Below are 140,246 nucleotides of genomic sequence, written 5' to 3' on the forward strand. Positions count from 1 at the left end.
ACATTATGATTTGGCTGGACTAAAACTATATATACATTCATTGAAACTGAAGTTAAAGAAACTTCAGTCAATCATGGTTTTGGTTCCCTAACATGAACATTGTGAAGGAGTTTTTATTTTATTATAACAAATTTTTATACACTGATTCAAAGAAACTTTGTAGTGATTGTAATTATCTTTGGACAATATTGTCAAACTGATAACAATAAAGATAGGTCGACAAACATTTCTCACTAACTTTCTCTCACAAAGACGACGTGACAGCTCACAATTGGTCAGACGGGATCCACTATTGGACAGACGAGACCTATTGTGAGTTGACCAATTGCAAGCTGTCACGTTGCGTGTGTGAGAGAGAGTTAATGAAAAGGGTTTGTGAGCATAGTACAGTAAAACCTCTCTATAGTCATAATGGTGGGACTAACTAATTTTATTATTATGAAGAGGTTATAACTTAATAGAGGTGTAGTTAAAAAAAAATTCTTATTTCATAATTCATGTTTTAATAGTACAATATTAGAATTTCAATTCATGTTTTTAATAATATTAGGGTTTCAATTCAGCGCTTCAATTGCTTACTTTTGAAACGGATAGAAGATCGTATTTTGAAACCAACAAAAATAATTGTCCTTGATAGAATTGTAAATGCAGTTGCTACATGACAACTGATGTAAAGTCACAGAGAATTGTCAATTGTTTTAAGCATTACAAAATTAGGACCCCTGATGTTGACGAATTGCAAGTTATAAATGAAGTGAATGAAGAGAATCGAAGAGTCGTTATAGAATAGAATGATCAGATTCGACAACTTCACTACACTAATCGAATGAATAATAATGTCTTCCTTAATCATCTAAATAAGTAACAAGTCATTATTGCTTTAACAAAAAAAAAGAAATCATTTCTACGATTAAACAAGAAGAGAAAAGAAATAATTATGAAGATGATAGTATGAAAATACAAAAAGTTTCATGTCAAGAAGCTCTAAACATGTTTGAGAAGCTAGAAATGTTTTGACTTTAACAAGAAAATGTACATGCTAGCAAGTAATGTACCCACAAGTTAAAAGATTTGATAATAACTCTAAAACATAAATTATTGTCTCAAACAACTTCAAATAAATATTTTTTTTCATCTTAAACCTTTAATGTAATATATCATATATTTTTTTGCAATATAAAGATAATTATTACTATATAGAGGCAACTTTCCTTAAGACGGGAATTAGAAAAATTATAACTTATTACAATATGGAGTTTATTCTTATTTATAACTATCCTAAATTGGGAATATAATTTTTTATGACTATGTAGAGTTTATTCCTATATAAAGTATCACTATAAAAAGGTTTTACTGTATTAACCCACTGATAAAATAGCATTTAAATATATATATATATATGAGTTGACGCAAACGAGGTGGTTATAGCATATAAATCAAATGAAGATTTGCTTGTATATTTTACGTATCAAATTAGGTGGCTTATATATATTAAGATAAGATTCAATTATTGAAGGCATGAGAGTTCCTGTCAGTCTGTCTTCAGAATAAGTAATGTTTTTGGCACTCTCTTTACAGCACCTGGACAAGGACCAGTTGGCTACTTGTGGGAATCCAATGTCAAATGTTAACGGAATTTCACAACATTAGAATCCAAGTTTTCAAAAGCACTTCTGCATTCTGTGTTACTGCTTATTGCTTGTTACTTTAACCCCATCTGCACCCCTGCATGAGAAAGAGCCAGTTTAACCAACTCTCATCAGTACAAATGCTCTAAATTAGTAATGGTAAGTAATAGAGAGATTTGGAAAAGGTGGAATGAGATGAGAGTGGGATATCAATTAAAAGATGTGTTTAGCTCGAGCATTGTTTTCATGTCAATCAAAGGGGCCGATAGGTATGGCCGAGTGATGTTAGATTGTTAGGTTGTCTCCTCCACAGCAACCACACACCTGTTAATTTCTTCCACAACTTGCACTTAACTCTATTATGTAACATGAAATGCTAATGATCTGATGGGGGCACCAACATGGGAAGAAACGCATCAAAAAAGTTGAAACTCACATGGGCTACAGCCATTTGAGAAGTAAACATAACCTAGGAAATCAATAAATTTCAGAGATGAAGAAAAGCCTCTAAGCATACAATCATATGCTAAGTCTTTGAACAACAAGAATCATGCAAGTGACAATAATGTATTGTAATCAAATTAAAAACAACCTTATTACAAGTACAACTTCATAAGTTCATCTTACATTTGTGATGGATTCTTCACTAACTTTCACTTGTCTGCAACAGAGTTCAACAAAGGTTTGATCTGGTTAGATTCGATGAGAGTTACATGGGGACCCTCATGCAAGAATTTACAACACCCTTTATTCCTACGACTGTAAATTGAAAACAGTTCGGAAGAAACAGAAGGATTAGACCAAAATTCAACCAAGGATAACAAATAGGTCACCATTAAAATGGCAGAAAACTTATTCTATTTTAATAGAGCAGCTCCTCAAAAACAGGATCCACAGACTGTCCCCACTTCCCATGGTACATCTCCAAAAGTTTCTCAGCCGGTGTTACACCTGTCATAAAGTTAATCTTCCATCATTTACAAATCAAAATGTATCAAAACTATAAACATAAAGCTTTTGAGTTTTGCTGCATGATAAATTGTGTAAATGCCTCACAAACTCAAGAGGAAAACAAACACAAAAGACATAATTCATATGTATGCAACAAGTCATGTTTTGTGCATGATTAGCACATTACATATCTTACACAAAAAGTAATCCAAAACCCTGATTAATTTGCATAAAATTCAACCTCCGACCTAAACTGTACATGCACACCAAGGAGAAAAAAATAACTCAGTATATAAAATATAAGCTTTAGATCATTCACCTGTTCTAACAACCTCAGCCACCTCATTCAAGAACCCTGATTCTTTATACCCTCTTCTTTCCAAACCATCCTGCAGAAGAAAAAATGTTTGCATTGAACATCATCAACAAAATAAACTTTTAAGTAGCAGCACAACAATGTCAAGTTACCTTCGCCAACTTCAAGACATCTTCAGCAACATGCCTCAGCAAACCATCTCGAAATGGAGTCTTAAGACCAGTTTTTGGGACCTATTACATAGATTACAAAAATTAGATTTGTTATCTTGACCATAGCAGAAAGATACACCTAGGCAGCACCTCAATGTTACATGCTATATAATGTAGGACATGAATTATCTTGCAATTCAAACTATAGATGATCATTTTGTCATATTATACTAACTCCAGAAGAAAGAAAAATAACCAAATGTATAACCCTGCCAAAGTTACACTGATGCTATCCAATGTTTAATTTTAAACATTGACACATCATATTATCATATTAAGTTCACAAGCAGAAAGCAAATAACCGAAGACTTTAGATCAGAAAATATTTCAAATTTAAGTTACTAAAATTAACAATCTAGGGACCAATCTGAAAAGAATTAAGTCATCAACAATTTTGCAAGAATAAAAGCACCATAAAATCTACTGATTTTCTTTATCAAGAAAATGTACACAGTTTTTCTGCACATGTATAAGTGTTAACATTACCTTATTCCTCAGCATTAATCTTTCTTCCGCGGTCCAATCAGCTGTCATATCTAGAACATTTTGAAGTGAGACTTCATCGTATAACAACCCTACCTGGCATTAGAAAGAAAATGAAAATGAGCAAATTTTGCTCCAAAGTTGCTTATGTAATCTGCACAAGCCAGAGAAAAAGCATCTAATACTTTAGATAGAAGGTCACAAACTATTGGATAGAGGCCATTGCAAATGAGTCACAGAATTGATAAAAAAACAAGGTCATGTTAAGTGAGTTTTATCATAAAGACTTTGTATATGAATCAAGAATATGTAGCTAAGATTCAAGGCCACATATACAAGCATCTGTTAGAAACAGAAAGATAACAGAAAGATCATATAACATTATGCAAAATGACAAGAATAAGCATATAACAAACAACTAAGAGAATACATCTTATAATTGATTTGAAGTATCAACATGTTTCCAACTAATGTTGAATTAACCCCAAGTATCTTTTCAAGTCTCCCATCCTTCCTACTTTAGAGCATTTTCAAAGTCTATAGTGTTACTAGAACACCAATGTTGATCCCATTCAGATGATTTCTACTGAATCATGCACTGTAGAATAGTTATGCATAATAAATTAGAAGGGCCAATTACCCAAAATGCTGGCAAAGCACATAACCTCCTCCAAGGCCCTCCATCAGCACCTCTCATCTCCAAGTATCTCTTGAGCCTAACCTGAAAGTAAAGAGTACCATATGGTTTAAATTAGGAAGAAGAACTGAGAGAAGAATTTTAATAAATTGATCACAAACGCATGCAATAAACCTCTGGAAATATTGTTGTCAGATGATTCTCCCAATCATTAAGAGTTGGCAATTCACCAGGAAGACATGGAAGTTTTCCAGCCAAAAAGTCCTGCAAAATGACTAGTGTTATTGTTCAAAGAACCAATAGCCTGAGATAGAATGTCAAGACAGGATTAACTCAAAGGATGACATAAAAGGTCAGGATAAAGAAGTTGATGGAGCAAAAAGAATGGCTATAGAAGAAGCCTTAGATTACAAAAGTATTAAAGATAGATGGAAACCCGGAATGACATCCCCGCACAATCAATATACTTCTTTTTGCGAAAAACAAAATACATTGGAACATCAAGAGCATAGTCAACATACTGCTCAAACCTGTGCCAGAGGAAATAGAATACTATTGTTAAAATATGATGCTGGACTTAATAATGAAAAACTACCTTCCAGACATATCACAAAAAAAATTTCCAAGTTTTCTCTACACATAACAAAAGCTGAACGCACCCAAAGGAGCCATCAAAAACAAAGGGAAGCATGCCAGCCCGATTGTTATCAGTATCTGTCCAAATATGGCTGTTCAAAAAAAGAATAGTTAGTATGAAGCATGTTGTAAAAGATATAAGAACATGAAGAAAAGACTAAGGTCACATCTAAACACCTTCTCTTGCTGAGATAACCATTTGGCTTTCCTTCAGTAAATGGTGAATTCGCAAATAGAGCTGTTGCTATCTGTTTCAATTTCTACACCCATTAGATGCCTCATAAATAGAGAAAACTCCAATAAAAACAAAAGGTAGTGAGTTTCTCACAGGCTGCAAAGCAAGACCAGCACGAAATTTGCGGATCATGTCAGCCTCTGAACTGAAGTCCAGATTAACCTATAACAAATAAAATTACTTATGCATCAGCACAGTTCTGAATTTCAAAGAATCATCTTCTCACCAAGTCAAGGTGATACTAATTAAACAGGTCCGTACCATTAAGAACTGCAAGTTTCAACTCACCTGAACAGTACATGTCCTAAACATCATATCAAGCCCAAGTGAGCCCACTTTAGGCATGTAATTCCTCATTATCTCATATCTTCCCTGAGCCAAAATACCATGTCATTGCGAAGTAGTGAAGGCCCCCAAAAGAATGAAATAATAATAGATACGTAGAACTGATAAAATGCCAAGTTTTGCAGAGGCAAGCAACACAATAGTTACAGTTAATAAGTATCTTGGGCAAATTCGGGAAGGAAATTATTATAACAGAGTTCAACTACTATAATTATGATTAGAAATTGAACATGTGGACTCTGAAACTTCCACCATTAATACAAAACCATTGAATATTAATCTATACAACAGCAACTAAGTAAACATTAAAAGAAAGTGATGAATACTCTGTTTAGTTCAAGAAACAATACAGCAACATAATCAACTAACCCTTGTAAATAATAAAATCAATTAATAAAAAAGCTAAGAGGTTTTATGGGCTTACTACACGGACACGCAAGCACTAGTGTATTACCACTTTGCAACCAATCTAAATAGTGAAAAGAGAGATGATCAGTACCTTTGGCATAACAGGTATATCTTTAAGTCCCCATTTGGGCTGAAAACCAATTCCTACAAACCCAATTCCCATTTCCTCCGCAACAGCTTTCACCTGTTACAAAGCACACAAAGTTTAACATCCAGCATATATTATCCATGGATCTAAAAAGAAAGAAAGAAAAAAAAAAAGGAAAATGCTCTGAATTCGCATATTGTGCTTCATTCTAGCAGAGATCATAGTTGATTAACAGAATTCAACGAAAAGAACCAAGACAATGCAAAAACACCACCACCAAATAACACTATATAATATACATTTAAATCTTTATTTGTTGTGATGACATTAACATCATTCTAATACATATACCTTAACACCATTCCAAAAGAAAGGGCTTTGGTTTACCAATAGGTTCAAGTAAAAAGAAAAATATGCTAGAAGCAACAAGCTTGCCCATTCCTGCAGACAAAAACATTAATGAAGTCATCTGACCTGATAAAGGTGTGAATTAACCTCAGCACAAGTTTGATGTAAAGTTTCCAGAGGTGCCCCACTAAGCTCAAACTGACCACCAGGTTCCAGTGATATGCTTTGCTTCCCCTGGGCAAGTAAAACGTCAAGGTTTACCATATAGAAATGAAAAAAAAAATCCAATAGTTACTGTAATACAGGCATATCAATAAAAGGAAGGTTAGGGAGATCTCTAAGGATATAGTAATCAGCTTACTTGTTTGAGACCTATGATGTAGTCACCTTCCATTACTTTACCCCAATCAAATCTCTCAGCAATGCCATTAAGCAACTCGGCTATCTGTTCATACTTCATAGGACGTAAAGTTCCAAACTCAAAACCAAACTTCTCATGTTCTGTACCAATTCTGCAACAACCACATTATCAAGTTAGCAAATCACATACGTATAAAATTACGAAAGTGACTCGCAATATGGAAAATTTTATTTGTGCTATCATAAAAATTTATAATCCGAGTTTATAGCACCCACTGTAAATGAATATGAACACAGATCACCGAAACAAGAAAATTTAGCTAAACCAGAAACAAAAAGTAAAACAATCCTCCTTAACAGATCCTATTCCAGTTATATATTGATTATAACCAACTAACTCACCAGTGGAATTTGCATGATATATGCAGAAAAGGAAGTGAGAATAAAACCTATAAAAAGAAAATTTTATGCATCTTCATGCTTTGATTACTGAATTTCAAAAATAACTCTAACAAGAACTTCAAAAACAGGTGAAAGGAATAAAGACAAGCTTAAAAATATACTCTTAAAAGAAATTTGTGAAGAAAAATTGATAAGTATCAACCAAACCAAATAATGACATTAAACAAAAGGAAACAATATAAACGTCACTAATACAAATTTTTAAGTTTATGTTATTAAGTTTTAACAAATGGATTCAATCACTTTATTTTTCATACTTTACAGTTCATACAAGATTGTACACCATGGCCTGTGTAAGGCATAGAAGAAGTTGATAACACAGTCCTACCAAATAAAAGTGGCACATGAACACATGAATCATAAGGCAATCAATAAACTGCAGCATAATCCATGAAAAAAATGACAGCATGAAACAGACAAAGAAAGCGAAATATTTTGTTCATTTAGAGAAAGCAATTAAACAAAAAAAAAAAATGGCATGTAAAACTGTCTTCTCTAAAAAATAAAAATGACAACACCTAAAATCTGCATCTTAAAGTAAAATAAAAGGTCCAAAGAAAATACTCTTGATCCAGATGAAAAGTACCTCCATTTTTCCTTAGACTTGCATCCTGAGGCAAGGTAAGCTACAAGATCCTCTTTGGTCAGTGGTTCTGTGGCAATCACAGCGTCCTCGATAGGAGAGCTAGCAGCAACAATTGCTCGATGCCCTCTTCGAATTCCAGCCCCTGCATTGTCTAGATGTAAAACTTGACCTGCCTTGGCAGAATAGCTTGATGAGGAAGAGAATCTAACACAAGTTTCTTTCATCCTAGATGCATCTACATTGCTTGCCATGCTAAAACCACCAGTGTTTCCACTTGTACATCTTGTCATATCAGTTCGAACACGATATGATGGGCCTGCCTGCGAAATGAGCGCCATGTTGCTTCCCTGCAAAAAACGCATAGTTCAGCCTCTAAAATGCATACCAATCATCCAAATAAAATTTTCAGATAAACACATTAACCCTCACCCAACGTGAAGTACTAGAAAAATGAACTACCAAAACGATTCAGCTATACTCCAATTTTTTTAAACCTCCCGTTGACCATTGTATAAAGAACTAGTATTATTTTCTTGCTCTTTTTTTAATTCCAATTTGATCAAACATAAAATTAAAAATAAAATATAATAGAGACACTCTAAACACACTCTCGCAATCAATCATAGTGAAACTCATCAAATTAAACACCAAGTTTCTATTTTTTCATTCTCTACAACGAATTACACACTCAAGAACACATGCGTTAACGTAATGTTAAGAACACAAATGAGTTACTTTACCCTGGTTAACTCTGACCGAAATGAAACAAGGGGAATTATAGCAACTAGGGTTGGAAATTTGGGGATTGGTTTGGCGTTGTTCACAAAATGAGAAGCTGATGATAAAATAAATACTTGAAGAAGAATTCAACCGGAAGCCTGTGAGACACAGCTCTGCTTTCTCTTTTTTAAAAGCTTTTTTTTTTTTTTTTTTTATATAAAATAGAAAAGCGGGACGGGGATTCGATAATGCGGCACTATATTACTTTTCATGATCCACTTTCTTGGTTGCCGCACATCAACACTACCAAGATTCTCTAAGCTAATATGGCTTCGGTTGGTTGGATTTTGGGAATACTACTTTTAGTATTTCCAAAAAAGTAAACAGTAAATACCAAAAAACTCACAATATTATTCAAATTCATTTAACATTTTTAAACCCTTAAATTATTAATTCAATTAAATACCCCTAATATTTTTAATATTTTGTTACGGCGACTTCGTCCACCTCCGGTGGTGGTGGTCGGCTGTCCGTATTTGAGGATGGATTGAGGGTATTTTTGTTAACTTTAATGTTTTATTATAAGAGGTGTTTGTAAAAAAATAAACATAGAGGGTATTTATTAATTTATAAATCCTACATCGTAATATCCGTCCAATTCAATTTTTTTTTCAACGTTTTTCAAAAAAAATTTTCCAAAAACAAAAAATTGTGAACCAACGGAGCCCATGAAATCCACTTTTTGATTTCTTTTTCACACAAATTATCTGTAATAGACACCCGCTAATTATTCTGGTTCTTGGGATCAATTTAATAATAAATTTAAAATGATTGAGGATGGGCATAATTATGTATGCCATGACGGACCGCTTTATAACATTAGTGAAGGACGGCGTGTATTCTCCACCGTTCATCAAAAGTTATAACTATTACACTAGTTTGGTAAAATATTAGTTAATTAATCCCATATATTCAACCAAAAGTGATAATGTACAATTGGGAGTACGTACACGTTTCATTTGTTAATTTGGTTGTGTACGTCTCAGCAATCAAATTTACTGAAGGGTGATTAATTTGTGGATGGTGGCTTGCGGCGGCTGATTCGATTATTTGGTTATATTCAACGTATTGAGTGTAAAATTTATCGTTATTGCTTGGTCAAATATTTCATTTCTTTAGTTATTACCCAGTATTTCAACTTGCAAAAATATTTCCCCAAATGGGCTACTGAGGCCCACTGGAGGAACCACAGAAACAAACGGGCTTTACCAAGGCCTAGAGGTGGCAAAGCCCAGGCACACGGTCCCAGGCCTGGGCCTCAAGGCCTGGTTTCAATTGGGGACAAGGCGGACCAATTTTTTAAGAACCGGTCTGGGCCTATGAGATTTCTTAGAGCCGACCGCTTTTTTTATTTTTTTAAAATCATATTTAACCCATATATTTATTGTCAATTTCATATTAAATAGGGGGTTTGGATATTTTTAAGGGGTTAAAAATAATTGGGGAAGGGGTTTGGACCGGACCGCTCCAAGACGTCTAAGACCGGATTTTGGGCGGGTCTAATTCCACCTCTACCAAGGCCACCTATAAGCCCATCAAAGGTTACGGAACTTGGACATTGTCAGCAATCAAGAGCAAAAGATAATCAGTTTAGCTGTTGCAATGTCTTTGATGCATATAGTCGAGGAACAGTCAGTCCATGGCAGTGATGAAGGATCTTAGTGTTGATCATACTGATGCTACAGCAAGAGGAATTTTTGCAACAAATTATACTTTTATCTCCGTACATCATATGTTTATGGTTTTAGGGACACAAACTATGGGGAACATCTTATCCTGGTTTGGATAAGGTGTTTCAAATCACCTAAACAAAGATTTCAAAGAGTTCATTCAGAGCACAACCAAGTCACCCTTAAATACAGTACAATTAAGAATACTAACTCTCTGCAGCCAACCACAAATTTAGCAAACCAGAGATGTTTCATAGCAGTTCTGTTTTTGAAATAGATACGTATAACGACCATGCAATTCTTCTAGTCAAGAACGAAGGGCAAAGCTGTGACATTATGAAAGCTCAACAAGAACGTTATGTTACTCTTACACATTCAAGTACCCTATCCGGTTCAACACAGACGGAATTACATTCAAACAGTTGAATAGAAACAGAAGCACCAAATAGTGATTGAAAGTGCCAACATATACAGTACAAATATTACATACATGATACCCTCAAGGCAATCCAATGTGGACCACCATTTTCTTTTGCTTTTTTTTTTTTTTTTTTCCTTTTTTCCTGCTTTTTAATATACAACAAGAAGGGGACTGTAGGACTATTACTTCAAGAATTGGATGAGAGCAAACATAATCTGTACAATTTATAAGGGGTTACCAGAAATATCATCTACAGCAGTTGAAGAGGAACGGTATTCTTCTTCCTCCTCCAACTCCAACTCTGGCTCTAATGATCCAAATTCAGCCGATTCAAAATCAGCAAGGTTCTTCAGATCAACCACTGAAAGCTCATCTCAGCGCTCACCACCAAGTCAGCAGCTCCAAGCTCGTAAACTGGATGCTTGCTAGCCACAGCCACACACTTCATACGTGCATCATGAGCAGCCTCCACTGTCTGATTAGAGTTCCCAAACACAATGCAACGCTCAGGTAAAAACTTTAGAAGTTGAGCCGCATACATAAACATCTTGGATCAGGCTTTCCCTGTGAACATCCTCTGCTGCTATAATCGCTGTGAAGTACTCTTCATACCTATGGTTACAATTGCCGTCTCCAGGATTTTTCTTGGACGAGTTGAAACCAAAGCCATCGGTATCTTGTAATGCATCAATACATTCACAAACTCTTAGATCCATTTCGTAATCTATATATCCCACCTTGCAGAGCCTGGTAAATTTTTCCCACCGCGAAGCCATTCTCCTCAACTCTGTTGGGTCTCTTGACCAGCACAGAACTTCTGATATGGCCTGTTCATTCTTCATCCCTTCTACTCTTCTGAGAACGAAGGCTGGGGAGGAGATTTTCCTTCTCTTCGGCAAGGGTGAGCCAAGCCTGCTTCTCATATCAGGATTGTCCCAATTATAACTCCTTCCCACTCGAATATAGCCCTAACAACCACAACCCATTCTTTCTTGTCGAAGCAAGGGATTCTGCATGAAGGGTTATCTGCTTTATTTTCTGGTGGCCACAAAACCTGGTTTCGGTCAACGCCGGTGTCTATCTGTAGTCCCAATCACGAGGTATTCTATCTTCTCTCTAAAGAATAAGTCTCTTTTGTCAGCTCCATTGCTAGAGCACTAATCGACGAACTTATGGACCTATCAACTTTCAATCTAGGAAAACTAACAACCTTCTACCAATAAATTCAGTAACCGGGGAAAAGGCAGTTATCTGAAAGTTTCCTTTTGCCAGAGACATTTGAGAGGTATTTGCTGACACATGGCCATGCCCTAGAAAAGATGTTGCCGCAATTGAATCCACCACCATATTTACCAAGCGACAATAACTCCACCCAAACAATTGGATTTCCACTCTAAGAAATACCCTAATGCCACAAAACCTTTCGAGTTCCTGCCCACTGAACACAATATCAACCCAAATTTGGCCTAAACACGTGTAAAACTACCAACTGATGATTCACAACACAGTTCAAATTTTTAAGATACACCAGAATTAATACATCGAAATCAAATATGAACAAGAAATTACTGAAAAGACTTTAGTGAGAAAGCTGAACGAGTCCTAAAGTATTTCTATAACACAAAAGGGTAAAGAACAAACCAACCTTCTCAAGATAAAGATCCCAACTTTACGTCAAGAACCACCAAAGCATCCCCTTCAACCAAACTAAGCAAAACCATTGACCCCAACAATCTAATACCCAAATTAACAATTCTTAACAACTACGAAAACCTGTAAAGTCAACCCCAGAAAGTCAAATTTCAATAACGCGAATGATATCAAACAGAGAAATATAAATATCACAGCTCTAAACAAGACTCCAAATTTGTAAATTATGGTTCACAAACTAATCAACCACTAGACATAATATAAAAATACATAAATAGAAAAAGAAAATCTAAATATAACAAGAAGGAAGGATGAAACTAGAAGGAAATGTAATGAAGAACCTGAGGAGAAGCAAACGCCGTTGATGAAAGAACGGAAGGCTATGATTGAAGATAGAAAAGAGAAGAGAGGGTGAGATGGGGCTAGATTCTTGGGGAAGGTTATGTGAAGTGAATCTCTCTTTTATTTGAGGTTGGAGAAGAAGGCGTATGCGTGTGTTTTTTCTCTCTTTTTTTTTTTTTTTTTTTTTTTTGGGCTATATGTATACAGAGACTTCAAGAGCTGAAAGGTTGCCGGCGGGCTGGAAGTACACGTGTCGGTGACATTATTTGGGCTTTATGCTTTTTCGAAGAACCCTCGTTAATTTATCTTCCCTCGGCATTCATGGGCTTCCTTCGAAAATGGAATTTTTTAATAAAAAATAAATGTAATAGATATTTTAGTGTGCGTGGGTTTAATATCTACCCATATTCTTAATCATATTCTCAAAATTTTTTTGTTTAATATTTAGAAATATTAGTATATTTTTTTAATTTTAAATCTCTTAAGTTTATTAATTTTATTAAATACTCTCATAAAAAAAGTTTAAAAATTAACAAAAACACCCCCACCCACTTATAGTTGCCAGATTCCAGCAACCACGTCGGTGATAGCGGAATCTGTCACAACGGCCTACAAACGACCGAAACTGGCATTTAATTCACCGATCTAGCCTTTTTTGGGTAGATCCACGATGGATCTGGCCGGAAAAGGTCAGATCCGGCCGTCGTTGACCGATAACGACCGCCAATCTTTGGCCGTCGTGACGGCCAGATTTGACCTTTTGCGGCCTTTGACGGCCAGATCTGGCCATCGATCTAGCCTTTTCTAGCCAGATCTGTGGTGGATTTGGCTGGAAAAGGCAAGATAGACGCACATACGGCCAGATCCAACAAGTCTGCATCGTAACGCCAGATTCCAGCGGTGGTGGTTAGAATCGGCAGGTGGGTGGGTGGGTGGGGGTGTTTTATCATTTTAGAAAATGTATATATATTGGGGTGTTTAGTTAAATTAGCAAACTTAGGGGTTTTTTTTGTTAATTTTAAAATTTACCTCGTAATACTCACCTATTCAACACCATACTCACCCTATTTAAATCTTGTTGCAATTAAAAAAAAATGTTAGAATTAAAAAATAATAACTTTATTTACGCTATTAAAATCTTGTAACAAGTTAGTTTGTCGTTGGATGATAAAATTGTGAATCACTCATAGGAAAAATGAAATCTTGATATAATTAATTTTTTAAAAAAAAAAAGGATGTCTACAAACGGACAACAACACGTTGACGATTAAAACAAAAACAAAAAAAAAATCTTGATATTATTAACAAGAAAAAGAAGAAAATAGTTGTAAGGAAGTTTATTTTGAAAATGACAAGAGCATTATTAATGGGGGGAGTTTATTAAAAGACCATTTGAACTTAAAATTTAATTAAAAGGCTATAGAGTTTGTAAATTTTAACTAAATGGCCTTGTTTTTTATTAAGCTTAATTAAACATGATTAGGGGATTAATTGAGATTAATTAATAATTGTGTAATCTTTTAAAAATTATAATAAGTCTCCAAAGAGTCGAAAATCTTGCAAACAAACTCAAACAGTACCTTCTTCTTCCTCCCGCGACATTAACGCATTCCTCCGCCATTAACATCTTCTCCAAGACAGATCGTCGTCGTCCTTCTCCTCCTCCTCCTGACATTTTGTCCAGGTATGTGTATTTCCCCTTTCGATTTACAAAGATTTAATGATAGATTGGGTTTGGGTTATGATTTTGATTTAGTTGTTTAGGTTATTGGATTGTGTTTGATGTAATGGAAGTTGAAAGGAGTGAAATTTGTTGAAAAATTTCTTGCATTGTGGGTAGCTGGGGGTGGTAGTACCGATTGTAGGTAGAGAGACTGAAAATGTATTCTAGGTATGATGGATCGCTTAAGCGATTTGGTACGCTGGTAATACAGCAGATAGATCGCTTAAGCGATCATGTATGTGGCATAAGATCGCTTAAACGATCATGCTTATTTATACTGGATCGCTTAAGCGATCCATTATATCGCTTAAGCGATCTAGTAAACGATATACCAAATCGCTTAAGCGACTGTGCAGATGCTTTTTAAAATATTTCAACCCTTAGTACATCTGTTAAGAATATTTTTTTTCTTGCATTATAGATACTTGAGACAAGTTGTTTTGGGTGTTGAATATTTTGGTGAGTGGGTAGAGGAAGAAAGTAGCTAGAAGTGGATTGGGAAGAGCAAATAAGTTATACCAATTGTTGTGAGCCCAGATGTTAGTTTTGATGAGTTGATTGATGAAATAATTAAAAGAGGTAAATTGAGTTGCTTACGTAGTGATATAGTTGTGAAGTATGTTTTAAGTAGAGTTCCTCAACATTATAAGGTACCTCCTGCTATATTAAAGTCGGATGAAAGTGTGAAGTTATATATGATTGATGTGGCCGATAATGGTTCGAGGCCGATTTTGAGGGTTTCTTTGGTAGAAAAACCGTTGGAAGTTGCTTCAAAGGAATGGGATAATGAGGAAGTTGGCGGAGATTTGCCTGGTTTTAATTTGAACNATTAGTGAAGGACGGCCGTGTATTCTCCACCGTTCATCAAAAGTTATAACTATTACACTAGTTTGGTAAAATATTAGTTAATTAATCCCATATTATTCTAACCAAAAGTAGTGATAATGTACAATTGGGATTACGTACACGTTTCATTTGTTAATTTTGGTTGTGTACGTCTCAGCAATCAAATTTACTGGAAGGGTGATTAATTTGTGATGGTGGAGCTTGCGGCGGCTGATTCGATTATTTTTGGTTATATTCAACGTATTGAGTGTACAATTTTTATCGTTATTGCTTGGTCAAATATTCATACTTCTTTAGTTATTACCCAGTATTTCAACTTGCAAAAGATATTTCCCCAAATTGGGCTACCTGAGGCCCACTGGAGGACCCCATGGAAACAAACTGGGCTTTACCAAGGCCTAGAGGTGGTCAAAGCCCAGGCCCAGGCCTAGACGGTCCCAGGCCTGGGCCCTCAAGGCCTGGTTTCAAATTGGGACAAGGACCGGACCCAATTTTTTAAGAACCGGTCATGGGCCTATGAGATTTCTTAGAGCCTGGACCGCTTTTATTTTTATTTTTTTTGTAAAATCCCATTTTAACCCATATATTTATTGTCAATTTCATATTAAATAGGGGGTTTGGATATTTTTAAGGGGTTAAAAATAATTGGGGAAGGGGTTTGGACCCGGACCGGTCCTCCCAATGACATGTCTTAAGACCGGATTTTTGGGCCCGGGTCTAATTCCCACCTCTACCAAGGCCCACCTATAAGCCCATCAAAAGGTTACGGAACTAGGACATTGTCATGCAATTTCAAGAGCAAAAGATAATGCAGTTTAGCTGTTGCAATTGTCTTTGATGGCATTAATAGTCGAGGAACAGTCAGTCCATGGCAGTGATAAGGATCTTAGTGTTGATCATACTGATGCTACAGCAAGAGGAATTTTTGCATACAAATTATACTTTTATCTCCGTACATCATATGTTTATGGTTTTAGGGACACAAACTATTGGGAAACATCTTAATCCTGGTTTGGATAAGGTGTTTCAAATCACCTAAACAAAAGATTTCAAAGAGTTCATTCAGAGCACAACCAAGTCACCCCTTAAATACAGTACAATTAAGAATACTAACTCTACAGCCAACCACAAATTTAGCAAACCAGAGATGTTTCATAGCAGTTCTGTTTTTGAATATAGATACGTATACATGACTATGCAATTCTTCTCAATCAAGAACGAAGGGCAAAGTCTATGACATCATGAAAGCTCAACAAGAACGTTATGTTACTTCTACACATTCAAGTACCCTATCCGGTTCTAACACAGACGGAATATACCATTTCAAACAGTTGAATAGAAACAGAAGCACCAAATAGTGATTGAAAGTGCCAACATATACATTGTACAAATATTACATACATGATACCATCAAGGCAATCCAATGTGGACCACCATTTTCTTTTGCTATTTTTTTTTTTTTTTTTTCCCTTTTTTCCCTGCTTTTTTAATTATACACAAGAAGGGCACTGTAGGACTATTATCTTCAAGAATTGGATGAAGCACAACATAATCTGTACAATTTATAAGGGGTTACCAGAAAATATCATCTACAGCAGTTGAAGAGGAACGGTAATCTTCTTCCTCCTCCAACTCCAACTCTGGCTCTAATGATCCAAATTCAGCCGATTCAAAATCAGCAAGGTTCTTCAGATCAACCACTGAAAGCTCATCTAATCGCCTCACCACCAAGTCAGCAGCTCCAAGCTCGTAAACTGGATGCTTGCTAGCCACAGCCACACACTTCATACGTGCATCATGAGCAGCCTCCACTGTCTGATTAGAGTTCCCAAACACAATGCAACGCTCAGGTATAAACTTCAGAAGTTGAGCCGCATACATAAACATCTCTGGATCAGGCTTTCCCCTGTGAACATCCTCTGCTGCTATAATCGCTGTGAAGTACTCTTCAATCCCTATGGTTACAATTGCAGTCTCCAGGATTTTTCTTGGACGAGTTGAAACCAAAGCCATCGGTATCTTGTAATGCATCAATACATTCACAAACTCTTTAGATCCATTTCGTAATCTATATATCCCACCTTGCAGAGCCTGGTAAATTTCTTCCCACCGCGAAGCCATTCTCCTCAACTCTGTTGGGTCTCTTGACCAGCACAGAACTTCTGATATGGCCTGTTCATTCTTCATCCCTTCTACTCTTCTGAGAACGAAGGCTGGGGGAGGAGATTTTCCTTCTTCTTCGGCAAGGGTGAGCCAAGCCTGCTTCTCAATATCAGGATTGTCCTCAATTATAACTCCTTCCCACTCGAATATAGCACCTAACCAACCACAACCCATTCTTTCTTGTCGAAGCAAGGGATTCTGCAATGAAGGGTTATCTGCTTTATTCTCTGGTGGCCACAAACCTGGTTTTCGGTCAACGCCGGTGTCTATCCTGTAGTCCCAATCACGAGGTATTCTATCTTCCTCTCTAAATGAATAAGTCTCTTTTGTCAGCTCCATTGCTAGAGCACTAATCGACGAACTTATGGACCTATCAACTTTCAATCTAGGAAAACTAACAACCCTTCTACCAATAAATTCAGTAACGGGGAAACGGCAGTTATCTGAAAGTTTCCTTTTGCCAGAGACATCCTTGAGAGGTATTTGCTGACACATCGGCCAATGCCCTAGAAAAGATGTTGCCGCAATTGAATCCACCACCATATTTACCAAGCGACAATAACTCCACCCAAACAATTGGATTTCCACTCTAAGAAATACCCCTAATGCCACAAAACCTTTCGAGTTCCTGCCCAACTGAACACAATATCAACCCAAATTTGGCCTAAACACGTGTAAAACTACCCAACTGATGATTCACAACCACAGTTCAAATTTTCTCAAGATACACCACAATGAATACATCGAAATCAAAATATGAACAAGAAATTACTGAAAAGACTTTAGTGAGAAAGCTGAATCGAGTCCTAAAGTATTCTCCTATAACCACAAAAGGGTAAAGAACAAACCAACCTTCTCAAGATAAAGATCCCAACTTTATCGTCAAGAAACCACCACAAGCATCCCCTTCAAGCCAAACTAAGCACAAACCATTGACCCCAACAATCTAATACCCAAAATTAACAATTCTTAACAACTACGAAAACCTGTAAAAGTCAACCCCAGAAAGTCAAATTTCAATAACGCGAAATGATATCAAGACAGAGAAATATAAATATCTACAGCTCTAAACAAGACTCCAAATTTGTAAATTATGGTTCACAAACTAATCAACCCAACTAGACATAATATAAAAATACATAAATAGAAACAGAAAATCTAAATATATACAAAGAAGGAAGGATAGAAACTAGAAGGAAATGGTAATGAAGAACCTGAGGAGAAAGCAAACGCCGTTGATGAAAGAACGGAAGGCTATGATTGAAGATAGAAAAAGAAAGAGAGGGTGAGATGGGGCTAGATTCTTTGGGGAAGGTTATGTGAAGTGAATCTCTCTCTTTTATTTGAGGCTTGGAGAAGAAGGCGTATGCGTGTGTTTTTTCTCTCTCTTTTTTTTTTTTTTTTTTTTTTTTGTGGCATAATGTTACAGAGACTCAAGAGCTGAAAGGTTATGCCGGCGGGCTGGAAGACACGTGTCGGTGACATTATTTGGGCTTTATGCTTTTTCGAAGAACTCTCTCGTTAATTTTATCTCCCTCGGCTCATTCATTGGGCTTCCTTCGAATGGAATTTTAATAAAAAATAAATGTAATAGATATTTTAGTGTGCGTTGGTTAAATTCCTACCCAATTCTTAATCATATTCTCAAAATATTTTTTTGTTTAATTATTTAGAAAATATTAGTATATTTTAATTATTTTTAAATCTCTTAAGTTAAATTTTATTAAATACTCTCATAAAAAAAGTTTAAAAATTAACAAAAACACCCCACAATATAGTTGCCAGATTCCAGCACCCCGTCGGTGTAGCTGGAATCTGTCACAAGGCCTACAAACGACCGAAACTGGCATTTAATTCACCGATCTAGCCTTTTTTGGGTAGATCCACGATGGATTGGCCGGAAAAGGTCAGATCCGGCCGTCGTTGACCGATAACGACGCCCATATCTTTGGCCGTCGGACGGCCAGATTTGACCTTTTGCGGCCTTTGACGGCCAGATCTGGCCATCGATCTAGCCTTTTCTAGCCAGATCTGTGGTGGTTTGGTGGAAAAGGCAAGATAGACGCACATCGGCCAGATCCAACAAGTCTGCATGTAACGCCAGATTCCAGCGGTGGTGGTTAGAACTGGCAGTGTGGGTGGGTGGGTGGGGGTGTTTTTATATTTAGAAAATGTATATATATGGGGTGTTTAGTTAAATTAGCAAACTTAGGGGTTTTTTGTTAATTTTTAAATTTACCTCGTAACTAACCCTATTCAACTACCTAATCTCACCCTATAAACTTGTTGCAATTAAATAAATGTTAGAATAAAAAATATAACTTTATTTACGCTATTAAAATTTGTAACCACTTAGTTTGTGGTTGGATGATAAAACTGTGACACTCATAGGAAAAATGAAATCTTGATATAATTAATTTTTAAAAAAAAAAGGATGTCTACAAAGGACAACAAACCGTTGACGATTAAACAAAAAACAAAAAAAAAATCTGATATTATTAACAAGAAAAAGAAGAAAATAGTTGTAAGGAAGTTTATTTGAAAATGACAAGAGCATTATTAATGGGGGAGTTTATTAAAAGACCATTTGAACTTAAAATTTAATTAAAAGGCTATAGAGTTTGTAAATTTTAACTAAATGGCCTTGTTTTTTATTAAGCTTAATTAAACATGATTAGGGGATTAATTGAGATTAATTAATAATTGTGTAATCTTTAAAAAATATATAAGTCTCCAAAGAGTCGAAAATCTTGCAACAAACTCAAACAGTACCTTCTTCTTCCTCCCGCGACATTAACGCATTCCTCCGCCATTAACATCTTCTCCAAGACAGATCGTCGTCGTCCTTCTCCTCCCCTCCTGACATTTTGTCCAGGTAGTGTATTTCCCCTTTCGATTTACAAGATTTAAGATAGATTGGGTTTGGGTTATGATTTTGATTTAGTTGTTTAGGTTATTGGATTGTGTTTGATGTAATGGAAGTTGAAAGGAGTGAAATTGTTTGAAAAATTTCTTGCATTGTGGGTAGCTGGGGTGGTAGTACCGATTGTAGGTAGAGAGACTGAAAATGTATTCTAGGTGATGGATCGCTTAAGCGATTTGGTACGCTGGTAATACAGCAGATAGATCGCTTAAGCGATCATGTATGTGGCATAAGATCGCTTAAACGATCATGCTATTTTACTGGATCGCTTAAGCGATCCATTACGCTTAAGCGATCTAGTAAACGATATACCAAATCGCTTAAGACTGTGCAGATGCTTTTTAAAATATTTCAACCCTTAGTACATGTTAAGAATATTTTTTTTCTTGCATTATAGATACTTGAGACAGTTGTTTTGGGTGTTGAATATTTTGGTGAGTGGGTAGAGGAAGAAAGTAGTAGAGTGGATTGGGAAGAGAAAAAAGTTATACCAATTGTGTGAGCCAGATGTTAGTTTTGATGTTGATTGATGAAATAATTAAAAAGGGTAAATTGAGTTGCTTACGTAGTGATATAGTTGTGAAGTATGTTTTAAGTAGAGTTCCTCAACATTATAAGGTACCTCCTGCTATATTAAAGTCGGATGAAAGTGTGAAGTTATATATGATTGATGTGGCCGTATGGTTCGAGGCCGATTTTGAGGGTTTCTTTGGTAGAAAAACCGTTGGAAGTTGCTTCAAAGGAATGGGATAATGAGGAGTTGGCGGAGATTTGCCTGGTTTTAATTTGAACTACGAGGGCAATGATTTGTTAGTTGAAAAATCAACAGTAGACGGTGATTGGGTGTGAGGAGAACACTATAGAAGAGGTTGGTCATGGGGGGCAAAATGAAAATGTTGAGGAGAGGAACCCGTACATGTTCCCACAGATGTAGAGATTCCTTTAAATACAGATTATACGAAGTGTAGTTTGTGAGGAAGAGAACACTATGGCCGTTTATGCAGGTTCAGAGGGAGCAATTGCAGGTAGTAGTGAATCAGCTCATGTTTTACGGAGGATCGGAGTTACGCATAAGGTATTATTTGACAACAAGAGGAAGTGGTGAGAAGCTAAAACTTAGCCGTGAGAGGTAATTTTGAGTTATCACCAAAAGTCAAATTCATTGGTTGTGACGATTGCATGTTGTGACCGAAAGTGCAAGTGGCGGGTTTATTGTAGAAGCTTGGCGGAGTCGAAAAATTTATTCTAAGCACATATACCCATAAGCACACATGTGGTTTGGGACATATTTCATGTGAGCATCGACAAGCATCCGCTGATGTTATTGGACAATTTGTCAAAAGTCAGTTCGTTGAAGGAAAAAGTCCATCTCCTAAAGAATTCAGAGACTTGTGCACACAAAGTTGGGATGTGTGTGTTAGTTATTGGAAATGTTGGAAAGGGAGACAACATGCACAAGATTTTGTGAGAGGCACGCCAGAGCACGGGTACGTAGTATTAGAAGCGTACCGTTATAGGTGAGTTGACAAACCAAGGTAGCAAGATAGCTTTGAAGTGGGACAAGAATATGACGTTTAATATTTTTTTTGTTTTTGTTCTGCTATAAGGGGTTTTGTAAACATGAGAAAGGTGTTGGCTGTTGATGGTTGCTTTCTGACAGGAAAGTATGGAGGTACATTGTTGGTGCCCTGCACAAGACAGCGAGAATCACACATATCATGTTGCATGGTATGTGGTTGACTCTGAGAATGACAAGTCGTGGACTTAGTTTTTTCAGTAATTACATACGATAGTGCCTGACAGTGACGAGTTGTGCATAATATCCGATAGATACAATTCTATAAAAGAGGGGATTGCCACTATTTACCGTCAAGCACATCACGGATTTTGTATGAGGCACCTTGGGGAGAACCTAAAACAAAGTTTAAGTGTCTGGCCTCCTTCAGACATACTACATGGCAGCAAAAGCTTATCGGGTTGATGAGTTCGAGGAGCACTTCCAGCAAATCCGAATCAAGATGATAGAGTTGCTAAGTATCTTCAGCATGATGTGGTTTCGACCAATGGAGTAGAGCTTACTTTCCGGAAGAAGGTTTGATGTCATGACCACGAACATAGCCGACTCCATAAATTCGAAGTTGTTAATAGAAAGAGAGTTTCCAATAGTTGCACTTTTTGATGCAATCCAGAGGACATTGTCACGGTGGTTTCATGAGCGTCGTACGGAGTTAGATAATTTTACTACAACCCTTGCTCCGTCAGCTGAAAATTATTACGAGAATGTATGGAACTGTCAAATGCACTATTTGCCTATCCTCTTAATGCTCAAGAGTTCACTGTGCGCGGCTATGGTTCGGCCCTAGTAACCTTGTTAGTAAAACTTGCAGCTGTAAAGTGCTTGACATTCAACGTTTACCTTGTCCTCATGCACTAGCAGCACTGAAAAACCACGGAAGCCAGATTTTGGTTCAAGAATTTACAGGAACTGTGCTCCCCTCTTATATGGCAAATCACTACATGTTAGCTTATTCAGAAACGATATATCCAGTGCCTCCAGAAGAGCAGTGGCGAGTGCCGCCAGAGTTGGCTGACATTATCATCCATCCGTATTCAAGAAGATAGAAAATGGGAGAAAAAGAGTTAAGTGTATTCCATCAGCCTGTGAGGTTCCCCGGAAGATGAATAAGTACTCAATTTGCAAGCAACCTGGCCACAGAGAAGCTGTTGCCAGAAGTAATCACATGCAGATCCATAATTTAGGTTTGAAGAAAGACGAAATACAGGGAGTTGCCAAGGCCAACCGTTGATGAGTTATTGTTTTCAATTATTGATGTTTTAAATTTATTGTTACCTTTAATAAATCATCTTTATATTTAGTATTCTTGTTACATGGCCTAAATATTTGTTGGTGATTTTAGTTTGGAATTAGGTTGTCAAATTGGAGGAAAGTATGGAATTAATACGTGTTGGTAATTTTAGTTTGTCAAAATTCAGGAGAAAAGCTGGAAAAGTATATATTGCCCATGATCGCTTAAGCGACTAAATGTATTTCTTAAGCGACAAAGGGTTTTTAGGCGGTATTAATGAAATTAATTCACTTAATGGGTCTAAAATAATTAAAAATATACTAATATTTCCAAAATAATTAAACAAAGAAATATAAAAATATATTGAACGAATTGTAAACCCCATGTTTAACATAGATGTAAACATTCTACACCTTAATTGTTTATATTGTAAAGAACTATATGTTTAATATAAATATAATAACCGTCGTGTCCACTGAACGAATCGTAAACCTCATACGTTTCGCATACGTTTCGCATAGAGTAAACATTCTACACCTTATATTTTATACTAACGTAAAAGAACTATATGTTATATAAATAAAACGGTCATGGTCCACTGAACGAATCGTAAACCCCATACGTTTAGTATAGATGTAAACATTCTACACCTTATATGTTTCATACTGACGTAAAAGAACTATATTGTTAATATAATATAATAACAGTCATGGTCCACTGACGAATCGTAAACCCTATATGTTTAGCATAGCGTTAATCGCTTAACCGATGCTCTGAAATACAATAAATAATATCCAAATACATAGAATCGCTTAAGCGATTCTTTGCTTTTACTTGGTCGCTTAATCGATCTGTCTGTATACTTAAGCGATTCTTTCCTTTTACTCCTGGTTGCTTAAGCGATAGTCCGCGACAGATGCCCAGATTGATAATCGCTTAAGCAATCCATTTGTATCGCTTAAGCAATTTTCCTAAAAGACTCTTGGTCACTTAAGCGATTTGAGATCGCTATAAGCGATCTTGTACATCACTCATTTCCTCCCAAATCTGAAAAGAACTTGTATCACAAAATTAAGTAATTATATCAATCTATTTCATCACAAATCAAAATTAAGAGACATCAATGTAACATGTTTATCGAAAACAAAATAACAAATAGGCATAGGTGCGGCAATATCGAAATATTGGACAAGCTAACCGTTACCCCAACTGTGGTGAATCAAATAATCACAACGGTACATCACACGTTGTAGTGATACACAAAATGAACAAAAACACTAAAAAACCATTATCCAACTTGTTCTTCTCTTCTCGGAACATAAAGATGTTAAGAGTTCGAGCATAAAATGGCTTTAGGGTTGAGATATGGATAAAGAAGAAGACGGTGCAATTTTTAGGGCATTTAATAAATTATATTCTTTTGAAATTCTTCTCAGTCTGATTGTAAGAGAAAGGAGTAAACCAAGTTTAACATTTGATGATTGCTTGTGCATAGGTTTTGTAGAGTTACATCTGTCTTCGATATATATTTTTTATTTTGCTATTTGGTACAGTCATCACCGTTATTATATTTTTATTAAACATTTAGTTCTTGTACGTCTATATCAAACATATATGATGTAGAATGTTTACGTCTATATTAATATATAAGGTGTATGATTCATTAAACGGAACATGACCGTTATTATATTTTAATTAAACATATAGTTCTTTTACGTCTATATCAAACATATATGGTGTAGAATATTTACGTCTATATCAAACATAAGCCATGATTGAATATCAAACTTAGTGAACATATCTTCTTCTTCTTTCTTCATAACATAAACGATGTGTTTGGTTGAATATTCCTATCTATATTCCCAAAATGTTTGTTTGTTAATTATTTAGTAAATATTAGTAAATTTTTTAATTACTTTTAGACCCCTTAGTTTATTAATATCAAATACCCCATGAATAATTTTAAATCTCACCGTCGGAAAAGGCCATATCGACACTGGAATTCTGCCAGAAAAGTGCATTACGATGCAGACCGGTCAGATCTGGCGGGTAGGGCGTCCATATGGCCTTTTTCGACCAAATTGACCACTGACGTTGCCGAAAAACACCAGATATACGGCCAGATCTGGTCGTGGGTCTGGTTTTTAAGGCCGATCTGGCCATCATTGTCTGTTTTTTGGCGAGATCAGTGTGACACATCCGGCGATTCTTGGTTACTTAAGCGATCTCTTCCGAGGTAAAATAAAATCTGCCCAGATAGATGATCGCTTAAGCGACACTAGCGATTCTCGTTTTACTCTTGGTCACTTAAGCGATCTCTTCCGAGGTAGAATAAATCTGCACAGATCTATGATCGCTTAAGGACTCCTCGTATCGCTTAGCGATTCTTTGTTTTACTCTTGGTCGCTTAAGCGATCTCTTCCGAGGCAGAATAAAATCTACCTAGATAGATGATCACTTAAGCGATCCTCTAGTATCGCTTAAGCGATTCTTCGCTTTCACTCTTGGTCGCTTAAGCAATTTCAGATCGCTTAAGCGATCATTTGAGAAAAAATCTTGGTCGCTTAAGAGATATATGTGGTCACTCATATATCGCTTAAGCGATCATGACAAAAAGAGAAGAATCCTACATTTCTCCTGAATTATGTAATAATATGTCTTTATAGACCTAATTTCGAAATAACTGTGATTGTGATACATTTCGACCTCACTATTTCCTCCCAAATTCGAAAAGAATAAGCAGCAAAATGAAGTCATTTATATCAATCTAATCCATCACAGATCAAAATATAAGAGACATCAATGTAATTGAAAGTTTAAACTTAAAATCATTCATAATAGTGCCAAAACAAAATAAATCATAAGCCACTTTGACAAGTTTTGGAATTCGGTATAATCACTGTCTGAGATCATTCTTTGGTACCATGCCTTGCCAGCAGCCTTGATTACAGATGCCTCTTTCTAGCCACCAGGCTTAATTGCAGATGCCTTACCGGCAGCCTACTCTGACAGCCCAAGCCAGTTTGAGGAGTTCCCTCTCATTGTTTGCCAGCAACCTGCAAAATTATCCGACACATCTGCAGCCACGTCAGCTTTTCTAAATAAAACACAAAAAAACAAAAAGTTTTTCAGGGCCAATTTATTAAATGGAAAGTTGGGATGTCCAGGGAGTAAAATTTTCTCTCTTCACGAACCCAAGTTATGAAGTGCAAGATTGAAAAGTTCACTAAGTCCATCTATTTCGGTAGAGCTCTGTATAAACATGACACTTGCAACATCAGCACCACAACCCAAGTATCAACATCAACATCACATAAACTACAAAATTAAAAGTACAAGTTCCAAACCTTTTGATTGGGTTGTGGTCACTCAAAACGGATCCATTTCTCCATAGAAGCACTCAATAGCCCAGCGCTCCCGAAAGATGGTCATTGTTTCGTCATTCAATCCGTCCATCGGGCTGTTTGTCATGTTGAACTGAATAAATTTCAGGGCATATGCCCCACAATCAGCACTGCAATAGGAAAATGGCATTAGCATTAGAATCAGCTTATAGAACAATTGTATTATGTAAGTTAGTTTTATACAAAATTTACCTTGACTCATTTGTTGGGACGGGAACGCGCTTGAGTGGCCACTTTCCTATCAATGCTTCATCACCGAGGTGTTCAAACATCCCGCTCTCGCATAACAGCCACGGGAACAACACAGACAGTGGCTCCAACTCGGCCTCTAATTGCTTATCTTGACAAATTGTTGGGTTGCAGTCAAGGATCTTCAGCAACTTCTCCTCTAAGAGCGCGATGACTGTTATCCAGTGCATTTCCTTGACCAAGATGATGCAGTAGACACTTTTAACCTTTGCCCAACTGTGGCCATATTTGGGCCTGTTCCCCATTACATACTGCATCATCCTGTCATCAAACTTAAAATCATTAGGGACGCAGTCCAAGTCTTCTGTGCCCGATCATTTTTGCTTGACTGCTTTTGCTACAGATGTATCAATGACCTTTTTCAATAAATTGCGATATGTCGATACCAGTGTTTGGCCAAAGGCCACATCAGTGATGGCACAATCGGGATACAGTAGATCACCATTGCTAGTTTGTCCTAGCCTCATCAGTGCCAATACCTCATCGATGTGCTGCATCAAATAAAAATAACATGATAAGTATACAATACCTCATGGAAAACATAAGCAAAAATAAGGAAAATTAAGCGAAAATAACTCACCGAGTCGTGAAGCCAGCTACCCATCGTCAAAATCTTTTCAAACCAATCCCGAGAATAATCCCTGGTCTTACACTTTACAAGGGCATCACTTCCGGATTCATTGTAATAGGCATAGAAGGGTTTTTTCTTTTCCTTCTCCATTGGCCTATACAAATCGACAGTGGACTCCATTTTTGCTTGCCCGCTTCCTCCCCCTTCCTCCATTTGTACATCCCCGCTTCCTTCGCCTCCCTCCTCAACCTCATCCATTATAACTGCCGCACTTCCTCCAAAAACCTCTTTAACCCCCTCAATTTTGGCTTCTTCCTCAATTTGTTCCTTTGTTTTCCTCTTAATTAAATGTGTTAGTACAGTGTAAGGCGATTTCACAAACTTGCTCTTTCGGCTCTCTCTTTTCAGCCCAGGTTGCACTTCAACCGCCTTCAATACTCCACCAACTTCCTCTTGCACCTTACCAACTTCTTCTGCCACCTTATCCACTTTCTCCTCCACCCTTTTCAACTGCTTTTCCATCTTATCAAACATGCCATAAATAGCTGTTGTAAAACTATCAAACAAACTATTTATTAGGTTAACCACCTCACTTTCTCGACCCCGACACCTCGGTAAAGTGGTACTTGTTATACCGATTTGCTGAGGCATACGAACCTCTTCCTCCCTCCCCCCCTCCTCCCTCCCACTGATTGCAGCTTCATCCTCCTCGGCGTCAACCACATTCTCAAGCAGTGGCCCTGCAACTGCCCTCACATGTATGACCCCTTGTAGGTCCTGCGTTAGGCGGTCTATCCTTTCATCCCTTTGATCCTCCAGTGCTGGGAAAGATGTGACATAGTGCTGTTGCGCTTGACCTCCAGTAGCGGTGAGGAAGGGATGGATAACCCCCTGCAATAAGAAACAAAATCAATCAGATTTAAGCGACATTTTAAAGCAAGTACATATTCAAAAGTTTAATCCTTTAATCTTACCCGAGCTGATTGAATTTCAATCTCTATTTGCTCATAATCCAAATGAGTACACTTTTGGTCGTGCCACCACAACATCCTAGGAAATGTCTGTTGCACAACCGAAGCCCTAATCCTCCCCCCTGCCTTAGCCAGGACATGGATGACCTCATACATCTAAGCCTATATTGTAAAAAAACAGTCCATATCATAATTCAAACACATATATTAAAAAAAATATAACAAAAAGCTATTAATATTTACCTGCATTGCCCATGGGAAGCCAAACAAATTGTACGTCACTGCTCTATTCTTCTTGGCCCATTGGGAGTGCTTTAACGCTAGGTCTTTTGCTTGCAGGGAGTCCATGGTTCGCTTAAATGATACCCAGCCCCACAAATAAGCATTAAAGAAGTTCAAGTTGCTTACAAACTTCACCCAATCAATATCAACGGCTTTTGTTGAGTCACCAGCCATTAGGATCGAATGTAAGAACAATACCAAGCACAGTTTGAACGTCTCTGAATCGTTAAACTCACCATCTTTTAACCTGTCCTCTAATTCATGTGCCTTAATAGACGTGTTCCCCACCAAAACCTTGTTAGACAACCTTTTGGCTCTCGTACTGTCCTTTATTCTTTTTTCCTCAACCTCACCTGGCAATTCCCCACATCTTAAGCCAGTCACCAACGCATATTCCATCATTCTGAAATGTAGTGGCTTTCCATCCACCACGAACCACATTTCGTGTTTTTTGTTGCTTTTTATTGAGTGCAACAACATCTAATACACTCCCAACCTCCAGAATGTCTTTTTCCATTTTGTGTCCATATCTCAAAAATGAATGAAACAAGTCTCTTTGAATCTCCTTTCACCATTCCTCACTATCCCTAAAATCCCCGTTATTCTCGTTAAAACATCCCAACTTGACCTCACTGTCACCCTTACAGGGAAGTACGGTACCGTATCGCTTATAACCTCCAATCCGTACTCTCTATAGTTTATGCTCAGAAAAATATGCAGAATCGATATAAACAAAATATCAGCAAAAAAATTAAACCAAATACGCTCCGGAAGAATCGCTTAAGCGATGGGCAGATGATTCTGCCTCATACAAGATCTCTTAAGCGAGCGATTTCAGATCGCTTAAGAGTAAAAACGACAAATCGCTTAAGCGATTTGTCGATTTTACTCTTGGTCGCTTAAGCGATCTCTTCCGAGGCAGAATCAACATCTGCCTAGATCTTAGATCGCTTAAGCGATCTTTTATATCGCTTAAGCGATTCGACACTTTTACTCTTAAGCGATCTGAAATCGCTTAAATGATACAAAGGATCGCTTAAGCGATTATATATCTGGGCAGATTTGATTTTGCCTCGGAAGAGATCGCTTAAGCAATTACAGATCGCTTAAGAGATCTTGTACGAGGCAGAATCAACATCTGCCAGATCTAAGATCACTTAAGTGATCGTTTATATCGCTTAAGCGATTCATCGCTTTTACTCTTAAGCAATCATAAATAATTTAAGCGACCAAGAGTAAAAGCCATCAATCGCTTAAGCGATACAAAGGATCGCTTAAGCGATCTTAGGTCTCGGCAAGTACAAATACCTTTTCTTCGGTGGCCTCCTCCTCTTTGGCGTCCTCCTCCTCCTCGCCTGAACTCTCGCCGAACTCCTCTTCCTGGCCTGAATTCTGCTCGGCCTCCTCTTCTTCAAAACCGTTTTGCTCCTGTTCTCTCTTTTGTTGTGCCGCCGTTGTCTCCGCTGCTGGAACACCTTCACTGATCGGAGGATCCACCGGAGCAGCCATTGAACTGCTTGCGCGGCCGGACTCTAAGATTCTAAGAGGCGTTGGGTTTTCCTCCTCATTGTGAATGTCAACCATAGTTTTAAGAAAGGAAGAAGCTTTAGAAGTGAATTTGGGTGTGAAAATTTGCATGAATGTGGACTGTTATCGCCGAAAATTGCACAGAATGCGTTTAGGGATTGAAGATATCGATTTTTGCTTTAATCGGTTTCGATTAAGCGATTTGAATGGGTGGGGCTCTTTTTCAAATTTTAAATTTTAAAAACTTTCATTAATTATGATTTTATCCTTATATGTTTTAATCTTTTTATTTGAACCCATTTTACATGTTTAATGGATCCTAACTGTGCCATGTCAGCTTCTCTAAATAAAAAAATAAAATAAAAAACATTTTCCAGGCCATTTTGTTAAATGAAAACTTGGGATGGCTAGCCAGTTAAATTTTCTCATTATTAATGGACAAGGACAATATTAACAAGAATTGGCAATTAAAGATATAAACTATGACATTATTTTGCGCAATAATCAAATAATTCAATGAGATCAACCGTTTTCTTTCTTTCTTTGAAGTTTTCTGGATAAGTTACAGATAATAATACAACAAGATTCTATGTATTGTCAGTACTCTCACTATATAACCCATTTAAAGTATTAATAAAAGCTCATTAATCTTGTTTGTAACAGTTGACTGGAAGATACAAAACAACACGTTGTTATATCATCTAGCAAGTATCGACCAAACTTTAATTAATCACGGAGCTTATCCTCCTCCTAACCAAAAGTCAATAACTTAAGGCAGTGTCACATTTAAATATTAACATTGGCCTAAACCCTTTATCATATGTGGATTATGAAAATTCGGCCTAATCTATATATGTTATATCTAGAAAAGTAAGGCTGACGCAAAAGCCTTGTCAGCATGAATGGTCAGAGCTTAAGAAAGTTCTACAACCGCTCAGATACGGCCACGTCATATGATGACATGAGTGGCATGCTTCTGCCAGTGTAGTAAGTGTACGCCAGGTTGGCGAATGGTTGGAAACGATCTATGTATCCAATCTCTGCACGAGTCGAGGAAATCACTCGGGCAGGTGAGCAATGGGACGCAGAGATGGATTTGCATGACATTTACCCCACTCGCAGATTTAATAATCATTATCTTGATTCATCCCACTATAAACAGAGGACTTCTCTTCCATTTGTGGAATTGGCTAATTTTCACTCTAGAAAAGTTTACTCTCTCTCTCTCTTTCTTATATTCTCCAGACTGTAACTCAGCTCGCTTAAGGCGACCTGACTTCACTCATTAATACAATATCAGTGGACGTATGATTCATCTTGTGAGCATCCGAACCACTTTAAACATTGTTCTTCTCCCTTTATTCAACTAAATACTTCTATAATCGCGTGTGACTTCTAAGCCCGCTTAGCATTTCGCACGTGCGAATAGTTGGTGTCAAAATCAAACATCAATAATATAATATATAATTAATTATATATATACAACAAATGTAAATTAATTATGTCGAATTTCTAAATGTGAATACGATGATAAAATCATCAATTCAATTGGACCAAATCTATTAAATCAAAAAACAATTTTGATTTGAAAAGAATTATTTCATTTTTCATGTTTTGAATTGTTAGTCCAAAAGGTGGATGGATTGAGATTCTTACATTTGTTTTTATAGCTTCTAGAAGGGATCAGATCACCGGATCATTCTTCTTTAACAAAGGCAATTGGGCCAGGCCTATAGCTAAAACTTTAATAAGATCCAGTTTTAGCCACGTCATCAATGCTACGTGTCAAAACTTTCAACTCCTAAAATCTTTTTTTTTTTTTTATTAGAACTTTGGAAGTGTCCAGTAGGATGTTCCAAAAAATACAAAAACTAAATCGGTAGTTAAATTAAAAATTTAGTTAACAGAAAAATTGTTGGATTGTAGTTCGAAAAATTAAAAAAACTGGATTTTTTATTTGGTTATCGGTTTGAGAAAAAATAAAAAATGGTTAACCGAGACTGGTTTTATAAATATATATATATTAAATAAAATATATATATATATTATATATTAAATAAAAAAATTTATTTTAGACTTTTATTTGTATCAATTTTTAATGTATTGTTAATAGTGGTGAATGGATATGTATAAATGTTTAATTTTTATTTGGATATGTATTGTTTATTTTTACAATTTAATTTAGAAAAAAAAAGGAAAACCTGTTAACCAAAAAACCGATTTTTCCTCCAAACTGATTCGGTTTCGATTCATAAATTTTTCCAAACTGAAAAATCGGTTCTGTTCAGAAAAGTCGTTTAACCGCTTTTAAACTTTCTTAATATCTAAATCAATTTACGTACACCATAATTAATCTCTCAGAATTGTGAAGTTAATAACTGACATTTCCTACTAATAACCCAACAAAATTGAACTCAAAACTTATTAAATAGTGCGTCCAAAAGTCTTAATCAACCACTTCAAGTCATTCTCATTGTTTTCCTTTTGTGCAACATCATCATCACCCCTCATTAATTGTTTTTTTTCATTTTTTTTATTTTATAATATAAGAGAATTTAAATTTATAAGGTATATTTTGTCTAATTACCAAACAGACCTTTTAATTTTTCTCTTATATTATGATTTTAGTTTTCCTGAATCCATTCAACTGAACCTGTTAGAAGAAAAATTTTAAAGCTTTTAAAGACGCCTACCACCTGTTCGACTATATTCCCCAACGAGGAACAGGGAGCAATTAGCGAAAACAAATAATGGGGAAGAGAGGAGGAGCGAAAAGGCAGCCAAATTTGTCATCTGCATCTCATAAACAACTATCACTTAGAGAACAAAACCTAGGGAAGAAACAAACCAACACCATAAACGTCAAGTCTAGACTAAAACTTGATCACTTGCAAAACCTTGCCACATGGGCCGGTGGCGAAGCTTCCGTTCCTTCGTTGGCGGCGTTTTTTGGACACCATTTGGCCGCTGCGAACGAGTCAATGGGATTGCAGCCCGACCCTTCTTTGTTTTCTTGCCAAAGGTACCGTCTTTATTTCTTTTTATGTTAACAAGGTCATTGGAAATTGATTTGTAGAACATCATGGGTGATTACTGATTTGTTTAGTGTTACAATTGTAAGGAAATATGCTGCTGTTATGGCTAGTTTTGGAGGTGACTGGGTTTCATTGTATATGGATATATGCAATCCAAACACTTCTATTGACCTATCTTGTGCTTTTATATTTATTTAAGCTCACTTGTTCAATTGTTTAAATCATTAACATTTTCATTGTTTGTGGTATTGACTATATAGCATTATATATGTTGTGATTTAGTCCATTTGTTGGGCATTAGAAAACAGAGAATGAGAGAAGCTAGTTCACAATCATGTTATTTGTTTTACTTTGTTGAATTTTGTGTTTCATTTAGTCATGAGTTTTTGTATGCTTGATGTTTTGTGGAAGAGATATGTTCTCATCCCTTTTGTTGTGTATGTGATCCAAATGTTAGCTTCCTTTGATTGTATGTTTAGTGGAATGGAATTAAAATTCAACATCTTCTCATTTCTGTTGCTGGTTGCTGTTTAGTTTGATGTTGAGTTTATTTGATGATTAACTTTCGTCCTGGCCTTTATTTTCCTATATAATGGGATGTCTAGAGGCAAGTAGTGGAATATATATGGTTTCGCCTCCATTATGATTTATTTATAGCATTTCGATTGTAAGCAAATCTTGTAGTAGTTATGACTAGTTTTGCTAGTTTTGGAGTTTATTTGATGATTAGATTTCATTGGATATGGATATATGCATTCAAACACTTATATTGATTTGTTCAATTAATAATTATGAATTGCAGCATCGACTACATTACATAGCAGTATATATCTTGTAACTTAATCTAGCTAGTGGATATTAGAATACAGAGAAGCTATTTCAAGTCATGTTATTTGTTTTACTTCTATTAAATTTTATGTTCCATTAAGTCTAGTCTTTGTCTACTTAATACTTAGCAGAAGGGATTTCATGTCTTCTCATTAGTCATTCTTCTGCTGTGTATAATCGTGATTTGATCTTTAGTTAAATAACTCTTCTCCTGATCTTATTCTCCCTCTATAATGGCAGATCTAAAAGTTATTACTGGAATTTATATGATTTTCCTGATTACCAAATATAATTTCTTTTTTTGTTTTTGTAGATGTGAGACAATTCTTCAACCTGGCTTTAACTGCACTGTACGGATTGAAAAGACCCATGTTAAGGCACGAAGTAAACGTAAGAAATCTAGAATTTCTACACAGAATAGTGTTGTGTATAAATGCCAGTTCTGTTTGCATCGAAATCTTAAGAAAGGGACTCCAATAGGCCATATGAAAGAGATAAACCCTCCCAAGGTAAAGCGAACTTCGAAACAAGAACATAGGAAGTCCACACTTCAGAAGTCTGTCAGCTTGGAAAAAGACACAAGAATCAAAGAGGCGGTTAATAAGGTGAATGAGATAGATGCGCAAGCAATAGGTGATGAGGTTATTAAGGTGGATGAGATAACTTTGCCAGCAATAGCCGAAGATTCTTGTAATTCAAATAGTCCAGTAACTCCTTCAGTAAAAGCGAAAGTTACTTTGGACGGGAAGAAGACAAAGAGAAACAAATCTGGAACTAAAAAGCCTGTTGAATCTGAAATCAATTCTGCCACAACAGAAAAAACTGTGTGGGGTTCAAGCAAAAAGAGAAAATCCTGGACAAGCCTGAAGGAAATTGCTGAGAGAAGTGAGCATGATAGCATTCAAAACATTACTAATTTATGAAACCCCGTTCCCTCTTTAAAACTGACATTGCCTTCTTCTCCCAACCTCATTTTTTATTGATAATTTGAAACTTTGATGCACAAGAAATGGTGATTTATCTATCTTCATTATCAAGTGATGAAGCTACTTAACATTAGTACATTGCCAAAATAAATTACATTTAAGTCCAATGCATGCATTTTCAGTTTAAGAGTGTAGCTAGGAAAATTTATTAGACTGGGCTAAAATTTTGTTTCAACCCAGACAGAAAATAAATAAATAAATTATTAAGAAGAAAAATACATATTTTGGTTAAACCTCAATATTATAAGAGAATTATTAATAGAAATAAGTAGAGCTATACAAGCAGTAAATGATACAATTTGCATTACCTTGATGATTAATATATTTAATACAAAATCAAATAAAAACAATTTCATATAATTAACCATGATAACTCAAACTAATTTGAGCACATAAACATAAATCAAATGTATGAAAATTGGAACAAAAAAGATGTAAATAAAGAAATTGACATGCATCCAAATGAAGTTTCAGTTCAGCTTTTGTTTTGAAATGGTTCTTGGCTTCTCGCACCCGTCACAGATGAATTTGAGCTCTCTTATGATTTTATCTGCAGTGACTGTCGAGTGACGTGACAGATTGGAAGGATCCTCCGCATTGATTACATTACTTCTTTCGAGCTTCAACCGCCTTCTTCTTCTTCATGGATTTCGTCTTCAAACTGCCTTTCCTCTTCGCCATCTATAACATTCAATTTAACCAAAGAGAAGAAATTACAAAGTTCAAGTCTCAATTTTATTTTCACCTATTTGTCTCAGTGATTCGCAACTGTTTTTGAATCGATGCTTACTGCTTTGTATAATTGGCAGTAGTTTTAAATTTTATTTAAAAAGGCTTATTACCTTCGCCTCTTCTCAGGTTTCAGTTTTAGTCACTTACAACCCCAGAGGTATAAAAAATGGGCCCTGACTTCCCTTCAGATTTCAAAAATTGTCTAATACCTCCCCTAAGATTAAAAACCCTTTATTGACAGTTTATATTACATATATACCCTCTATTACCCTTCAAAAGATCTCATTAACTTATCCAATTGCAGTGACCGACAAAGATGACTACTCCTCAAACAATGGAAGTGGGCTCTATTAATCTATTTAATAGATGGGTGAGTTTGAAAACTGGTGGCCGTGCACCATGACTCGCTAGTATTTTCTAGAAAAGTTTCATCCTTTAATTCAAAGGTGGAACCGGAATCTCCCAACACAAAGGAATTCAGTATAATCATCGGATTTTGACGTATTGTTTAGCTATAGAAGACATATCAAAATGGATGATGATATTGAATTCTTACATATCGACCCACTTCAGTCCAATATGACCAATTGTGATTTCAACGCTCTACCGTTGACTGACATTGACTGTTGATCAATAGTGGTTGATAAACATTGGTTGATGGTTGACGACCTTCGGCCAAATCCAATTTTTTATTAATATTTTGAATTATTAATTAATTGATAATTTATTTAAAATTATTTATTAAACGTTTAGACAAAATACAAATTTAGAAGTATAAAAGTATTTTAAGAAGTAAGATGTCTAATTTGGTCATTACACATATACTAACAATTTCAAAATCTAATTGTTTGTTTAATTTACCAAACACACAATTATAGATTATGAAAGTCACAACTATTACAAAATCAGTAATCATCAAACACATTCCAATTTATTTTTAAAACTAATTATTTCAAAAGTTGAATTAATCCTAATTAATCTTTAAGTTACATCGGACACCCCTGATTACCCTAAAAAAAAAAAAAAAAAAAAAAAATCTTAAAATTACATCAATACCCAATTAGGCTTCAATTACGTGAAAAGTCTACGATAAAGAATTATTATGGCATTACTTAATTGTGATTAAAAGTGCCTAATCTCAACCATTTTTTGAGCATATGGTGATTAAATTTATTTGGCCTAGCAAGCCAATGTACACAAAGGTAAATTGATATTGTTTAAGAGAATGACATTTCAGAATATCTTTGGCTTTGTGTAAATGGTTAAAAAAAAAAAAAAAAATGGATTGAGCCTTAATCATGGTTAAATTCATGCAAAAGGTTGAACTAATTATCTATAACCTCACAATTTTAAGGAATTAATTGAGAATTATTACGGAGATAATATTACCTCCAAATGATTTTTTTCCAAAGGAATGGCAAAAGCGTGGTTTACTAAAAGAAAGGGCCCATTTTGACACAGCCAGGGATTTACTATAAAAACACCACACTTGGCGGGCTCAGACAGGCAACATTTCAGTGTGTGTAGAAACAGAGGCAAGTGAAAATGGGCAACCGTCGTTTCGCCCAGGTCTCGACTAGCGACGAAGATGACGACGTACCTGTTGTAACCACACGAACCCGCAGATCAGAAGACACGAGGCAAAACAAAAGGAAGAGAATAAAGCTTCAGGAGGAAGAAGAGGAAGAAGAAGAAAATGATAGAGTAAGAGAATCGAAGAGGGAGAGGAAAGGAAAGGATATGGAGAGAGGAGCTGGGAAGAATCGAAACAAACGCGCTAAAGAGCAAGAAGAGGAGGAGGAGGAGGAGGAGCAGCCGCAGGAGGACGCCAAGCCGGTTGGTGAGCCGGTCAGAGCTTCCGGTAAAGGAAGGGGTCGGAGGAACCATTACGAAGCGTTTGAGTTTGACGGAAATAAATACGAACTCGTGAGTATTCATTTTAACTGATAATTTAGTTTTTATTGTCAATTTAGTGGGATTTGGCTTGCATGGGTTAATTTAGGGTTTCGTTTGGTGTGTTCTAAGCGAAATTAACAAACAGTTATCAAATATCTATATGCTAGAGTTGAATATCCGTGTAATTCGGAGACTTAGGGTTTTTTTGGGATGAATTATTATAGTTAGAAATGGATTAACTTTGGTTATTATTTCTCTTCTGCTTTTTCTGCAGGAGGATCCTGTGCTTTTAGTTCCTGAAGATAAGAAGCAGAAGCCTTATGTGGCAATCCTCAAGGTAAATGTCTTGTGAAGCTACCTTTTGTGTTTCGTTGTGGTGGTGATGTTAGACTCAACTGCTCGATGAGCATATGTAACTTCTTGCTGGCAGTAGAAAGTTCTGTTGTTTTACTCAACGGGGATGTCTATGCCTTATTTCAACCAATGAAACAAATTAATGAAATAACTATTTACCTCAAAGTGGGACGCAATTTGTCCACCAAAGTTTTGCTAGTGGTATTAGCTTGATTGACATCGCCCCTGATCAATTTCTTTGGTCGACTTTTGCTCTTTAAAACCAGTGTTGTATTAATTCAGTTTTCTCTTTTCCTGTTTGGATGTGAATGTGGTTTTGTCATAACTTACATGGATAATGAAATTGTTGTTCTGCTTATAGGACATTGCTCAGAATATCAAAGATGGGAACATGACGGTTACTGGACAATGGTTTTATCGCCCAGAAGAGGCTGATAGAAAAGGTGGTGGAAATTGGCAATCCCGTGATACGCGAGAGCTGTTTTACAGTTTTCATCGTGATGAAATTCCAGCCGAATCTGTGATGCACAAGTGTGTGGTGCATTTTGTCCCCATAAATAAGCAGCTTCCGAATCGTAAACAACACCCTGGTTTTATTGTGCAAAAGGTGTATGACACTGTGGAAAGGAAACTTTGGAAACTAACTGATAAAGACTATGAAGATAATAAGCAACATGAGATTGATCTTCTTGTTCAAAAAACTCGAGCACGCTTGGGAGAACTTCCTGACGTTGAGCCCGAAGAGACTGTTGTTCAGGATCAGGTCCAACAGGAAGATCAGTCAAAGACAAAGAGATTCCTCCGGAAAAAGAGCATATCACCACTTGATGTTACTAGGGAGGACGAAACAACAACCAGGTCAGATCAACTTCTTAAAGCTGAAACACCAGGAAGCTGTACAAGCAATACCCCGGAGTATTATGGCATTTTAACAAAGTTTAAGGCGTTAACTGGAGAAACACATCGTGATAAATGGTTGGAGAGGCTACTTCAAGCAATCAAGTACATGTGCAGTGCTCCTGATAGCTCGAATGGGGATGACAATGTGGAAGGTGGTGTTGATGGGCTTGACCGTGAAAGAGACAATAAGCGTCTGGGACCTGCTAATGGTTCTCAGGAAAAGAGTCAGAAGGTATATGTATAATTACTTGTACATAATTTTGTGATTTCCTGTGGGAATATCTCTTTTCTTGGTCCTGATTCATGTGAAGGGTCACTGTGAATCGGAATTGGCGGATCAAAAATGGATTCTGATTCTGATTCTGATTCTGATTTTATTTATTTTGGTTTTCACAGAGGAGCAAGTCCTTTATCTGGCCAGATTCTGCTGTACCAGCAGTGACTGCCCTTGAGAAGGCTTCACATGATGCTCTTTCCTCAGATTTTCAGAAGTATAACCAAAAAATGCGGCAGCTAGTGTTCAATCTCAAGGTTAGAAAGTTGTCTTTTTGTGTATGTTCAAACAAGTACATACACATATTCATAGACACTTTTGTGCATGGATGAGTATAAACCATTTAATATATGCTTGCCTGTGCACTGTTAAACTCTTATATGAACTTGTGAACTGTTTGTTTTTAATTTTTTCTTGTTGAGATTGTAAGGCAAAGATTGATGCACCCTCCAAGCTTATATTATTTTCATATACAATACATTAAAAGAGGAAATGACAGTATTGCGCTGCAGTTTTTTTCTAATTATGATTATGAGAGATGAAGATAGTTTCCAATGATTGTAAATCTTTCATTTAGATTTAGCCATTGTTTACTGTGAATTACACCATTTTTATGTCAAAGGTATTATAAATTGAGTTTTTTTTTTTTTTTCCCCCTTTCTTTCTGTAAATTTGTTATACTGTTGGCAGGCTACAGCGCTCCTAGCTCGGCGTTTACTAAATGGGGAGTTAGAACCTTCAAAAATGATCAACATGTCACCAAATGAGTTAAAGGTACTATTTTTTCATGTTTGTACTTGTGGGATTTATTTCTTCTTTTGTATTTTAGACAAGAAATGGTTCTCTAGTGACCCTTGGCTCCTAAGTCATTGTCTTGATTTGGTTGGCTGATAATCATGATTTTGATTGTCCTACAGTCTCGACTCCTATTTTGAGTGAGTACTTGTTAGTTCAGTGGGGATGGAACTATTTTGGTAGTTTTCTGTTAGCACTGTGTCAGGGGTGTTATTTGGCTTGATAAGGCTAAGGAATCATCCTGGTGCCGTTATGGAAAAGTACCACCTCTCCTTCAACTTCACACTGATGCCTCTTCTGCTTACACACAGCTCATCTGTTTGGTGAAACAATCAATATAGATGAAATATATGCTGTTATTGTTGTGTATTGACCACTTTTTTTTCGTTGTAAAGTTCTTATATTGCAAGGGCTACATATTGGGAAAGAAATTTTCACTGTATGCAAGGCATACACACCTGTTCAATCTATTAATTTGGCTAGGGAATATTTATGCATCCATTGGAATTTTCAATTTTGTATTGTCTATGAAATGATTTTTTTAAACCATTTTCCCGCTATCCATGCATGCTGTTGGAACTAGGTTAGTGTTGTCATCCCTACGTTAGAAGTCGAATTTCTTGAACGTGCTTGAGCTTTTGCTTAATTTAATTTAAAATTTGGTTCCAATGTAATGCATTTTATTTCAAATTTTTTTTATTGGGAGCAAACATTTGGTCACTGCATTGGCCCTGTAGCATTTGCTGTTTGCTAAAGCACTATAATTGCAAAACTATAGATCATTGGTTGCTTATTTGGCAATTTTTACTTATAATCAGTCTTCTTCCATGTCGCATTCATTTGTAAATGTTTGTGGGATTATTTGGTGTGAATTGTGAGATATCTTGACTATCTTATTCTTTTAGGACGGTTTAACTGCTGAGGAGATAGCACCGAAGGAGCCTGATGAATTGGAGCGAATGCAGGTCAGCTAAATTTTACCTCATATTGTTTAAAATCTTAATATTTGAATCAGTTTCTTGTTGTGTTTTTGGTATGTCCTCACTTGTTGTATTGTTGCTTGTGAAACAGATGACAGATGCTCGGTGTTCAAGGTGCAATGAGCTTAAAGTGGGTGTGAGGGACATTATCCAAGCAGGACATGGAGACCGCTATCAGGTTCATGCATTTTATCTTCTGAACTCTTAAAGTTAATTTCCATTTTTACTGTATGTCTGATATTTGATTGATCTGGGATCTGTTGAAACTCAAGCATAAGATCAGACATTTTTAATATAATTATAGACTTTGAGTTTTATACACATTTATTATTTTAGTCTGGAGCTTTCAGTAAGTCGTGGTTCAATTTGCATTGGTTCTTACATTTTGTTTAAAAATATTTGTTTCAATGAGTCAAAACTTTCATTGGTCATATTTATGACGAAGATAGCATATTGAACTTTCATTATGGCTTTTGTACAGACAAGTTTTCTGACAGTTTCTTGTCTTTGGGTAAATAAAGGCCAAGTACAATAAGGAGAAGTCGAACCTATGGTTCTTGGATATGTCTATGACTATAATTGAAAGATCAAATTACTTTTTTCAGTTCTTTATTTTGTTGTGAGGGCAATGTTATCTCCCAGTAGGTTAGCAATACTGAGTTTACATCACATGATTTTTATATCAGTCTTGAAAATATATTGTCTATATATTATTGGCCATTAACCTTTAGTCTGTGATCCAGTTGGAGTGTATTGGGTGCGGTCACAACTGGTATGCATCAAGAGACGAGGCATCTACACTGACAATTGATGGGCCAAGTTCAGCAAAGATGGTGGGCACAGCACCCTTAGCCACTACCAAATTCGAAAGTCTTGAGAAGAAGTTGTTGAGTCCCCGTGATGATAAATCGGGGGTTGATGTTCTTAAGAAGTCAAGTGAAGCATACATGCCAGTTTTAGAAGCGCAGAGATCATTTGGCAAGATAAAGAATGAAGAAAATCCTGAATCGACAAAGAAAGAGGAGTGAGTGAATATGAGAAAAGATGTACAGGCCTTTGTATGAGTGTTGGGTCTGTAATCTTCTTAATCTAGTTGTGCTAGTTAGGTAGATAGATAGCCGCCTTTGTACAGTTTAAATTTTAGGAACTTCTTGTGCATAGCATAGGGGATCGTGTATTTCTGTTGCCTTTAATCTGTCGATCCACCTAGTGTATTTCTTCTACACTGCCCTAGTTAATCAACTAAAACTTAATCAATAATACTAGACATATCAAGAAATCTTACTGATATTTTTATACTACGGAAGAGAGTTTCTCATTCATTTTCTGAATTCTTTTGTAAAATTTATTTAGATGTGTAGTTTTACACTTTTACTCATTAATATCACTATAAGGCTTAATAATACTATATTTTTGGTGGACAAAATTGTAATTTCAATTTTAGTGAGATATCATGACATCAAGAGTAAACGACATGTTCCCACCCAAGTTTGACGAAATCCTAAGTTGGTATGTCAAGTTTCATTTATTCTATATTCTCATCTTTAAGGTCTAAAGTAACAATGTTAACATTTTTTTGGGTAGTGAGGGTGCAATTATCATAATGCCTTTAACCTTAAATTAATAAATTAATTTTAGCCCCTAAATTACTAAAATTATAAAATTAATCACCTTGTTTTGAAATTACTTCAATTACACCCTCAATGACTGCGCACCATCTCGATTTTCACCGGATCTGGGCTGTTTTTGATGACTGCGAAACCCTTGTTCACCTCCATCAGCTTCCTCATCATCTGTCGTCCAAAACCCCTCTAATTCCCGACTCATTGACCTCTCCAGTCGATGGCGCCATCAGGGTTAGGTTTTCTCATTCTTCGCCGGATTCCGATGATGAAAATCTAATTCGACGTCACCACTACAACCAGCATCTCCTAATCTACAAAACCCCTATGTCCCAGCAACTGTTTAGTGGTCATTCGCCGATGGAGATCGACGAAAACCAGTTGCATGTGGCGGCTATCGTGGCTGGCGATCGGCGAGTGATAAGGGGTTGTCAAGGGTACGGTTTTGTAGAAGGGAGGATGAGGGTTCGAATGGTGGTGACAAGAGTGATTTTGGGTGGAAGAATCGCCGGAAAAGGGCGAAAAACATCGACGATGAGTTTAGCTAACGTGCGTCGGAACTTTATCAGGGGCTGCGATATGCCAATGTGCGCCTCCTCTGTGAAATGACCAATTTACCCTTGAGCCGTTATATCTAACCATTTTCTGTTACTTTAAGGGTGGGAATATGGAATAAATGAAACTTGGCATACCAACCTGAGATTTTGTCAAACCTTGGGTGGGAACATGTGGTTTACTCTTACATCAATGATATTCAGCACTACTGTCATATCATGGTCATTTTGCTTGATTTTACATTTGAAACTTCGAAATTGATGGTTACAAAAACTAACAAGAATAACTAAACAACAAAATTTTATGCACTGATTTTTGTAATTTTAAGGTCCAAATAAAATTTGATTCCCCCTTTGGAATCAAATGGATTTAGTCCGTGGGTTTTATGTGACCGACAGCCTCAGTTTTGAGCCACTTCCCCGCCTAAACCAATCACATTCATGTGCACCCACCTTTTTTCGTAATTACCATTTTCTCCTTCACCATTCGAATGACTACCGATCCCAATATTTTACATTATTAACATTTTATATCTCGTTCTTCATCAAAGTATACCACCTATCATAGCCGGGGTAATAATGTAAATGTGAAATCTAATTCCTTGCAAGATATAGGGAGATTATAGTAAATGCATAAGGAGGAAGCGAGGGACGGACGGACGGATCTACAAGTCAGTAGTATTAATATCTTTATTAATTTGTTTAATTAATTGTAAGATTTCAGTTTGCTTTTCCCAAAACCAGAAGATTAATAGCATTAATTATTATTATGGCACCGATTTGGACACCCACCTTTGTCAGCCAAAAGCATCAACTTCTCTATTCAATTGACCATATTACCATCACTTAAGGAACTCTTCGAATACACATTCGGAAAGGCTATTATTGTCTTTTCATTCAGAGGTGCGCTTCTCTGTAACTGCCCATATCAATAGACATAAAAGTGAAACAAAAAATAAAGAAAAAACAGTACAAACACAACGTAACACAGCATATGATGACTGGAAGAAGATGGCTTTTTTACTCGACATCAACAGCAACTAAGCAGTTCCTTTGTCTCTCCTGGTAACTCTTCTTTCACAGTTTCATGTAAGAGAAAGAGGGTGTTTTGCTTTCTGTTTCTTTGTTTTTGTTGCCTTCTTCAGTTAAAAACATTATTAACAGACACACTCTTCACTCCAACACTTAACCTCAAGCATGCTATGCTTTCCTTTTCTCTCTCTCTCCATCATTTGTTTTTCTCTCTATCTAAAACTCACTTTTTGGTTTTATTAACCCTCTTTGCTTTTCTGCCATTGGTCCATCTCACCCTTGTTCTTTTATGCTTTTACTCAGTACTGTACCTTTGGTCACCGCTGACCATTCTTTAACTTGGATTTTTTTTTGGTTCTTTCTCTAATTCATAACACTCTTTAGGCTGAACAGAGAGGAGATTATGATTGTTTTACCTGAGATCTAGTGGGTATGCTTATTAATTTTTCTCTTGTAGTTTTGGCCTTTTTTTTTTTTTTTTTTTTTTTCTTTTGGTTTGGCTTAGAATGCAAGTGAAACTAAAGATGTTTAATTTATTATTTTATGTAGCCTTTATCTCTGTCACTTTACTCATTTTTAGCTGCTAATAGAGGTCATTGGATTCTTTGTGGTTCAGGGGTTTCATATTTTTAGGGATCACTAATTTTCAGGTTTTTGTGTCTCAAAGTTTGGAATCATTGATGTGTGGCTTTCTTTTTCAAACTATGTTACTACAAAAGTGAAGTCATTGAACCAATGCTTTAAGTTAGGGGATTTTATTACGCTTCTATTTATCATTTTTTCCCTCTATTTTCCGCTTTTTTTTTTTTTTTTTTTTTGTTAAATCCTGTGTTTTATTCAGTTTTGTTAATGTGAATGTATTGGAGTGGCAATTCCTCACTAGGAAGTGACTTTCAAGATCTGATTTTTACCTACCTTTGAATCTCTTCTCAATAAACATTTAGAGGCAGAGATGTATGGTTTAGGAAATTTGTTGTTTCTGTTATTTTACAATTCTGGTGGTTGTTTCTATTAAAGTTTGAGGAAGTTTTCATTGGTTTAAAACATTAGGTAATAAATCTAGTTCGTATTGTTACTCATTCTGCATTTTCTCTTATGATTTTAGTTGACAATATTTCAAATTTCATTCTTCCAGCTTATAAATACTGGCTAAGATATCACTTTGTGATTACTTGTTTGATGATTTTTTTTTTTGGATTTCTGTAGTTTGATGACTTGTTCTATATCCCATTTTAACGTCTATTTCGTTCTGATTTTAATTTATTGCAGAACGGTGGATCTAGAAATGGGACTAGAGATGGAGTCCGATTCTGACAAAAACAGTACAGGTCTGAGTCCTAACACTGTTCTTCCATCTCCTCGGCAATGTTTAAACCTTGAAAAGAGAAATGCAAGAGCTAAACCTACGCGTAGAGATGGTATATTGAGAGTAAAAGAGGGTTTCACAGAGATTAGCTTTCGTCGCTACCGCAGTGCCTCTTGTAAAAGCACTCAATCCAGACCTTTTGGACTGGAAGATAGCATAGAGCTGAAGCGAGGTTCAATATATCAATGCTCCAAAAAGGTAAGGAAGATGAAGAAAATGGGAGCTATTGAGGAAAGGAAAAAAATTGAATTGTCCTGTAGTAGTGACACCTCATTTTCCTTTAGGGTTGTTGACTCGTTATGTAGTTCAGATGAGGAAGAGGAAAGCACACAGAAGAGAAACTCAGTGATGTCGATAAGCTCAAAATCGAATGCTTCATCTGTTTACAAGCCTTGTTTAGAACCATGCCCCTCAGATGCATTCATTGAATTCTGTCTGAATTCAGATGGCAGAGAAAAACATTCTGCTGAAACCAGACGGAGAGATACATTTAAGGATCTGAATTTCAGATGTGATGAAGTAGCTGGTCCTGTAAATGACGGTAACACGCTTGAAAGAGACAAAGTTTTGACATTTCAAAAGTCACATTCTGCTAAAGTGGAGATGCACTGCTCACCTTCTCAATCAGAAAGTAATCACTCGTCCAGAGCCAGCTCCAAGACTCGTTTTAGCCCTATCAGAAAGATTTTTGATCCATTCATGAAGTCCAAGTCTCTACGAAGTCCTTTGGGTTATATGGTGCAACCTGATGAAGTTGTTAAAACTGGGATGGAAAAAATGAGAAGGGAAGGGACATTGCGAAAGTCTTTATTGCATGACTTTTCTCATACAGTTCAGAATTCAGAATTTGATTCTCAGTTTGTCAAGAAAGATCAGCATCATTCAGTTGTGGCAAATTCACCAGTACACTTACACGGCCTTCTGAAGTTGGAAAGTAAACAAGGAGTACCTTTTCTTGAATTCTCTTTGAATTGCCCTGAAGATGTTATTGTGGCCAGGGCATGGAAGGAAGATAATGCTTTTAATTGGGTATATACGTTTCACTCCATTGATGGTAGAAAAAAGAGCAATGCCAGTGGATGGGGATCAAGTGATATCAACAAAGAGTGCTCAATGGTAGGACAAATGCAGGTTTCCTGTTATTTATGCTCAGAACTAAAAAATGGTGGGGCTTTTGATGACTCTATGGTGACAGAGTTTGTATTGTATGATATAGCGCATGCAAAACAAAGTGTCATCTCTAAAGAATGCCAGAAGTGTTCCTCTGAAGCTACATCTCCTAAGGTTTCTAAACCGGGCTTAATTGAGGGAAATCATGAATTAGTTAATGACTCTGATTTGGGGAGGTCTAAAGATCAACCAAAATATGCTTCTAATAAATCAAATCCATGTCCATGGGCATCTGGGGATTTGAGTCCAAGCCTTGAAATTGCAGCGGTTGTTATTCAAGTGCCATTTGAGAAAAGAGAAAGCTTGAAATACAGGAGAGGGCATAAAACCAGCGATAAAATGCATTCAAATCTTCTCAATTTTTCTGCATTTGAGCATACTCGAAAAGATTATGTTGAAAGCAAAATTTCTGAAAACGTGAATGTGATCATTCCCAGTGGTAACCATGGTTTGCCTGGTGCTGAAAGCCGAGGACCTTCTCCATTACTGGATCGATGGAGGTTGGGAGGAGGCTGTGACTGTGGTGGCTGGGACATGGCTTGCCCCCTTACTGTTTTTAGCAATCCCAAAATTCAATATGCTGAAGATAAACTACTACTGGACAATCAACAGCCTTTGGAACTTTTTGTTCAGGTAAGCTTTGATACCACCATAGCTTGGATAACTAAAAATTGTACCGTTAGAATTCCATATTATTAGGAATGTAAAAAAACAAATGACTTTTGCATGGTACAGTTTTACCTAAGAGATTTTGAAGCAAACCGCCTTAGAAATATTGTTGTTACCTGCAGTTTTGCATTTGATGGGGTGGATTGACACAGCTGCATGTTATTTATGAAGATATATTGGGGCAAAAATTATTAAATTTCAGTGCATAATACATATGCTTGTCCAGAATATACAAACATAACACTACAGCTTTCACATGAATGAAATTACCCAGCTTTATCTCATTAGCATTTAAATCGGCCACTTTGCTCTTTTTAAGGTCCATTTGCTTCTCATATGCGCATCTTGTTGAAATAAGTGTATGATAAAAGCAAACATTAGATAGTTAAATGTGAGTTTTGATGGTGTAACCCACTTTCTGCCAACGTCACATGGAATAAGATGACCAATATCAATATGATCTGTTAATGTAGAGCAATACATTTTTAATTAGAGCAATAATTATCTGCACATACTGTTTCCCAATAAATAATCCTTTGTGATATAAGGAAGACTTGATCAAATGTGAATGGCATTTGGGTACCTACCTAGAAATAGGTCAGTGGAAGCATTCTACTTTTTATGGGAAGCCATTATAATTTGTTTATTCCATACGGAATTGTGTTCATGCTGTGATATTCATACAATCAGTCTCTCTCAAATTCTGACTTGATTTTGATTTGTTTGCAGGGAGCAAAAGAGAATACACCAGCATTGTCCATGATAGTTCTAGAAGAGGGGTGGTATGCAGTTGATTTCCATGCTCAGTTATCCACTTTACAAGCATTTTCTATATGCGTTGCAATATTACATGGTACGGAAACCCCCTTCGCTGCTGGGCAGGAGAAAAGCATGCCGTTGCCTCATTGTAATTCACTAAAAATGCTCATTGAGGAGGAAGTGAAATTCTTGATTGATGCCGTCACTGAAGACGAGAAGAACAAAGTCACAAAAAGGATGGAAGAGATGCCGCCATCCTATGTGATTAACCCTCCCTTCTCTCCAATGTCTAGAGTATAGACTCTATAGACAGAACCGGCACAATTGGTGAAAAGCCAAGTGGCTTCTCTGGAGAACACCCATATCAGAATTGGGAAGAAAATGGAGGAAGAGGGCATAGTAGTAGAAACACTACAAAAGGATGTCTGTTCCTACCATATACATGGAGGGTAGCAAACACTACAAAAGGATGTCTGTTCCTACCATATCCATGGACGGTAGCAAACACTACAAAAGGATGTCAGTTCCTACCATATCCATCCATGGACGATAGCAAACACTACAAAAGGATGTCAGTTCCTACCATATCCATGGACAATAGCAAAATTGTCGGCATCGAAATTCTTGTGGCATAGACCCAACAGTTAGCTCAGTAAAGCTAAAGGGATGGTGTGACAACTTTCCATATGGAGTTGGAGGCAAAACTGGGCAATGCATGCCACAAATTGAGGGGTTTTACATAAAAATTAGAAGTAGAACAAAAACACTATACTGTCCATATTGTAACTTGATAGGGGAAGTGGGGGAGTACTTTTTGATGATAGCAGTCAATTTTCTTTTACTTCTGTGTATTATATATATATATTTAGAATATTTGGTGGTAAAGAGGAAGAAGCTCCTAGGACATTGAAAGATGTTACTGATTTTGGAGCCATGGAAGTTCAAAAAATTTGTAGCAAAAACCTTATTATTTATCACTAAAATAATGAAAACACAACTGTGGTCAGCTGTACTCTCTGTTGTTTTGCAGCATTACAGTGGTTCATTATTCATATGCTTTAAGCTTTATATTTGTCAGTTCACTTCAAGTTGTACATCCCAAGATTCCAAACTTCTTTTCAGATTCTGCTGACCTTTGTTGCTTAATTGCATTATTTTTCGAATAATGATTAAAATGAAATTCTAAAATAATTATGGTTGCATTTGCATTTAATGATGTTAAAATTATTCTTGAATTTATGAATAATAAAAAAATTAGAAAAAATTTCGCCGTTGCCGGGGATCGAACCCGGGTCACCCGCGTGACAGGCGGGAATACTCACCACTATACTACAACGACTTGTTGTTTTTAAGGTTTCACATTTATTTATTTCTATACTTATAACATATTTGCACCATTTCAAGAAAACATGAAATGTAAATTGGCATAAAATAAATGAACTAATAACAAAGAGATACAAATGATCAGCTCTTTTTTCTCCTTGCAATAAAGGAAAATGAAAAAGAAGAGAGCTTTTTATACAGGTTCTACTGGAGAAGAATATCTGTAGAATTAAGTGAAGAGTTATTAACAAACAAAACCTTTAAAAAAATTGTAAAATGGGTAAATTCAAAACCAGTTCACTTTAAATATTATTTGGAAAATTTCTTTATCTTGACAATATGAGCATGAAAATGATATTCTAAGCAAGGGGTAACCATCCTTGACCAATGTTTCTCTCCAATCTTTTTCTGTGTGGATAACTCAGCTTTCAAGAAAATCAATTCACATTGCATTTGTGAAAAATCAATGATACAATTAGTTGTATTGGGATACACTGCTTTCTTTGTGAACATTTTAGTTGAAACCTGAAAAATGGCTAAGCTAAGCTAACTGGGTAACATAATTGGGTGGTTAGCTTGTAGATTTGTGCCCACCAGCACTGCTATATGTTACACCCTGTCTCATGAAAAAAATCTGATCAATGCCAAGCGACACTAGGTACGTTAACCTCAAAATTCTGGACGGTATCTGTTTTAATTTCCAGTCGATGGCTCACAGAGAACCTCGCCAGTGAGCAGAAATTTTGGGTTTTTCTCATGTTTTGATGTCATTGCCATTATTCCTGTATACGTGCTCAGACTATCATGAATGCACACTATGCAGTATTGGTTATGATGGTGATAATACTGCAGTTGACGCTGATGATGGAGTCGGAACTGATGATACTGCTTTGTCTTGTTTAGTATGTTCATGTAGGATTCTTGGGGCATTCAGTTGTGGCACGTCTAAAGAAAATAAGTGTTTGAAAAATTCGTAGGACCCAAAGAAGATTGCTCCTTGAGACATGTACATAACCAATCTAGGAATCAGCCCCCTGAAGACAAACAAAATAATAATAATGATTGCATCATACATACAGGAAAGTTGTATAGTATATTTCAATTGGAAAGGGACTACTTTACAGGAACTAGACAGAAGAAACTTTACATAAGGTTAACTCGAGGTTTAGAATAACTAAAGCAGCTAAGCTGATAAGATGCACCATATTATTAATTCGTTAAGCAGCAATAGGACTTATGAGATATGTCTTGCAGTTCAATAATGTGCAAACATAGAGTAGTACCTATAGAGACCTTTCAAACCTTCACGCTTGCCTATTTCTTGGAGGGCATGATACACACTATTGTATTGGCTGATAGATCCAGGAATCTGCAAATGACTGGTATGAAAATTGGGTAATGGTAGATAATATAATACCCAGCCATGAAAAAATAAAATAGAAAGATAAAAGGAAAATCATGGAATAAAAGTTTCGACAGAATTCAATCTAATCATCCCTCAAATTGTGTAGCCATAAACATTTCTACCTCAGTCATATGCATATACAGAAGAATTTTGCTCCGGAAAAAGTCCATAACAAAAATTTAATTTCATAACTCTGCGTACTACATTAAAGTTGTCACTTTGAGCAATATTTTTGCTTCACGTGAATACCTTAAAAACTAAGTGGAATAAAAAAAAAATAATAATAATAATAAAAAAGAACACTTCTACTATATAAGCTATCCTAGAGAATTAGTACAGATAAAAAAATCTATCAAATATCCTTACTGCTGAACTCAAAATTTTAAGTTCAAAAACACATGAATGGTGTACTTGAAAATATTACATAAAACTTACAAACCTGAGTCTGCAATCTTGTTTTCACCACATCAAAGGGAGTTGTGAACAAAGCAGCAGTAGATCCAGCTAGTCCTCCACAAACTAGCTGCAGGAGTAGATTAGAAAATCCTGCATAAGCGTTTTTCAAGATGGCCAATAAAAGAAAAAAGAAAAAAGAAAATAGCTCAGAGCCAGCTGCATAGAAAAAAGGATTATCATACAATTCCAGCGAGAGAGAAAAACAAACCGTTTGTATTGTGCTGGGTTGAGCGCTAAAGTGTAATGATGGTGACATCATTTGCTTCAAGCTTTCATATGTGTAGAACTGCAAGTAATGGAAAACATAGCTTCAAAATAAAACACTTAGATGACCTGAAAGAAAAACACACTACCAGAAAAAGATAAAGTATTCAATGTCATGAACAAGGTTGATATCTGTATATAAGTGTTATGCAAGGCCCTTTTTCTTGAAACTCCCAATATAGTTGATCAGAAATAATATTAGTCCCAGTCTCCCAGACTATAATTCAGCCCTTATAATTTTCTAAAATTTGAGGTGTTTTCAGTATACATCACTCTGTCAATAGAGATAACTCTTATTTTTCTTTAGTAGTTTTGATTCCAGGTATACAGCATGTGAGCATAAACCAAAGAGACAGATAAGATTGATAACCTTGATGATTGAGTGTGGAACATTCCGGCAAAGTACAGCTCCCCATCCAGCATATAACGAAGGCAAACCACCCTTCTTAATCACTCCAATCAATGCATTCCTGCAAAGACAGGTTGATAAGTAGCATTAACGAAAAGATCGTCAAACCAAAGCCACTAAAAGAGCAATCAACGGTATACCAGCAGTTGTGGTAGTGAGAACCAACTTGCATCTGCTGCTTTATGTGCTCACTAGGAGTAAAAATAAAAGAGGTGGCAACACTGGCACAACCACCTGCGATGCAATGGGCTAAAGAGTGAAACTCCTGCAAGAAAGAAATGGGTGAGAGTAGATTTTTATAAAGCTAATGAGCACAATGTAAAAGTTTAAGGCTTTGCATATCTGGCATAACTCCCCAATTCCTCTCTTGCCACTCCATAACCATGAAAATGAAAAAGAAAAAGAAAAAAATCGAAAGCAAAAGATTAGAAGTTTAAAACTACCTTAGGGAAATGAGGAAGTAGAGCTCCTTTCACTGATTCATAAGTGAAAGTATAGACGGCAGATATTGGAGCTGAGGACGCAATATTGCTGGCAATTCCCCGATAAAGTCCAGTTAGACCTGAAAATGGTATCACCATTAGTTAATAGAAGTCCACTTTGGCACAACAGGTAGCGGGTTAGATTTGAAAGCCTTCTAACATTTAAAAACCAAAAAAAAAAAAAAAAAAAAAAAAGGAAAAAGAAGTCAACTCAGTGATCCCATAGCATACCTCTTTCAGAAACAATTGATCTTCCAATGTAACAGATAGACTTCTGCTCTGCTCGGCAAGTTTGGATGACTGTCTTAATTGTATCAACGGGATGTAGACAAAGGCTAACAAATATACCAGCCATTGCCCCTGCAAAAGCATGCTCTTGCTTAGCAAGGGCAAAATGAGGTTTCTCTAGTTTATGAGAGGGAAACTCTATTCTATTTTCATTCTCCCTAACAACCCTTTCAGGTTGGTTGCTCTTTTTTTCAAGCAATACATCATCCTCTGTCAAATGGCATTTTCCACATGGATCATTACATAAAGCTAAAGAGTTAATACAATAATCAGCATAAAGACTCGAACAGTGTGCCCTTAAAGTTCTACCATCCACCTTTATATCATCAACATCCTTGAGGAAATAATCTGAAAGCAGTGATCTGGTTGTCCCTCTATCCATCACCAAATTTGAATTAACACAAGAAGATGGGTCCTTGGATTTGTTCAAATCTGAACAACTATTTGCATATTCAGTGGCCTGCATACATGCAGGACTATTTGTATCCCCTGAAATGACACCCCGTGCACAGCCAGTAGTGTTTCCAGGAATGCAGTGTTCACCAGCTGTCCTGTTCTCAATCTGAGTGCTGTCATCAGCATGTGGATGTCCAGCAGGAACTGTTTCATTCCTCCATCGATATATACTTCCCAATTCATATGGTATCCCTAAACTTGTAAGCCCCCTACCACCACAAATTCCATTAGCCAAGTTCATACCACCCCGCAGAAAGCTCCAAGATTCAAACACCGACATCTTTTGGGTTACTTTGAGAAATTCTAGGTCTGGCCGCACCACAGGGAAAAATCGACCAGCACTCTTTACATGAACACAAAAGTATTTACTGTCAGGTGAAAGAGGTGCCCAGCCATTTTCCTCCTTGTCCAGATTCCTTGAGATCTCCTTCTTACAGCCAGTTTGATCATCAGTCAAATTAGCCTTAGGTTGGTAAACAGCAAGACGGTTAGCATGATCCCATATGTGACCAATAGTTGAGATTAACTCTGTGGTGGTCAGTATCTTTTGGGACTTTGATTCCGATATTCTATTGAGTTGCTTATCATCATCAGAGGGACCGGGGGCATACTGTTCCCGGACAAAGTCAGAAAGCTCAAATGATGCCCCCTCAACTGGGTTTAACCTGTACTTGATTGAATTTCGATCACTTCTAGGTTGTTTTTTATACCCAGCCATACCCTCAACAAAATCTTGATTGAAAATTAACTGCAAACGGAATTGAAGATTTGCATTACTGAATGAAAACTCACAACTATTTCAAAATTCGTAACTCATGTCATACGGTAACCTGACAGATAGGATTATAGCCTAGCTAGAGTAACTAATTATAGCAGCTAAACTGAACAACCCAAACTAAGATTCCAAGTCAATTAAACTAAACACCGAAACAACACATTTAAAACGAAGAAGAGAAAAAAAAAAACTAAAAGAACTAGTAATCAGTGAAGGCATTGATAGAAGAATTAAGATAAAATCTAAAGCCAGAAAAATTAAGATAAACTAGTACAACACAATTAGAATCTTACTTGATTTGGATATGAAAATCAGAACCTTTGAGTTAACTTCCACCATTTCTCATTGTCAATAAAAAGGAAAAAAACATAAAAGAAGAAGACATAACCATTTAATGTACAAACTTACCAGCTAATTCATCTCCATTTTGATTCTGTGAACAGACTGAATGCAAGCTAGTAGCTTCAACCCTTGGCCGCATTTTCCATTAACAAAGCTTCCAAGAACCGAAGCCTCAGACGAGTTTAGCAGTGAGCGAATGAGAAAGAGTGTATTTTGAATTCTGGGTTTTACTTTTTCGAGAAGATTTGAAGAGGGTTTTATACTTTTTTGGCGGAGGGTTTAAGAGTTTTTTGAGTGTGGAACCTTTAGAAAGAGAATGTTTCACTTGTGCTGTAAAGAATGAGCCATCTGGAAATTGCTTAGAAAGTTCCTGTGAGATAGGGTGTACTGTATGGATTTAACCTCATGTGAGAATAAATGATCATGTGGTTGTATTTGTATCATGTTCAGAATGGTGAGTGACGGATTTTCTTTATCATGATGATCAAGATGTGGAGTGGATGGTTCAGGGTTGAACGTTTGGAAATTTTTGGTTTTTTTGGGATAGTAGAAGATCATTTCAGGGTCATTTACCGAAGCTTCCTAAAAGCAAAAACGACAATTACGGAAGCTTCCGAAAAGTGAAAGGACATTTTTGGCATCATATCCATATATGTATAGAAAAAGATACATAAAGTTATACACCAAATTTATGAATTGAATAATGTAACAAAATCATGATTGTCGATTAATATTAAATTAAAATTAATAAATGGTCAGGATTTTGTCATATCATTCGATACAAAAATTCGATACACTATTTTGATGACTGTAGCATTGCTATATATGTATATACATTTTGGTTTACAAAAAAACATTTAAAAAAATGATTAGATTCCATTTTAGAAAAGAAAATAAAATGTTGAATAAAGGAAATTAAAAATCAAATGTAAAAACTCATGTCTGAGCCCGGGTTCGAACCGGGGACCTCTAGTGTGTGAGACTAGCGTGATGACCAACTACACCACCCAGACAGTTCTGGTTTAACTATTAATAAATATTATATAATTTATAAATTGATTTAATCTCCACCCCTGGGAGATAAGGCAATTCTAAATACCCCTAAGATTTTGCAAAAGTATTAAAATAACCCCTGATCAACTTGTTTTTAAGAGTAAACATTGTTAAACAAGTGTAAAATTTTCGTATCAATTTTGTGTGATCTTCCAGAATAATTCCCTCATTAATTTCACTTTATTGAAGATGTTTCCATCTCAAGCTAGCTCCATGAAATCATGTTTGTCCAAAAAAATAGAAATATTTTATAATGTGAATACTAAACTTTAGTTATACTTAAAAGAGTTTAATTTAGACCCCTTGAGGTATGATAAAATAACAACAATCCCCTTTCCGTTAATGAGTCGATCAATTTGCCCTTTTACTTTTTATTTTAACATCTAAAACTTAATGATAAGAGGATTTCTATTATTTCCGAAACCTTATAGCAATTTTTATTATTTTATTATATGTCAAAGGGAATTAATGTTATTAAACCCTAAATTAAATAGTTGATATTATTGGACAGTCCTAGGGTGTTTAGAGTTAAACTGTCACTTGTTTCATGTTCCAACTCAAGAGGTGTTTTCTTATCCTTTATGTGAGTTTATTAATGAGTTATACTCTTATGCTGTTCCCATATCGTCCAGAAAATTAAAGCCAATCACCATTTGGAAGGAGTGACAGCATGGCAATCTACAGCTGACGTGGAAACCAAGTCAGCAATGACATGGACTGGCAGCTTTAGACAGCTAGCACTGTCGTTATGCCTGGAAAAAGGAATTGGTTTTTATATATATCCTCAACAGGAATTAACAGATGATATCAAGAAGCCAAGAAGAAGAAAACCTTTTATATTAATGTTAACCACAAATAAACTTCTTGAAAAAAATTACAATACTACTAATACTATCATATAGAGATTGAATATAGCTCAAAATAAAAGAAAACTTAGCATATCCACTGTAATTTGGGAACCCACCAGATGGATGTCTTTTCTGCAGTACTACCGTTTAGGCAAAGTGGCTTAAGTTTGGACTGTCCCAAGTCATACATCCCCACGTCATTCTCTGATGGCGACCGCTGCGATTGCCATTCTAATTTGTAGCTAAAATATATATGATTTGGTTTTAGGCCCTTCAGACCAGTTGCTAACATGGCCAATGATCGATTATATCCCAAGAACAAAGCATATCCACCTATGTCTTTCACATTCCTCCATTGTTTTGTTGTATAATCTTGTTTGTGAACTTCGAATTCAGTAGTACCATAACAAGTCGTACAACGGCAAACTATTAACAGTTCATCTCCACAGTGAACCATGTAAGAATGATTCCATGAGTATCCAACCCTATCTAACTCGATCAGTCTTGTACAAGAGGAAGTAAAATCAAAGGTAAAGATTGTTCCTGTACTTTGTAAAGCAAGGAGCTGTCCCATGTGATATATGACATCGGTAAAGCCACCGTCTTCTACAAAATTTGGTAGTGTTAAATGAGTCCAGGTTGAATCTCCAAGCTTGCAATAGAACAAGTCACCTTGACAACAAATAACCGAGACAAAGCAGCTCGACGAAGAATCAGGTTCTGAGGATAAAATAGCCTTCCTAACTGGCCACGTAACAGTATCATGATGATAATGGCGTCGATGATGATATAAAAGAGTTGTGAGAGGAGGGAGTGCAAACCGTTGGCCAGAGATAGGATTTTGCAAATGCATGGTCATGTCTCGATTCAGAATGGCGAGCCATCCTCTGTAAGAACCTCGACATACGCTGTCTTGAGGCAGTGAAACCGCAGGTAATTTGAGAGGATGCTGATTCGGAAGTTGATTAATGGGCAAAATTCTGCCACTCGAAAAGAGAAGACAGGGCAATTGGTGTCGAACACGGTGGCTATCTGTTTTGCCAACTGATCTCCAGGCCGAACAAACACCGCAAAATCGAATATAATCACATACATTGTCTAATTTTTCAAGTACGATGAGTAAAATATCTTGAGAAAGTTCAGACCAATTAGACATTGTGACACAAACAAAGGATGATGTGTGTGGATCACTTTATGGAATATATATATATATATAGAGTATGACTCCGAATGAAGAAAGGAATAGGATATGTTTTCCTCGGCGAACAAGAAATTTTGATTTCCCGAAAAGTAGTACCTCTTTTCTAATAAAAGTGGGACAATGGTTGTTGCCTTCATCTTTCCAACTAATTGATAACTAAAACCAAACGCGAATTGTTGCTTCTTTATGAATCCATGTCCAATGAGAATTTTGATCGACTTATGACTTTGAAGAAATAGGAAAAAAGTTATGAAATGTTTTTTTTTTTTCCAACACGTTTAGTCATTTTCTACGTAATCTGGAAATTTTGTGTTTCCACAATTTATTTATTAAAAAAAATTAGAATATTTTGAAGTATAAGATATTTGAAATTCTTTTAATCTGTACTTTATTACAAATAATAAAAGGATCCTAAAATCAATCGAATTCGTACTATAATTTTCAAACAAAGTAGAAACTAGTTTCCTGATTCAACAAGAAATTTATTTCCTTCAGAAAAAACTGGATGGTATTAGATAATTAGATAATAGTTCCAAATTACGGTACTTGTTTTATTTCTGGTAATTTAATAGCCTGTGAAACTTCTTCCTACTTTTGCCGGACAAGCATAAAGAGATTAAAGCAAATTTAAACATATTATAAAGATGAGAAGATTGTAAAAACCTACATTTAATATTAAATTACGAATTTTTTTTTTTTTTTCCTTTGATTGATATTACAAAATGAGAGGCTTCCGATGACCTCTTCCAGTACAAGGATAACTATGAGATACATTCATAAGAGAGATACAAACTGGGACAAGGAGTCCTGTTACCATCAAGTAAGCAATAGAATTACTGCCAAGGTCTCGTAATCCTGGTAGAAGAACTGCCAGGAGTTGGTTTCCTAGCACCTGTCAAACATTTAAAAGAATGGTGAGATGAAAAAGGAGTTGAATAAGATGGAATTAAATCAACTGAAAATAATTTAATTTCGCTCTAGAAATAAAATAACTGTTGGTAGCAAAAAGTGTTCCAAGCTAACATACTCGATAAGATCCTAGAGGAGGCGGCCTTTGTGGGCTTCACCAATGACAGACGAGAAGATCTAGTTTGCACCACCTTTGGGGAGGGCTTTGGAAGTTTGGATGGGTAACTGGATCTGCATTCAACCAAACAAAAAGAGGGGAGAAAACTAGTGTCAGATTATTTATCTGAGGTTATGTTGCAACCAGCAAGTCGTGAAATGATAATAATATAATAATAGATCTATCTTCCAGTTCCAGATTAAGTGCAAGCAAGCAAACATTGACAGAAATCTAGAAAATATATGAATGCCCAAAGGCTTTGTCAGTGATACTCACTTCTCTGTGTTCTCAGCTGGTTTTACAGTTTCAGGGAAAAGAGTGAACTCTACAACACTGCTTGAACCATCAGTTTCTGTTCCCATTGAAAGGCCACCATCAGATATGTCACTTAATCTTTCCTCGGAATCTGCCTCCCCAAAGCCCAAGAGCTCAAAGTCTTCATTTACATTCTGACTTGAGTCCCCAACAGCAGGCTTTGGTTGTGAGGGAAATACCTTCTGGTTTTCAAAGTCCTCCACTGAATGATGAGAACCAGCATCAGAATGCTTATCACTGAACTCTGAGCAATTGTCCATATCAGAAGCTGCTTTATCAGTTAGTCCCAGGCCTTTCCCTACTGACGATCTTCGACTTATGTGAAGACTCCCTACAGATTTTCTCCTTGGAGATGGAGAGGAAGACGCATACCTTAGTGAACTCATACCTCGCTTGGCACTGTTGGCATTATTAGCCTTAACCCGCATGCACTCAATCTCTTCATCTTTCTTTGCAATTGTGTCCTTAAGAGATGAAACCTGCAAGATTAAAAGAAAGTCAAGAGGATTGTGTATAACATGGCTTTGAAAAGATTCAACATACACATACAAGGTTCATCAGTTTAGGCCCAATTTGTTTCCCCCAAAAGTCCATTGCACTTAATTATCCAAACCAGATAAATTTGAAAAAACTTAATATGCATGTGTGTCAACACTGGCTAACAAATTTACTTATATATTGGGATATAAAATGGCTGGACTTTAAGCCAAAAATTGTGGGTTATCATTTTCCTTAGGAAGGCAAGTTATGGCAGATAATGATGAGATAGTAAGATACTACACAAGTAGTGACCATGCTAAATTTTCAGATACAAGTACTCCAATAACGACCTGCTCCATAAGTTCTCTAACATCCCTCCCCTCTTTGTTGCTCCTTGCAGCGCCCAATTCAACACCAGAAACTCTCTCAGCAAACTTCAAGGTACTTATGGTTTCAGAATAGGAGTCTGCATCAGGATTAAGCTGAACAAACATAAGGGTCTTCGCTTGACCACCTGCAATGTAAAAATCAATATATATAGAGAGCAAGTCATTCATGAAATCAGGTATAAATTGTAGAATTTATACTTTCATCTGGCAGATAAGATCCTATTATCAAAATAAAAACAAGGTAGAATTATTACCCAAAGAACTCTGAAGCACTTGAGTTAATTTGCTATTTCTGTATGGGACGTGAGGACTCCTCTGTGCCAGAGCAAAGATTACATCTCCAAGAGCTGATAGTGATTTGTTTATATGCTGTGCCTCCTTGAGTCTATCACCAGTAGCTTCAGAGCGATCCACCCTTTCACTGCCAGCAAGGTCTATCAAATGTAGATTGCCACGCAAAGTGGCACCAGATTTTACATCAGTGCCATGAACATGAACTGTGAGAACACTGTAAAAGAGAATCAAATGAGCAACCTCAACTATAGAGGAAAAGAAAACATTAGATAAGCAAAATATATAGAGAAATTATACCTGTGGGATCTACTACTTCTTTCATTAAGTGCAGTAGCGCCTACAGCTCTATTCATTAACCCAATATTCATTAACTCCAACACATCTGCGGTTGATTTCACAGAATGCATACTCGCCTCAGGGACAGCTAACCCATTTGGTTGGGTGGTACTCCAAATCCCGAGTGTGTGCAAGTCAAAGGAAACATAAAAATCCTCTATACTGTGATCAAAGTAATAACAAGTGATACCGCCATCATAACTGACCAAAAAAGATTAATAAAGATACAGGAATAAAATTCATAAATAATACATGAAGATAAATTCTTATGTGTGTGTGTACTTGCACAAACAAAAGATTAAGCAACTCATTTTAGATTCAAATTGCAACAAAAGTTCTAAAGCATTAAAATCAATGCACAATATTTGGGTAAGAGAATATTTAACATGCAAATTGAAAGTGTACTGAAACCTTTTTTCAACAACTATGTCACAATTCATTTGAAAATGACGTGCCATCAATCTTATTCCACTAATATATGAAAAGGTAAATGAATATGCTAAAAATAATCATAATAACCAACCAAGAAGGAATGGAGTGAAACCTAGAGGAAGTGATATATCTGAGAATGAAAATAAACCAAAACATGAAAATAAAGGATATCTCTTTTGTGGACCATCACTTGACAGTAGATCACGAACTTGTTCATTATAAATCTCAACCATCTGAACACCAACATCGTATATAATGCAATTCTTCCTACTTTGAGAAATTTGGAAAAGATCATTCAATGCTCGATAATTGACACCCCAATCTTCTCTCGATGATATACAAGGCCCACTCTAGGGAGAAAAACAAAAACAAAATTTATAAGGGACAAGTATAAACAATCAACACTTTCGTACATTGAAAATCCAGACAAGTTACTCACCATTGTATAGGTCTTCCCAGATCCAGTTTGTCCATAAGCAAAAATACAAACATTGTATCCATCAAGAACAGATCGTATTAATGGTTGTGTATCTAAGAATACCTCCTCTGCCAACATAACGCATTTAAAAGATAAAAAGTCAGAACATTTCCTGACAAAAGAAATAAATAAAGTCATCCATCAATCGGTTACAATCAAGAAAATAATTACCTTGAGTGGCTTCTGGACCAAAGACCTTGTTAAACTTAAAGAGGCGATGAGCATCTTTGCCTTGTTTTATGGGATTTGAAACCACCAACTCACCATTCTCACCGACATATTCTAAAGTTGTTTGCTTTTTATTTTGACCTGGAAGGAATGGTCTTATCCGGCAATATACTCTAATATTACCTGTTCAAGAAAGAGGAACAAACATTTGTCAATCTACAGGTATATCAGGCAGAGTTATTATAAGGCACTCTACCTTTCAAGTCCTGAACTTCATTGTACAATTTCCGATTTTCTGACAGAACTGAATTGTAATTCTCAGCAGCATCTACAAGCCCTTTTAGGTTTAGCCCTATTGGAAAAAGAAAGTACTCACCATGAGAAAATGCCCAACCCATAGTAAAATACCAATTTGGTAATAAACAAAATCAAAACAAAAATGATTATCAATCTAACCCAAGTATTTAAATTCCTCTGTGTAACTCCTTTTCGTCTTCAGGACTTCATGTTTTATGGACTCAAAAGCTACCCTTACATCCTAATCAATGTGAAAATTGCAGATGTGAGAATAAGCATTAACACACTATAAAAACAAAAGTTAACAGTAATGACAACCTGTATAGCCGCGAACTGATAATCTATAAAATTCTGATAAGTAGACTCCTTCTTTCTCCATCTTTGATATTTAGATTCAGAAAACGATTCTAGTTCTTTCACCTTCTTCTTTGACTCTATTAAAAGGCACTCAAATTCTTTCAACTTCTTTTCTGACTCAACTTTAGTTTCCTCAACCTGTGCTTCCAATTTCAAGCAATGCATCATATGTGTCCTTTTGGCCATTTCTAATTCTTGTTTCAATGCAGAAATCTCAATACTACTATGATCCTTTTCTTTTTTCAATCTAAGCACATTCTGCTCTTCAAGCTTTTCCTTCTCCTCCATTTTGGTTTTCTCACTCTGCATAATTCGAAGAACAATTTAATAATTTAACCCAAGCTATGAATGGCGTAATCACAATAAAACATCCATGCATATCACTTACAAACACAGGTATAACATAAAATGTCTCTATTAGTTTTATTCTTTATCAATTTTCTACTAATTTCATCAATTATGTGGCTTCTTACAAATAACCAAATGGGAGATAATGGCAAACACTTCATCACATCCACAAATAATTCAAAATCATGCATCATCAAAAAACAAAAGTTCTATCGTAAAAACTTATGGTTGTTTGGCAACAATTCCAGCTTACAGCTATATCAGACATAAAATACAACAGCATGATAATTTGCAATATGCACACAAAATAAAATAAGATAAAACATATATATGGCATGTTAAGCAATACAAGGATACAAATCAATTAATTCAAAGGATCCTTCTAAGAAAAATTCATGGAGTAATGTTTTTCATCGTGCGGTATGGAAAATATTGTTGGAACATATTAAATATACATAACATCAAGACATGCAAGAATTAATACTGGTTCTGATGTTGTTCACCCTAAACTTTGCAACTTAATATGTTCAATAAAGAAAAAGCTTAAATCAACAATTAATATAGATTAAAAGGCATCTTTAAAATTTTTGCAGTAGCAACCACTTTAACTTTTTAACAAAAAATTAGGCATGGCATCATAATTTAAGAATGGAGAACTCCATTATGAACTAAATAGGAGAATAAAATGGGAACGCACCTTTAGTCTCTCAAATTGATTTACAACAACCTATACAAAGTTACAGAAACAGTACTGAGTCAATTGAGTGTATAAACGAAGTAAAGGAGAAAAGCAAAGGCAAACTATTGGTATAGACCTGATTCTCTTCAGCAGACCCCATTGCCAGGGTCTCAAGCACTCTGATTCTTGTTTGGTACTTCTCCTCACAAGCCCTATAAAGATTGTTTTGCTGAAGCCAAGCACCAATATGAACATTTATTATTCATGAGCAGTTTGTTAGAAAAAAAAAAAATTTAGAAATAAATTCCTGAAGCATTTTACATTTTTTAAATTCTGTGCTTGAGTTGCCGTTCGCCTTTCAATGAGTTGGACAACTTCTCTCAGCAGACATGCCACACGCTGAAAATAGGAAAAGGTAGAAAAGAATAGTACCAATTAAAGAAGCAAAACAGCATTTGCTCAAGATATAAAAAGAAACGTAATTATGTACAATCCATGAATGCTTTAGTAATCACTGACATACTTGAGGTACATCCCCATTCTTTCTTTCAATGCGTTCATCCAGAATTTGATTCACAACATTGAACAGTGATTTAGTCGAGGCATTCTGTATCGAGGAATCACAAAAAACAAACACTATTAGACTTTATGCTAACATGGAAAAATAAACTTTTATAAGAAACTACGATCCCATAATAAATATTCAAAAACAAGCACAAACACACAAACATAAAGAACTATGGGATCTTACATCTAAACTCCTTGAATTTATGAGTTCCGAGATCTTCATATCAGAAATATCTGCAAAAGATCCTTCATGAGCTACATGATGCATAAAAAAAGATGACTCTAGAAAAAAAACAAGCAATACCATGACCCTTGCCAAAAACATAATATAGTAAATTTGGCAAACTAAATAATATCAGGCCCTCCATTCTCAATCATATGAGATGTATTACAAAGCAAATGCTTTCACTATAGGCTCAAGTAGAAAATTACATATATCGTTCATTTAGGTTGACTTTCCTATCATTTAAAAAGCACTAGATACACCTTCTGTAATAGGACCACACATACCATTCCAGAATTTTCCATCTAAAGAATTCAATGGGCTCTCTTCTTCTATGGCAGAGCTTTTAGCATATGCTCTTACACTCCCACTAAAGTGACCAGTTCCCTCTACACGATCTAACCTTGCCACACTCCATCTCTTTCTTGAATGATTTTGGATGCTGTCTTCCTCGTCATAGGAATTAAAACTTGCTCTAAGTGTTCTAAGGCAATGCAAAACTGGCCTCATATATCCCTGCACAGCGTCCCCAGTGATGAAATGAAATAAGCATAAACAAAATTTAGAGGTACAACCAAAGAAAAACAATAGTGTAAGACCTAAAGTTAATTTATTTATTTTTTCTTTGGGGGAGTGGGGATACCAACTAGAAATGCACATTAACAATGGTAATTCATCCGAAAAACAAGCCCGCCCCCCGCCCCGCCCCAAAAAAAAAAAAAAAAAAAAATCACCTTTCCAATATTAACAATCGGATTGAGACTAACTGGGTTGTAGTTTTTTACCAAAAACTACGATATGCCGACACAAACTCAGGGTATCTTTATCCACTAACACATAGTAAAGATGTAGTAGATTATGACTGTATGCACATATTTTTTCTAGAAGAACCATAGAAAGCTAAAATAATCCTCAAGGTTGCTAGCATGTGCAACTTTCATAATATTTTTGCAAATGAAGGTGTATTCTCCTCTTTAACTATCTGCATTCTTATCAGCATGACTGTCCTGTCTTCAAGAGTCTGACACACCAAATCACTATATATAAGTGTCCTACAGAGCTGTGATGCATATAGGGATATCTTCAATATGATGTGTAATGAATCAAAGCAATAAAAAAATCATTGATATACCGAATAAATATGCCCAAGGAATTAATCAGAACTATTCACATCTCAGTTTACAATTGACCAAACACACCACAGGTCAAATTGGTTCATCGTGGTATTCAAATTCAACAGTCCAATTTACACAACTAAACTGACAACATTGAAATAATAATTACAATATATTGTTGGGCATAAAAGACCTTCTGGTACCTGCTCTAGCTCTGATGGTTCAAACCTGGGTAATCCCAACTCATCCATAGCTGCCAGAAACTGGTAGACTTTTGCAGTACCTGGCTCACAACTGGCCCCCTAATATAAAAAGACAATGTATTTTCAAATGGCCAAAACACAACATGGAAAATGAAACTTCAGCTTCATATTACTGTGATAAAACCTAAAAGAAAATTCAAATCATAATTTTTCATTATACGACAAAATCAAACCAACCATATCAACTAAACCAGGGCATAGCTTGTTCAAGACAAGACACAAAACCGTTCCATCAGTCAAGCATGCTCTCAATTCCTCCTCCGAAGCCTCCAGTGGCAAACTTAAACGAGGAATCATATCATTCAACCACTCCACTACAATTGATAGCTCGTTACCTAGAGTCAAATAAAGTTAAGCAAATAAAACATACAGTGAAGTGAAGAAAAACTGACATAATTACAGCGTGCACATATGTACACAAGTTTATATGTATGAAAGAAAGAAAGTATAACTTCCTTACCCTCAGCCATGCTCTTAGAACTTTGTTCATCATTTACACCATGAGTTCCATTTGAATTGTCAAAATTCCTATTTTGCCTGAGTGCCATTCTAACTCAATGTTCATGAGGAGAGTTTCCAAATCTTTGTCTCAGAATTAACCATGGACACAGTGTTGCAAGAACTACAAGTTCATTAACAACAGTGAATTTACAGAATAAAGAACAAATCCAGAAACTACAAGCTTATCACCAAGAACGCACATGTCTCAAGTACAACATTTCCAACCCCGCTTTCCAGCAAATACAAGTCCGAACTGGAATTTAAGGCAAATAAATGAATTCTCTTAGAGTATACATATTATTTCCTTTTCTTACCCTTCATCCACAAACGAAAAGAGAACAAATAAAAAAAGGCGTAAAAATTTGAAAACTTTCAAAAAACTAGCTTAGTTTAAGTTTCAAATTCGGAGTAAAAAAAAAAAACATAAAATATAATTTACATCTTCTCAACTACCAAATAAAGCAAAATTCAGAAAATACAAAACAAAACCCTAAAAGAAACTCGAACCTCATCTCTTAATCTACACAAATACAAGCTACATTACAAATTCTAACACACCACTCCAAAAATGGAAGACAAAAAACAAAAATTTAACAACCAGATCCGCACCAAACCCTAATTTCGCACACAAAAGAACACGTAGGAACAAAATGTGGTTAGTTGTACGAACCTGAGAGATCATAACAGCAGATGCGCTCCGTTCCAGATCTCGCAAAGCCAGAAACCGTCCAGATTAGAAATCGAAGAAATCAAGAGAAAGATTAACAAATACGTTTCAATTCAAAATTCGATTCGTAAGGAAAACGAAATGGTTTAGTTAATACAAATAAACGGCCGAAATTTCAGAAGAAAATAAATGAAAAGTGTAAAAACGTCGGGAATGGGGAGAGTGAAATAGACGTGCGCGAGGGGGTTGGATTTGGTTGGGGTTGGATTTGAAAATAACAGAAAGTGTTTTCGGTTTAATTGTATTTGTAGTTTTGGCCCATTCCACTAATTTTGGAGTGGAGTTCCCGCCTTGTGTTTTTGTTTTCTTCTTTTTAACTTCGTTATCCGTTTCCCTTTTTTTTTTTTTTTTTGTTTCTGAATTTAGTTTACTAACAACTAACGGACAGAACTACCGGCTCGCATTTTTATGATTTTTTTTTTTTTTTTTTTTACATTCCTAATTTAATCAGCCACTAGTATAAACACACGTCGCCGCCTGCTTTAATTTGCCAATTCTGGGAAATTCAATTAGAGAACTTATGTTAAAAAAATTGAAATAATTCTCAGAAGCATTTGATTTTGAATTAAAAGTAAATTTCAAAAATGAAAATTCTTCAATATGTTTTAATTTCTTTTTTTTTTTTTTAATTGTTGCGTTTTCCAAATTATATCTCATCTTATGTAGTATACGACATTACTTATCAATTTATTATTTATTTAATGTTTAATGTTTGGTAGAATAGTAAATTAATTTTCTCCATGGGTAGTGTTATGCCTAAAAGATCAACACTAACATAAGTTGATATCAGCGAGTATTAATCAAAGTTTAGGAAGGCTTTATATCGTCTATAGTCTGCCACGTAACCCAAAGCATAAATAATATATTTGTCAACAACCCAGTCGATTGAAGTTTTGTCTGTAAATGAATTTGGTTCGTACTCCTATCCAAACCCCATTTAATTTATGGATATTTCTTAAGTTATCAGTCAATGGAACGCTAGGAGGAATTTGCACTGCACCAACCCACTTGCATATTTGTAATCATTACTTTGAGCTTAACGGGTATAAATAGGCAACTCCCCCTCACAAAATATGGACCAAACACTCTGAATTCAACAAAGAAAATAGCAAAGACTAGGAGTGTTCGGTTTCGGGTACCCTGCACTTTTTGAAGGAATCGAAATTGGAATTGACGGTTTCTTAAAATTTGGAACCAGAACCGGAATCGACGGTTCCGGTTCCTAGGTACCCAGAACCAGAACCTGTAACAACGGTTCCGGTTCCAGTTCTGGGTACCTTGTAAAATCACAATGACCCCACAAAAGTTTTTAAAATGGCAAAAAAATCCTTAAAAACTTACAAATACCCCCCCACCTGGCACTTGTTAACAAAAATAAAATTACAAATTATCAATTCAAAATTACAAACTCCATTACTTTGTAAAGGTACATTCTCAAAAGTCAAACCAACTTACTTTAAATGTTATGAAATATAAATATAAATGTATTTACATTACTTTTTCTACAAAAGTTTTTATTAACCCTCCTAATCTTTAATTTTATTTTATATTACTCTCGATTCTTGGTTTCGATTCCGGTTCCTAACTATAGGAATCGGAACCGGAACCGTACAGTAACGATTTCAAAAATTTAGAATCGGAACCTACCCATTGACGATTGGTTCTGGGTAGGAACCGGAACCAAACCCAGGGTATCCGCCGGTTCCGGTTCCAACTGATTCTTTTGAACACCCCTAGCAAAAACACCCTACGAGAAAGTGACTAGCTTGATATTCTCTAAGAACATCAAGAACCTATAATCCATATCGCAGTTTGCGGCCTTTTGTAAACTTGGCTAATAACCAATAACTCACTCATATAAAAGAAAACAGTGGATGTATGATTCATTTTAAGCATCGAATCACTGTAAACTCTCATTGTCTCATTTACTTTAAGTCTTTACATGCTATTATGAGAACAGTATTCCATAATCAACTCTTAAAATTATTCATATGTAATTTCTAGGATCTTTCTTAGCACTTTATACGTACGAGGTCATTAGTGTCAAAATCACTTATCAACAAGTAGAACAAGCTTAAATGGGCCTGACCTTGTCTCAAATGGGCCTAACAACTTTGGTACAGGAAATCACCCCATTTGACATGTAATGTTTATAGGAAGAATGTTCCAAATTTGGATTAAAAAAACAAAAAATTGAGATGAACTTATTTTTGTTCCCAATTAAAAGTTGATTTTCTTGGGGCTCACTCAAAATATGGTTTTTTTGTGTGGAATTTCTGGCTTCAATCCATAGGGATTTATTGTCTGATTTTTTAATTTATCAGGTTGTCAAATTATATATTTTATTGATTTTACATTGCTTCTCGATATATATTTATTTATATGCCCTTCTAAATGCAAAAGTTAGAAAAGCTATATAAGTTGGTTTAGAAATTGAAATTCAAAAATAGAAAAGCATATGATAAAAACAAAACAAATGAAAATAAAAGTCATAATATATCATATTAGTCGTGTTATAACCTACGCCTCAACTCCAACCAAAAACACACAGCAATTTCAAACAACACAGATCACACACACACAAGACACCAAGAATTACCGTGGTTCACTCGCTCAGTTTGAGCAAGCTACGTCCACGTTGAACTCGAGAAACCAGCAAGCTCGCTGCACTAAATTTATCAAGATCACAGTCTAAATTACAAACTGAATATCAAAACCCTCTCAAATCTTCTCAAAAACCCGTATCTTCCCTAGAGACATTATCCCTTATATCCCTAATGACCTGTGTACATTAATACACTCAAATGACCTGAAATTAGCCACTTGATTAACAGTTACAAGATTCAAGACCACAAAAACCCAAACCCTGGCAGACTCAATTTTTGCTCGATAGAGAAGATAGAGATACAATTGCTATTCTGTTTCGATTCTGCCTTATTTGCCTGCTTTTATATCATTGACCAGAAGACTCCTTTTCACCGTTGGATCTTCAACCAACCAACGCTCAGGATTAATCTCACCATTAGCTTAAAAATGACGTCACTCTATTTAATAATGAAACGTCACCGTATAAAGCCATTACACCAATAAGTCGCCCATATTATTGACAATTTTAGATGAAAGTTGTAACACATTGATTAAACAAGACAACGTAAATAAGTCAAGTGTATTGTATATTTGAATCATACTTGATAAAATCCATACTAATATAAGGAATTTGATTTGCAATAAGATACACTTTTTCTAAATAAAGCTATATGAGTCGCCCCTAAAACGCGGCTCAATGCTTCCATCTTGGAGGTTATAAATTCCCATATCCTTTCCTTCTCCTCTTCCATGGGAGGTGCGACCAATATAAATATCCCAACAATCATCAGTAAAGTAAATGCAATTAGATTTGCAGAGCATTGCTTCAATAGAAAACGAAGAATTATAATAAATGAATTATTTATTCACCAAATTCTTCATCTCTGTCCAGGTATTACTTCTCAAATCCACCTTGAAAACCAGAAATTCACTAGTTCTATAAGTACTCCGTCTTTTACTTATGTCGTCACGTTCTACTACTGAATTATTTACTTAAATTAAGATATTGAAAAGTTAATAATAAATGAATATGATATAACCACATATTTCTCTATTTATAATCGCCATTTACTTATTTTTTAAGCTGCTTCTTATTATTATTATAATTAAATTAAAATAAACCCACTGACTAGTGACTACGCCACCAGTTCGCGCGAAATGGATCAGCAGCAGTGGCGACAGCAACAAGAACCTCAGTATCCAGAAGCCCCAGTATTGGGACCAAACGTAGATCCAACGTCCACGTGTCCCGACTCTACACAAGATTCCCCTGGAGACGGCGGATCGAAACCGTCCTTAAACCGAAACGACATCGTGAAAGCTCTCGAGGTGGTGGAGAGAGACTCCGTGGCCATTGCTGAGAGCTTCTCTTCTCTCTTCGCTTCTCTCCGCTTGGCACTCTCCGAGGTCAGTCAGCTTTTTTTTTTTTTTTTTTGGTTAACAAAGAGGTTGTTTTACTGTCTTTTTGTTTCACAATACAATTAGTAAGAACATGAAATGATATTTCTTAATTTATATGGTGTTTAATTCTTTTTAGTTAAATTCTTAGAAGTGGCTATGTTTATTTTTAGGGTCTTCTGAGAATTAATAATTATAGTAATTCAGTATTATTTAAATTGCTATTTGATCTTTGCTGTTTTAGGTTCTGTTTGTTTGCCGTCAAAATTGTAAAGGAAATGGAACAAAATCAAAGCTCTGGAACCATTTAATTTATTTATTTATTTTTTTTTTTGGCGAGTAGTACTTAGGAAAATGAGAAGAATGTAACTTTGACTTGTATGTAATGTTTTGAACTATTAAAGAATTTCACACGAGCTGAAGTAAAAGTTATCATAAAAAGCTTCTTTCTTTCATTAACTAAGTTTAATGATGAGATAGATTTTTTCTCTTTGTCAAATATAGGACTGGTATAATTGGCTTTTCTGATAGACGAAACTGATTATTGTAGATTACCGATACCTCTGTAGATCATATGCAATGCTTTAGTGATGCTGCAGGCCGTCTCCAGGAATCAGGTAAATGAATGATTTATGTTAAAAATTTAATGCAATAGTATTTATTTGTGGGAAAGATTCAAAGTAGCATGGTTTTTTAGGATTACTGTTATTCGATTTAACTTCTTCTAGAATATGATAGATGTAAGTGAGATGGGATAACAAGAAAAAGATTTCGGGCACAAGTTTGAAACAAGGCCTATGATCACTTTCTAGAGGAATTTTTTCTGAGATTTTGTTTTAATCTCAGCATGGATAACTCCTCAAACCCCACTCTTTCTTCTATTTTAGGGCTAAAGGCCCATCACTTATTCTCTCTCGCTTCAATTGCCAAAACATTTGTGAATATGGAAAAATACTTCGTTTCTGTAAATATGTTGTACAAAGCACAATTTGTCAGCGCCACTAAGGCTTCCCCGGTTTATGTTTATTTGCATTTTGTAAAAGTCATTAGAAGTATCATAGATCTCATTTTAATGATTATTCTGATATCAATTGCTCCCTTCATTTTATCCTCTTGTTTTGCAGTACTCGATGCAGCAACAAAGGGTAACCGATATATAAATTCATGTCTCAGGTATCTTTCATTCTCAACTTTTTAAGTCTTTAGATTAACAAGTGAGGATGAAAATTAGTTCTTGTAATTTAAAAATGTTGGAGATATACTGAAATTTTGATCCAAAAGGTTCAAAACTAGGTGTTGAGTCATAGATTTTGAAGTTGTATTTGAGTTTATTTCTCTCAATCAATCATGGACTGAACTTTTGCTCTAAATACGAGCAACATCTTGTACTTTTACGGCTTCGTTTTCATCTGAATTGGGACATGGTTTTAGAGACACTTCCATTGATTCTGGCAATAGATGTAGATTCCCTTTAGCCTGCTCAATTGATCTTGGTCCTTAAATTCACAATATGCTGTTTGTTTAATTAACTTTTTCTCATGTCAATGAAAATTTGCAATTTTGCAGATTTAGATTATGTGCAAAATTTCAAACCACATATTGCTATCTGAATAAGAAATTATTTTGTGAAGTTGCTGTAAGAATGGAAAGGCTGACTGTTGTAGGAAAGAAAAGCTGCTGACAATTGACATTCAGATGAAAACTGGGATGCTTTGTAGTTAGTAACTAAGGTCTCAGAGACCTTTGACACTTCTATTGCTAGCTTGGAGGGGAAATACAACATCGACATTCATGCTTACATATAAGGATACACTTTTTGCGTGTTGAATACGGTCTGACCATGTTCACTTTCAGATTAAATGAGGAAATGAAAGGCGTTGACAGTCTAGCTGCACAACTGTATCCTTCATAATTGGTTTTTGTGGTGTTGTTTTACATCGGTTGGCTCTTTTCCTACCACTTTGAAGTGCTAATGAAGGACCCATGGACTTATCCTGCTTTCCCCTCATGTGGAATATGCCAAAGTGGTCTATATTGGTTGTTCATAAACACCACCCAGAAACCTGTATCTCAATGTTTCTATAGAATTTAGAATATTGGTCACATACTATATTTGCTTATCCTGGCATTTTGGTTCCTTAATTGTAGTGAAGAAAAATGCTGAGGAGGAATGTAGATGCTCTAGACACAGCTGTAAACAGGCTCGTCCGTTTTCCATGAGGTTGACCTGCTCACCCAATTGGTTACATCAATAGCATGAAGTATTGTTTTTAATTTTCTTGGTATTTATCTAGAATTGGTTTTGTGTTAAAAGTTGTGCTGTCATAGCCACTTTGACAATGCAGTGAAACATTGTGATTTATGAACATTGTTAAGTGTTTGCTGAGTCGGGAAAGCGTTTGAGGAGTGCTGAATCCTAGTACAGACTTGAAACACAAACATGCTCCTTTTTCTTCTATATTTAACTTGGCTTTCTTGAGTTTTTGCGAAACCATTGTTCTCACTCTAATTGTCTTCTTAATGCCCTTTAAATGGAGCAACTGGAATTGGTATTTCATGGATTAAGCACTCAGAAATGATGTACAAATTAAAAGCAGAAGCCCACGAGCTTATCTATAAGTAAACGCAAAGATTGGCTGATGGCTGTGATGGTGTTGGAATCAAAACTCCAGTGTTTCCACAGTTGGCTTAATTTAGTTATTTATTTGTGCTATTGGATTTCCAACCAGAGAGCATCTTTTAGCTCTTTTACTCTTGTTGACTTCTGATTCTGGTAAGGTAAATTGGCAAGTCACATCATCTGAGAAACTGAAAAAACCTCGTAGACGACGAGTACTGGGCTTTTCAGGTGGTAGCATCAGCCATGGAGTAAGACTATCCAAAAATTTAGCCCTATGTTTGGCACACTATTTTCCCACTATCCTATTGATCAATTCCATTATCCTATCCTAAAAATAAAAAATGCATTTGTTTTAATATTTTTCAAAATCCAATCTTATTTTATTCTATTTAAAACATTAATAATTATCTTTCTCAATAGAAGTTTTAAAATTAACAAAAACACCTCCACCCACCCAAGCCACTATTACCTACCAATAGCCTCTGTCGTTGCCACTACTGGCCGTCGGCTCCGTAACGACGCACAACTGGTTGAATATGGCCAGTCGTGCGTCAATCTGTCTATTTTCGGCTGAATCTAAGATCAAAGATCTAACCGTTGACGACGACCAAATATGACCATCAATAGTTGGATCTAGGGTCGTAGATCTAGTCGAAAAAAGGATTGATCGATGCAAGACTGACTAGATCCAACCGGTCGTGCACTATTCTGATGGCTTTCGGCCACCGTTCAACAATGGTGGCCGACTGCCAGTAATAGTTGGATGAGTAGGGGTGTTTAGTTAAATTAACAAATTTTAGGGGTTAAAAATAATCTAAATATTTTCAAAAATATTCTTATAATCCTATCATATTTTCCAAAAATCCTATTAAGAATATAATGTTATCCTAAAAAACTAAACAAACGGAACGACTTCTCCGTAACTGCAACAGATCGCCACGAAGTATAGACCATACTATGAAAACCTTGCACAACGTTAGGCGCTTGATGATTTCGATCAACAGTTCCTCATTCAATTCTGACCAGTCGCCCATATTGTTGACACAAACTTTTAAGATGGAATAGAAGTAATTACAAGTTTTATTGTAATGTTAAAAAATTTCACAGTAGCTAAACTAAAAGTTTAGATCATAAAAAAATTATAACTTTCATTAACTAATGTAATGAGGAGTAAGAATGTTTTTTTTACTTTGTCAAATATCGGACTGGTATAATTGGTTTCTCTGATAGAGGAATGTAGCTTCCTCGTACCTCCATTGTTCATATGCAAATGCTTTAGCGATGCTGCTGGCCGTCTTCTGGAATCTGCACAACATCCACATCCACCATATGAAGATCTCCTTCTAGCCGTTATTGAATTTTGCCGTGGTTTTAACTTTTTACAGTAGAAACTAGGAAGGCCACAACAAGCCAATGAGCCGGGCTTGGCTTTGACAGTATTAGAAGCAAAACTGGACTCATCCCATTACAACAATGTTAGCTGGGTGTTGCCACCTAAATTTTATACATATTTCGTGTAGAGTTTGTTGATTTAGACTTTAATTTTTAATTTTTATTTTTATCATTGAAGGTGTCCGAACCAGTTTATATGTATTTTAATTAATTCTTCGAAACCCTAAAATTATCGACCCAGTAAAAGCTCTGGTGGCTGAACGTCATAGTATTTATTTAAACTTGAATTAAAGTCACATAAAAAAGCATAATTTAATCAAGTGGGTATTTGCTTGAACCAGTCCATGCTGCTACTTACAATTGTAGTTTTAGAAAGCATTACATACACTCATAATCAAAAGTCAAAAGTAGTTGATTAATTAAACTGGATAATATATTTAAAAAAAACCAGTAGTACTGTAGCACAATTTGATCATTAAACTCATTGTCGTGACTCAAATAAAGTTTGTAACGTAACAACCAATAATAAAAATAAAATAAAATTAATGTACCTTGGTTAGTGGAGATACCCTAGCACTGGTCCCATATTTTGATAAATGTGAATATAGTACAACCATAACATACAAATTAATAAATACAAAAAAAAAAATTATTATTATTATTGTTGGATTCCCAATCTCTTATAAATTCATCTTCATATACTATATTTTTATTATAATAATTGAAGCAACACTAACAAGTAACAAGAACCTGTTTTTTTTTTTTTATTTGTTAAACAAGTTGTCTAGATCAATTCGTGCATACCTTTATGATCACATACTTAAATATTGTGAGTTAAAGAGATTCGAATCTGAGACTGTACATCTTAACCACGTATTCTAAAACTCATCCTGCCACTTGAACTACCCAAGGGTGAGTCATTAATAAGAACCTGCCACACGCCTAATTATATTTATCTTACTTAGATCAAAACTGATTATGATTTAATCAAAGGTAATTTTGTTTCTACCAAGTGGGTTTTTGTGATTCTTTTTTTTTTTTTTTTTTTTTGTTGGATGTTGTTGGAGAGCAATAAAGTATTAAAGATAGATTGACAAACTCTTTTCACTAACTTTCTCTCACAAACATGACGTGACAACTCTTAATTAGTTAAGTATAACTTATTGTTGGGCTGGTAAAATTCATTGCAAGCTGACTAATTACGAGCTGTCATATAACGTTTATAAAAGAAAATTAATGAGACGGGTTTGTGAGTATAGTACTACCCTTTGGAGAGACGCAAAAGATAAGTGGATATTGTAGTGGAGTTGATGAAATTATAGCACAAACACATATTGGTTTATCCCTATCTTATGGATATACCTTTTTCATGATGAAGATGTAGATGACATTCTCATATCTTCTTCCCTTCAAATGATGAAGGAGGAGGAGGACCACAACAACACTTTGGTTTAATTAATGTACCAATCTCAATCACAAGAAAAACAAATAGTATATGTCAAAACTCTAATAGATAGCATTATCATGAGGGCATTCATTGATTGATTCCCTTCACGTACACTTGCCTTCATTTATAGGTTTCCTCTACCAATTCACAAATCAAATGGATAGATTCTTCTACCTAGTTAACATCTAAAACAGTATAAAATATAATTAAAATTTGAGAAATATGCATGACAAAACAAGAGAAGACCGTGGGGCTTCTTGAGGAATTATAAAGCTTCTTATACTGTTGAGTCAGTGAGTGTCGCATGCCCAAAACCTTCTCCAAAAAAGACCTGATCAGTATTTGTCAAACTACAATAATTGAATATGACAAATACCAAAGACAACGACCACGTTTCTCTCCACCCCTGAATTGCCAATACCGTGCCGCATTTTCCTTCTCAAAATTTTCCCAATGTCTAGCAGTTCCCTGTTCTGGTTTTAATGGATCTTTCTTCAATTGCATTTGATCATAATGTAAACCCACTAACCCACTAATATTGAATTGAAATCAGGCAGATAAGATTTTGCCAGTTCAGCATAATGAAAGGCCATCAAAATTACAGGTTCTTGGAACCAACTTGACCTCTCCAAAGTATGAATACAGGGCATTGAAGCCGCCATTAAAAACAAGTTTGACCATTAGGTGGTGGGTAATTAAATAAGGGATCAGATTATATAAATAAATAAAGCTCCCTTTTTTGTTTTACTAATATGTTGTCGTATACGTTCGTTTCGAAGCCGGCTATTGCTGCTAGTAGTAGCTTGCTGAGCCCCCCCGCAGAGCTGAAGTCTCCGCCAACAATTTAAAACGCCAAAAACAAGTCTTAAATTTGGGTATAAATATGTGGGCCAAGATCAGAATTCAGTGAACCACAATGTAAATCACCTATCCATTTCACAAAATGGGATTTGGAGACGTTTGTTCTAATCATTTTATTTAGTGGGGTTTGTATCTTTTTGTTTTTTTTTAATCTTTCTCAAATAATAGAGTTTAGATTCGTCTCATCAAGTGTCATCTCAAATAGTGAGGTTTAAATTTGTTCCTTACCCACGTCATATAGTGAAACTTAAAGACGGTGTCATCTCTCATCTCCAGGGACGTAACCACTTTATTGAACATGGCCGGCCGGATGGGTTCGCTTGAAGCTATTGAAAATTTAAAATAAATTAAAATAATTTTTTTTTTTTTAATAATAGACAATTTTGACCCCACTTAAATTTATATTGACCTCGTAAGATTTATATTTGTTATGCTTAAAAAATATAAGGGCTGACGTCAGGTCCTTTCAGCCCACAAAAGTCAGATCATTGGAACAACCATCGTCTGCGTCCGTCAGGATAGTAGGTGCGCGTCAAGCTAGTCAAGAGCTGTGGTGCTCTCACGTGTCCAATCCTTGCTCTAAATCGCGTAAATCACTCTGGAAGGTGGACAATGTGACATAAAGAAGGATTTGCACGGATAATCCTACCAACTTACAGATTTAGTGATCATTGCCTCGTGACATCTCACTATAAATTGGAAGCTCATCTCTCATTGAAGGGGATTTAGCACATTTTACGCTTGATTAATTATCCTCTCTTTCCTAGAATTCTTAGCATTCAAATACCTTGTAATATTATTGTAAAGTCAGTCAGCTAAAAGCGACCTGACCTTTATCATCAATATAAGCATCAGTGAACATAAGACTTGCTACCTTAGCATCCGAACCACTTTAAAAACTGTCCCCATTGCGTTCACTATCTCATTATCCATTACATTCACGTGTGTCTTCTAGGTCAACTCAGCATTTCACACGTGCGTTTCGTTAGTGTAAAAATCACGCATCAACAATATTAATTAACATATTATTCACATTTTCTCTCCTCTCATCTCATATTTTCTTCGTCCTTTGATTGATTGAATCAATCAAGAAATACTACTCTTTTGAAGGTCACAAGGTAAGATGATGCTCATTTTTTGTTATTTTGCTTAAAAATAATTTTCTTTTATCTTTCTTAATTGATGAGATATCATGAGTTATGAGTTTTTATTGGGTTTAAAATTATAACAGTGAATAATGGATTCCTCACCTCTCCTCTTATGACCGAATGACAAACCTTTTAAAGGATCTTGTATTCGAGTTGCAAGAGAAGTACATACCACATTTGTACAATTACTTTAATCCATTAGGTTTGTAGGTGTTTCGTGACCTCAAGGATTAAACAAACTCTAATGTGGGCTCGGATATCTCAATTACTTAAAAACAAAAGAAAAAAAAAAAAAAAGGGATTCCTCTTTTTGACCCCCACTAACCAAAAATCCTAACATCTCACTCCGACCTATATATCATCTTTCTAAATGAGTCTAGTTAATTGGTACTCTTTTAATTCTTTTCCGCGAATGATATCCTTAGTTAAAGTCAAGTGAGACATACTTTAAACTCACTAATTAAGGTAAAAATAAAATAAGATAATGCATGATAATCGTGATTTTTTAAAACAAAAAAACTTTAATAAATTAGGAAAGTCAATTATCAAATGCCATATCTCCTCCTCAGTTCTTTCTGCATTTGGTTATTGAATTTTGTAATTTTATATGTAAATACGTTAGCAAAGCAACTCCAATAATGAACCATAGCCACGTGCCATACATGTATTTGTCATGCATGATCTTTTAGGCTAAAAGAAAAAAAAATTATGGGCCCAATTAATTATACAAACATCATCTCCACTTACTATTTTTCTTTTAATTAATTTTGATTGTAAAATAAAAGGACACATGGCATTGTCTTATGCACATACCGAATTTTCTTTTATGAAATTCCCAAGAAATAGTAAGTGTAATGGTGACCCATGAATCTTTACATTAAGATGTGCAGGGCGTAATTGGAGACACAAAGTAAGCCTGTGATTGCGACAGAGAAATCAAAATCAATATAAATTTCCCTTCATTATTTTTGTCTTTTTTTTTTTTTTTCGGTAATAAGGTGTCCGGATTAATTTATCTGTACTTAAACTAATCTTTGAGATCAATTGAATACCCTATAAATACATAAAACGGTATCTTTAAAGTTTGAATTCAGAAACTCAAAATAGGAAACAAACCTTCCTTTAGAATCTATGCGTTCATATTAACCACATGATTCTTCTTGAATAAATATTCAATCAAAATCAATATAAATCAGAATTTGTCATGACTTATTCTTGAAGTTCATATCATGATAATAAAGTTTGAGAGATTTTCTTTCCAATGCTACAATAATTCAACCAAAAATCATAAAGTCGTTTGTTCACAAGTCCATTAATTCGAAAACGACCTCCTCTTTGGGGAGCAGTTCACCAAGACACACCATTAATTGAATTATATTTACAGTTTTTGCAAACACCATTAAAATATATCTTAATAAATGAAGGTTATTACGTTGTTAGTTTGACAATCAATTCAAGTTGGCCCAACTTTTTACTTGATTACGATACAAAACACAAGTGGGTATTTTTTTTTTTTTCTGCAACAAGGGTTTGATGTAATACGATGGAAACATTTTCAATGTTGTTGTAAAACGTTTCGTAGTTTTCCTTCATGTTTCCCATCACAAGGAACCATTTTTCAAGATTTTACATGCAAATTTCTTCTTAGTTCAAGTCATATACGTGTCTTACTTTTAATAAAGTTTGGTCAATGCTGGACCTAACTTCGATGGCGAAGTTATTATAAAGTTTCTCAAGGATTTTAAACGAGTGGATAGTAGTTTTACTCAACTTGAAAACGATGGATCAATAATACCAAGTGACTTAAGTTAAAACTATGTAATGGTATTTGTCTTCTTGGAAATCAATCATATCAGATTGTTTTTTTTTTAATTTTTTTCTGGGAAATTATCAATCATGGTGATGCTGCAATTGATCACGGGACAGTGGACCAATATCAGATATTGTTCCTTCATCTTCATGATTGTGATACCAAATTTTCACATTGCTTTTCCTGAGTTTTTTTTTTGTTTTTTTTTATTTCTCTTCTTATTTAAACCCAGTAATCTAAAAAGGAAAAGAATCTAGCTATAGCAGATAGTGATGATGATGACGAATTGATGGTGATGAAACACACATTCTCTCCATGTGGATTCAGCTTTGTCTGATTTAAGCATGGCCATACCATTACCAACGGCAAACAACCACTCATTTTCTAAACTCCGTTACTTTTTATATATGTAGCTTAGCTTCTGACAGGCCTATTCTAAGTGTTCTTTCTCTTTACAGTCCACCTATAGTTTAATGTTTTTGACTCTTTGTTCATTGAGGCACGACCCCTTTCCAGCACCACACTCTTCTGTCTTCTCCCATTTTCTTTTCAAATTTATGTACCGGAGATTCTGCAATAATTCTAGTATGACTGGTTTTTATTCTGCAACAACAGTTCTGCACTGTGTAATTTAGCATGGCTTTTAGTTATAGCTTTTAGCCGAGCCGTGAAAGTTGAAACCCAATTTTATGCACATATGGAACAATGACGTTGACTGAGATTCGAGCCGTCACATGTGTTAAATTTGAAAGGGTCTTTCAATCATCTTTAACTCTCTAAAGATATATAAACCCACATTTTACTAATCTGAAAGTTTATTAGTTAAAGCATTAATGGATTAATTATGTTACAGTAGACAGTAGTATATGTATATATCTACAATACGATAGTATAGATGAAGCAAAGGCATTGCTTATTGCAGGAATAGATTACATCTTACCTTGTTATTTTTTTGGTAAGGACATAATTATTATTTTTGTTTTTTTGTTTGTTATTTCTCACCAGATCCCACCATCGTCAACCATACAGGACGACCTTCTCCCTGCTTAAATGATATCATGTGACCCACTGTTTTTGCACCATGTCTCTACTCTCCCCCCCTCTCTCTCTCTCTCTCTCTCTCTCTTTGTTATAGCTTTGGATCAAAACAACAGAATCTTTCTCTTCCTATCTGTGTCTTCTTTTGGTAGCTGAAAAAAAAAATTAGCATGACAGAGTGAACCACTTTCATACAGACATGCATATATTATTCTTGATTATGTTTAAGCTCTTTTCTCTATTAAAGTAGCGTTGCCATTGAGGCGTGTTTTGTTTGAAATCAACTGGTTCTGAAAGTTTTAATTTTTGTGGGTGAAAATTATTGCAACCACTTCACAGATAGTGGTGTTTTGGGTTCGGTTTGTAGGACCAAGTGTTTCTGTTTTATGGGTCGGAGAAAGCTCAGATCTTTATTAGGGTCTTGAATTAGTTTTCTTGATTTTTTTTTCCTTTTTCGAGCTCCAAAACAAGAGCCAATAAAATAAGCTCTTTGTGTATGTTTTTCGGCTCCCCCACTCTCACTCTTTTTTGGTCTTGTTTAACAAAGTTTCAAGCTTTTATGCCCATTTTTGAGATTGAAACTAAGATATTATTTCTTTTTTTCTTCATCAAAGTGAGCGATCCGAGTCTGAACACAACAGGAAAAAAATTTAATTACTACTACTTCACTCATAGTTAATTACTATATTAAGTGTCGTGCACACATCTGATAATTATCAGTTTCTCTAGCTTTCAGCCTTCACAACTACCCAAAAACAGAAAAACCTTTGAGTTACTATGAGCTTTAGCTACTTAGTGGAGTTCCACTACTTCTTTTCTTGTAACAGTAAATATGTTACTGTTTGAGCAAGAATTTATTTGCAGCTGATTCATTGGTGGGTTTTGTATCACTTTGAGCAAAAGATTTTTGTGTTGAAAATGGCTTCTGGGGTTCCAGAGAATCTGAAGAAACAGCTTGCTCTTGCGGTGAGAAGTATCCAGTGGAGCTATGCAATCTTCTGGTCCATTTCAGCTTCACAACCCGGGTAATGAAAATTCCAGTTCTGCCGTTATTCTTGTTTCTTATACTTCATATGTATCTTTGATTTCTAAAAGGACAAAAGTAAATAAATTACTCTGTATGAAGTCTCAGATTTTTATTTTTTATTTTTACTTCTGGTCCTGGCTTACAAATTTCTCTTCTGGGTCTCCTTGAGATTTTCGTACTTTGATGTTGAATGGGCACTGTGTACTTCCGGATTTAGGTATATTTTGCCGTTGAGAGCAGAAAAGTTGACCTTTTTTCATAATATTTTGTCCATTTTCATTCTCTCTCTTGCTTCTTTTCTGTTTTGATCTTCATGTTAGCTTCAGAGTTCAATAAATCTCCTGTAGCTCTACATTGTTTGTCATAGTTTAGAAAAAGTGTAGTATGAACTGACTTTAATGGCTGAGCAGCTGAATTTGCTTAGATTACAATTTGAGCTTCATGGTTTTGATATTACAATCTTTAGCTGTCTAAGTATTTGAATCTCTTATATATTTTGGTTTCCCAGGCTTCAAATGATCTCTGTCTCTCGATCTAAAAGAAAAGTATATGATTTTCATTATAAGTTAAGTCACTTGTATGCAAAAGCTCATGTTTGTTTTGTCTGTGCTAATTGATTGCAATGTGAATCTTTCAGGGTCTTGGAATGGGGTGATGGTTACTACAATGGAGATATTAAGACCAGAAAAACAATTCAAGCAGTTGAACTCAATGCTGACCAATTGGGTTTGCAGAGGACTGAGCAATTGAGAGAACTATATGAATCCCTCTCCGCCGGTGAGAGCAGTCCACAAGCTAGAAGACCATCAGCAGCATTATCCCCTGAAGATCTCACTGATACCGAGTGGTATTTTTTGGTTTGCATGTCATTTGTATTCAACATTGGTGAAGGGTAATTGCTTTTACATCTCTAAAATTAATCATTCACATTGGTTACACATTAATCTTTATTTGTCGTTAAATCTTCCCCTAAATTGTTATTAGGTTGCCAGGAAGGGCGTTGGCTAATGGTCAACCTATCTGGCTATGTAATGCTCATTATGCAGATAGCAAAGTGTTCAGTCGCTCTCTACTTGCGAAGGTAGAATAATGTTTCTTAGTTCAAAATTTAATATTCCACCTAATGTATCGGTTGATGGTATATTCTTAATCGTGGAAGAAACTAAACAGTTTACCTTTGTATGTTTTTGTTTCATGTTTGGAATTTGTCACAACTGGTTCCCTCAGAGTGCATCTATTCAGGTACACTGCAGTTATTGATTGCCCCTGCATATTTTTCAATATTGCATCAGATACTTTCATCCATAGAAACTGAAAACATATTCAAATAATTCATCAAATCTATAATAGGCATCATATTGTGGAGACTTTAGGAGGTTCAGATGTTCATCCCATCCAAATTGATTTATTTACTGCTCAAACTCTGGTTATATACAGATGTAAACATATTAAATAAGACATGAGAGCATAGTAAACCTCTTACCATAAAAGTTTTTGTACAACTAGGAGCCATGGTCATGTTTTCTCTTGTTTTGACTTTCAGACAGTTGTATGCTTTCCATTTTTGCGAGGTGTGGTTGAGCTGGGTGTAACTGACCGGGTAAATTTTCTGTAGATTTCTGTTTCACTGTCATCATTCTGAATTTTGCTCTTTGTACATTTTGATGCAATTAAGTCATCTTGCTCTTTTATGACTTTTCTAGGTTTTGGAGGACCCTGGTTTCATTCAACACATTAGAACTTCATTCTTGGAGACTCCATATCCCATAGTTTCCAGTAAGTCTACCGGTGCTGGGAATGTCAGAAGTGATAAAGATTTCGCTTGTGCTGTAGTTGATCCACAGATGCTTGAGAGCACAATGGTTCCAGTTGTAGGATGTGAAGTGTTAGAAATGGCTTCTCCCAGCAGTTCAAATGGCATTGAGCCCAACCAACCAGCAGAAGATTCATTTATGGTTGAAGGCATAAATGGGGTGGCTTCTCAAGTACAAAGCTGGCAGTTCTTAGATGATGAATTCAGTAACTGCGTCCACCATTCCATGAACTCTAGTGACTGTATATCTCAAACATTTGTAGATCCTGGAAAAGTTGTCTCTGCTCCCGTAGATGACAACACAATCGACCACTGTTTGCAAGAAGGTCAAGATTGCAATCACACTAAGCTTACTTCATTGGATCCTGGAAGTAAAGATTTACACTACCAAACTGTTCTTTCAGCCGTTCTAAAGACCTCCCATCAATTAATTTTGGGGCCACAGTATCACAACTGCAATCATGAATCCAGCTTTGTTAGTTGGAAGAAGGGTGGAATGATGAATGGTTTGATACAAAGAGATGTAGTCCCCCAAAAATTGTTGAAAAAGATTTTGTTTGAAGTTCCTCGGATGAATAATAATAGATTAGTTGATTCACCAGAAGATAACGGCATTAAAGACAGTCTTTGGAGACCAGAGGCTGATGAATTTGCTTCAAGCCATGCATTGTCAGAGAAGTTACGAAGAGATAAACTAAATGACAGATTCATTATTCTCAAATCAATAGTCCCTTCTATCAGCAAGGTAGTTAAAACCTGATTATTTACTGAATTTCATCAGACATTCATCACCATATTGAATTTCTGCTTGTTTGTGCAGTTTGACAAAGTATCTATACTAGATGACACAATAGAATACCTGCAAGAGCTTGAGAGAAAGGTCGAAGAACTCGAATCTCGCAGAGAAGTACCAGAGTTCGAGGCAAGAACAATTGTAAAGCACAAGGATTCAGTTGAGAGGACATCTGATAATTATGGCAACAACAGTATCAGTAATGGAAAGAAGCCATTGTTAAATAAGAGAAAGGCTCGTGACATGGATGAAATGGAGCCAGAGATAGAATATGTTGCCATAAAAGATAGTTCAACAGATAATATAACAGTCGGTATCAATGACAAGAATGTTCTAATTGAAATGAAGTGTCCTTGGAGGGAGGGAGTCTTGCTTGAGATCATGGATGCTTTAAGCAATCTTCATTTAGATTCTCATTCGGTAAAATCATCCACCATTGAAGGAATCCTTTCACTCACAGTCCAATCTAAGGTATGCATTTTATCTTTTTAATTTGTCTCTTATAGAACATAATTAGCGACAAGCCACCAATTGCCAATTCTCATAACTATGTACGTGTGTGTCTGTTGCAGAATAAGGGATCAACTGTCGCATCAATAGGGATGATCAAACAATCACTTCAAAGAGTTGCATGGAAATGTTGAATCTTGTTTTCTGCTCACAACTATAGATTTTGTTTAATACTACAATCGCTGCTTACCTCGTTCCATTCTATTATGTAACAAGGAAAGGTTCCATGGATCATAGGGGTTTGACAAACACATTCCTGGGAATTTCCTGGGAGTAGAGAGAGTAAACTTATTCTGCGTAATGTAATTTTCTTAAAAACCAAAGTCTATACTCTTATACTCAGAAAACTTGTCCAATCCAATGACTTGAACTCATCCAAAATAAATCCACAAACCAACAGCCCAGTCAAAGGTGAATTAACAAAGATACATGCTATGCCACAAGTTGAGGTGAGCCTTGCTGTTTTGACAACGGCAACTCTTATTAAAAGAAAGAAAAGAAATTGAAAATGCTTTTATTGATACGAGTTAAAAACGAATTCCTAGAAAGAAATCTGTATAGTTATTAGGTGGTTCTGTTAACCACAAAATCAGAAAAATTATACTGCATACCGACACACTTTCATGGAAATTTGAGAGGTGATACCATGTGAACCCTAAATTATACATGGAGAGGATTTGCATGTGCTTAAATTGACTAATGATAATATAATCTAATGGATTACACTATGTTGCAGGCTGCCCAGCAAGTCTGACTCAAATTGTTATAAAAAAAAAAAAAAAAAAGGAGACTCCCTCGAGATTCCAGCAAAACCCTAATATAATATATAGTCTCTGATTAAACAGTTTGTTAAATGCAGGTTAACAGACTACATATAGTACTGATACTTTCTTTGAATAGTGAGAATTCAGATATTACATTACATTGTCAAACCAAATCCAGATAATCAAATAAAGAAGAAAATAATAAAATGGCAGTAATTAATTACACATGATACAGAGTGGGTTAGTTGGTCGGCTGTTAAATCAAATCAAATTAATTATTTAATGTTGTGTGGATGCATGTGAGACACACTATTAAGCTTAAATTCAGAATGTGAACAAAAAGACCTCTTTTCTATACTACTGATTTCATTTCATGCATCACGTTTTGATAAAAATGACCCACCAAATCTTTTAGACTGAATGACAAAAGTAAAGGATATTCCGATGGCAAATATCAGCTCACTTAATTAAAGCTAACAGGTTTTAGTTGGCACCGGCAAAAAGAAAGTGCACTTAAAACTCAATCAAACCTCCTCAAAAAGCAGGGAACAGTAACACAAAAAGCAGGGAACAGTAACAGAGGATAATAAAGTAGCAATGAGTAACCCTTTTTCCTGATTTTGAAAATCTAGGTAAGTGTGTTAATGTTATATCAGAGAGACTGAAGAAATTGAAAATCTGGCACTAATTCGCTTTTGCCAGTCCAGTTGTTTGTTTTGAAAGTGGGGTTTATCTTGCCAGCCATTTGAAATGGTCTTTTGTAGTCTTGTAAATTATGGATATTTGGAAGTGACACCTTTCGTTCAGAGAATCTAAATCTATCAGTTAATGGCAATTCACAATATTAAATAATCGCTGATTTCTGCAAAGATTTTTGTCTTCTTACCTTTAGTTTCTTATAGACAGCCATTTAATATGATTAATCATGGCACTATTGGGAAAGTTTAAAAAGGAAGTGGCAGTGGTCTCTTGGCCCCATATTTGTGGGTGAAATGATCACCAAGATGGACCCATTTTCGCCCATTAACTTTGAAAATATGATAACAAGCTACGTCGGTTTTGATATTCTAGAATACTAGAGTGGAATGAAATAAAATTTATTTATTTCATAAAGACCCCATTTGTCAAAGCAATGAAGTAGAGACAAGAAATCAAATGAAAAGATCAGAAAAAGCTAATAGGATACAATTCAGTTCACACTACACAAAAGTTGAATATCAACTCTACTGTATATTTGTACCATCACTTTATAGTACTTGTTAGAATCCTTCAAGGGACAAATTCTTTCTTGCACATCAATCACATCTCGACCCATCTAACTTTTCTCCCCTGTTCTCATTGTAATGTTCCATTGGAAGTCAAAACACTTCAATAAATACTAATAGCGTCACAAGCGCAACTGCTGACACTGCACTTGCTATTTTATTCCTGCAAAATCTTTGACTGTATATGCAATTCTCTCAAATTTACCTTTCCTCATTACTCTCTCTAAACTTAAGATAATCCAAGCAAACAAAGGGCTTGTATATTCTAGGAGATCCTTCCCCCACAACTTCTGCTGGTGCTAAGATCACCTTTTCATCTTCAAAGCACCAGAAGAAGGCCAGTGAAAGGCAATTTACTCGTCGCTTTAAAACAACCCGATGTTCGGATGACCTTAATCTTCCATTGCTCCAAGCCTGCAACAAATCTCCAATATTAACAACTAGAGAATTCTCACATGGACATATGTCCATCCATTGCCCGTCTTTAGACCTCATCTGAAGTCCACCAATCTCATCCTGATAGACTACTGTTCTACAACTCATATCAGTGTGCATTCCAAGTCCTTCAACATGATTTTCTTCTACCATCTCTGGTGGTGTATAATTTACTAACCTTAGATACCCATGACAGTTAATAAATTCTGCATCGTAAAACTTTCTTTCATAACCATTTCCCAGACTCATTAATATAATCTTTATAATTGTCTTAGATAACTCCATCATCTTGATTCCATACTCTTTCAATATCTCGCTAAGAGATGGAATAGAGAAAAAAAAAATATACATAAGTACACATAAATGATCAACAAAACCATAGCATAAAGATAACAAAGAGTATATTACCTAAATTCTGAACTCTGTTGAGCAAAGAGCACGTCTGCAGAAGCCTTGGCAGAGGCAAAGAAGTCTGGTCCAGACACTCTAAGGCTCTCAAAATAAGGCGAAGCTATAAAATATGGAGTGCAGGTTTTAATGCATGAAAATGGACCAAGCTTGAGCTTGGTATCTGAGGGATTACTAAACATGTGCTTGGAAAATGCACAAACTTTGTCAAACATGTTTTGGGAGATACCGTGGTTGGTGACATAAAAAAAACCCCATTCTTGACAAGCTCTAGAAAGGGTAGACAAAAAAGAGGGATGCACTGGTTGGGATAAATCTAGCACAGGAAGCTCAACAGAAATCTGCAATTGTGACATAATTAAACAGGAAAATTGGAATAGTTTTCTATCTACTGTTCAAAATTTAGTAATAAGGCTACATAGAGAAAGGGGAGATTGGTAGAACTTATATAAAAGTTTATAAGCTCAATTTTCGAATTAAACTTTTTTCTAAAGTGTATCATAATCACTGTTGTCTGCCACTAATTATTACAAGATATGTATGCGTTTTCCATGCAAATCTGAACACATCTTTACAATTAGGATTGGTCCGGTATAGCAATGCAAAGAGACAGGTGATTGTGCCTATCTTAGTCAACACTACTAATGGTAAATCAAATTTAAAATATACCAGAATCACTATGATGGTGGAGACCACAACCCATAATCGACAACATAGTCATCTCTGCTAATTGTTGTTGATACTACTGCTACCATATATAAAAATTAGAACCACTGAGTGACGGCAACGATGATAGTATCACAACACTGAAGCTGTCAAAACCCACTATTTCAAGAAGAATCAAGAGACACCAGGTTGCTCAAGCAAGAATTAAACATTGCTCAGTTCTGGCTAACAAAATTTTGATGGTGAAGTCACAAATTCACATCAGCTACACAATTCTCACTAGGCTTGAAAATATAAAACACAATTTTCATATAAATATAGCAAAAGACTCAAACGAAAAACCATTGATTAAAAACCGATGTGGTCAGAAATATAGCATAAAATTGAGCTAACAAAAAATTTCTCTACAAACATTTAAGCTATTGACCCTCCAATATGTATTACCTTCTTATAATTTGGCAAAAAGGAAATCAGCAGAGACATCAAGCATCATGAAATTCTGCTTGATTCCAATTCCTTCTTGCCAACTTACGGAATTATAGGCAAAGAGAAGGTAATAATTAATGCATCACCTTAGTTCTACAGACCATAAAGTCCGTTACTTCCCATTAATCAATAAGGCAACCAACAGATGATCATTCCCACTCAATTGTAGATGGAGGCTTGGATGTGATGTCTTGAACAACTCGGTTTACACCCCGAACATTGTTACAAATTTTTCTTGCTACATCATCAAGGAATTTATGCTCAAAATAATACCTGAAATAAGAAAATAAGATATATAAGGAATATTTAGTTTCACTTGGCAAAAAACCAAAATGCCTACACTCATTTTGTGGAACATAGCAGCTAAATAATAATCTCCGAGATAAAAATAAGCATACACTGACTCTAGAAAACAAATTTGACAATAAATTTTTTGCATGCTAAGCTTTTTATCTTATATTATTTACTTTAGGGCCTCTAAGATCTTCCACCATGATAAATTGCTGCATTATGGGTGGACATAGGGGTAGAATGTTCATAGAAAGGGAATGAAAACTAAAGTATTAGGCTTGAAAATAAACTAGTTTTTTCATCAGAATAATCGGGGATAGTCATAAATTCAGGCTACATGAACATAACACAATGAATGGAAGATATCAATGGCTTATTTTAATTGTTTAGCGACAACTCAGCATAACTGGCGTGGAATACTAGCCACTGGATGTTCCAATGATGATTAGTGCCAAATCTTTTATGGCCCTCTCCTCATCCTAGCTGATCTCATGCTTGAAAAATGTCAATCCTCATTGGTGAAATACTAGATGCAAAAACAAGGAATTCAACTAGGTAATAAATTCACCAAATATACGTTTCCAATGGGGCTCATAAATTTAGAAGCCCAACTAACTGCATTTAGACATGCTTATATGGGTGGTGTGTTAGCTCATAAACATATAGAAAAGAAATCATCAACATTGACACAATCACAATTGACCTTAAATCTTAAATTGTCTCAAAGCCAACTCAAGTTCCAAGAGTTCTGCCTCTGCTTCCAACCGATTATCCAGAAAAATCAATTAGGTTGAGAGAATAACAAACATTTACCAAATTGTAGAAACCAATTTGACAAGCATGGGAACCCTAAGGTTACATCTTTCGGGGGAAAAAAAAAAACACTATTTTCAACATTTTACATGCCCAAATTGCACTAAACATGTGAAAAAAAATGAAGGCTTACCAATCTGCTGTCATTCCATCTTGGCTTGTAACAGCTCTAAGAGCAACAACATGTGAATGTGTTCTTTGATCACCTTGAACTCCAACTGATCTTACAGGCAAAAACACTGCAAAAGCTTGCCAAATTGAATCATAAAGCCCAGCATCCTTGATTGATTGAATGAAAATTTCATCCACCTAAAAGAAAAACAGGAAAAGACAGCATGTAAATTATTGTTGATAGAGTGATGAAAGATAAAACGTGATTCCCAATCCATGCACAAACAACACATACCAGGCGGAGGATATCCAACGCATTGCCATCAGTTACATCACCTAGGACTCGTACTGCAAGGCCAGGCCCAGGGAATGGGTGACGCTTTAAAAATGGTTCAGGAACATTCAAAATTTTCCCAAGTTGACGAACCTTCATAAACGAGTGAAAAAAATAACATCAGAAAATTATGAGAGGAAAAAAAGAATATCATCTTTCTAAGTATGTAGTGAACAGGCAGGAAAATTCAGAGCAAAACCTCGTCTTTAAATAGAAGTTTAAGCGGTTCAATGAGCTTCAACTTCATGTCCTTAGGAAGGCCCCCAACATTGTGATGGCTTTTGATTGTATGGGAGTGGGTTCTTCCTGTTCCAGGTGGCGGGCATGATTCAATTACATCTGGATACAAGGTTCCTTGGACCAAGTAAGCAGGTTTCTTTCCTAATTTCTGCTCCAACTCATTGGCAAAAGCATCAAAGATGCATATGAATTCCCTTCCAATTATCTTCCTCTTCATCTCAGGATCTACCACACCTTTCAGCTTACTAAGAAACTGATCTGTAGCATCAACGCAAGTTACTGGTAGATGTAGATCCTTTTCAAAGGTTTCCATAACGCGTTCTCTCTCTTTGTACCTACAGAAAATAAACAATAAATGGAAAATCTTACGAGAGAGAAACTGAAAGGGCAAACAATAAAAAAAAATTTAAGGATTTTTATCAACCTTTAAGGCCCAAGAAAAACCCGATCATTCACTCACCTTAACAAGCCATTGTCAACAAAAACACAGTGAAGCCTATCCCCAATTGCCTTATAAACAAGTGTAGCAGCAACTGTGGAATCTACACCACCAGATAGAGCACAAATGACATGTTCTTCAGGCCCCACCTTGTCATTGATTATTCTAATTTCTTCATCCAATACATTTTCCATCTTCCAGCCAGCACTGACTCCACAAACATCAAAGAGAAAATACCGTAGTGTTTCCATCCCTTCAGGTGAGTGTGTCACCTACATAAAATTCAAAAATCAAACTATTCAAGATAGAACTTTACATGCCAATAAAAACTTTCTATAATAATTCCATTAATGCACTACATTCACAGGTCACATGCTCCAATGAGGGCAAGATAATCCTTCCTAGACTCATATCACAATGAGCTTGACTGATACTACATATCCATGGTTCCAGAAACAACACAATTCTACCACAACATATGGTTCCAAATCAAGTTTACTCACCAAAATAATCTTATATAAGCAATAAGATACATCAATTTTTTCACATTCGGTTATGCAAGATTTGAACCACACCAATGCAAAACTCAGTTTCATACCAATGAAACTGCAGTTTCCAAATAACAAGTTTGCTTCAGAACAGCTTTCCAGCAAATATAAATAAATCACATTGAAGAAATATTTCGCCTCCATTACACCACGAATAATAAAAAAAAAAAAAATCCACATAATCAAAACAAGTACAAAGGATAACAAAAACCAAATTCAATAATTAGAGCAAAGCCAAATACCTCCGGATGATATTGAAGCCCAAAAAGCCTCCTCTCTCTATTCTCAACAGCAGCAACAGCCCCCTGCTGGCTTCTAGCCACAACCTCAAACCCATCAGGCAACACAGCGGCCTCGTCTCCGTGACTCATCCAAACGACCTGCCGTTCACCCAACTTCTTATTCCCAAATATTCCCGAACTACCCTCCACCAGAATATCCATCCGCCCGTATTCCTGTTTCTCCCCAACCCTGACAACACCCCCAAGTTTCTGTACCATCAACTGGAGCCCGTAACAGACTCCAAGCACGTAGACACCATTGGACTGGGCCCACTCGAGGAAGTCGGTGGGAAAAGCGGGCGAGTCAGGGGCGTGGACGGAGTGGGGCCCTCCGGAGAGAATAACTACATGTGGATTATGGGAGGCAATCGTTTCGAGAGAAGAAGTGCCGGAGATGCATAGAGAAAAGACGGAGAGAGAACGAATTCGCCTTGTTATGAGGTGGGTGTATTGAGAACCGAAGTCTAGAATCAAGACCAGCTCCTTTTTCTCCATTTTATTCTTTGGTCGAGTGGGGTGAAAGGGATTTTTGTTAAATGTTTGCGCTTGTGGGTTGTGGCTACGGAGGGTTTAGGGTGGGTTAGGGTTTTATTATATTCTTTGGCGGGAAGGGGTGGGATATTCCATTATTCCAAGTTCCAGGTAAGCAGGGTATATAGAAGAAGACAATGCGCTTTTAAAAATTAAAAAAGAATGATGTGAAAGCCCAATTCGTTTCGGATCCGCCGATGTTGAAGCCCAACTTGGCTCAGAATTCATATTAATATTCTTGAACTTTAATAATATTTCTATACAATAATGCTACAGCAACAAAGCTATGGATATCGAAAAATTTGTACCGAAAATATGTACCAGCCTACGTGTACGTGTGACTCAATTTTTTTATCAATTTTTTTCTAGTGAACGGCCGTCCATCAAATATGGATGACCGTTTACTCACATGGACTCCCGTCCATATTATATGGACAGGGGTCCATATACCAGGGACGGGCATCCCTATTTAAAGGACGTCCGTCCGTAATTAAAATATAATAAAAAAATTTTATAAACATTAGGGACGGCCGTTCATTCGTTATGGACGGCCGTCCTTTTATTTTGGACGAGCGCTTGCAAATAAGGGACACCCGTCCTTAACCAAAATATGAAAAAAAAAAAAAAAAACTTTGGGACGGGCGTCCATTAGGAATGGACGCTCGTCCATACTTTAAAAATAAAAAATAAAAAAAAATTCTAAACCTCTTCTTCTTCGTCTTCATTCCCCATCTCCTCTCTTTTTCTTTGTCTTCATTCCCCATCTCCTTTCTTCTTCTTGTCCAGTGTTATTGAGATGTTATAGATGTATGTATAAATCTTTAACCAAAATAAAAATAAAACCTCGTTCTGGTTCTGGGTACACTACACAGCAAAGTATCGAATTTGAAGAGAATAAAGTGAAGGAGAGTAGCAAACTAATGAGACCTCTCGAGGCTTTTAAGTTTTTACCCCAGGTTCAAGGCCAAACGCCAAAGGAAAAGGAACCCAATACAAATACAAAGCTTTGAGTTGAGCCTAAACATATTGAATGGACAATAAAAACGAAAACTTTCGTTTACTTAATATTACTACTTCTTACCGACCCACACCCAACTCTGGATCCATGGGAAATGGAGTAAACACTAAAAAGCGACCGAGAAAGGAAAAGAAAAGGTTTTTGCTACTCAAAATATCAAAATTCACCATTTTTATACGTGCTCTTTATGGAAAAACAAGGAGCAGGAAGTGTTTTGCTGAAGAAAAGGCGACATGGAAAAACAAGGAGCAAGAAGTCTTGGTAGACTGTTCGTTCTTTCTTGAAGATGAAGACGCAGTAGTGGTTGCTGTAACAGAGAGCCCAGAATGCACAGCTCCACACTGCTGTTTCAGTGGTTGCAGTGACTTTCAAAGATATTGATTCACCAACATGTCAGATTCTTTTGGAGCTCCATCAACGAAGTGTTTCAATATAACTTGCTTGTTGTTCATAACTTCACCATCACTCGCCATTATTGCTTGTTTTGCTTTTGTTTATATTTTCACAACTCAAATGTATGTATAAATTTTTTCTTGAGTTTTTGTGTTGCTGTAGCATGATGATCAGTTGTTTTTATAGTTGCATGATTGTTGCTTATCTTGTCTNAACACCCCCAAGTTTCTGTACCATCAACTGGAGCCCGTAACAGACTCCAAGCACGTAGACACCATTGGACTGGGCCCACTCGAGGAAGTCGGTGGGAAAAGCGGGCGAGTCAGGGGCGTGGACGGAGTGGGGCCCTCCGGAGAGAATAACTACATGTGGATTATGGGAGGCAATCGTTTCGAGAGAAGAAGTGCCGGAGATGCATAGAGAAAAGACGGAGAGAGAACGAATTCGCCTTGTTATGAGGTGGGTGTATTGAGAACCGAAGTCTAGAATCAAGACCAGCTCCTTTTTCTCCATTTTATTCTTTGGTCGAGTGGGGTGAAAGGGATTTTTGTTAAATGTTTGCGCTTGTGGGTTGTGGCTACGGAGGGTTTAGGGTGGGTTAGGGTTTTATTATATTCTTTGGCGGGAAGGGGTGGGATATTCCATTATTCCAAGTTCCAGGTAAGCAGGGTATATAGAAGAAGACAATGCGCTTTTAAAAATTAAAAAAGAATGATGTGAAAGCCCAATTCGTTTCGGATCCGCCGATGTTGAAGCCCAACTTGGCTCAGAATTCATATTAATATTCTTGAACTTTAATAATATTTCTATACAATAATGCTACAGCAACAAAGCTATGGATATCGAAAAATTTGTACCGAAAATATGTACCAGCCTACGTGTACGTGTGACTCAATTTTTTTATCAATTTTTTTCTAGTGAACGGCCGTCCATCAAATATGGATGACCGTTTACTCACATGGACTCCCGTCCATATTATATGGACAGGGGTCCATATACCAGGGACGGGCATCCCTATTTAAAGGACGTCCGTCCGTAATTAAAATATAATAAAAAAATTTTATAAACATTAGGGACGGCCGTTCATTCGTTATGGACGGCCGTCCTTTTATTTTGGACGAGCGCTTGCAAATAAGGGACACCCGTCCTTAACCAAAATATGAAAAAAAAAAAAAAAAACTTTGGGACGGGCGTCCATTAGGAATGGACGCTCGTCCATACTTTAAAAATAAAAAATAAAAAAAAATTCTAAACCTCTTCTTCTTCGTCTTCATTCCCCATCTCCTCTCTTTTTCTTTGTCTTCATTCCCCATCTCCTTTCTTCTTCTTGTCCAGTGTTATTGAGATGTTATAGATGTATGTATAAATCTTTAACCAAAATAAAAATAAAACCTCGTTCTGGTTCTGGGTACACTACACAGCAAAGTATCGAATTTGAAGAGAATAAAGTGAAGGAGAGTAGCAAACTAATGAGACCTCTCGAGGCTTTTAAGTTTTTACCCCAGGTTCAAGGCCAAACGCCAAAGGAAAAGGAACCCAATACAAATACAAAGCTTTGAGTTGAGCCTAAACATATTGAATGGACAATAAAAACGAAAACTTTCGTTTACTTAATATTACTACTTCTTACCGACCCACACCCAACTCTGGATCCATGGGAAATGGAGTAAACACTAAAAAGCGACCGAGAAAGGAAAAGAAAAGGTTTTTGCTACTCAAAATATCAAAATTCACCATTTTTATACGTGCTCTTTATGGAAAAACAAGGAGCAGGAAGTGTTTTGCTGAAGAAAAGGCGACATGGAAAAACAAGGAGCAAGAAGTCTTGGTAGACTGTTCGTTCTTTCTTGAAGATGAAGACGCAGTAGTGGTTGCTGTAACAGAGAGCCCAGAATGCACAGCTCCACACTGCTGTTTCAGTGGTTGCAGTGACTTTCAAAGATATTGATTCACCAACATGTCAGATTCTTTTGGAGCTCCATCAACGAAGTGTTTCAATATAACTTGCTTGTTGTTCATAACTTCACCATCACTCGCCATTATTGCTTGTTTTGCTTTTGTTTATATTTTCACAACTCAAATGTATGTATAAATTTTTTCTTGAGTTTTTGTGTTGCTGTAGCATGATGATCAGTTGTTTTTATAGTTGCATGATTGTTGCTTATCTTGTCTTCGTTTTGTTTTGATATAAATGAGTCAACAATGACGATTCTATTGTAAAACAGTTGAACTATTATAAAGATTTATACATACATCTGTAACATCTCAATAACACTAGACAAGAAGAAGAGAGGAGATGGGGAATGAAGACGAAGAATAAGAGGTTTAGAAGAGAATGAAGACGAAGAATAAGAGGTTTAGAATTTTTTTTTTTTTTTTAAGGTATGGACAGAATGGACGCCCGTCCAAATGTAAGGGACGATTGTCCAAAATTTATGGATGGCCGTCCCAAAGTTTTTTTTTTTTTTTTTTTTAAATTTTGGTTAAGGACGGGCGTCCCTTATTTGCGGGCGCCGGTCCAAAATAAAGGGACGGCCGTCCATAACGGATGAACGGCCGTCCCTAATGTTTATAAAATTTTTTTATTGTATTTTAATTATGGACGGGCGTCCCTTAAATGGGGACGCCCGTCCTTGGTATATGGACCCCTGTCCATATAATATGGACGGGAGTCCATGTGAGTGAATGGCCGTCCATATTTGATGGACGATCGTTCACTAGAAAAAAATTGATAAAAAAATCGAATCATGTGTACATGTAGGCTGGTACACATTTTCGGTGCAAATTTTTCGGTGTCCGTAGCTTTGTTGATGCTACAGACACCGGTATTTTTACACCGAAATATTGTATCGGCCTACGTGTCTCGTGATTCACACCAACAAACCAGACACATTTCAAGTTATTAAATTTTTTTTCCAGTGAACGGCCGTTCATCAAATATGGACGGCTATTCACTTACATGGACTCCCGTCCATATTATATGGACGGGGTCCATTTACTATGGACGGACGTCCCCATTTAAAGGACTCCCGTCCATCAGTCAAATGAAATAAAAAAATATAAATAAAATTAAGGGACGGCCGTCTAGGTCCCAAAAAATGGACATGCGTTCATATGATAATGGATGCCCATCCATTAACAATGCTTTTAAAAAAAAAAAAAAAAAAATTGGACGCCAGTCCACAAGGAATGGATGGTCGTCCCTCATGTGCCATCAGTTTGATACAACAAAGAGAGTCAGGATTCTTAAAGGAAGCAAGGTCGTTTCTGACAGATTTTTGAGAAAGAAATTGATAAAAGGAAAATTACAGATTTTTGACAGCATCTAGGGGATGAGGCGAGTGCTGAGGTGGTAGAGTTGAAGAAGAGTCTGGGAGAGAAGGGAGTGAAATTGGAAGGATTAGAGAAAGAAATTGATGGGTGAAGAGTGAGAAAGTAGATAGTGAGAAGAAAGTGAGGGAGTTGGAAAGAAAAGTTGGGACTTTGGAAGTGAGGGAATTGGAAGAGAAGAGTAAAAACGTGAGAGTTGAAGAGGAAATGAGGGAAAAAATTGATGACAAAGAGAGGGAAATTAGTGGGTTTAAGAAGAAAGTTAATGTTTTGGAGTTTGAATTGGATAAGTGGATAGTTGAGAAGAAGTCAGTGGAGGGAAGGAAGTTTGAAGGAATCAGAGAGCAAATCCAAGGAAATGGAGGCCAAGATTACTGAGTTGGAGAAAGAGATTGATGAGGCGAAGACGTGATTAGTGGACTCAAGGAGAAGATAACTTCCAATTTTGATTAAGGGACGGCCGTCCAGAAATGGTGAACGGCTATCCCTTTATTTTATTTAAAATTTTATTGTTTTAATATAATGGACGTCAGCCCACACGTTAGGGACGCTCGTCCACAAGTTAGGGACGGGCGTCCAATTTTTTTTTATTTTTTATATTTACATTATGGATGGGCGTCCTTTAAATGAGGATGCCCGTCCGTAGTAAATGAACCCCCGTCCATATAATATGGACGGGAGTCCATAGTAAGTGAACGGCCGTTCATAGTTGATGAACAGCCGTTCACTAGAAAAAAAATTAATAACGTAAAACGTGTCTGATTTACTGGTGTGAATCACGGAACACATAGGCCGGTACAATATTTCGGTGTAAAAATGCCGGTGTTCGTAGCATTATTGATTTCTATATTATACAATAATTTCTCTTTTATTTTTTTTATTTAAAATAAAATCATAATTTGAATAAATAAAGTCTTTACTCTATTTACAAATAATTATTGATATCTCAAAAGTTAATAGAAAATATTAAAGATTTTATGTTTTAATATAAATAAATTGAATATAATATTTTTATAGAATTAATAAGGGAACAATTATCATATGTGTAATATCATTTAAAATATTAAAAATTGTTATGATCCTCTCGGTCCACCGTTACCATTTACCAGTAAACTATCTAATATCTCAAAAATCCAAAAGGTACAACAATGACACATAACATAACTACAAATCCACAATCAAAACATAACACAGTCCAATAAAAGGGGAGAATGCCATATCCCACCCAAGGTTAGGTGTATATAATTTTTCCCACCCAAAAGGTTTCAAAAAAACAATTTTCCGCCCATCGTTAAAATCCGTTGACTTACATGGTATAATCATTATAAGGACGAAAATATCCTTTACTATTTGACTTAATAATTTTTTATTAGTTTGTGTCATGTCAATTGAGTCAATTACCTATATACCCAGTCTTTAAATATAAAATTATTAAAGTCTTAAGCTCCTCGCTATGTCGGGCCCCCTGTAGACCATGTCTACCAGGACCTCAATATTGGCGTTGGTCGAAGCCTGCTGGATCTAGTTATTTTACTCACCAGTATTTTCCCGAACTGGTGCCTCCTTAACAAATTCCTTTAGGTGACCCCTTTATATCAGGTCTTTGATGGCATCTTTCAAAGCCCAACACTCATTGGTGTTGTGCCTAATGTCTCGGTGGTATCGGCAATATTTTTGTCGATCTCTCCTACCCCGACCCCCTCATCCTTTTTGGAGCGGGCAGTTTCTTTGCCTCACTGGAGACTTCGTAAATGTAAGCTATGTTTTGCGCGAGGGGGGTATATTCTACGTATCATGGGAAGGGCTGCCTATCCCCACGGTTATCAATTTTCTGTCTTTTTTGGGACTCGTTTCGGTCCCTATCATCACAGTCTTGGCCCCTCCGCTTATCTGATGGGTGATCTTGTTGCATGTTCGGGGCTCTTCTTGGCAAGCTTCTAGCTAGGGCTGCTAACGAGCTTTTTACTCGCTGGTGCTTTGCAGCCATCTAATAAAACTTCGCCAAGCTCACATGATCTTTGCTTTGGAGCTCTTTCCACATCTCCGTGTTAAGCCTGATGCCTACAATTAGCAAAGTCCAGATTGACTCTTCGAGTGTATTCTTGACCATTGCTTATTCGTTCTAGAACCTCATTAAATACGAGGTCAGGGTTTCGTCTCTCTCTTGACGAATATTGCTCAAGTAGCTGAGCAGTATTGCGAATTGTCTCCTCACCTGGAATTGCTGCAAGTACAGCAAGGAGAACTATTGCCAAGAATTAATGGAGTTTGCCTTGAGTCTTTTGTACCACCTCTTGGCGTCCCCTACCAATGTGACTGCGAAGTAGTGACACTTCGCTAGGTCACAGACCTGGTGAAGCTCCATTAGGTCATTGAAATTGTCGAGGTGGTCTCTAGAGTCTCCTCTCCTGTCGAACTTACTCTTTGGCGCCTTGAACCCTTGTGGAAGCGGGGCTTAGCGTGTAACACCCACTTAAGGTACGTAGCTTATGTATGTTCATTTTGCCCTTAATGTTGATTGTTTGCCCTTAGTTAAGCTTGTATGTTGTTAATATTGCTTGTTTGGCCCTTAATTGAAGTGATATGTTGGTTTGGTTGAGTGGTTGTCCTGGAATTAGTGAAGACTTGGCGAAAATTGGAGTTACAGACTTCGCCGGGGTGAAGAAGAATCTTCGCTACGGCGAAGAGTCGACTGAAATTCTTCTTGAAGGCTTTAGAGAATTTTCCTTAGGGGCAAAGTGACCATTCTACCCCTAATTAGTAGGAAAAGTGGGGAGTGAAATGTAAGAAAATTTCATGGAGAATACATTAGAGTTGGGGTTGTGATTGCAAAGAATTAAAGGGCAAAGTTAGAATTTCCAAGAAAGTGTAAGGGTAAAATGGGAAAGAGTGCTTATAATATGAGATATTAAGGGTTTAGTCTTGTAAACCCCCTCATTTCTCTTATTCCACCGCCACTTCCATCCTTTAGTTTTCTCTCAACTTTTTCACTCAATCTTCCAAGGATTTTGAGGGCTTTTGGTTAGAAATTGATAAGGAGTTGATCCTAAGCAACAAGAGGTAAGAATCTTTGCTCTAGATATGAGTTTTATTTATGCAAGAGTTGAATCCTTATTAAGTTTATGCTTAGGGTTTAAAAGGAAGCTTGAGCCCAACAAGAGTAGAGAGCTTTAGTGGAAACTACTCAAGCATAAGGTAAATAAATCCACCTACATTAAGATTTAAGTGATGGAATGATGTGTAGAGATTGTTATATGAATCTTGCATGAATTCTCTATGTTTGAGATGAGTAGATGGAGTTGTTATTGAGTTTGATGATGGTTCATGGTTGGATTTTCCACCATGAAAAGGATTGGTTGTGTTGATAGAATTTGATGGAAGTTTGGATGGATTTAGAAAGAAGTTGAGAAGAGTATTTGGAGTGTGTTTCCTTGGCAGGATTTGTGATGATTCAAGGGAGTTTTACTCCACTTTTGGATGGTTTAAGAAAGAAGTTGAATTATAGTTAAAGTAGTGTTTATGTATGCAAGCTTATTGTTCGATGAAATGCCTAAGAGAAGCATGAATATGAGTAGAAAACCTTAATTTTATACAACATTGCATATTTGCATTTCATGAGTGCATTTAAGGAAGAATTCTAAGCATCAGCCATCCATATGCATATATTTATATATGTGTAATAACTTAAGAAAGAATAATGAATTGTGAGAATAAAGCACTCTAAGAATAAAGAGAAAGAAATAATAAGCACTAGAGAATAAAAGAAAAAAAAGTGCTAAAGAAGAGAAAAAAATAGGTTGTGCGATGGGGAACCCGTGAGTGATGAGCAGAATATCCCCGCATGTACGCCGCCTTCAGTGAGCAGCCTGAGAATGAGAAGAAGAATTGGTATAGCCCGTGAGAATGCATGTGGATGAGGGCTATACCCAAGAGAGAGAATACACTCACATGGCCAAGGGTTCCGCATCCATGCATCAACCGAGTCCGATCGACATAGAATAAGAAAGAATAAAAAAGAATAAGAATGAGAAAGAATGAGAAAGCATGAGAAAGCATGAGAAAAGAAAGAAAATAATAGAAAGAAAAGAAATGCATAAAAATAGAAAACAGAATAAGATAAACAGAAGAGAAGAAAGAGAATGCATTCCTATGCATTACTACATGTGCATTTCATTCATGCATTGTTATCATGACTTCTAACATGATTTGTAAGACTAAGAGAGAAAGAAAGAAATAGAAAAAAAAGAAAGAATAGAGAGAGAGAATTAGTAGAGAAGTACCGTGAGAATTAGAAGCAAAGAAGAAAATAGAAAGAACAAGAAGAAAAGAGTAGAGTACGGAAAGAATGAAAAAGTGAGACACGGGGATAGCGGTATAGAGGATTTACTTACTGAGCATTTTTGTGCTCACCCCGTTGTTTTCTATGTTTTTGCAAGAAATAGGTGAGGATGTGGTTGAAAGATGGATGCATGGAGAATCAAGCATATCATACTATAACAAGTATAGTCATAGTTAAAAAAAAAAGTCAATCAAATTGAAATAAGTAAGGTAGAACATGTTACCTTAAGCCCTTAGCAACCTTGAAGACTCTTAATTTCAAGAGAAATTAAGCAAAAGAGTATCCACACCAAGGGAAGAAGAAATTTGGCCAAGAGAGAGATTTAGGGTTCTTAGAGATTTTTTTTTTCTCTACACAAAAATTGATATATCCTTTTCTTTATATAGGAATCCTTGTAAACAATTCAATAATTGTTTTGGACTTCCTTAAACAATTCCATAATTGTTATGAAGTTGTTAAACATCTTTAAATTATAACATTAGATTAACATTTAATCACAATTAACAATTTAACTCACAATTTAACCCTTAATTGTTTACATAACAATTTAACCCTTAATTGTTTACAATTACAACTCCTTATAAAATCCAATTTAATATAAAGAAAATGATTAATATAATAACTTTATTATCCTTGGTAGGTGCTAGCCAACCTTGGATAATCAACTCTCTTTGGCTATTTCTCCATTCTCCTTAGTTTTTATGTGTGTCCTCTTCGGTTCACTGTGGCCTAGCCGTGGGCCCAATATCACAGTTTATTTCGATATGTTTTGTCATAACTCTTTATGAACAAAACTCCTACTGATCATGACAGGCATCTAGCAATGCTCTATAACCCTTAAGTCACAATGAAGATATACTCTAACAAACCTTTTATAATCACACACATTGTATAATCAAATCCTTCTATTGTCTAATCCCAATTAAGAATGGATTCATGGTATGTCAAAATCCTTATCTTAATTTTAATACAATACATATGGAACGTGTCACCATGAAACAACCTTTCATGTAATATTTTATATACCCCGGCCAGAGATTTCCCTTTTCCAATGTATCTTGACATTTGTCTAGGAACTTGATATCAATCTATACCAAGTCAACGGATCTCATCTTGACTATCACTTGTCCTCACACATAAACAACACATGGCCAAATTGGCATATTAACAAATGACATGATTAGCCTTGTGTTTATACACCATATGAACCATATGCGTTTATGTAGAATCCAACCGTAATATCTTAGGTCTAAGGATTAATAATACACTAGTACGATCTTATGATAAATCATTGACTACCTTTTCAATGTCCATGTGATTCATCATAAATAGTCATATTCGATAGATAGTTTACTAACCGCGTATCCATGCTAATGCCCTAGTGATATAACTTTTATAATCACCCACACTAATACCATCACATGATATTCTACGGAGGCATTCAACATGCCTACTATGTAATATTATGGCCCACTTAATATTACCTATGTAGGAAATACTTTGATGATTTTGATCTTCTAAAATTTGTATCATCCGAACATTTCACATGTAATACATATATATAAATGAAGCAATAAACCATATGTGAAATAAGAACACTTTCTTCTATTGTCTTATCAAATGTATATACAAAATATATACATTAACATATATATACAAAACATAATGCCTTGGAATTGACGACACGATTGGCTCCTAGGGCATACACTAACAGCGGTCGGATGGATGTCGGCAAGTGGAGAGAAATGGCTACACTATCTACCATTTTGATAGTTTTTGTACACGTTATTTTATACTATGTAAAGAATGTATATATTAAGTAAAGAAAAATTTGGGCCCAACTACTTTCTCTTAATCCTGTATGTATTTTTATTAAGTATATTTTATGTGCATATTTGTAGAAAGAAGTCATTACATGGTGAACCTCTTCTATGAAGGGGGAACTCATTATTTCTTCTGCCACACCGTTTTGGCGAGCCCTTAGATCGTCAAGCATTTTCTGCACACGATTCAAGTCTTCATTGTGATTGTCTTAGCTAGCTCTGTTCAACCTTACCTCGAGCAAGTGAGTTCAAAAATCTGTCACTTGTGAACCCTCTCCATTATGCGCATTGATGCACAAGGTTGAGTCATGATGGCTCGGTTGATAAGTGATATCATGCTGGTCAGTGCGTTACTCACGACGTCGGTTATAATCGGAACGTCGGTCATTGCCAAATTGACGCATAGTACTCGTCTAGCGAGCTTGTGAGGATCAGGCTTATCTTGGGCGTGGGTTAAGACCGACACGCTAACGATTCCGTCGGGTAGGTTGAGCGTCTCATAGGTGACCATTACCTTCGTTTTCAACCATTAGTTGTTTCTCTGGCCACCTCCAAGGGTTGGTTTGCTCGCGTGACTCACACTCGTGAGCGGAGTGCACCCTTTGACATTGGGGGTGTCGGTCGCCCTTGGCACCAATGAGCCAGACTGGTCCCCGGCTGAAGTCCGACCCATCGGGTTAGGATCAGTGAAGCGCGACTGGTCAAGGTTCTAGATGGTTGGTTGTTGATTTCTCAGCTTAGCCATGTTCTGTTGCACCGCCTGTGCAACCATGGTTTTAATCATCTCCACCAGCTAGCTGTTTTCGGGGTTGGACATTCCTATCCCTGGTCATTTGTGGCATGCTGAGATGGTAGCAATGGTGGTCGACGCCCAATGATGTCCTGTTGCACCTCCTGATGGGTGGTCTCCTCATCGTCATGGTTTTCGGTGGTGGTTTTTGATCTTGTATGCACCATCATGGGCCTGAAGTGGTTAGATCGCTGTGATTGTTTGCTGGAATTTATGAGATGTTGGCGGAGACCCTCCTTTTAGCGCCAAAATGTTGATACAGAAATCTACACCAACTAGAGTGATCCGATTGACCTTGGCGGGATTGGAACTAGTGTGTGCGTGATTACGAATAACCAACAATAAATGAATAACGAATGTAGTAAAGTAAATGGCAAAAACGATTTTAAAGTGGTTCGGCGAGATAAACTCTTGAGCATACGTCCACTGTTCTTTTTATTTGCTGTGAGAGCATACAATAGTGATTCTAGGAATTTTTTCCAACCCTCTTCCCCACCGTTTGAGGGGGTTTATATACAGAATTTGTACAAAGGAAATAACGAAAATAAAGGAATTACAATTAAATTGAAATGCAACTCTGATATTTTCGTGATTGGGTGCTGTGATTGCGCAAAGATTGATGTCAATTTGATCATTCTTGAGATATCTGGGATCTAAAGTTATCTGGGAATTGGTTGAAAGATCACTAAGATTGTTCACGACTAGCTTGTGCTGGGTCGAGCTATATCTCTATGAACTTATGCTGGATCGGACAATCAGTTGAGTCGAGCTGGTTTTGGATCGAACTATATCCTCGCGATGCTTTGAGCTTGGTGGAAAAATCACACACAACATTATGTTTATCTATTCTATCTGTCTGCCTCAACTTTGGAAGTGATCCATGAAAGGGCATTGTGAAGACATTAGTTACTCTCTTGAAAACCAGTTTTGTTCAGTAAACCTATCGAGATTCAGAATGATAAAGAATGAAGAGAAACTACTTTATGACCAAAAAAAAAAAAAAAAACAATGTTTGAATTTCTTTAAGCCACTTACAAATTATTAATTAAATTGGGTTTTGAAAATGATAGATAGTGAACAAACCTTTCTATTTCATTTGAATTTTTGAATCGGAATTTAATTTGTTTAATTTGAAGATTTTTTGTTGATTGAATTTGGACTTTGAAGATTTAATTATTTGTTCATCAAGATGTAATTGTCAATTTGTGATGGTTAATGATGTGATAAATTCTTTTCTTGGATTTAATTTGAAGAATCTTGAAACACAACTTCATTATAAGACATGAATATTTGGTGAAAGCTTAATTTTAAAATTGGAGTTCAAAGAACAATAAGTTCAATAGAATAATCAATTTTGAATGCTTTTAGTTTTTCGTCTTGAATCGAAGGCGTTGGAACATTAAGACACTTTTTTTTTTTTAAATATGTTTTGTCACTCATTGCAAGGCTGAACTTGGCTAGTCAATTGATTTTGTGAATCATTTCTAGTATTTCTGGAAATTATACAGAGTTTAAGAATTAGAAATTTGAAGTTTACTACAAGCTGGCCAATTATTAAGGGAGACAATTATTTTGTAAACAATGTCGTTAACGTGTCAACGTTATAAAATCAAACACCCATAAGCAACAAGCGTAAAGCATACAAGGAGATACATGATTAAACTAAAAAAATTTTTAGACTAAATCCATAAGACCTAGTCCAAATCGAAGCTAATCTAATATAACAAAAACCATTACAAAAACAACCCAGAGTGAATTTAGATACACAAAGTAAAACATCTTGTTCTACAATACACTAAACAATCTCATCTCCACCATACAAACCTCTCTCCAATTAGGAGCCTTGGACACTCTATTAGAAAAGTGACACTAGTAAAGAACAAATCAAAGCACATATCATACATAAAAATAAACTTGATGCTTGCACATCAGAGAATAGTGTCCACATACTATAATCAATATCAATCAATCAAAAACAGGAATATGCGAAAAACATTATTCAGTCAACACAGTTTTTACCAGTAGTTTTCACCGTTGAAGTTAAGTTTATCTGCATTTTTATTGGATTTTTTTTGTTGGCTTTGGTTTCCTCTACTGAGGACATGTGGTATTGTTGTTTAATTGGCCATTAATCGTTGGGGAACTCTATGATCAGTATTAAAACATAAGAAAAACTGAAAAACGTAAGAGTAAAATATACAACATACTGTTTTAGTATATCAGGGGTTCCATTTCGAAGACAAAATTTGAAAGAACTATATAAAATCTATAATTGATGGGTGCTGTAATTTATAGTAACTATACCGTATACATGAACCTCTAGCTACGCATTCAATTCTTGATGAGCTATGAGCAACCTCCTCTAACTTATACAAAAAGCTTCATCTATGTTTGTCCCACACAGTTACAAGTTTGCCTCTTAAACTATTGTTTGCTTTTAAATAGGGTGCTGCATTTCAGGTATAAGGAAACCTGTGTTGCAAACTGCTCTGTGCAATTCAGATGAAAGCTCATTGAACAAAAATGTAAGGCTTCAAATACTCAGATGGATTGCAGTTTCCAGTGTCAGTTCTTCTAAGAGACTTTCTACCATTTCATTAACTGTTTCTTCGGCCTCAATTCGGATATTAATCCATGTTCCAGGTCTTGCCAAGTCCTTTTCAACAAGTTGATCCAATGTTGGAGTCGACTGCTGCGCGAGAAGGTTCCAGTCAACACATTTCATCACCTCATAAACCATATTTTTTGCTGGTCGGATTTGTTTGGCAAATGATAGCCATGGGGAGCAACTGAAATAACTCAGGCATAACTCTCCAAGGACTTCATTAATATAGTCGCAGAGGAGCATATGATCCACACAAAATTCATTAGGCAATAACTCCACTTCATCAAACAAGGACGGATCAAGAAGTTGGTCTGATGAATGGCTCTTTATTGAAAGTTCATCCCAATTTATACCAGCAGCTTCCAACACTGCCCTCATATACTTGCACATGGGTTCATGCTCATTTATCACATTACTTGAGTTTATCTTCAAATCCACAGGAGACATCATGACAGCAGCAGAACATTGTTCTTCGTAATTAATTTGTTTTGGCTCGACTGCTAGCTCAGCTGCATTTGTTCAATTGGGTAAACTTAGCTGCATAGTTGGATGACAAAAAAAATGCTAAAGTAAAGATTTCTGACCTGAAAACCTACCAGGCTGAGATATGGTGCTTGGAGAGCTGATATCTTCAACAAATTTCTCGAGAACAGATACCGGACTTTGATGCTCTGCTTTATCTTTCGTGGCAGCAGAATTTTCTAAACTCTTACTGCTCAAGGGACTTGAAGTATAAACGTCTTCTGGAGACACTGATGTACAACTTTCCTCTGGTGAATCCTGAGAAATTCCAAAATTGTTGGCAAGAAATGATGTAGCCAAGCATGTTTGAGAGAAGAAGTAAAACAAAAGGCAATAAAAAGAGGTGATGGATAGGTGCACTCCTAATAACCTGATTAAAAAATCAAAATCAAAAAATCAAAATATACCAATTTTGCGCACTCCAGACTGTTTTCTTCAACTGTGTTGGCTAAAACAGCATTCTGATCTGCACCAGCATGATTTGGCACATTTGGTTCTAAGGCTCCCAAAGAACTAACTTTTCTTGCTTTTATAGTATTATATGTTTCTACAACCTTCATAGAACCTGCAAAATTTGATGAACTTCTTAGGCAAGATAACGTACTTGAACACAATAAATATTACAATATTAATGAAAATTTACCGATAGCACTCGAAGTGTAGTCTGCAGAAGATACACATTCATGCAATTTGATATCAGAATGATGATTCTGAGAGATATTAGACTTTGTATCAAAGGTTTGTGATTGGTTGGTAAGTCTCTTGCCATCAGTCCATGATGGAACCTCTGCAATCTGCCTGAGTGAACTTAAGTGGCTGTTTTTATTTCCTCCCTGAAGCATCTTTCTCTTCTGACTGACCATTTGATGATTGCTAAAAGGAGAGAATCTCATTCGTGCAGCAATGGAGCCATGTTCTTGATGTCTTCCAGGACTCAGTGCAGAGAAGAAGTGGTACTCAGGGAAAGAAATAATCCTGTCCAGGGTTCTTGAAAACTGTTTTCTTAAAAGAATCTCATTTCTATTCCTTAAGACCTCAGGGAGATGTTGCCTAGACTCCATATACATATTCAATTCGCTTTGTTTAGGATGCCTGACAATGGACAATTTCGAGTTTTCATGGCTAGTTCCACTTTTTAAGGCATTTTTTTGTCTAGTACCTGAGTCAAAATCTTTCACCTTGCCCACTTTGTCTCCCGTCTTGTTGTCAATGGAACCAAGACAGATTTTACAGGGTGAGTTGCTTCCTGTAACCCCCAAATCATTTTCTTTATTGCCATCTCCCAAACCCTGATTGTCCCTCGAAGATTTATGTAGTGTAACTGTTGACAACAAGGGCTTCCCTTTTCTGCTTAACCCAATAGCATGTCTCAACTTCCTTTTCATATGCTCAAAGGAAAAATATGCAGGTTTACCACTCTGTGCTCTATCTCTCAAGCTATAAAGGGACTGTGGAGAAGAGAAATCTCCGGTCTCACCTGCACTGTTTTGCATGTATGTTGAGCCAGAGCTGCCAGACTTCGGAAGTAAAATTCTGTTTGAAGGTTGAGGATCAACACTTCCCTTGGATGGGAATCTATCACAAGTTTCTGACAATTTAGTCTCCTGATTTTTCGCCTGGGAATCACGCAAATCTTGGATATGTTTCACTAACAGAGAATTTGGATCATGTAGCAGCTTCATGAATAATTCCTTATTGGAATTTAATATTTCTAATGCATCCAAGAAATGTTTAGATTGGTTGCTCGCCTGATCTCTGCCATGGTATTTTCCTTTAACGATCTTCTGATTTATAAATGCTTCAGCCGCCTCACTCATCTGAACTTGCAAATTGATCTCACTAAGCTGGCCATTCTCCTGAGAATTGACTCTTCTATAGAAAACTTTTCCACTTTTAGGATGCCCCTCATTGCAGGATGTTTCAATCGATGCTGCTCCATTAAACCTTTTCGAAGGCATGCCCACCAAATTTTCATTAGAAGGTTGTGTATGTACCACAGTTGATACGTCCTTGCAACCATGTCTCTTAAAAGTCTTGTTTGCCTTTCTTCTATGGTTCTTTGCTAAGCCATTTTCTCTACTTGTAGTAATCTTCTCTTCTTCCCTTATTATATCTGCCTTAGCATAATCGTTTGTCAGAATTGTTTTCAGAATTAAATCCGTAGCAATTTATGAGAGCAACATTTGCATAACAAAATTCAGTTACAAGTTCCACCCATAAGAAAAAACACGGTATAACTCCTCTATCAAGAACAAAAGCAAGAGATCATCTTATCATTCTCAAATTGTATTGATGAATTCTTACCTGCAACATTTGAATTGGGTCGTCCTCGATTAGAAATCAGCTTCTTGTTGGAATGACCTTGGCTAAAGTCACATAAACCAATCAAACACCATGCGCAGCCAGATTTGTATTTCTCATAGATCACGGGGCTCTTAGGCGAAAGCTTCTCCATGCTTACAGCATCAAACCTGGAAATGGTCATCAAACCACGCGTCAAACCTAAATTTGCAGTCCTTCTCCAGTGAGGCAGTGCCAAAATCAGAATAGACACTGTTTGGGAGACGGAGAAAATGGATTAATTAGGTAAATACTTAATTCATAGTATGAAAACCACTACTTTTAGAAAGTAGAGCTGAATCATGTATCCAAAATTCCATAAACCAAACATCATTAACAAACTATAACACAGATAGAGAGAAACAAATTCCCTAAAATAGATCTTAAAATGATGTAAAACGAAAACCAAAAAAAAAAAAACAGCATTGGCTTCACAAATATTTTAAAGATAACATTTATTGAGAGAAAGAAAGCAGAAAAGGAAGAAACCTTTTAACTTGAGCTGGGTTCATGATCTCCAGAAGACAAAGCCGAAAACTAAAGCAGTAGTCTTTGTCCCCTCTCCTCCCCACATAATAAATTTCAGATGCCCACTTCTCTTGTCTTGTTTTCTCTCTAAAACTTTGCCATTAAAGGGAAACCAAGCAAGAAAGTGAGAAGGAAATGAAGGGCATAAGAAAAGAAAGAACATGAATGGGGAGTTATTATGGGACATCGACACAGTTATGGCCACAAACCAAACCAAACTTTCAAATGAAGTAAACTTTTGTCTTATTTCCTTCATTTTTGATTTTCCCTCTCTCTTTCTTACTCTATCACAGTTACTACTACTAGCCTGGTAAGCTGTTGTTGGTTTAACGATGTTCCAGTCAAAATCTTGAAACACTGTCGTTTTTGTGATGTCTGTTGCGATTTTGTAGAAACGTTGCTGTCCTGTAGGATTCACAACATTAATATTTTTGTCGAACTTTGCCATAAAATTAGCCCGTGCCTCTCTGTCGTTTTACATTGGGTTAAATTTTCAAATTGGCCAATTCGGTGTCGTATTGTCGTTTTAATTTTTTGAAACTTTTAATTGTCAGAACCCATTTTCACATCACAGTTTGAATAATCAGTTCAAGTAGAATTATCTGTAATAATCCTATATATATATAACCGAGGTGTCTGGATCACTTTGTGTACACCTCAATTGATCTCTGGAGGTAAGTCACAAATATGATAGGTTTACAAGACCTAAGTAAGTCACAAAAACATGGTAATTAACCACTTGTATGATTATAACACAAGACCTCTGAATAACATATATATATATATATATATATATATATATATATATATATATATATATACCGGATATTCATATCAGTTTATGTGTATCTCAACTGATTTTCGGAGATAAGTCATAAATGTGTTAGGTTCATAAGACCTAGGTAAATCGCAAAAACATGGTTGGTGACTACTTTGTGAAATTAGAATACAAAACTTCTGAGTAAACAACTCAAATGGCTAAAGTCTTCCTGCTCTGCCATAAAACATGTGATTAAAATAAAATATTTTTGTGGATATTATTTATTTATTTAGGTTACGCATGATTCACGAAAGAAGATTGACAGCAAATTAATGGGAAATCACGGGGGTTAATGGTCTAAATATTTAAATAATGTCCTTCTCAATCTCCTCACACATAAATTATATTGTGACATAAATATAATAATAAGGGGCGGCCAAAATAGATTGATAAATGTTGAAAATTGTGTTTTGACCTTTGATGTGTTTATTTATTTTCTTAATTTTTGTGGGTGTAATTTGTGAACTTAAATATGATACTTATTTAGCCACGCATTACCATGTGGACTTGGTTGATAAAGCTAAAGAAATTGAATGCCATTTAAGGTCATTAATTGGTTACAAAATTTATCGGATTGGGGCTATTACACAAATTGTTGGTATTTTCAACATGTCAATCGGTGATGTACTTCCAATTAATGTGATTTTGTTAATTATCGTCATTGAAATTCATAGACCACATTTAGTGGTTGAAATAGCTTTCTCAACCAATTTTGGATGACTAAATGGTTTGATATAGACTTTTGGGTGTATTACTCAAAAGCTTCTAAGTTCGAGTCTATTCTCAATTGCTAATAGGTGTAACTATTAGAATTCTTACTTGACTGATAGTTTCAAGGTCGAGATTAATTGAGATACGCGTAAGCTGACTGTAGATGCAAAAACTCTATCGCTACAGAAATATGGTCTGATCCCTTGAGGTTGAGGCCACCAATAATCTACTATACCTGCACACGCAAGAAAACAAGCGTGAAGCGAATGGAAGACACCAGAGTGGTGTTTGTCGTAGGCATTTTGACTCTCAAGTCAGCAAGGCCGAATGAGGCTAATTTAGTGAAGGTTAGGGAAAGAGAAGGTTACCAGAAGTCTAATCGGAGACTACAACTACGACTATGATGCGAGGTTCTCAAGAGTGAGAACTACGGGGTTAGAAGGTGTAATCTTTTGTGCCAGTGGGAGGGCTAGCCTCTTGTTTAAATAACAGCTGTAGGATCTTCGAGTCATAATAGGACTGTGAGTCCTTAGGAGTTGAGGTTTTATAAAAAATGAGTCTTTGATTCCCTTACCTTAGTGGGAAATGGAGTCCCAACGGGTTTAAGATACGGATCTTAGACAAATTAAGATAGTAATGGATCTCTTCGATAGAGTTCGGATAGTGCCGGAGTAAGTAGGCAACCTTAGGCTCCAAGTAGACCCTAAGTCCAGTAGGCAGTCTAGGATCAAAGGGCCTGGGCCCAGACAAGCTGATGATGAACCTAAACGAATCGGGGCCTTTGCTGATTGGGCCCAAGCGGTGAGCAACAAGGTAGGTGTACTGAGCGGACCTAATATGTAAACTCTATTGCTAGCCAAATTGGAATTGGGTCACGACTCTGAGCTTTGTTGAAGGTGTCTTCGTCTTTGGGCTTATTGAGGCCGATGACATTTTTTGTCCCTAACACTAACCTAATACAAAACTTAGGAAAAAAAAAAAAAAAAAAAAGATGATGAAGACAGAAACTAATAAATAACTCTCCAAATGAAGACATAATGGTAATTGTATTTGTTTTAGGTTCAGAAAAATAAGAAATCTAAAAATTAATTAATATTGTAAAGAAGAAATATTAAGTAATTTTGAAAATTACCATGAGCTTCAATCTATCTATAAAATTATAAATTCTTTTTTACCAAAGTTTCATTTAATTTTTTTATAACCGCAAATGAAAAGTTATGAAATAAAAGTCCAGAGGAAAGAGAACAATTTTTTTTATTATAATTATATTCTCACCTAAAGTAGAAAATAAGATCTAAAAAAAGAAAATGGCAGGGCTAAAAATATTTCCCATTGAAAATAGGACTTAAAACAAAGGGGCCATATTGGACCTAAAATTTGTGCAGTGATGCTGTGCTTAGATGATGGCCCAGAAAATGATAAAGGCATTACCCAGCAGGCTGATAAGCAGGACGAAGCGACGGTCATGATTTTTATCTTTGTAAATAGGCATAGTAAAATAAGAAAATCCTGTCTGGTTAAAGGAGGAGACGAGGACGTCGAGGAGTACACAAAACAGAAAAGAAATAAATGAGGTAAAACATTGAATTTTAACCACTAAGTTCATTGTCAGACGGCAAGATTTTAGCCATATGAGTGGGCTATTAGAGGTCTTACACGATTCATTAAGTTTATAAAGTATTTAATAGATTTTGAGGAATTAGTTAAAATGTGTGTAAACTGATCCGGACACCTTGGTTATATAAAAAAAAAATTTGAATTTTATAATTATGTGAGCAAAAGTTTTAAGATTAAATCCAAGTTTTTTTTTGTTTTGATCAGAGGTGTCTGGATCAACTTGTACGCACTTTAACTAATCCTTCGAGACTCTAAAGTTAACGATCAGGTAAATCCCTTTAATGACCACCCTTATTAGGGTATTTGAAGACTCGAATTCAGAAATTTGGCTGGAATTGGTAGATAATTGGCTTTGTTTGGAATTGATTCAGTCTTGCAGCATGGTTTTGTCTGGAATTGGTTCAACTTTCAGTTGGCTGGAATTGGTTCAGTTTTAGTTGGCTGGAATTGGTTCAGTATTTGTTTTTTGTGACTCTGCTTCAGATTTCAGCTTTGAGACTTTAGCTGAAATTGTTTCATTTTTTAGCAGACATGTTCAGTCTGCAGCTGAAGTTTCAGCTCCTTTTTTTTTTTTTTTTTTTTTGGTAAGACTGAAGTTTCAGCTCTTCTGATCACTTGCAGACTGTACCATTTGAGGAAGTATTGTTTGCAGCTATGATATTAGCAGACACGCTCAGTTTCAACCAGCTGAAGTTTCAGCTCCTCTTTGTAAGACTGAAGTTTCAGCTCTTCTGATCACTTGCTGACTGTACCATTTGAGGAAGTTCTGTTTGCGGGAAGATGTTAGGATTTAGTAGTGGACCTGCTGGACCTGGCTGACTAAGGAAACACAACTCACAGGAAGTTTTGTTTACGGAAGGATGTTAGGATTTAGTTGTTGACCTGGTTTGACTGAGTAGACTAAAATGAGCTAAGCTCACTCAACTCATTTAACAAGCAGAATCTGTTTTACTCTGCTGGTTTACTGCTTGTTTTACTCTGTCCACTGTTCACTTTATATCAGTGATTCCGTGTAAACATCTTATTAATAAAAAAAAAGTAAAGTTCTCAAATTGAACTCTCAAAACTCTATTTAGATATCTTTGTTTTTCTTTTCGTTGAAAACTCTTCTTCCCTAACTCACACAGTTAAACCATGAAGCTAACCGTAGACACACCAGGATGATAAATGCACAAGGACACCCAGTGAAGGAGCCGCCAACAGAAGGTAAATCCTAACCTTGTATGGGCTGAATTTATATTGTGGATTACTATATCGAGTTGTGATCTTGGGTCATGGGGTTGTGCCATGGCAAGAAAAATTTTGTAATTCCACGCTTGCCACAACACAATCCCTACACCATCTATGTGGAATCTTCTAGTGGGTATGTCCAATGAATTTACTTATGGCAAACACCTATGTGTTGTACCAAGTTGTCGACAAACAACCTTGACAAGTGATATCAGTCATTGTCTTTCGACAAGGTCATTCTATATTATGATAGTCTTATCGTATTATCTGTGTCCTTAGTCAGAATAACACCAAGGCTACAGACATTTCTAGAATGACTAGCATATGTGATCATAGGGTCCTTACTATCGAGATTTGAAACACTCGATATTGTTGCCACGGTTTTACCATTCTAAGGACATATATTATAACATATAATTAAATACGAATTATATAATGTAGAGAATGCATTTTATTAATTATAACTATTATTACAAAAGTCAACATTTACAAAATGGATTGACTCTAGGACAGCTACTCTAACAATACATTCATCAACATAAGAGAAGATCCCTAGAAATTTATTCTACCATCGTAAGTTTGGCCAAAGCACCAATTAACCGGGGCAACATTATTGAATTGCACCATCTTCCCATCACTAGTAGTGACTTGGAATGACAAACTTTGCCCTACTAAGGCACTCCCAATCTGCCAATTTTGGCCCCAATTGCGCCTCATTTGCCGCCAACCTGAATTAAACCCCTTGATTTTAACATTGGTAACATCACCAGCACCACCAACATTGTACACTGTAACCAGTGTCCGATATCTGTTTCCTTTGATCTCAAACTTGACTCTTCCTTGTTTGGAACACAAGACTCTGTGGTATCGAACAGGGATGACCCCAACTTTGTAGTTAGCAAGTTTCACAAACATTGCCGTGGATAAATCAAGTGCTTCTGTGGAGGGTTGCACCAAACATCAGTCTTTTTGGTGTAGTTTGGAGGGCAGAAATTGGTGGCTGTAATCTTGATGGTGCCTACATTTGGTATGCACCATTGATGATCATTCACACACATTATCTCAAAACAAGCACCACATCTTAATCCGTGGTTGAAGAGGGTTGGGCTTAGAGCTGCTGTCATAGTTAAAGATATTGAAAGTCCGGTTCAATTGATACCAGATGAGAAGATCTTATTGAATATATAGAGCTTTACACGTTTGAATGAATTTCAAATATACAGAAAGATAAGACTACATGTAACAGAAGGATAAATGCTATCTCTTAGCTGATTCAGATGAGATGCAATCTTCCTCTTCAATTATCTGACTTGGAATAGAATCTATATGGTTAATTGGCCCCTGCAAGCTGATGGTGAGTGGACGAACCATGAGCTTGTCTCGGAGCATGCAAAACCTGGTAGTGGATAAACCTTTGGTGAAGATATCGGATGGCTGTGATGCAGTAGAGATGTATCTTGCAAGTATGTCCTGGTTGAATATTTTCTCGTGTATAAAGTGATAGTCGACCTCTAGATGTTTTGTTATAGCATGGAAGATAGGATTAGAGGACAGGGAGAGTGCACCAATATTATTAACCCATAGGCATGGAGGAGAGTGTAAAGGAAAGCCAAGCTCTCGGAATAGCATGCGGATCCAGTAGAGTTCAGTGACTGTGAGAGCCATGGACTTATATTCCGCTTCAGTGCTTGAGCGGGCAATGACTGGTTGCTTCTTTTCCATCCAAGAAATTAAACAAGGGCCAAGGAATATGCAATATCCAATAGTAGACTTGCAATCATCTGGGCTTCCAGCCCAATCGAAATCATAGAAACCATGTAAAGCAAGAGAACCTTTGCTGAAGTAGAGAACATGTTCAAGAGTGCCTTTTAAGTACCGAAGGACTCTCTTAGCCGTTGTAAGGTGAACAGAAGTTGGATAGTGAAGAAACTGACTAATTGGTTCACACTATAAGCAATGTCTGGTCGGGTTAAAGTGCAATACTGAAGTGCTCCCACAATATGTCTATAGACAGCTGGATCAGATAATGATTCCCCATCGTTCTTGGACATTTTCCCACCTGAGGTGCAAGGTGTAGAAACAGGCTTAGCACCAATCATTTTTGTTTCATGCAAGAGGTCCAAGATGTATTTGCCTTGATGAAATGCATATTATTTGCAGTGCAGCGGACTTGAATGCCAAGAAAGAATGAGAGAGCGCCCAGATTTTTGACTGCAAAGTCTTGGCTGAGGTGCTGAAGGAGATTAGCTACTGCATCAGAAGAGTTACTCACCACCAAAATATTATCAACATAAATTACAATGAGCATAGTAATAGAGGATCGATGTAGATAAAATAAGGAGGTGTCAACATTTGATCCTGTAAAACCAAGCTCTATGAGACTTTGAGAGAGGCGCCTAAACCAAGCACTTGGTGCATGTTTTAGGCCATAAAGGGACTTGTGGAGTCTGTAAACATGGGATGGGAAGTCATTATGTTTAAACCCGTTTGGTTGCTCCATATAGATTTCTTCCTCAAGGTGTCCATGCAAAAATGCATTGGAAATGTCTAGTTGCTGTATGATCTAGCCATGATGAACAGCCAAGGCAAGCACCAATCGAATGGTGGCAGGCTTTATAACTGGACTGAAAGTCTCCTGAAAGTCCACACCATGCTCTTGATCAAACCCTTTGGCTACAAGCCTTGCTTTGTACCTTTCAATGGTGTCATCGACCTTTTGGTTGAGTTTAAACACCCATTTATTTCGAATGATGTGTTTATTAGGAGGTTTAGGACATAAGGTCCAAGTGTTGTTATCAATGAGAGCATTGAACTCAAGTTGCATGGCTGCCTGCCAATTGGGATCCTTGGTAGCTTGTTTGTAGGTTTTTGGTTTAAAGGGAAGTAGAACTGAAGATAGAGCTCGGATTGGGTATCTAGTGGAGCAGTAAAGCTTGTAATCAGGAAATTGTTTTGGCTTGAGGGAGTTGGTGTGAGATCTGGTGATTATTTGTCTCAAGGGGGAGTGACCAAGAACAAGGAATTTTTTGAAAGAATTGGATAGATATTCTCCTCCATTATCGGTTTGAAGTTGCTTGATTTTAGAGAAGAATAGATTTTCAACTAGACACTTAAACTAAAAGAAACACACAGCCACATCCGATTTTTGATTAAGACGAAACAACCAAGAAAACCAAGAATAATCATCAATAAAAACCACATAGTATTTACAGCCACTGAGTGACAATACCGGAGAAGTCCATACATCAGAATGAATTAATTCTAAAGGGTGACTAGAGTGATGATCAGAGAGGGGAAATGGAAGTTCATGGCTTTTAGCCATTTGACAAAATTCACAAATGTGCTTCAATTTTTGTGAGCCTGATATAGAGATAAGAGCATCATGAGTGAGGTGGTTAAGAACTAATTCTGATGGATGACCCAATCGAGCATGCCAAGTGGTAGCAGGGGCTATGACACCTAGGAAAGTTGTAAAGGAAGAATTTGAGGCTGAGTTGTGCTGCCTCTTATTGGAATTGAAAGGTTGAAAATAAACCAGGTAGAGTCCTGCTCTACTCGGACCTTGGAGGAGTATCTTGTTGGTCTGCAGTTCCTTCACAACAAAAGAGGTAGCAGTGAGTACAAAATAGCAATTGTTATCTTGACAAAGCTGTTGAATGGATAAGAGGTTAGATGAAGCTCGAGGACAGCGTAAAACATTTGACAAAAATAGAGAACTATTATTAGTTTTCATACTGGAAGAACCGGTGTGATTGATAAGCAAACCTCCCTCATTGTCAATTGTGACTTCGGTTGGACCTTGATATGGTTGCTGATTCAAGGTGAGATTGTTAAGGGCTGAGGTGACATGTGTTGGCACCACTGTCAAGGAACCAAGGCTGATCTTCCTCTTGAGTAACATGTGTATGAGCAGCCATCACAGCCAATTGTGCAGGTGGATGTCTTCCTTGGTAAGAAAAGTCCATCCGTTGGTAACAGTCCAAAGCTTGATGATTTGTTTTCCCACAAATCTAATAGGGAGGTTTAGAGTGAGAGAAGAAGGTGTTGTTTGAGGTGTGGTGCGTGTTTCCTACAACATGCAATATGTAGCAAGTATACTAATCGCACAAGTAATATAATTATGAGCAGAGATCGTTCCCACGAGGATTGTTAGCTAACTACAAAGTATTATGCTGTTCTCTAGTTGGAGCAATCGAAATCTTTGGATTGATGGGAGCTAATTATAACTAATCTGAACAATAACTATTAAACTAAAATTTAACTAAAGATTGCAAGATAAAATTTCAGAAAAACCAATTCAAGTAAAACAGGTAGGGTTTTGACTTCGTTCGGATTTTATGAGTTAAACCTAAAAATTATACTACATTCACATTCATATGCATTGATTGTAAACCGAACTCACTAAGGTGTTAAACATACCTTCTCAGGCTATGTTTTCCTATTCTTCATTTTTAACCTTCCGCACCCAACAATTTGAAGGTTAACAATTCCAAACTCGTTAAGCATAAGAATCCTATAATGATTTCATTATTTGTTGAATCTATCTCTAGCATCTAATACTATAATGGTGATTACCCGAGAAGCCTAACATGATTCATTTCTCAATCTCATCATGTTCATCACATAAAGCATTAAAAATCAGAGTAAACACACAATCAAAACATAGTCATATGAATATAATGTGATCAATAATTAACCCATTAGAAATCCAAATTACAATCAAAACCCTAACCCAAAATGAGTTAGTTCATAGCTAAATTAACACTACAATTAAGAAAAACGAAAATAATCAAGTTCAACATAATGAAAAGTAAGAGAGAAAATAAGAAATCCCCCCAATTGATGAATCCTTCGGTTCCAAATCAGATCTTCACCCTCTCAAATCCTAAAAATCTCTAAGCTTAATCCAAAAAAAAAAAAAATGAAAAAGTTGCTAACCCTACTTCCTGCACGACCCTGGGCAAAAAGGTTAAGTTTTTCTTTTATACCTCACCCTAAATTTTTGAGAAAAATATGCACAACGTAAAACTGTGCGTTTTACAAAACTGAAAATCACGACTGTCGCCGCGGCGAAGTTTCATCTTCGCCGCGGCGAAGAAAGCCTCAAACTTGTTCTTTTCTGCCGTACTTCGCCGCGGCGAAGGACAAATCTTCGCCGGGGCGAAGCAACTTGAAAGGTTCTGAAATTACCGAACTGCCACTCTGCTTGCTTCTTTGCTTTCTTCTTCGATTCTCGGTGCTCTCCCTTTCAAACAAGCCTCATTGTGCTTTATCCTGCTTCCGAACTCTCTTAACTTCTGAGATCCGCAAACTTCCAATTTTGCCCTTATTTGATCAACATGTCCATTTAACCTGAAACACAAAATGTAAAGAATTAAACAACAATTCAGGTCAAAATGCACCACAAAGTACCTGAAATCTGAATAAAAAGACTCATGAAAACTGTATAATCTACGGATTATCAAGGTGGTTGGTCTTTTTCCTGTTGGTGGAATAGAGAAGTTGGGGTTATTGGGTGGATGGGCAGAGAAGTTTGAGGTGTTTGAGGAGTGTGGTCCAGTAGGTTTGTTGGCAAAAAAAGGCTTTGGTTTGCGATTGCTATAGGGTGGCTTGGATTTATGACTGAAAAAGGCAACATTGTGGGTATTTGGTGGGATAAATTTGTGTGAGGACTCAAGTAGTTGTTCATAATTCAGCAACTTAGTTTAAAAATCATCAAAGGTGATTGATGAGTCTCGGGTTGCAAAATTAAGGTAGGTAATGAATAGGTGATAAGCAGGATTAAGACCACCAACAACATAAGATATCAGGTCCTCATCATCAACAATTTTTCCCACAGTTGCAAGTTGATCAGACCAATTTTTGGCACTAAGGAGATAGTCAGTACACGACTTAGCTCCTTGATTAAGTGTCTGCAATTGCTCTTAAGATAAGAGATTCGAGATCTAGAATTAGGTGCAAACCTGTTTGCTAGAGTGTCCAAACCTGTCGAGAGGTATTTTGCCCATAGACAGTAGATAAGACCTTCTCGGTGAGAGTGGCATTGATCCATGCCAAAATAAATTGGTCCTTTTTCTGCCATACCATATAATCAGTGGTGATGTCAGAGGTAGTTTGGCCTTCAGAATCAGTGGCAAACTTTGGAGGACACGGCTCAGAGCCATCCACAATGCCAAGTAAATCATGGCTTCTTAGGAGTGGAGTGAACTGAGTGGTCCAATTAAGATAATTGGATCCATCTAATTTGACAGAAACTAAGGGAGTGATATTGGGAAAAAGGAAGGTAGCGGAAGCCATTAGGATCGAGAATGGTGTTAGCCAAATGAGGCTCTGATACCAAATTAAAGATATTGAAAGTCTGGTTCAATTGATACCAGATGAGAAGATCTTATTGAATATATAGGGCTTTACACGTTTGAATGAATTTCAAATATACAGAAAGATAAGACTACATGTAACAGAAGGATAAATGCTATCTCTTAGAAAGATAAGACTACATGTAACAGAAGGATAAATGTTATCTCTTAGCTAATTCAGATGAGATGCAATCTTCCTCTTCAGTTATCTGACTCGGAATAGAATCTATATGGTTAACTGTCTTAAGCCCATATCCTTGCTTGAAAAGATCTCCATACCCACAAGCTCCCTCTGTCAATAACACACCATTCAAATTATCAGCCATTTTGCAACTCAAAATGTTATATATCCAGCAATGGAATCAAGAAATTCTATTTAGGGACTATATCTTGTAGGGATCGACCTATGCATTAATGTTAAAGGGACAAATTAAATAATTTAATAAATATAACTTTAGAAAAAGTAAAGTAAGATAATAACTAATTTAATATACAAAATGGAAAAAGTTAGTGAGTTGGACTGAATCTGGAAACATTAACAAGTATAGAACCTCATCAAAACAAAAAACAAAACAAATTAATAAATATTTTTTTTGAGTGGGGTCACCAGCCCCCACTTGTTCCAAACAATAGAAAAACCATATTACTTCTTTTGTTTTGCATCCAAGAATTAACTTTTGTTAGCGAGAATTTAAGTTCAGAAATTTTACTAACTTAAACCCTTTTTAAAATTGATGAAAATGAAAAATAATTAATTTAATTTAATACATTATAAAGGATGATTTATTCAAGGTAACAATAAAATTGAAAACATAAAAAATTGAAAACAATAACTTTCAATGATTGACCTTGGCAACTCTTTCGATTTCATCATTCTTCTTGATGACATAGCTGGAAATATAGGGACATAAAATCATTTTAATGCACCACAAAAGAGAAACATACTAACTTCATTAGATCACTCAAGCGAACTGCTTGTCAGATCTGCATATAAAAAAAGATTGCTTAAGCGACCTTATGTCGCTTAAGCGAATTGGTGGTCACTAGATCTGATCTGAGCAGCAAATCACTTAAGCGACCTAAGATCGCTTAAACGATCTGCTGTTTAGATCTGCAGATAACAGCCGATCGCTTAAGCGATCTTATGTCGCTTAAGCGATCTTATGTCGCTTAAGCGATCTGATCTTATCTGTAAATTGCTTGCTTTCTTGCTACTGATCAATTCAACCTAATTTTCTGGATCTACATGTGATCGATTTTGGCAACTGCTTCTCTTGTGGCCAGGTTGCTTGCAAATTAAGCACTTATTCATCCTCTGAGGAACCTCACAGGCTGATGGAATACGCTTAACTCTTTTCTCCACTTTTTTGTCTTTTTGAATGGCGGATGAATGATAATGTGAACCAACTGTGGCGACACCACCCACTGCTCTTCTGGAGGAACTTGATATATCGTTTCCGAATAAGCCAACATATAGTGATTTGTTGTATAGAGAGGGAAGCAAAGTTCCATGTAAATTCTTGAACCAAAATCTGGCTTCCGTTGGTGTTTCAATGTTTCTAGTGTATGAGGACAAGGTAAACGTTGAATGTCAAGCACTTTACAGCTGTAAGCTTTACTAAGAAGGTTAATTAGGACATCCGGATCATAGTCACACACGGTGAACTCTTGAGCATTAAGAGGATAGACAAATAGTGCATTTGACAGTTTCATACGTTCTCGCAATAATTTTTCAACTGACAGAACAAGGGTTGTGATAAAATTATTTGATTATGTACGACGCTTATGAAACCACCGTGACAATGTCATCTGGATTGCATCAAAAATAGCAACTATTGGAAACTCTCTTTCTATTAACAACTTCGAATTTATGGATTCGACTATGTTCGTGCTCATGAAATCAAATATTCTTCCAGGAAAATAAGTTATACTCTATCACTCGAAACCAATATCATGCTCAAGCTACTTAGCAATTCTATCATCACAAACGAATTCTACTTTCTAATATTTTTTTAATTAATTAATTATTTTTTAATTAAATTAATATTTTTTTATAGAATTATTTGTTTGGTAATACTATATATAGACTTAATTATGTGCACACAATTATCTCTGGAGTCTTAACTGATTTAGATTTTATCCAATAGTTACTGCCACATCATTGCTCAAACAATTAATCATCTTGGATTAGTACAAGAAACACTAATTAAGGAAATAATTTATATTGTCAACTAGAAAAATAAACCAAATAGCTTTAAATAATTAAAACAAATACCCCTAACCTCTCTTTTAGGAAGTGGATTATACCGCTAATTGGAAAACAAATAATCATAATTAGTAATTGCACTCTACTATAGAAACTAAATTAATTATATTATGTTCTTTCTGTTGTACCTTACCATGATGCCTACAAATAGCTTTTTCCATGCACTTGTTTTGTCATAGTTTTAATCTTCCTTCTCTTATTATTTTTGCTATTATTCATGATCATGGCTGGTTTTAAGAATTTCGTCATGTTCGTGGTTCTTCATTTGCTAACGGCAATGGCCATGGCCATAGATACTACATGGTATTATGGTCGTGCCACATTTTATGGTGACATGAAGGGAGGCGAGACCATGCGTAAGTCTACATGAACATACTTGTTCCCATTTCTATGCAAGATTCATATACATATATATCCGTCTTTGTTGATGTTAAATCTCAACTTAAACTCTTGCTAAAAAGAGCAACATAAATCATAAAGCTTCCGTACTTTGTGGTACATATTTATAAAATACTTGTTCCATTACCTATATATGATTCATGTGCAAATATTTTCGTCTCTCTCAACGTTAAATCTGAACTTAAATTCTCGCTAACAAAAGTTAATTCTTGGATGCAAAACAAAAGAAGTAATATGGTTTTTCTATTGTTTGGAACAAGTGGGGGCTGCTGACCCCACTAAAAAAAATATTATTAATTTGCTTCTTTTCTTTTTTGTTTTGATGAGGTTCTATACTTGTTAATGTTTCCAGGTTCAGTCCAACTCACTAGCTTTTTCCATATTGTATATTAAATTAGTTATTATCTTACTTTACTTTTTCTAAAGTTATATATATTAAATTATTTAATTTGTCCCTTTAACATTAATGCATAGGTCGATCCCTACTATATATAGTCCCCTAAATAGAATTTCTTGATTCCATTGCTGGATATATAACATTTTTAGTTGCAAAATGGCTGATAATTTGAATGGTGTGTTATTGACAGAGGGAGCTTGTGGGTATGGAGATCTCTTCAAGCAAGGATATGGGCTTAAGACAGCAGCTCTAAGCACAGCCCTCTTCAACCACGGATTAACATGTGGTGCTTGTTTTGAGATAATGTGCGTGAATGATCCCCAATGGTGCATACCAAATGCAGGCACCATCAAGATTACAGCCACCAATTTTTGCCCTCCAAACTACACCAAAAAGACTGATATTTGGTGCAACCCTCCACAGAAGCACTTTGATTTATCCATGGCAATGTTTGTGAAACTTGCTAACTACAAAGCTGGGGTCATCCCTGTTCGATATCGCAGAGTCTTGTGTTCCAAACAAGGAGGAGTCAAGTTTGAGATCAAAGGAAACAGATATTGGACACTGGTTACAGTGTACAATGTTGGTGGTGCTGGTGATGTTACCAATGTTAAAATCAAGGGGTCTAAATCAGGTTGGCAGCAAATGAGGCGCAATTGGGGCCAAAATTGGCAGATTGGAGGTGCCTTAGTAGGGCAAAGTTTGTCATTCCAAGTCACTATTAGTGATGGGAAGATGGTGCAATTCAATAATGCTGCCCCGGTTAATTGGCGCTTTGGCCAAACTTACGATGGTAGAATAAATTTCTAGGGATCCTCTCTTATGTTTATGAATGTATTGTTAGAGTTGGTGCCTAGAGTCAATCCATTTTGTAAATGTTGACTCTTGTAATTATATTTATAATTAATAAAAGACATTCTCTACATTATATAATTCGTATTTAATTATATGTTATAATATATGTCATTAGAATGATAGAACCTTGACAAAGGTGTCGAGTATTTTAAATCTCGATAGTAAGGACCCTATGATCACATATGGTGACCATTCTAGAAAGGTTTGTAGTCCTAGTATTATTCTGACTAAGGACACAAATAATACGGTAAGGCTATCATAGTATTGAATGATCTTGTCGAAAGACAGTGACTGATCTCACTTGTCAAGATTGTTTGTCAACAATCTGATACAACACATGAGTGCTTGTCATAGGCAAGTTTACTAGACAAGCTTACTAAAGGATTCCACATAGATGGTGTAGGGATAGTGGCGTGGCAAGCGCGGAATTACAAAATTTTTCTTGTCATGGCACAACCCCATGACCCAAGATCAACACTTGATATAGTAATCCACAATATAAATTTAGCCCATACAAGGTTAGGATTTACTTTCCGTTAGCGGCTCCTTCACTAGGTGTCCTTGAGATATCGCTATCAACCCAAAGTAGAGTTGAGGCTTCAACGGTATCCACACGAAAGAAGGACCGGGATCACCCTTGGGATGATTGCTAGATCACGCTCAAGAGCTTAAGGAGGGTGATGGAATTTGTGAGAGAAAAACTCTCTAAGGTGGTGGCTAGGGTTGGCGATTGGGAGAGAAAAATTTAGTCTTATTTTTGCTAAACTAAAATTGCTCAGTAGTAGAAAGCCAATTCTCTTAAAATCAAAACCCAAGCCTCCTTTATATAGTGCAAACCCTAATAGGAATTCAATTAGGATTGCGATCCCTGAATTCTTATTTTAATTGGATTGCAAATATATTAAAGGAATATATATATATGTGTGTGTGTGTGTGTATGTTTTACTATACATTTAATTAAATTAAATATATAGTCCTCATATTAATTAAAATTAATATGAATCCAATTTTACTATATCACTCTTCCAATAAATATTGGATAATGGCATCAACCCCTAGCAAAATTACCCAAGCCCCCTTTCGCCCATAATGACAAAAATGCCCTTGGATTCTCAAATTACCGAAACACCCTTTTCGGTCAAAGGGATTTGCTCTTTTATCATACCCAGTGTTGGTTGATTAAATCCTAGTTATGAACACCAACTTTAAATATTTAAAAGGTAAGGAGGAATAAGGATAGAAAAAGATAAAATTGGAATTGCGCATAACATTTGTTACAAACTAAACGCATCGTTTTAACTGCAAACACAGTGATGAGTTGACACGACACATAAACCCCCTATCTTGTCCAACTAAACCCCCTCAATTTCTCTCATGGCTTTCAGCTTCACCTTCCCTTCTTTCACTCTCAAACTCCATCACAATCACCACCCTTTTCTTTCCAAACCTTTCATTTCCCTCCCTCCTAAGCCCCTTCACTTCATTTCTCTCCGCCCCACCAGAGCCATTGGCCCCGACGGAAAGTATTACCCCGACCCATCAGACGATGACCCTCCCGAAGCCCCTGAAGATGCCGCTCATGGCATTTCTAAATTCCAACAAATCCACCGCCAAGCTTCCAGAGCTCGCAAGCGTCAAGAAGATGACTTCAAAACTCACCAGTCCACTTTTCTCTCCGCCATTGCTGATGTTGAAGACCCCTCTGTTAATTCCTCTGGGGTGACTGCTTCTCAAGATGATGATTTTTTCGGTGAAATTGATAAAGCTGTTGCTATGAAACGAGATGAGTTTGTTAAAAAGGGACTTATAAAGCCAAAGAAACCAGAAGCTGATGTTCTTCAAGGTATTGAAGAGTTGGGGGTGGATGAAGTTGTTGACTTGGAAGAGATTGATGACTTACAGGGTTTAAGAGTGGTTTCTGAAGATGAAGAAGAGGAGGTTTTTGATGACAAGTCAAGTAAGTTTGATCTTAATCTTGATGGTACTAGTGATAAGTACAAAGAAAATGGTAATGGGTTGATGCTAGATTCGTCATTTGATTTGGATTTTGATAGTTTTGGTAAGAGTAAAGCAAGAATTGTGGAACCTAAGTTTAGGATGAGTTTAGCTGAATTGCTAGATGAGAGTAAGGTGGTGCCGGTTTCGGTTTACGGTGATTTGGAGGTTGAGATTACTGGAATTCAGCATGATTCTAGAGTGGTGAGTGCTGGTGATTTGTTTGTCTGTCGTGTTGGGAGGAAAACTGATGGGCATTTGTATTTGAGTGAGGCTGATAAGAGAGGAGCAGTTGCTGTGGTGGCTAGTAAAGAGATTGATATAGAGGAGACTTTAGGCTGTAAAGCTTTGGTGATTGTGGAGGATACCAATTCAGTATTGCCTGCACTGGCTGCCTCTTTTTATAGGTATCCATCAAAGAATATGGCAGTGATTGGGATAACCGGAACTAATGGGAAAACAACTACTTCTTATTTGATCAAGGGCATGTATGAAGCAATGGGGTTAAGGACAGGAATGTTGAGCTCGGTAGCGTATTACATTCATGGGGATAATAAGTTGGAGTCACCAAACACAACACCAGATGCTGTTTTGGTTCAAAATTTAATGGCCAAGATGCTCCATAATGGGACTGAGGCTGTCGTCATGGAGGCTTCTTCTCATGGATTAGCATTAGGGAGGTGCAATGAGGTTGATTTTGATATCGCAGTTTTCACTAATTTGACAAGGGATCATTTGGATTTTCATGGGACTGAGGAGGAGTATAGGGATGCCAAAGCCAAGTTGTTTTCAAGGATGGTGGATCCAGAGAGGCATAGGAAGGTTGTTAACATTGATGACCCAAATGCTCCTTTCTTTATTGGACAAGGAAACCCAGATGTGCCTGTTGTGACATATGCGATGGAGAATAAGAAAGCAGATGTCCACCCTTTGAAGTTTGAACTGTCACTGTTTGAGACTCAGGTTTTGGTTAATACACCGCATGGGATATTGGAGATATCTTCAGGATTGCTTGGAAAGCATAATATTTACAATATTCTTGCAGCTGTGGCGGTTGGAATTGCTGTAGGGGCACCATTGGAGGACATTGTTAGAGGGATTGAAGAGGTTGATGCAGTTCCAGGAAGGTGTGAGTTGATTGATGAGGAGCAAGCATTTGGGGTGATTGTGGATTACGCCCATACTCCTGATGCCCTATCTAGACTACTTGATTCTGTGAGGGAACTTGCACCTAGGAGAATAATCACTGGTAAGCTTCATGTATATCCTACTAATATTTACTGCCTTGAATAAATAGTTAGCTTGGAAGTTGTTTGTTGGGGAAAGTGCAATTTCCTGAATAAAGTTATTTCAGTGGTTATCTATGTTTAATACCTGCATCTGTAGGTAAGGTTCTCAAGTAGACGTACTTTTTTATATTTGTTCTGACCTATATATTTTGCTTTATACATGCAGTTTTTGGTTGTGCTGGTGAGAGTGACAGAGGTAAGCGACCAATGATGACAAAGATTGCGACTGATAAAAGTGATGTGACTATTCTGACATCTGATAATCCAAAGACTGAAGATCCATGTATGTATTTTAGCCATGCTCAATGAAGAAGAATTGCTAAAATGCTTATTGATATAAGATACATTACCTGGAAGCTTAAGACTAATACCAGTATGTCTCATGTTGTCAGTGGATATCTTGGATGACATGTTGGCCGGTGTAGGATGGACAATGCAGGAGTATTTGAAACATGGAGAGAATGATTATTACCCGCCTCTTCCAAATGGTCATCGGCTTTTCCTGCATGATATCAGAAGGGTAGCTGTACGCTGTGCTGTTGCCATGGGTGAAGAAGGGGATATGGTTGTAAGTTTCTGAAACCCATTCTGCTTTTCTCTCTTTACGATTTATATTGACTAACTATTAGGCAAGGAAAAGTCACTAATAAAAGTAGGAAGTGAGTAGTTTTGTTCAAATCAGAGCAATTCTGTTGAAATCAAAATGTTACTTGAACCAAATTTATAAGATATTGAAACATAGAGACCTTTTCCACATTGCCCAAAAAGAAGGAAAATTTTCGTAAAAATAGCTGTGTCAATAGATAAGTTATTTTAAACACAGTGCATGAGGAAGTTCAATAATCATTTTCTATGAATCTTTCAAATGTCCTTTAAAAGTCTAGGATACAGATGATACAAAATATATGACTTTCTTCCTCTCCAATTTCAAATGTCTATAATCAAATGTCTTTCTATCACCCTTTCTTATTACTATCATTTTTTGTTTGTTCTGTTTATTTTCTGATGTGCATACTTCTATGCTGCAGGTGGTTGCTGGCAAAGGTCATGAAACATATCAGATCGAAGGTGACAAAAAGGAGTTCTTTGATGATCGAGAGGAATGCCGAGAAGCATTACAGTATGTTGATGAACTTCACCAGGCAGGAATAGACTCGAGTGAATTTCCATGGCGGTTAGTTAACTTATTATTTCCTTGAGTTACTCAAACATGCTTCAGTTTTAATTGTCAGATACATCATCAAAAAATCAAGTTTTTTACTTTATAGGAACTTTGAAAGTGCTTGTCAAAATCCTTTGAACGTATGTTCATGAATAGTTGAAGAAATATGTATATATATATATTTCTTTTGCCTGCAGGGTAATTCAAATTTTGTGCGAGGGAAATGTTAATTATTGTCTAGTGTCAGAATGATGGATCATTTCTTGATGTAACATACATGCCAAGTTTTGTTTGCTTGCGATAACAGGTTCAAAATGCGATAAGGACTCAGCAGAATTTTTTATTAACAATGCTTTTCGCTGCTGCAGGTTACCAGAGTCCCATTAATATTTGCTTGGAAAGAAGAGGATAATGAGAGGATGACCATGGATTACGAATTTTGCACTCGATAAAGAGAACAAGTTTTGATTCTTTGAAAACATCTAGAGTTCCAGGAAGGTTATACTGCTTTTACTGAGGTAATCATGTACAAGATATTTGAAAGCAATTCATGAAGTGCCCTTAATTGAGAAGATGATAGTAAGAACTCTAGGATGAAATTTTCATAGAATTGTAATGTTGCTTTGCAATATATTAGGTTTTTAACTCGATGACTGAAATTTTGTTAGCAAAAGATCTGCAGCAGTGTATGGAAATGTAAATTGATGATGTATTTGTTTGATATCAGTCCCATATTTTTGCATTTGAGGTATCATGATCTTCTCTTCATCTTTTATAAGAGCAAAATACAAGATTGTGATTAGTATTTAAACACAATGTTTTAAAGCGCAACCTGGGGTGAAACCCGGCAAAGTTGCCGGGTCTCGGGTTGACAGGTTTAACCAGTAACCGGTTTGATTGGCCAGTCAAATTGGGTGACAAAACTTTTAAAATTCAGCAAATACATCCTAAAAATTTTATTAAGTCCCTATAGGTTTGAAATTTAGCAAACACACCCCAAATACAAATTGGCCGACGACACCCCAAATGCAATTCCAATCGTCCACTGAGCCCATTCCCTAGAAAATCTATCCAAGATTTGGCCGAAATTGATTTTAGCTAGATTTCACCGATGCCGACGTCGGCATTCTAGGCCAGTTCTCAACGACATCTACGTTGACAGCCTTCCCTATCACCCTGAAAATACTCCTCTCTTCCTCTCAACCAAAACCCATCTCACTCCACCCTCGTTAGCCTCACTAATTGCCGAAAAAAGTCGGTTGTTGCTGTAGCCAGTTTTTTTCGATTTTCGGTCGATTCACCCATAAAAAATCAGCTTTGTTTCTACCATTGCACTCATCGGCACTTTTTCTTCAATAGCCCAAACATCCCAGCCTTCAATATTTCGTCGATAATCATCCTAAATTTTAGGATTTTGGGTGAATAGGGGAAATGTTAACCCGGCCCAATGAAGCTCCCAGGTCTTGGTTAAACTAGTCGGGCCTAGCTGGGTTTTAAAACTATGATGAAACAAAAAAAAAAAAAAAATGATAATATCCTTAAAATCTCAATAGAGCTCGAATTATAATGGAGATTTTGAACTCCTTACGAGTACAAGAAAAGCTGTGATTCAGTTACATTAAGGAATTTACTCATGAGAAATGAAAAGTATTAGCAAGTGAGGGTTGAAGCTACAGCATTAATGGCATTTATGTAAAAAAAAAAATTATGCCATTCTGCATTTTTGAGTTTGGTGATACTTTGATTCATGCTAGCTGGATTATAGATGACGCCAGATTTTTTATTTAATTTCATTTCTGCAAAACCAGTATCTTGCCTAATGCCATAACTTCAAATCATTACATGTTTGCCATTTAGAAGGAAATTTTAATCATATTTTGGCTGTGTTGCCATTTCTGCCGTCCTCCCTTTTCTGTAAAAGATGAAGAATTCTTTCCTTGCATGATAATACCCAATTTATTATTAATTTTATGGTATTTAAACTCACTTTTCGGTATACAGAAAGTATCCATCTGTTAATTGTACCATATAGGTTCTGTAATTCAAACTTTTTTTTTTCCTAATTAATGAAAGTGGATGATTTAGTAATAAAAAAAATAATTTTTAAGGTAATAAATATTATGAAAGGAGGAGTTAGAAAACTGGAATTCAGAGTTTATATATACACCATGAACATTTATTCCAAGAATGGAACCTTTTCCATCTAATAAATGCCCTTTTGCAAATATTTTGGTTCTTGTCATTTTACTTTCTCTACTGTTGAAAACATTCACAAAAAACTTAATAAAATTAATGACCATTAATTCCTAAAATTATCACTTCATAGTATACATTGATGGTGAATTTAATCCTATTTCTTTTTATTGTACTGTAAATATTTATAACTTTTACAGCTGGATCTTAGAAGGAGTCTGAATTCCAGTAAGGGAAACAAAAGTAAGACAATGAGTAAGAAACTCCAAATCTCCAATTAAGGCAGTAGCAAAATATATATAGTAAGTAATCTGGTTTTCACCAAATTTGAGGGAATAAATACACAAAAATATTTAATACAAAAACTTATAACTTTAAAAAGTGGTTGAGGCTTGGCACAGTTATCATCCCCATTTCCATGCCACCATTGCACTCCCACCAAACTTTCTGATTCACTGTCAAGTACACTGCAACACTACCAGATACAAAGACAAACTCTTTCTTTTTATCTGCAATTGCAGAAACCGTTGAAACACACAAAAACGTATCTTTTTCTTTCCTTACAGAGAGAGAACGGGGACACATAAATGCAGAGACACAACAAAGCTTGTGTGAGACATGGCATATGTTGTTGATCATCTGCAAATTAGGTGAGACAATATATATATATATATTTCTTATTTTCGTGGGTTTGACAGGTCATATTGACAAAAAGTTGATAAATTTGGGACTGAATGCTTGTTTGTTAATATTTTTTGTTGGTATTTTGATTGTAAGTATAACTTAATTTTTCTAGTTTTATTAATTGTGTTGTTTATGTTTCTGGGTTTGTAAGTGATGTTGCAAAGATAACATATAACTCACAGCTCATAATATTATTTTGATATATATTTCACTGACAGGTTCTAGCCTTTTCTAAAGTTTTAGGGATCATGTTTCTGAGTGGTTTGTGAGGTTTTGTTGCAGAGTCATAAGAGTATTTTGTTTATTCAAGCTTATGATTTCATTGGCCTGTTTGGCTTCTCTGATAATAGGACTCAGTTTGTCAGGTTTTGGATCTGTTTCTTGATTTTTAACATTATTGTTGGTTTTTATATGGAACTCGGTATTTTGATTTGTGAAAAGTATGTATCTGATCTTCAAAGAGCTAGTTTGTGCTCTTTCTTTTACACCTAGCTTTTAATGTTATTGTTGTATAAATTCTGGGTATGAATGTTAAGTTTTGTGTAATTTTTATCAATGATTATGTTGTGGAAATGGAATTTGGAGAACCAACTCAACTTTTAATCTTGTTTTGATAATATTCCTTTTTTCCTGGTATAGTTACTTCCCTTTGATAAGTTTTTGCTGATCTTCAGTTCTTTATATTAAAGGTGAAAACAAAAAAACATGGTGATGGTGATGCCAGATTAGATGACTTTGCTTTGTTCACTTTGCAGGTTTTAATCTGTTAAAGGCTTTCTGCTGAAAGCATCACGAAATAGTATCGAATCTGAGTTTGAGGGGAATTGTTCTTCAATCATCATTTCACTGTTATGTGTTTAGTATTTCCATGGTTGACTGAAAGTTCTTAGTGGTAATTCAAGGTTTCTTCCGAGAGTTTATAGTCCCAAGTGAGCATTCCTCTGAGTTTCATGATGTCCCCCAGCTCTAGAATGGGAGATGAACAGATATTTTGGCAGCGATGGGAGTTTAGGAGGAAAGATGATGGCTTTGATTCTTCTAGCGATGATTCAAAATCAAATTCCGTTGCTGAGCCTGTCCTCAAGGAGCATAACCTGGCTTCTGGCTTTATTTCTTTTGACAATGATGAAACTAGCAATACTAGCAGACTTCAGCCAAACTTAAACAATGATTCTGGTTTTGAGGGTCAATTTCAGTTTGAGAAAGCTGAAGAAAAGAAAATCAAGAGGAGTAAAAAGAATAATGTAGCTAGTCGTGAAGTGAAGAAGGATTCTCATGAAGAAGTTCATAGAAAGAAGAGTAAAACTAGTGCTTATGACCACCTTGCTGCAACCAGCGATGTTAAAAGTTTCACAGTCTCCTTATTAGAGGATCTTAGAGCAACCAGAGAAAATTTGTTTACATGGATGAGGGAGGAGATAAACAAATTGGTAGCTGATGATACTGCTCCAAGGAAAAGGAGGAGAAATGGTGCTTCTAGAGGGAAGAAAGTCCAATCGCCGCAACAAAACAACACTGAGAACATGAAAGTGCAACCCCAGAAAAACTTCAAGAAGAACCTGAAATTCCAGAAACAAAAAACCAGTGGGGACAGTATGCAAGAGCAACACCTGAACGGAAATGGGGCAATCATCCACATGCAACAACAGAACAACATTGAGAAGGACACTGAAGTGGAGTGCCAAAACAACTTTGACAAAGGCAATCAAATGCATCACCGAAATAACAAAGACAATCAGGTGCAGCATCAAAATAACTTCAAATCTGGTATGAGAGCTCCAAACTGCAATGGCAGATTTCTGGAGAGCTTTGTTAAAAGCACCAAAGCAGATGACGCTAATAATCAATGTCAAGCACTTGATGATCAGGTTGATTATGGCAAAGCTACCGAGTCCATAACATCAGTAGACAAAGAGAAAAAAGAGAGGTTAGCTTTATCTTCTAACTCGAAGTTTCAGTCCAGTTCTTCTGACCAGAGGGTCACAGTGCAGCATCCAAAGAGTGTTGTGTTGGCCATAAGAGCTCAAAACTGCAATGATCGATCTTCAAAGAGGTCTGTAGCAGGCAAAAAAAGAGCTGATTCTAATAAACTCTATCAAGTGCCTGAAGATAGAACTGGTTACAGCAGATCTATGGCATCTTGCGAAAAGGACAGAGCAAAAAGGTTGAGATTACCTGTTGAGCAAAATTTTACACTCAACCCCTCTAATCATGTAGCTTCTTCAATGTATTTAACATTACCTACAGTTTTCACTGAGCCGCCGGTCTTGAATAGTAAGTTTGATACCTCGTTGTGTAATTTTATTCAACCAAGAGTTGACGGAAACAAAACCACTGTGAATTTGGAAAGAGCAAATCAAGTGCTTGATTCTAGCAATCACTGTGGATATCTTCCAAGCATTCAAAAAGACGAAAGAGGAGGTGAGTTTGCTCAAGTGGTTTCCAGAAATATGAGTACTTTTGATCAGAATGGCATCCCAAGTTCAGGTACTGGAACTGGATTCCCAGTCCCACTTCATCAGAGTCTGGGTGATGGTTTTAGCAGTCCAGGCCAGTTATATTTTGAAAATCTTCGCCGACAGAATTGCAACACATTAGGTCTGAGAATGAATGGAGGAGCTACAACATTTTCTGGGGAAAACTATGCATTATCAGATCACCTCCACAGCCATCCAAATCATAAAGCTGATTTTAGGTTTTTGCCATATCAAATCCCAAGCACTAGAGATGGTTATGTATTCCCAAAGTAGTTCAAATGAGGTTGAATAATTAGGCATGAACCAAGATTCTATACCAAACATTTTCATACAAATAGTCTTATGATGCCTTGTTCTAATACAAGGTTTTTCTTTTACTGTTGTTCCTGCGATTCAATGTTTAACAGTAAAAAGAGTTTTTGTGGGACTTGCACTAACACTTTATTTTGAAGAGAATGCTTGAAAAAGGCAATTATTTTACCTAAGTAATTGGCTATGAAGTTTGATATTTAACTATATTCCACAACATACTGTCGAAAGTGTTGTGATTGAGAAGTGGGAATACTCATTCCTTTATCTGGAAATCTGCCTCTTATTATTTTGTGGTATTTGAAGTTAGATTTTGATGGGTTGCTTTTCTGCCCTAAACCATATTTCAAGTTTCTGTTCAAAAACAGTGAATTAGAATTATATGCCTTTCACCTTCTTGTATCTTATCATATAAACCTTTTCGGCTGGATATATGCTTTAGCTGCATTACAGCAACGACTGGATATCAAATAGATTGCTTATAGACAATTTTCATAGTGCTTTCTATCTTTCTTTATGTTTTAAAAGTAAACAGAATCCATTGTAATGCTGTCATTTGAGTCTTGATATATAAAAATATCATTGGATTCTCTTCCACCTAGTAAAGTTTTACTTTGTCTACCACTACTGGAGATAAGACCAGAATCACGAAGATCTGCCCAAACCTTCACCAGACCAACCATCAAAATTCGACTTCGGTTACTCATTGGTCTAAATCTTCATGACTAAGCAAGAGTTTATGTTGCTCTAGACTATTTAACATTTGACAACCTGGGTGGTCTTTGTGCCCATGAGTAAGATCAACCTCAAAGGAAGATTCCGTTCATCAACAAAAGCTTCCAAAAGATTAGACTATACTTTAAAAGGGATATAAAAATTATATTCCAATTCCCAACCAGCCATTGCTTATGAAAATGATTCCATCTGAATCATTGAATTAACACAAGAAAGAAATTAACAGTGTCAGACAGCATCAGTCAAACTGTTAATACAGGGCAATAAAATAAAATAACCATTCAGGTGTTCAAATCTTGCCAAAAATCTGAATATCCCTCAATTTATGGGTCAGCTGTCAGCCTTTGTAGACGTTTCTAACAGCCACATGCTTGGTCCAAAATCGGAGGACACAAGAACTGTTCTATGCGTAACATGTCGAGGTAATAACAGCGAAATACGGGACAATGTGTAAACGACCAATCTCTTCTGGTAAATCTTGAAGTGGCCTCTTTCTTTGTTCTCACATATATTAAAAAACAATTTTTTATTCATGATCAATAATAGCTTAAATCCAGGACTCATTTGGGCAAGTAATGAAGTAAAAATTTTAAAGAAAGCAACCATTAATAATGCTTTCTCTTAAGACTCCACCCCACAACACAAGAAAAGTCCAATTTGAAAGCGACAACAGACATACTAGTAGAAACAGGGGAAAGTAAAATTATGAAGAAACAATTTATTATTTAGAAAAAAAAAAAAAAAAAAAAAACCCAGAATCTGAGTTACCATAAACGTAATTCCCGCGAATTTCAACTTGGACAAAGCTTTTACTTAAAAAACCGGTAAAGATGGTAAAACGGTCCTCGAAAAACGGCGCCGTATGAAGTGCAATATCGCCTCTACCATGTCACATCAAGAAAAGCAGTAGATCCACGGTTCATTTATTAAATATATTTTCAGCACTGTCAATTATCGTATTTGTTTCTATTTTTAATTCCATTAATTTTCTTAATTAATTTAATGTAACTATTCTAAACTAAGACATTGTTGCCTTTATTATTACAACTACTAAACTAAACTGAGAACACAAAAAACAAAACAGAAGCAAATAAGTCCTTGCTTGTATCTCTATCTCTGCTCTCTAAGCTTGTGTGATGCAGAGAGAAAGAGAAGGCTGAAGAGTATTTGAAATCCATGGATTTGAAGAGGCTCACCTGGGTTTACCTTCTGTTAGCTGTGATCTCACTAGTCTGTTATCCAGCTTCGGTGACCGCTGGTGATATAGTTCACGACGACGATTCGGCTCCCAAGAAACCCGGTTGTGAAAACGACTTCGTCTTGGTAATATATTCTTGTTTTTGTGAAATCTCTGTTGGGTTTTTCTCAATTTTTTGCTTTGTTTAGCTTTTCATTTATGGGTACTTCCTTTTTGGTTAATTGGTTTCGTTTTTGGAGTTAATGGTTATTGTGAGAAGAGCTAATTTTCCTAGTTTCTGTTTTTAGTCTCAGTTTCGTTTAATTTAGAGTTAATGTTTGCTATTACATTTATGTATTTTATATTTTGATTATGTAAGTAAATGAAGATGGTAATTTTGCAATAGTTTTACCTTTTCTCCCTGCTTTTTGTTTAATTTTTGTATAATTGTTGCCTCTCATTAGTGTAAGTTTCAGAAGATATCATGTACTAGAAGTATTTTCATTTGTAAAAGAAAATAAATAAATAAAATAAAAAAGGAAAATATCTCTGAATTGAAGTGCGTCGTGCTTGTGTTATTGATTTTTTGATCACTTCATCGAATTGGGGTTATGAAACTTGTGTTGGTGTGAATCTGGCTTCAGTTACATGTCTGATATCTGTAAATTTTATTTTGTCTTTTGGGTCTTTTGGTTTTGAGAAAGTGTATAAGTAGTTGGAGTGATAAATCATGACGAAAGGTATCTACTTTCTTTGGTTCATTATTGAGTTATCTACTTCATTTCTTCTGTCTTCTCTCTTTTTCTGGTTTGTACATGATGTGGATTATGCATCCTTTTGTAAGTTGTAACTTTTCTTTAGCTTTAAAATGGAATGAAAATTATGATCTTGCCCTGTAAAACATGTTTTTTGATGATTTGGCCCATTTTAAGAATGGAGCTTTGTTCAATGTTTTAGGGCAAAGTTGGTATTTTTTGGCTTTTACAAAGTTTTTTTTGTACTCCCTGCTCTACTTCCTTTAGCTTTATGATGATTTTATTTATGAAATTTAGTATAATTATTACTTTTGTCAGGTAAAAGTTCAAACTTGGATTGATGGTGTAGAGAATGAAGAATTTGTTGGCGTGGGAGCTAGATTTGGCACTACCATAGTTTCTAAGGAGAAAAAGGCACAGAATGATCACCTTACTCTTGCGGATCCTCGTGATTGTTGCAGCATGCCAAAGAAAAAGGTTTTTCCTTTTCTACTACCTAATACTTTCAATGCTGTTACCCGTGATACTCACATTGGAGAGAATGTTGTAAATGTTTATTGAATCAATATGTATTATCTGGAATTTGTTAGTATTCTGGAGATGTCATTATGGTTGACCGTGGCCACTGCAAATTCACAACAAAGGCAAATATTGCAGAGGCTGCTGGTGCTTCAGCTGTCCTCATTGTAAATAACCAGAAAGGTAATCAGCGTATTGTTGTTGCCATGCAAGTGTTAGCTAAGGCTTCTTTAGTATCATAGACAGTAAAAATGACTTTATTGTAAATCACGCTTTCCGTATTTCATGGATATAACTGAAGGCCTCATTTGGACTATTCTCTTTACTATGGTTGTTAAATATAAGGGCAGAATTCCCTGCCAGGAGAAACAGATGGAATAACATGCTGGCAGCCATGATTCATCTTCACCATTTCTTCTTGCCTGAAAACTCATTTTTCTTTTTCTTCCTCTGCAGAACTTTACAAGATGGTCTGTGACCCTGATGAAACTGATCTAGATATACACATACCTGCTGTCATGCTTCCACAGGATGCTGGTGCCAGCTTGGAAAAGATGCTAATGAATGGTTCATCTGGTAAGTTTTTTCATATGCTTCACAGTGTATGAAGCAAACAAAATTTATCCCTTAGGTTCATTTTACTTCATTTTTGCCTTTTCATTTTGGGTTTTTTTTTTTTTTTTTGTGGTTATTCTTATCACATTTCTAGCAACATCTCCATTGTATATTGTTATGAAATATCCCATCAATGTCTTTAAGGCATTGACTTCTGAATTTTTTTTTTTTCCAGCAGTGTCTGTACAGCTATATTCTCCACGGCGACCACTAGTTGATGTAGCAGAAGTATTTTTATGGTTAATGGCTGTTGGTACCATCTTGTGTGCATCTTATTGGTCTGCATGGAGTGCCAAAGAAGCAGCTATGGAACAAGACAAGCTTCTAAAGGTTTTCTTTTCATAGAATTTTAGCTAAATAGGTTTAGCCTAATATCTTTATTTTGTAAATTGGTATTATTCTATTCTCAGCCTATGTATGCTTGCTGATTTACAAACTTGTCTTATTGATATAGGATTCTGTGGATGAAATTCCAAATGCCAAAGATGTTGGTGGTAGTGGTATTGTAGACATCAACACAGTATCAGCGGTCCTGTTTGTTGTTATTGCTTCATTCTTCTTGGTCGTGCTTTACAAACTTATGTCATACTGGTTCATTGAGCTGCTAGTCGTTCTTTTTTGCATAGGTGGTGTAGAGGTATGGGTTTTCCCTTTCACTCAAATACATGAACTTATACATATATCTCCCATTTATTATATTTATGCATCTGCAAAGAAATAGGTGTTAACTAACATGCACACTTGTGTTGAACATTAAACATGTAGGACATTAGTTTACTTTGCTTGTTTGTATTAATTCTAATGTTGTAGTTTCTTCTGCATGCAGGGTTTGCAAACTTGCTTGGTGGCTTTATTATCAAGGTGTGTATCTCTTATTTAGATATGACTTTCAGCATTTATATAAATTTTGTATTTGAACACCCAAATAGCTACATGTCCAATAACGGGCTGTTCACAACAATTTTTGTATCTTTACTTTGGAGAGTCACCTGAAGTGTTGTTATCTGCTGGTATGTTGCTATAAACAAAAACAACTGGGCTGTTGCTATAAGCGAAAACAACTGGGCTGTTGCTATTAACAAAAACAAATAATTGAGCACATTAGTACGCATGCCGTGCCTGAGGTAGGTTTACTACATGCTATGTCCCTTTGGTTTCTTCTAAATGTTTTCAAAAAGCATGTACAATCTTCTGCTTTTTGTCATCAGCTTTAGCAATTAGGCAAACTCAATTCCCAGAGCTATGTCGCTTTGGTTTCTTCCCAATGTTTTCAGAAAGCATGTACAATCTTCTGGTTTTGGTCGTCAGCTTAAGCAATTACGCAAACTCAACTCCAAGTCTTGTCAACCACTTAAAATCTCAGATATGTTCCCGGAAAGGTGGTGCATAGATATATTGTGTATTGGCTACAGGAGACTGACAGAATAGTGTTATATTCATAAGAAAGTGAAATCTTATCCTTTTGCCTTGAATTAGAAAGCTACCTTATTCATGAATATCATATCTTTCTTTATTTGGACATTATATTTTGCTTTCTTTCTGTATCCCAAATTTTGTACACAAGGAGGAATATCATGTACCTGTCATACAGTTTTAGTTAACAGCAGTGAAGACTTTGTTAAATTATAG

The 140,246-nt window shown here is 36.1% G+C and overlaps 17 protein-coding genes, 2 non-coding genes and 2 pseudogenes across 28 annotated transcripts in view; 9 read left to right on the top strand and 12 right to left on the bottom strand.

Annotated features, from left to right (window-relative positions):
• Positions 1–2,087: 2,087 nt before the first annotated feature.
• LOC116136964 (glutamate--cysteine ligase, chloroplastic) lies at positions 2,088–8,603 on the bottom strand. Its single transcript, XM_031422650.1, has 16 exons — positions 8,436–8,603; positions 7,696–8,042; positions 6,649–6,799; positions 6,414–6,521; positions 5,943–6,035; positions 5,387–5,470; positions 5,192–5,260; positions 5,041–5,111; positions 4,887–4,955; positions 4,664–4,757; positions 4,402–4,491; positions 4,231–4,311; positions 3,594–3,686; positions 3,048–3,128; positions 2,899–2,968; positions 2,088–2,579 (listed from the first exon to the last, which is right to left on the bottom strand). The coding sequence occupies exons 2-16, from the start codon at positions 8,031–8,033 to the stop codon at positions 2,491–2,493; spliced, it is 1,581 nt and encodes a 526-aa protein (XP_031278510.1). The 5' UTR covers positions 8,034–8,042; positions 8,436–8,603; the 3' UTR covers positions 2,088–2,490.
• Positions 8,604–10,790: 2,187 nt separating this feature from the next.
• Positions 10,791–12,287, bottom strand: LOC116136840 (annotated as a pseudogene).
• A 4,176-nt stretch (positions 12,288–16,463) lies between these two features.
• LOC116136968 (5-amino-6-(5-phospho-D-ribitylamino)uracil phosphatase, chloroplastic) lies at positions 16,464–18,669 on the bottom strand. Of its 4 annotated transcripts, none has more exons than XM_031422656.1 (2): positions 18,505–18,669; positions 16,464–17,918 (listed from the first exon to the last, which is right to left on the bottom strand). In XM_031422656.1, exon 2 carries the CDS (start codon positions 17,831–17,833, stop codon positions 16,700–16,702), a length of 1,134 nt encoding a protein of 377 aa, XP_031278516.1. In that variant the 5' UTR covers positions 17,834–17,918; positions 18,505–18,669; the 3' UTR covers positions 16,464–16,699. The 4 variants fall into 4 exon arrangements, with proteins under 4 accessions (XP_031278516.1, XP_031278513.1, XP_031278515.1 ...); XM_031422653.1 differs by having other exon boundaries at positions 16,464–18,276; XM_031422655.1 differs by having other exon boundaries at positions 18,143–18,669.
• A 13,953-nt stretch (positions 18,670–32,622) lies between these two features.
• On the top strand, positions 32,623–35,595 carry LOC116137156. Of its 2 annotated transcripts, XM_031422842.1 has the most exons (3): positions 32,623–33,046; positions 34,201–34,772; positions 35,430–35,595. In XM_031422842.1, exons 1-3 carry the CDS (start codon positions 32,775–32,777, stop codon positions 35,441–35,443), a joined length of 858 nt encoding a protein of 285 aa, XP_031278702.1. In that variant the 5' UTR covers positions 32,623–32,774; the 3' UTR covers positions 35,444–35,595. The 2 variants fall into 2 exon arrangements, with proteins under 2 accessions (XP_031278702.1, XP_031278700.1); XM_031422840.1 differs by lacking the exon at positions 35,430–35,595 and having other exon boundaries at positions 34,201–34,896.
• Positions 35,596–37,123: 1,528 nt separating this feature from the next.
• Positions 37,124–42,094, top strand: LOC116136967. Its single transcript, XM_031422652.1, has 8 exons — positions 37,124–37,531; positions 37,776–37,838; positions 38,217–38,987; positions 39,152–39,286; positions 39,720–39,803; positions 40,730–40,789; positions 40,896–40,982; positions 41,548–42,094. Exons 1-8 carry the CDS (start codon positions 37,151–37,153, stop codon positions 41,830–41,832), a joined length of 1,866 nt encoding a protein of 621 aa, XP_031278512.1. The 5' UTR covers positions 37,124–37,150; the 3' UTR covers positions 41,833–42,094.
• Positions 42,095–44,190: 2,096 nt separating this feature from the next.
• On the top strand, positions 44,191–48,998 carry LOC116136889. The gene is made up of 3 exons (XM_031422557.1): positions 44,191–44,442; positions 45,281–47,181; positions 47,947–48,998. The coding sequence occupies exons 2-3, from the start codon at positions 45,298–45,300 to the stop codon at positions 48,274–48,276; spliced, it is 2,214 nt and encodes a 737-aa protein (XP_031278417.1). The 5' UTR covers positions 44,191–44,442; positions 45,281–45,297; the 3' UTR covers positions 48,277–48,998.
• A 245-nt stretch (positions 48,999–49,243) lies between these two features.
• On the bottom strand, positions 49,244–49,315 carry TRNAD-GUC. Its single transcript has one exon. It is a non-coding gene; the product is annotated as a tRNA-Asp (tRNA).
• Positions 49,316–49,966: 651 nt separating this feature from the next.
• Positions 49,967–54,522, bottom strand: LOC116136914 (mitochondrial substrate carrier family protein B). 5 transcript variants are annotated; one of them, XM_031422582.1, is made up of 9 exons: positions 54,243–54,520; positions 52,547–53,807; positions 52,277–52,395; positions 51,974–52,098; positions 51,795–51,894; positions 51,369–51,446; positions 51,144–51,227; positions 50,583–50,668; positions 49,967–50,333 (listed from the first exon to the last, which is right to left on the bottom strand). In XM_031422582.1, the coding sequence occupies exons 2-9, from the start codon at positions 53,775–53,777 to the stop codon at positions 50,129–50,131; spliced, it is 2,028 nt and encodes a 675-aa protein (XP_031278442.1). In that variant the 5' UTR covers positions 53,778–53,807; positions 54,243–54,520; the 3' UTR covers positions 49,967–50,128. The 5 variants fall into 5 exon arrangements, 3 of the variants coding, with proteins under 3 accessions (XP_031278442.1, XP_031278441.1, XP_031278443.1); XM_031422581.1 differs by having other exon boundaries at positions 54,223–54,520; XM_031422583.1 differs by lacking the exon at positions 54,243–54,520 and adding an exon at positions 54,128–54,215.
• A 593-nt stretch (positions 54,523–55,115) lies between these two features.
• Positions 55,116–55,189, bottom strand: TRNAV-CAC. The gene has a single exon. It is a non-coding gene; the product is annotated as a tRNA-Val (tRNA).
• Positions 55,190–56,162: 973 nt separating this feature from the next.
• Positions 56,163–57,233, bottom strand: LOC116136842 (probable F-box protein At1g44080). The gene has a single exon (XM_031422509.1). The coding sequence runs from the start codon at positions 57,231–57,233 to the stop codon at positions 56,163–56,165; it is 1,071 nt and encodes a 356-aa protein (XP_031278369.1).
• Positions 57,234–57,971: 738 nt separating this feature from the next.
• On the bottom strand, positions 57,972–66,385 carry LOC116136912 (kinesin-like protein KIN-14J). Of its 2 annotated transcripts, none has more exons than XM_031422578.1 (22): positions 66,257–66,385; positions 65,546–65,707; positions 65,263–65,420; positions 65,026–65,124; positions 63,995–64,223; positions 63,669–63,718; positions 63,441–63,524; positions 63,239–63,316; positions 63,054–63,146; positions 62,936–62,965; positions 61,852–62,193; positions 61,693–61,774; positions 61,493–61,588; positions 61,240–61,419; positions 61,030–61,136; positions 60,762–60,940; positions 60,120–60,284; positions 59,783–60,036; positions 59,490–59,653; positions 58,621–59,138; positions 58,306–58,418; positions 57,972–58,170 (listed from the first exon to the last, which is right to left on the bottom strand). In XM_031422578.1, exons 2-22 carry the CDS (start codon positions 65,631–65,633, stop codon positions 58,112–58,114), a joined length of 3,168 nt encoding a protein of 1,055 aa, XP_031278438.1. In that variant the 5' UTR covers positions 65,634–65,707; positions 66,257–66,385; the 3' UTR covers positions 57,972–58,111. The 2 variants fall into 2 exon arrangements, with proteins under 2 accessions (XP_031278438.1, XP_031278440.1); XM_031422580.1 differs by lacking the exon at positions 66,257–66,385 and adding an exon at positions 65,787–65,865.
• A 3,672-nt stretch (positions 66,386–70,057) lies between these two features.
• Positions 70,058–72,680, top strand: LOC116136843. Its single transcript, XM_031422510.1, has 5 exons — positions 70,058–70,306; positions 70,848–70,914; positions 71,422–71,470; positions 72,152–72,196; positions 72,451–72,680. The coding sequence occupies exons 1-5, from the start codon at positions 70,058–70,060 to the stop codon at positions 72,515–72,517; spliced, it is 477 nt and encodes a 158-aa protein (XP_031278370.1). The 3' UTR covers positions 72,518–72,680.
• Positions 72,681–80,397: 7,717 nt separating this feature from the next.
• LOC116136944 (transcription factor EGL1) lies at positions 80,398–85,104 on the top strand. Its single transcript, XM_031422623.1, has 9 exons — positions 80,398–80,530; positions 81,478–81,638; positions 82,278–82,532; positions 82,625–82,721; positions 82,868–82,882; positions 83,184–83,240; positions 83,344–84,198; positions 84,274–84,717; positions 84,819–85,104. The coding sequence occupies exons 2-9, from the start codon at positions 81,532–81,534 to the stop codon at positions 84,888–84,890; spliced, it is 1,902 nt and encodes a 633-aa protein (XP_031278483.1). The 5' UTR covers positions 80,398–80,530; positions 81,478–81,531; the 3' UTR covers positions 84,891–85,104.
• Positions 85,105–86,641: 1,537 nt separating this feature from the next.
• LOC116137010 lies at positions 86,642–88,485 on the bottom strand (annotated as a pseudogene).
• Positions 88,486–88,612: 127 nt separating this feature from the next.
• LOC116137009 (GMP synthase [glutamine-hydrolyzing]-like) lies at positions 88,613–92,338 on the bottom strand. Its single transcript, XM_031422690.1, has 6 exons — positions 91,799–92,338; positions 91,030–91,280; positions 90,529–90,904; positions 90,291–90,422; positions 90,018–90,193; positions 88,613–89,053 (listed from the first exon to the last, which is right to left on the bottom strand). Exons 1-6 carry the CDS (start codon positions 92,330–92,332, stop codon positions 88,930–88,932), a joined length of 1,593 nt encoding a protein of 530 aa, XP_031278550.1. The 5' UTR covers positions 92,333–92,338; the 3' UTR covers positions 88,613–88,929.
• Positions 92,339–106,506: 14,168 nt separating this feature from the next.
• On the bottom strand, positions 106,507–110,183 carry LOC116136844. The gene is made up of 6 exons (XM_031422511.1): positions 110,018–110,183; positions 109,493–109,659; positions 107,832–109,301; positions 107,596–107,753; positions 107,263–107,446; positions 106,507–107,175 (listed from the first exon to the last, which is right to left on the bottom strand). The coding sequence occupies exons 1-6, from the start codon at positions 110,038–110,040 to the stop codon at positions 106,595–106,597; spliced, it is 2,583 nt and encodes an 860-aa protein (XP_031278371.1). The 5' UTR covers positions 110,041–110,183; the 3' UTR covers positions 106,507–106,594.
• Positions 110,184–114,986: 4,803 nt separating this feature from the next.
• Positions 114,987–115,349, bottom strand: LOC116136845 (expansin-A22-like). The gene has a single exon (XM_031422513.1). The coding sequence runs from the start codon at positions 115,347–115,349 to the stop codon at positions 114,987–114,989; it is 363 nt and encodes a 120-aa protein (XP_031278373.1).
• A 7,930-nt stretch (positions 115,350–123,279) lies between these two features.
• LOC116137028 (expansin-A22-like) lies at positions 123,280–124,662 on the top strand. The gene is made up of 2 exons (XM_031422712.1): positions 123,280–123,412; positions 124,043–124,662. The coding sequence occupies exons 1-2, from the start codon at positions 123,280–123,282 to the stop codon at positions 124,660–124,662; spliced, it is 753 nt and encodes a 250-aa protein (XP_031278572.1).
• Positions 124,663–126,081: 1,419 nt separating this feature from the next.
• Positions 126,082–129,896, top strand: LOC116136846 (UDP-N-acetylmuramoyl-L-alanyl-D-glutamate--2,6-diaminopimelate ligase MurE homolog, chloroplastic). The gene is made up of 5 exons (XM_031422514.1): positions 126,082–127,951; positions 128,158–128,274; positions 128,384–128,559; positions 129,020–129,165; positions 129,522–129,896. Exons 1-5 carry the CDS (start codon positions 126,082–126,084, stop codon positions 129,538–129,540), a joined length of 2,328 nt encoding a protein of 775 aa, XP_031278374.1. The 3' UTR covers positions 129,541–129,896.
• Positions 129,897–131,771: 1,875 nt separating this feature from the next.
• LOC116137002 lies at positions 131,772–134,962 on the top strand. Its single transcript, XM_031422684.1, has 2 exons — positions 131,772–131,996; positions 132,786–134,962. The coding sequence occupies exon 2, from the start codon at positions 132,981–132,983 to the stop codon at positions 134,778–134,780; it is 1,800 nt and encodes a 599-aa protein (XP_031278544.1). The 5' UTR covers positions 131,772–131,996; positions 132,786–132,980; the 3' UTR covers positions 134,781–134,962.
• Positions 134,963–136,601: 1,639 nt separating this feature from the next.
• Positions 136,602–140,246, top strand: part of LOC116136847 (signal peptide peptidase-like 2) — a 5,326-nt gene continuing 1,681 nt past the window's right edge. Inside the window, exons 1-7 of the mRNA XM_031422515.1 lie at positions 136,602–136,874; positions 137,802–137,960; positions 138,074–138,185; positions 138,459–138,578; positions 138,793–138,947; positions 139,072–139,254; positions 139,444–139,478. Of these exons, the coding sequence (XP_031278375.1) occupies positions 136,728–136,874; positions 137,802–137,960; positions 138,074–138,185; positions 138,459–138,578; positions 138,793–138,947; positions 139,072–139,254; positions 139,444–139,478 (911 nt within the window). The 5' untranslated portion in view covers positions 136,602–136,727. The remainder of the gene's footprint in view (positions 136,875–137,801; positions 137,961–138,073; positions 138,186–138,458; positions 138,579–138,792; positions 138,948–139,071; positions 139,255–139,443; positions 139,479–140,246) is intronic.

This window comes from Pistacia vera, unplaced genomic scaffold, assembly GCF_008641045.1.
Source record: "Pistacia vera cultivar Batoury unplaced genomic scaffold, PisVer_v2 Contig320, whole genome shotgun sequence".
NCBI lineage: Eukaryota > Viridiplantae > Streptophyta > Magnoliopsida > Sapindales > Anacardiaceae > Pistacia > Pistacia vera.

Excerpts from the sequence above, each read along its gene's own strand:
- LOC116136914 (XM_031422581.1), bottom strand. Across the intron at positions 52,099-52,276 it reads TACTTCCTCATTTCCCTAAG|GAGTTTCACTCTTTAGCCCA; the intron begins GTAGTTTTAAAC and ends TCTTTCTTGCAG. Across the intron at positions 51,228-51,368 it reads AACCCAGCACAATACAAACG|CTAGTTTGTGGAGGACTAGC; the intron begins GTTTGTTTTTCT and ends CTACTCCTGCAG.
- LOC116136842 (XM_031422509.1), bottom strand. The coding sequence starts at position 57,233 with ATGTCTAATTGGTCTGAACTTTCTCAAGATATTTTACTCATCGTACTT.
- LOC116136944 (XM_031422623.1), top strand. The coding sequence starts at position 81,532 with ATGGCTTCTGGGGTTCCAGAGAATCTGAAGAAACAGCTTGCTCTTGCG. Across the intron at positions 83,241-83,343 it reads AGCTGGGTGTAACTGACCGG|GTTTTGGAGGACCCTGGTTT; the intron begins GTAAATTTTCTG and ends TGACTTTTCTAG. Across the intron at positions 84,199-84,273 it reads TAGTCCCTTCTATCAGCAAG|TTTGACAAAGTATCTATACT; the intron begins GTAGTTAAAACC and ends TTGTTTGTGCAG.
- LOC116136968 (XM_031422656.1), bottom strand. The coding sequence starts at position 17,833 with ATGGTGGTGGATTCAATTGCGGCAACATCTTTTCTAGGGCATTGGCCG.
- LOC116136889 (XM_031422557.1), top strand. The coding sequence starts at position 45,298 with ATGGGACTAGAGATGGAGTCCGATTCTGACAAAAACAGTACAGGTCTG. Across the intron at positions 47,182-47,946 it reads CTTTGGAACTTTTTGTTCAG|GGAGCAAAAGAGAATACACC; the intron begins GTAAGCTTTGAT and ends ATTTGTTTGCAG.
- LOC116136967 (XM_031422652.1), top strand. The coding sequence starts at position 37,151 with ATGGGCAACCGTCGTTTCGCCCAGGTCTCGACTAGCGACGAAGATGAC. Across the intron at positions 37,839-38,216 it reads CTTATGTGGCAATCCTCAAG|GACATTGCTCAGAATATCAA; the intron begins GTAAATGTCTTG and ends TTCTGCTTATAG. Across the intron at positions 38,988-39,151 it reads CTCAGGAAAAGAGTCAGAAG|AGGAGCAAGTCCTTTATCTG; the intron begins GTATATGTATAA and ends TGGTTTTCACAG.
- LOC116137009 (XM_031422690.1), bottom strand. The coding sequence starts at position 92,332 with ATGGAGAAAAAGGAGCTGGTCTTGATTCTAGACTTCGGTTCTCAATAC. Across the intron at positions 90,905-91,029 it reads GTTGACAATGGCTTGTTAAG|GTACAAAGAGAGAGAACGCG; the intron begins GTGAGTGAATGA and ends TATTTTCTGTAG. Across the intron at positions 89,054-90,017 it reads GATGGAATGACAGCAGATTG|GTATTATTTTGAGCATAAAT; the intron begins GTAAGCCTTCAT and ends TTCTTATTTCAG.
- LOC116137002 (XM_031422684.1), top strand. The coding sequence starts at position 132,981 with ATGATGTCCCCCAGCTCTAGAATGGGAGATGAACAGATATTTTGGCAG.
- LOC116136843 (XM_031422510.1), top strand. The coding sequence starts at position 70,058 with ATGGATCAGCAGCAGTGGCGACAGCAACAAGAACCTCAGTATCCAGAA. Across the intron at positions 70,307-70,847 it reads TCCGCTTGGCACTCTCCGAG|ATTACCGATACCTCTGTAGA; the intron begins GTCAGTCAGCTT and ends TGATTATTGTAG. Across the intron at positions 72,197-72,450 it reads GACAGTCTAGCTGCACAACT|AAAAATGCTGAGGAGGAATG; the intron begins GTATCCTTCATA and ends ATTGTAGTGAAG.
- LOC116136846 (XM_031422514.1), top strand. The coding sequence starts at position 126,082 with ATGGCTTTCAGCTTCACCTTCCCTTCTTTCACTCTCAAACTCCATCAC. Across the intron at positions 127,952-128,157 it reads ACCTAGGAGAATAATCACTG|TTTTTGGTTGTGCTGGTGAG; the intron begins GTAAGCTTCATG and ends TTATACATGCAG. Across the intron at positions 128,560-129,019 it reads GTGAAGAAGGGGATATGGTT|GTGGTTGCTGGCAAAGGTCA; the intron begins GTAAGTTTCTGA and ends TCTATGCTGCAG.
- LOC116137028 (XM_031422712.1), top strand. The coding sequence starts at position 123,280 with ATGGCTGGTTTTAAGAATTTCGTCATGTTCGTGGTTCTTCATTTGCTA. Across the intron at positions 123,413-124,042 it reads GAAGGGAGGCGAGACCATGC|AGGGAGCTTGTGGGTATGGA; the intron begins GTAAGTCTACAT and ends TGTTATTGACAG.
- LOC116136844 (XM_031422511.1), bottom strand. The coding sequence starts at position 110,040 with ATGAACCCAGCTCAAGTTAAAAG. Across the intron at positions 107,754-107,831 it reads CTACACTTCGAGTGCTATCG|GTTCTATGAAGGTTGTAGAA; the intron begins GTAAATTTTCAT and ends CAAATTTTGCAG. Across the intron at positions 107,176-107,262 it reads AAGCACCATATCTCAGCCTG|CTGAGCTAGCAGTCGAGCCA; the intron begins GTAGGTTTTCAG and ends GAACAAATGCAG.
- LOC116136845 (XM_031422513.1), bottom strand. The coding sequence starts at position 115,349 with ATGTTTGTGAAACTTGCTAACTACAAAGTTGGGGTCATCCCTGTTCGA.
- LOC116137156 (XM_031422840.1), top strand. The coding sequence starts at position 32,775 with ATGGGGAAGAGAGGAGGAGCGAAAAGGCAGCCAAATTTGTCATCTGCA. Across the intron at positions 33,047-34,200 it reads TCTTTGTTTTCTTGCCAAAG|ATGTGAGACAATTCTTCAAC; the intron begins GTACCGTCTTTA and ends TTGTTTTTGTAG.
- LOC116136964 (XM_031422650.1), bottom strand. The coding sequence starts at position 8,033 with ATGGCGCTCATTTCGCAGGCAGGCCCATCATATCGTGTTCGAACTGAT. Across the intron at positions 4,956-5,040 it reads GGTTATCTCAGCAAGAGAAG|CCATATTTGGACAGATACTG; the intron begins GTGTTTAGATGT and ends TTTTTTGAACAG. Across the intron at positions 4,758-4,886 it reads GTTTTTGATGGCTCCTTTGG|GTTTGAGCAGTATGTTGACT; the intron begins GTGCGTTCAGCT and ends CCTCTGGCACAG.
- LOC116136912 (XM_031422578.1), bottom strand. The coding sequence starts at position 65,633 with ATGGCACTCAGGCAAAATAGGAATTTTGACAATTCAAATGGAACTCAT. Across the intron at positions 65,421-65,545 it reads TTCTAAGAGCATGGCTGAGG|GTAACGAGCTATCAATTGTA; the intron begins GTAAGGAAGTTA and ends ATTTGACTCTAG. Across the intron at positions 60,285-60,761 it reads AGTGATGGTCCACAAAAGAG|ACTCGGGATTTGGAGTACCA; the intron begins ATATCCTTTATT and ends TGACTTGCACAC.